This window comes from Hibiscus syriacus, unplaced genomic scaffold (genome assembly GCF_006381635.1).
Source record: "Hibiscus syriacus cultivar Baekdansim isolate YM2019G1 unplaced genomic scaffold, ASM638163v2 tig00110610_pilon, whole genome shotgun sequence".
NCBI classification, from domain to species: Eukaryota; Viridiplantae; Streptophyta; class Magnoliopsida; order Malvales; family Malvaceae; genus Hibiscus; species Hibiscus syriacus.
Genome location: NW_024062800.1, coordinates 893259 through 1037437, shown reverse-complemented (window position 1 = coordinate 1037437; position 144179 = coordinate 893259). Strand labels below are relative to the sequence as shown.

The 144179-nt window shown below is 35.1% G+C and overlaps 4 protein-coding genes and 2 pseudogenes across 6 annotated transcripts; 2 read left to right on the top strand and 4 right to left on the bottom strand.

Moving 5' to 3' along the window:
* Nucleotides 1–46213: 46213 nt before the first annotated feature.
* On the top strand, nucleotides 46214–46713 carry LOC120135599. The gene has a single exon (XM_039151857.1). It carries the CDS (start codon nucleotides 46309–46311, stop codon nucleotides 46711–46713), a length of 405 nt encoding a protein of 134 aa, XP_039007788.1. The 5' UTR covers nucleotides 46214–46308.
* Nucleotides 46714–47235: 522 nt separating this feature from the next.
* LOC120135444 (putative tRNA (cytidine(32)/guanosine(34)-2'-O)-methyltransferase) lies at nucleotides 47236–64749 on the bottom strand. Its single transcript, XM_039151706.1, has 12 exons — nucleotides 64745–64749; nucleotides 53842–53854; nucleotides 52666–52713; nucleotides 52483–52576; nucleotides 52298–52397; nucleotides 52040–52148; nucleotides 51566–51626; nucleotides 51401–51453; nucleotides 50860–50952; nucleotides 50699–50762; nucleotides 47562–47669; nucleotides 47236–47477 (listed from the first exon to the last, which is right to left on the bottom strand). Exons 3-12 carry the CDS (start codon nucleotides 52690–52692, stop codon nucleotides 47239–47241), a joined length of 948 nt encoding a protein of 315 aa, XP_039007637.1. The 5' UTR covers nucleotides 52693–52713; nucleotides 53842–53854; nucleotides 64745–64749; the 3' UTR covers nucleotides 47236–47238.
* A 4921-nt stretch (nucleotides 64750–69670) lies between these two features.
* LOC120135598 lies at nucleotides 69671–72996 on the bottom strand (annotated as a pseudogene).
* Nucleotides 72997–90185: 17189 nt separating this feature from the next.
* LOC120135597 lies at nucleotides 90186–91229 on the bottom strand (annotated as a pseudogene).
* A 16574-nt stretch (nucleotides 91230–107803) lies between these two features.
* LOC120135663 (auxin transporter-like protein 2) lies at nucleotides 107804–122116 on the top strand. 3 transcript variants are annotated; one of them, XM_039151901.1, is made up of 8 exons: nucleotides 107804–107807; nucleotides 119674–120033; nucleotides 120112–120224; nucleotides 120330–120513; nucleotides 120587–120684; nucleotides 121026–121233; nucleotides 121320–121577; nucleotides 121794–122116. In XM_039151901.1, the coding sequence occupies exons 2-8, from the start codon at nucleotides 119683–119685 to the stop codon at nucleotides 122007–122009; spliced, it is 1428 nt and encodes a 475-aa protein (XP_039007832.1). In that variant the 5' UTR covers nucleotides 107804–107807; nucleotides 119674–119682; the 3' UTR covers nucleotides 122010–122116. The 3 variants fall into 3 exon arrangements, with proteins under 3 accessions (XP_039007832.1, XP_039007830.1, XP_039007831.1); XM_039151899.1 differs by lacking the exon at nucleotides 107804–107807 and adding an exon at nucleotides 119345–119504; XM_039151900.1 differs by lacking the exon at nucleotides 107804–107807 and having other exon boundaries at nucleotides 119666–120033.
* Nucleotides 122117–124790: 2674 nt separating this feature from the next.
* On the bottom strand, nucleotides 124791–126247 carry LOC120135665 (lactosylceramide 4-alpha-galactosyltransferase-like). Its single transcript, XM_039151902.1, has one exon. The coding sequence runs from the start codon at nucleotides 126120–126122 to the stop codon at nucleotides 124881–124883; it is 1242 nt and encodes a 413-aa protein (XP_039007833.1). The 5' UTR covers nucleotides 126123–126247; the 3' UTR covers nucleotides 124791–124880.
* Between the last annotated feature and the right edge of the window lie 17932 nt (nucleotides 126248–144179).

Here is a 144179-nt window from a genome sequence, read left to right as displayed (position 1 = left end):
AAGTGTGAAAACAATTAATTAAAGCAATTGGGAGCGTCACTGCATCGATGCATACCCTAGGTGCATCAGTGTAAAATTCAAATATTTTGACTGTTGGACTCTCAGTGCATCGGTGCACTAAGAGTTCATCGATGCATAAAATGCATTCGATGTTTTGAAAAACCTGAGTGCATCGATGCATGGTCTTGTGCATCGATGCATCAAATGCACTGAGTGCATCGATGCATAAAAATGCATTCGATGTTTGAAAAATTAATTGGTGCTTCGATGCATGGATTGGTGCATCAGTGCATCACTTTGAAAAATTGATTTTAGGCTTGATTTTGGTTCAAAATACTTTGTGAAAATTGTTTCAAAAATAGTTTAAGTATAAAACACAATTTTACACATTTAGTAAGGTTTGAAATTGATCTTGAAAGACTTGGAGTAATAATTTGATATTCGAGTAATTAAATCGAATATACTTAGAAAATCATTTGTGAAATCTTAAAATTCATTTAATTTAATTTGTTATATCGAAACATCAAAATGTTTTCAACAATCTCCCCCTTTTTGATATAACAAAACATTTGTGTAATTTTTAAGATTTTCTTTGAAGATAAGTTTTGAAATCAATTTTGAAATTACTACTCCCCTTTACTATAACACTTTTTCCCTTTTAAAACATTAACACTTAACATTTCTCTCCCTTTTTGTTAAATAAAAAAAGACTAGAAAATGTAAACAAGGTTGTGAAAAACATTTATCCAATTGATTAAACCTTTAAATATAGCTTAAGCTGCTAAGGTCAAAGATCAAAAGAGAGATTAGCCATTAGTTTCATAATCAAATATTCATAAGCATGTAATGGATAATTGGTCATAATGAACTAATACGTGAATGATGCAAAAATTAATAAACATTAAGCTCAAAATGAAAATTCAAACCAAACCAATATATATTAAGTTTAAAATCCATAAAACATCCAAATCATATCTCCAAACAAAGTCAAAAAATCCAAAGAAAACAATAATCCTCAAATATTCAAAATATTTTAACAAGAAAAGTTCAACGAAGATCCAAAACAAAACAAGGTCTACTCGTCCATAGAAGGATCGGGAGGCGGAGGAGGAAATCGGGCTTGCATCTCAAGAGAGAGAGCATCCATACATGCAAGCATCTCCCTTTGAAACTCCATCTGTCGAGTTTTCAAAGTGTCTAAGCGTTGATTTACTGCTTCGTGAGTAGCAGTCAAGTGGGATTTGATGGAAGCATACCGTAGATCAAATGTTTCCAAAAACGAACGAAAATATGGAGGCACTTGATCCTCTTGTGGAGCATGCTCATCATCTGGTACGTGATCGTCGATGTCTTGCATAAGTTGTTGAAATTCAGGATCATCGTCAGCAGTTGGAGCCGGAGGAGGAGGAGGAGCACGAGAGGAGCTAGGAGCAACTCGTGAGGAACTAACTCCCGGAGTTTACTTACCGGGTCGAAAGACCCATTGACCGGTTTCCTCGTCTTGTTTCCACTCGGCTTTCTTTAACGAGGTTAGATTGATTGGATTTTGGAGAGGAATGAGATTATCGAGAGAGACGTCTAGACCAAGTTTGATAAAGAGGTTACTAAGAAGACATCCATAAACTAATGTTTCTACATGTTTTGAAAGAATAATGTTTATGATATCTACTAGTTGGCTAAAAATAATGTGGGGAAGATTTATTTTGATTTTGTTCTTAATACAATACATCCACCATAAATCCCTAGCACGAAGAGTGAAGTACCTACCAGCAGATGGTCGAAACCACCACGAGATTATCAAATGAAGAAAACGATTGTGATGAGAACGAAGGGTACTAACACTAGCGTTTGGAATATAGGGATAATCCACATTTTTATTTTCATTATATAACACATCATCATCTAACCCAAAACGTGAGGCTATAGTTGTGGGGTCAATATTAATATATTGGCCTAAGACATAGGATCTAATAACAATAATCCCACATTGAGTATCATTTTGAATGCACACCGTATTAGAATAGAAAATGCGGACTAACTGATGAAAAATGACAGGTTTGAGATGAAACAATTTATCAAACTTCCAAGTTTTAAGAATTGGGAGGTATTCAAAATCAATGTCAATCATGGCTTGAAGAGAAGGAACACGCTCTTCCCGGATTCTATAAGACTGAAAAGACTCCATATACCTATGGTACAATTCGTCTCTACGACGTTCAGGCATGTTGAAACAAAGTCCTATAAGACTATTAGGATGAGGAGGAACTGGATTTGGAGGTTGATTTGAACGAGAATGACTCGATGAAGTCCTAGGGCGTTTAAGGTTTGACATGACTAAAGAAATAGAATAATGAATGTTACCTGCAATTTGAAACACATGTATGCAAAATAATCAATCCCAAAACTCAATTGATTCCTCAATAATTCAAGGTTATCTAAATCGAATCCTAATGGGCAAGGTTTTGAAAAACTATTTGAAAATAATATTTGTAAATAATATGTATAGTTTTTCATGAAAACAACATAATTAAATAAAAACATCAAATTTAGAAATTGAATTTAGATTTTCAATTTTTTTTATTTCGAAAATTCACAAATTCATTGAAAATTTGTGAGTTTTTGATGAAATTAGTTGTAAAAACTAGTTTGTAATCATCAAACTATCAATCCCTGATATAATGTTCATCCTAGAACTAATTAAAACTAGTCCTAATATCAAAAATCAATAAAATAGAGTTTTTGAAATATTACCTTGAAAATTTCGGATTTGAGAGGAATGCGATGTTGTTTTGCACGATTTGATGATTAAAGCAGGATTAGGAGTTGAAAAGCTCGAAGATTTTGACAAGATTTCGTTGATTTTGAGCAAAAGGAGGATTTATAGAGTGAGAGGGATGAGCGGCTAGAGGGGTTAAGTTGTAGGGTTTGAAATAAATGAGAAAATAAGCTTTTTAAACCCAAAACCCGATTGATGCATCGATGCATGACCCGTGCATCGATGCACATTCAAGGCGTGCATCGGTGCATCAACATGATGAATCGATGCACATTCAAAGGGATGCATCGATGAACTGTTAAGTGTATCAATGCATGAAGCACAAAAATGTCAAAAATTCGTTTTAAACATTGAAAATGCTAAATTAAATGGTTCTAGTGGTATTGGCAACTCATATATTGAAAATTAATCATGTTCAATCAATCAAATTAATCATTAAACTACTTTTGAACATAAAATTAATTTTCCTTAAGAAACATAAACTCCCCCTAACTAATAGCAAAGAATGCAATTAAAAATTATTATTATAAGCATTTTTCATTTATACTTAAAAGTGATAAACTTATTTTAAAACTAAGTGAAGATAGGTCAGTTAAACCTAATTCTCTCCTAAGTGTCCAAAATCTTTCCTTGTCTAAAGGTTTTGTAAAGATATCCGCTAATTGGTGTAAAGTATCAACAAATTCTAGAACTACATCTTCCTTAGCGACATTGTCTCTAATGAAGTGATGTCTAATTTCAATATGCTTAGTTCTAGAGTGTTGGATGGGATTTTTAGTGAGACAAATAGCACTAGTATTGTCACACTTGATAGGAATGGTACCTACTTCAATTCCATAGTCAAAAAGTTGTTGTTTCATCCATAAAACTTGTGCATAACAACAGCTAAAATGTATCCCGCTTCAGTGGTAGATAATGCTACACAATTTTATTTCTTTGAAAACCAAGAAATCAACATATTTCCAAGGAATTGGCAAGTACTGGAGGTGCTTTTCCTATCTAATTTGCAACCTCCATAATCTGCATCAGAGAAGGCATGCAAGCTAAAGCTAGAGTTTCTAGGATACCAAAGTCCTAAACTAGGAGTGTCCTTAAGGTATCTAAAGATCCTCTTAACAGCTAGTAAATGTGATTCCTTAGGGCATGATTGAAATCTAGCACATAAGTAAACACTAAACATAATGTCCGGTCTACTTGCAGTTAGATAAAGCAAAGAACTAATCATTGACCTATAAAATTTAACATCCACACATTTACCTCATTCATCTAAGTCAAGCTTTGTTGATGAGCTCATTGGAGTGTCATGAGGTTTCCCATTTTCCAGTCCAAACTTCTTGAGCATATCTTTGACATATTTAGCTTGATTGATGAAGATTCCATCTTTTCTTTGCTTGATTTGGAGTCCCAAGAAAAATGAGAGCCCCCTCATCATGCTCATCTCAAATTCACTTTGCATTAGCTTAGAAAATTCTTGGCAAAGAACATCATTAGTAGAACCAAATATTATATCATCAACATAAATTTGAACTACTAATAAATCTTTACCTTTATGCTTTAAAAACAATGTAGTATCAACCTTCCCTTTTGAAAAACCTTTTTCAATTAAAAAATTTGACAATCTTTCATACTAAGCTCTAGGAGCTTGTTTTAAACCATAAAGCGCTTTTGTCAATTTAAGAACATGATCCGGAAATTTTGAATCTTCAAAACCTGGAGGTTGTTCCACATACACTTCTTCTTTTATAAAACCATTTAAAAATGCACTTTTAACATCCATTTGATATAATTTAAATTCATGAAAACATGCAAATGCTAATAACATTCTAATTGCATTCATCCTAGCTACGGGAGCAAATGTTTCATCATAGTCTATGCCTTCTTCTTGAGTATAGCCTTGAGCAACAAGTCTAGCCTTGTTTCTCACTATATTACCACTCTCATCAAGCTTATTCCTAAATACCCATTGTTAACTTCCTAAAAAGGCTACTTTTAAAGCCTTTTTCACTTAAGTTATTGTTTGTTTAAAAGCTCATTTTAGTCATTTTAGGATCATGTAGTTGCATATAGTTGCATTTGTGGTGGTTGTGCTATTTTATTTCTTAATGGTGCTGTTTGAGGGAAAGGTACAGTTTGTCTATGGTGTGCAGGGAATAGCAAGAAAAAGGATTCTTTGGGAAGTAATGCCGCAGCATCACACGTTGCTGAAGCAGATTGAAATGCCTTGGCATTTTTGGCGCAGAAAAAGACAAAAATATATTTCTGCATAAGGACAGCTGGCACTGGACAGCTGTCTCTGCACGTGGAGGACTGCTGTAACCGCCTACCAGAGCTGCCAATGGACCACTGCCACTTGGAGGATAAGGTTCATGCACAACATATGATTCTAGGGGTATGAGGGGTATTTTGCACCCAACAACCTCATTATTACCCCTAGATATTTTATTATATATGACACCTCATGAGAGAGAAAAAGGGAAAGGACGAAGATCACACGTATAGAGCAGAAAAATCACATTTTTATTTTCTTTTTTCCTTTCTTCTTCCTTGGAAATATTCCTCCATTGATAAAGCTCCAAGGAGTGGCAAGCTAGGCGCCGAAAGGAGCTAGCGAGCTAAGTGGTTCATGGTGGCCGAGAGGAGACCTCTGGTGGCGCGTCGAAGGCTTCTTCTCACTTCCCTTTTTGCTGCTATTTTTATATTATTTTGTGGGTTGTTGGAACGAATATTTTCATGACTTTGTGTTTGGATATTTCGAACCCCACCATGAACTAACTTATTTGGTGGTGGTTGGGTGAATGGTTGTTTGAACTTTATTTTCAATAGTATATTTAAGTTTATTTTGGTTCTTTATTTGCTTTGCTTATGAATGCTTCACCATCTAGGCTTGTAAGAGGCATGGAAATGTCCATCTCTTAGATGAAGGTTAGGTATTTGGAAGAATTCTAAGCTAAAAATACTTGTAAGTATTCGGAAGAAACGCAAGATAAGATCCTCATAAGCAATGGGTTATGGTATTTTCAAGGGGCTTTGAACCGGCCTAGGAATATTATAACTTAATCCCTTAGATCTCGGAAGAGACTAGGATAGGATTTCAACGACTAAAAAGGGTGTCTTTATCAATAGGGTAGGTTGTCCAACATCGTTGAGTGAGAGCAGATGCCTTGGCATCCTATTCTGTTAGGTTCTTTTGAACACCTTAGGAAAACCCTGTCGAGTAAGTAAAGACAAGATAACTTAAATATACTTGAGAAATAAGTTTAGCAACCTTAGACCAATCCTTACCATTCATTTCATTGGAAGCTTGTCACGTGAGGATTATTTTCTTCTTATTTTTTTTATTTTTTTTATTTACTGTCTTTACCATTTCTCATTGCCTTAACATTTCACCATACTCAACATTAAACATCCATCATTGCCACTGCATTTCCATTTGCTACACCATTACACCATCAATCCGCATCCACCAGCATACACATATCCATTGTCGTGACATTTGTATATATCAAGACTAACTATACTTAGATAATTTAGTGCGTTGCTTTGGTTAGACTTTCGTAATTTCACCCAATCCCTGTGGAGACGATACTCACTCATCATTATATTACTTGAGCGATTGTGTATACTTACACATTATTTGCGTATATTTTATAGTACTCACAACACGCGAACAAGTTTTTGGCGTACTATAAAATATAATGATGAGTGAGTATCGTCTCCACAACAGTGTCGTTAGACATGGGATTTTTCAATTTCCAACAACAGTGGAAGTCTAGCCCTAGTGATGCCCGATAATCCAGGTAAAATTTCATCAAAAAGCATTTTCCTCAACCTTTTTCTTACGACATAAAGCGGTAATTAAATTAGGAAACACCAAAGCACTTGCCTTTTTACCCAAACAGTCGTGAACTTGCTGAACAATGATACGACCCACATCGATCGGACAGGATACCATTATAGAATGTAAAAGTAATAAGCGTGAAAGTGATACCGTAATGTTGTGGGAAGTGGGCATTAGTTTATGTTTGAGGAAGTGATTCCATAATTTGGCACGCGGCTGAAGACGTTCCTGGTTGACCGAGTATCGGCTCGTCTGGCGACCATTCCACTCAGTGTTTTCGAAACAAATGTCCTCCAAGACCCCATCATATGTGTTGCTATCGGCTTCCTCTTCGAACGTGGCATGGTTATCCACAACATCCTGCAAATGAAAATAACGATTAATAGCAGTGGATGTAAAACGGATTTGCTTACCTCGAACGAAGATGGAGTGTTGATTGGGATTGGAAATATTCATATAGAACTCCTTAACTAATGAGGCGTTCACCGAACCAGGACGACAGGTGTTACGTGCTGTGAGTACTATAAAATATACGCAAATAATGTGCAAGTATACACAATCGCTCAAGTAATATAATGATGAGTGAGTATCGTCTCCACAGGGATTGGGTGAAATTACGAAAGTCTAACCAAAGCAACGCACTAAATTATCTAAGTATAGTTAGTCTTGATATATACAAATGTCACGACAATGGATATGTGTATGCTGGTGGATGCGGATTGATGGTGTAATGGTGTAGCAAATGGAAATGCAGTGGCAATGATGGATGTTTAATGTTGAGTATGGTGAAATGTTAAGGCAATGAGAAATGGTAAAGACAGTAAATAAAAAAAATAAAAAAAATAAGAAGAAAATAATCCTCACGTGACAAGCTTCCAATGAAATGAATGGTAAGGATTGGTCTAAGGTTGCTAAACTTATTTCTCAAGTATATTTAAGTTATCTTGTCTTTACTTACTCGACAGGGTTTTCCTAAGGTGTTCAAAAGAACCTAACAGAATAGGATGCCAAGGCATCTGCTCTCACTCAACGATGTTGGACAACTTACCCTATTGATGAAGACACCCTTTTTAGTCGTTGAAATCCTAACCTAGTCTCTTCCGAGATCTAAGGGATTAAGTTATAATATTCCTAGGCCGGTTCAAAGCCCCTTGAAAATACCATAACCCATTGCTTATGAGGATCTTATCTTGCGTTTCTTCCGAATACTTACAAGTATTTTTAGTTTAGGATTCTTTCGAATACCTAACCTTCATCTAAGAGATGGACATTTCCATGCCTCTTACAAGCCTAGATGGTGAAGCATTCATAAGCAAAGCAAATAAAGAACCAAATAAACTTAAATATACTATTGAAATAAGTTCAAACAACCATTCAACCAACCACCACCAAATAAGTTAGTTCATGGTGGGGTTTGAAATATCCAAACACAAAGTCATGAAAATTCATTCCAACAACCCACAAAATAATATAAAGAAATAGCAGCAAAAGGGGAAGTGAGAAGAAGCCTTCGACGCGCCACGGAAGGTCTCCTCTCGGCCACCACAAACCACCTAGCTCGCTAGCTCCTTTCGGCACCTAGCTTGCCACTCCTTGGAGCTTTATCAATGGAGGAATATTTTAAGGAAGAAGAAAGGAAAAAGAGAAAATAAAAAATATGATTTTTCTGCTCTATGCGTGTGCTCCCCCTCCTCTCCTCTCTCTCCCATGAGGTGTCATATATAATAAATAAAATATCTAGGGGTAATGATGAGTTTGTTGGGTGCAAAATACCCCTCATACCCCTAGGATCACATTTTGTTCATGAACCTTATCCTCCAAGTGGCAGTGGTACATTGGCAGCTCTGGCAGGCGATTACAGCAGTCCTTCACGTGCAGGGACAGCTGTCCAGTGCCAGCTGTCCTTATGCAGAAATATCTTTTTGTCTTTTTCTGCGCCAGAAATGCCAAGGCATTTCAATCTGCTTTAGCAACGTGTGATGCCGCGACATTACTTCCCAAAGAATCCTTTTTCTTGCTATTCCCTGCACACCATAGACAAACTGCACCTTTCCCTCAAACAGCACCATTGAGAAATAAAATAGTACAACCACCACAAATACAACTATATGCAACTACATGATCCTAAAATGACTAAAATGAGCTTTTAAACAAACAATAACTTAAGTAAAAATGGCTTTAAAAGTAGCCTTTTTAGGAAGTTAACACACCCCCAAAGTTAAGCTATTGCTTGTCCTCAAGCAATGGATAGCAGTTACATAAGCATAATGTCATGGCAAAGTTCGATAGTAAGACAGTAGGAAAAAATTGAATTTCAACCCTCAGAACGATAGGCTTCAACATGCTAGACTTATCAAGAATTCAAGTACTTTTCCCTAGGTCAAAATCCTTTGTGGTAGTGTGTGTGCGTGATTGTATCCAATCTATACTTAGCGAATTTAGACAATTTCTAATCAAGTCCCCTAGTTTTTGTCAAGGCATTTACTTATCATTAAGCACATTTTTTACTCCCTTTTCTTTGATTTTTTTTGATGCTGTTATGAAGGGAGTCAGCTCATCACACCTACTCTCCCACACTCTAGATGAAAGGGAGCATACCTTCCATCCCCGAGCTAGTTAAGTAGAGTCATCCCGTGACTTCTTTCATTCACTCATATGCACAAGGCTTCCATTTATTAAAGAAAGTTCCAGGAAATGCCACGGCAAAGAGGAGTGTCCCTCTACAGCTATGCTTAAGCATTTATTCACAGTTTCATTTCTAAGGGAGTTTGTTTTTTATTTTTCTTTTAAACACCATACTATATTTCAATGCCAAGACTAACTAAAGTTCCTTCATAAAAATTTCCTATATTTTCTAAGTATAGAGAACATACAAATCGTGTAAATATTTTTCACAAAACATCAAGCCATAGAGTGAGTTCTATCATTCTCAACAGTCATTTACATTCAGATTCTAGCCTAACAACATTATCATCATCGGGTATCCTCAAAACATTTTATCTAACTGTCCTACCATTTACTGATGCCATGGCATAATACTATGCTAATGCTATCATGCATATGACCTACCAAGAACAATACCTCCCCCAAACTTAAGGGAAACATTGTCCTCAATGCTTTAAAGAGAACTAAACTATCTATAAACTATATGTTATGCAATGAAATGCAACTAAATGAAAATGGATGCAAAAGAGGTACCTCAATGTTTACGTGATGGTGGTGCTTTGGAGGTGCTAGCAGCTCCTCGTCGGGTACGCTTCCGGATAGGTGCTGGGCTGGACTCGGAAGAATTGGAGTAATAGTGCGTAATGCATCCAGCCGTGGTCTTGGTGCGGCGACCACTACGTTGTGCATGAGAAGATTGGGTGGGACGGGGCTGGGTGTTTCTCCGACAGGGACAGTGGGCGGATATTCAGGAGTCTTGGACCGGTGTGTATCAGGAGTAGGGTCATCAGTAGGAGGATCAGGTGCATCGTGCTCAGGTTCTGGAGATGCCTCGGCATTAAATACCGGTAGAATTTCGTCTGGGAATCCAGGAAAATTCCGTTGTCCGTGGGGAATGATTTCTTGAAAGAATGATTCCACCACAGCATCTCTATACTTCACATATCCAAAGAAGTTACGGATGTCACCGTGTAAAGCATGCAGTTGAGCTTGAGTCTGCGTCACAGCTTCCTCGAGAGCAAGTAACCTTGCCTCGACATTCAATTCTGTAGCACCTGTAGATTGCTCATGAACAGGGTCATTAGACTTGGGATTTTCAATTCCCAACAACAGTGGAAGTCTAGCCCTAGTGATGCCCGATAATCCAGGTAAAATTTCATCAAAAGCATTTTCCTCAACCTTTTTCTTACGACAAAGCGGTAATTAAATTAGGAACACCAAAGCACTTGCCTTTTTACCCAAACTGTCGTGAACTTGCTGAACAATGATACAACCCACATCGATCGAACGAGATACCATTATAGAATGTAAAAGCAATAAGCGTGAAAGTGATACCGTAGTGTTGTGGGAGGTGGGCATTAATTTATGCTTGAGAAAGTGATTCCATAGCTTTGTGCGCGGCTGAAGACGTTCCTGGTTGACCGAGTATCGGCTCGTCTGGCGACCATTCCACTCAGTGTTTTCGAAACAAAGGTCCTCCAAGATCCCATCGTATGTGTTGCTATCTGCTTCCTCTTCGAACATGGCATGGTTATCCACAACATTCTGCAAATGAAAATAACGATTAATAGCAGTAGATGTAAAACGGATTTGCTTACCTCGAACGAAGATGGAGTGTTGATTGGGCTTGAAAATGTTCGCATAGAACTCCTTAACTAATGAGGCGTTCACCGAACCAGGATGACGAGCAAACTTCTGCCATTTGAGTGGCGTCACGATGTCCATAACATCGGGTCCAAAACCACCATCAGTTTCCTCGGTAAAAATAAATCCTAACTCAAAAAAGAGTTTTCGGTTCTTGAAGTTTTGGAACCGAGCCTTAGCCTCATCGTTCTCAAACTGTTGCCAAGCGGTCGTGTCGGTTGGAGCTGGTCTTGAGCGCACCATTTTCAGTGTTTTTGAAGTAAGAAAAATGAAAAATGAAGAAGCTTTTCAAAGCTTTAAAAACTTGGATGTATTTCGACTATGGAGAAATAACAAAGAAAGAAGATGAATGAAACAAAGAGAAAAGGTAAAAGTTAAAATGAAAGAGAAAAATTAAAAATGAAAGATAAAAGAAAAAGTTAAAATTTAGGAGGGAAAAGGGGTGATAGGACGGTTAAGAGAGAATTAGTGGATGGGGGTTGTGCGTGTATGGGGAAGAAAAACTGGCAAAAAGCAATGATGTGATGGGATAAAAACTGTGGAAAGAGAAAAGAAATGTCAGAAATTAAATTAAAAAGAAACAAATCAAAAGAATATCTCTCCAATTAATGCTTTGTCCTTTCCTCCCTTTGGTAACCGCTCTTTGTACGGTTTGCAGCAGTGTGGTCCCTACAAATCAGATCAAAAAATTAATTACAAAATAAAATAAAATAAAACTAAAGAAAAAACTTGAATGTTAAATTTTATTTATGCGCAGACACAAATTCCATGTCGAGGCATCAAAATTTGGTTCTCCTCTGGGCACGCTTCAGTATCGTGCAGCCGTAACACGTCCTTGTTGTGCGGTGGTGGAATTCCATTGTAAGCTTTCAGACGCTGGCCATTGACCTTGAAGATCTTCCAATTGTCTATTCTCTTGATGTCAACAGCTCCATGGGGATAGACATAATGCACCTCAAATGGCCCTGACCATCGAGATTTTAGCTTCCCAGGAAAGAGTTTAAGTGGAGTTGTAAAGCAAGACTTGTTGCCCCACATGAAAATGCCGTGGCATCAGTTTTTGGTCATGCCACTTCTTGGTTTTCTCCTTGTATATCCGAGCATTCTCATATGCTTGTGCTCTAAACTCTCCATTTCATTAAGTTCTAATAATCTCTGCTCCCCAACTAGTTGAGCATCAAAATTCAATCGCTGATAGCCCAATAAGCTTATATTCAAGCTCAAACGGGAGATGACAAGCTTTACCATACACTAACTTGAAGGGTGACATCCCCAAAGGAGTTTTGAATGTTGTTCTGTATGCCCAAAGTGCTTCATCCAACTTTGGCGACCAATCCTTTCGCTTTGGGTTTACCACTTTCTCTAAAATCTGCTTGATCTCTCGATTAGATATCTCAGCTTGGCCATTTGTCTGCGGATGATATGCCATGGCAATCTTGTGTCGAACTCCATATCTCAGCAATGCCTTGGCAATCAACTTGTTATCAAAATGGGTTCCTTCATCACTGATGATAGCACGAGGTACTCCAAACCGAGTGAGAATATACTTGTGCAAAAACTTGAGTACGGTCTTGGAGTCATTCTTGAAGTTGCTATTGCTTCCACCCACTTTGACACATAATCCACAGCAAGAAATATATATAATTTTCCTTCAGAAGATGGGAATGGTCCCATGAAGTCGATGCCCCACACATCAAACAGCTCTATCTCCAAAATATTTTGCAGCGGCATCTCATGTCATCTGGAGATGTTTCCAGTCCGTTGGCATCGATCACATCCTTTGTAAAATGCTTGGGCATCTCTAAACAAAGTTGGCCAGTAAAAGCCAGATTGCAGGACCTTAGCAGCAGTCCTTGTTTCACCAAATGGCCTCCACTTGGGGCCGAATGACAATGGTACAAAAATATACTTTGCTCCTCTTCGGGTACACATCGTCTAATGAGCTGATCGGCACAATGTTTGAACAGATATGGCTCATCCCAAAAATAGTGCCTTGCATCGTGCTTGAACTTTTTAGCCGACTATTCAAATCAAAAGGCACAATTCCACTAACAAGAAAATTAACAAGGTCAGCGTACCACGGGATTGCCGCGGCATATAAAATTTTCTCATCAGGAAATTCCTCTTGGATATCTACAGTGTCATGGCATTCAGAATTGTTCTCTAGCCTAGATAAATGATCAGCAACTTGATTTTCAGTTCCTTTTCTATCTACCACCGCTATGTCAAATTCTTGCAAAAGTAAGATCCACTTAATAAGTCTAGGCTTGGCATCCTTTTTGTTCACTAAGTATTTTATAGCCGAATGATCAGTGTGAACAATAACTTTAGTGCCTATTAGGTAAGGTCTAAATTTATCAAAAGCAAATACCACGGCAAGTAATTCTTTCTCAGTGGTGGTGTAGTTCAATTGTGCTTCATTTAAAGTGCGGCTAGAGTAATAAATAACATGAAATATTTTACCTCGGCGTTGCCCCAAAACAGCTCCTACAGCATAGTCGCTTGCATCACACATCAGCTCAAATGGTGATGTCCAGTCGGGAAGGACTACAATGGGTGCCGAGATCAGTTGTCGTTTCAGCTCAGTAAATGCGCCGAGGCATAATTCGTCAAACACAAAGGGTTGGTTTTGTTAAAGCAATGTGCACAAGGGCTTAGAAATCTTGGAGAAGTCTTTGATAAATCTTCTATAAAATCCAGCATGTCCAAGAAAACTTCTTATTCCCTTGACCGAAGTTGGTGGTGGCAATTTTTCAATCACTTCAATTTTCGCCTTGTCCACCTCAAACCCTTGTGTGAAATTTTGTGGCCTAATACAATACCTTCAGTCACCATGAAGTGACATTTTTCCCAGTTTAAGACCAACTCAGCCTCCTCGCATCTCTTGAGAACTTTTGCTAAATTGCCGAGGCATCGTTCAAAGTTGTCCCCACAAACAGAAAAGTCATCCATGAAGATCTCCAGAAAATCCTCAACCATATCTGAAAATATAGCTTGCATACAGCGCTGAAACGTTGCCGGGGCATTACAGAGTCCAAAAGGCATCCTCCTAAAGGAAAAAGTGCCATAGGGACAAGTAAATGTAGTCTTCTCCTGGTCCTCTGGTGCGATGGCAATTTGATTGTACCCCGAGTACCCATCCAAAAAGCAATAGAATGCTTTGTCGGCCAATCGATCCAACATTTGGTCGTTGAAAGGTAGAGGAAAGTGGTCATTCTTCGTAGTTTTGTTGAGTTTTCGATAGTCCATGCATATCCTCCAGCCGGTCACAGTGCGAGTAGGTAATAGCTCATTATCCTCATTTGTAACCACGGTCGTGCCTCATTTCTTTGGAACACATTAGACAGGGCTCACCCATGAGCTATTGGAGATAGGGTAGATCACTCCAGCATCAAGCCATTTCAGAATTTCTTTCATCACCACTTGCTTTATAACAGGGTTGAGTCTTCTTTGTGGTTCAATTGAATTACCGTGGCAATCTTCTAGCAGAATCTTGTGCATGCAGATCGTGGGACTAATGCCTTTTAAATCGGCCATAGTCCAACCAATGCTTTCTTATGCTGCATCAAAACACTTAACAAACTTTGCTCTGGTTAGCAGTAAGGTTAGCGGAAATAATCACCGGTAAAGTCTCATCGCTACTAAGTAACATATTAAGATGCCCTGGCAAAGTCTTAAGCTCTAGATTGAGTGCATGCACTAATGAAGGCTTAGGAGAAATGAATTCATCAAAATTCAGAGGTTCAAAATTCATACCTGATCTAACTTGTACTAAGCTAGATTTCTCCTCCAAATTGGAAAGTCGTCGGACTCCACTAAGCTTTCATCATCACCAATATTCATTTTCTGCTAGCTGAATGAAGTTGTTCTGGCAAAGATGTTCAGTCTCTTCTTCAATTACTGAGTTCAATTCAGAAATGCCTTGGCATTCTTCAGTGTCATCAACATATTTGAGCGTTATAAAAACATTGACAGTTACACACTGATCAACCACTCTCATGGTGAGTTCACCTTTTTCACAGTCTATCAAGATACGTCCAGTGGCTAGGAAAGGTCTTCCCAGAATGATTGGTGGCTTTGCATCAACTTCGCAGTTCAGAATTAAGAAGTCGACTGGAAACACAAACTTGTCCACCCTTACTATGACATCCTCGACTCTCCTTCAGGTTAACATGGGATTTGTCGGCAAGTTGTAAAATAACTGAGATGGTCTTGCATCTCCTATGCCAAGCTTCAAGAATATCGATTTTGGCATTAAGTGACACTTGAACCAAGATCACATAAAGCCTTTCCAACAAAATTAGCTCTAATTGATAAGGATAATGAAGCTGCCCGGATCATTTCTCGTTGGCGGCAACTTACTCAATGAAGAACAAAATTCTGTTGCCATGGCAACAGTCTCTACTTTCTTCTTGGTACAGATGTCCTTCATAAATTTGGTATACATCGGGATCTGTTCAATACTTCCAAGAGAGGTATATTGATATGGAGTGATCAAGAAGTCTACGAACTTCTTGAACTGAACTTCATCATTGTGCTTCTTCAATCATTGCGGGAAGGGTGGGGGAGGTCTAGTTCCTTAGCTGTATAGAATTTCTATTGCCTTGGCATCAGAATCTGGTACCTTGGCAGAATCCTCCTCCTTGTCCTTCTCAGAAACTCTATCATTTGTAATTCAGCTTCAGTAGTGGGATTAGAATTATCATGCTGTGGCCCATATCCTTGACTTGTCGATGATTTGTGTTCCACTCCTAAGAGTTAAACATTGCAGTGCTCTTTTCCAGGCCCTTTAGTGACTTCAGTATCACTTGGAAAAATGTCCTTGCTGACACTCTTGCATGCGTAGCAATTGACCAACTTGACCTTCCAAAGCTTCTCAGAGACGAGCTATGGCTTTGAAGTAAGGCGCCTTGACTATGAAGTAAAGCTCCTTGATTCTATTGAGTAGAATGGTCTTGCAGCATTGTCTTCGTAGTAGATATAATTCTTGAATGTAGCTTATAAGGAACTTATGCTCGCTGAAGATGAAGCTCCTTTGTTAGCAATATGCCATGGCATAGCATTTTGGTAACTTTGAGGCTCATTGTGATTCTGCTGCCTAGTAGGTTGATTAGCATTATGGGCTTGATTTCCCCTGAAAAATTAGGATGCTGACGCCATCCAGCATTATAAGTGTTTCAGTAAGGATTGTGCTGCCTAGATTGTAATTACCAACAAAGTTGATGGATCATGGTTGGTTGGGCATTCGCTCTCGTGATGATTGCCTTGGCATAACAGACATGCCAGACTAGTTGTTTTCACTTCATTCACATCAGTGGAAATTGTAAGTTCTTCAACATTAGTAATAGCGGAGAGTTGAGCGGACACCGAATCTTTGGCTTCTAACTCGAATGCTCCAGGTGCTCTCCTCCCACTCCAAGTCTTGAGGAAGGAAATTGATAATCATGTTAGCAATTCTGTCCAAGATAGCAAACGCCTCGTAGGTGATTTATCCAGCAAGTCCATTTGCCGAGGCATCAGTAACATCCTCGTGGGTGCATGACTCCATATAGAAACATGACTACTTGAGTCCAATCATGAAAACCATGATTTGAACACTTTCGAAGCAAACTCTTGTAACGATCCCAAACACTCATACATGGATTCGGTCGTCCCTGGCGAAAAGATGATATTTTCCTTAGCTGCGTATTAATATTCGGTGGGTTGTACCTCAATAAGAAGCTCTTGCAAAGATCGACCCATGATTCCATCGAACCGGCTGGTACACCACTCAACCAAGCCTGCTCGGTCACGCAATGAAACACGGAAAAAAAGCTTAATTTCAGAAAATCCTCATGCACTCCTTCTTGGCGGGAAAGAATCACAAAACTTCCAGAAAAGACAATGTGCTGCCTGGCATCTTCAGTTGGTATACCCCCAAACTGCCAATAGAATTCAACATGTTGAACATGACTGGTTCAGCTCGAAATGTGCAGCTTGAATTTCGGGTGCCACAATCCCAGGATTCAGATCATCCGCATCGGATTTAAATGATCTCGAATAACACGAGGCCTGAAACAGGTTCAGCATTGTTTAATGCCTCGGCATTCTGATTTCCGTCATCTGACCAATGCCTGGTTTCCAATCTGATACAATATTTCTTTGAGCACGTCTTCTTCTTTAAAGAGTCTTTCAATCTCAGGTTCTATAGGTTCCAAAGGCTCTTCAGAATTTCTTCTAGGCTACACTAAATAAACTGAAAAATAAAACAAAAAAAAGTAAACTATACACAAAAATAAAAATACAAAACAAAATAAAATGTTCTGGCAAAACTAAATAACTTCAGGCTGCCAATCCCCGGCAACGGCGCCAAAAACATGTTCGCGTGTTGGAGTCTATAAAATATACGCAAATAATGTGCAAGTATACACAATCGCTCAAGTAATATAATGATGAGTGAGTATGTCTCCACAGGGATTGGGTGAAATCACAAAAGTCTAACCAAAGCAATGCACTAAATTATCTAAGTATAGTTAGTCTTGATATATACAATGTCACGACAATGGATATGTGTATGCTGGTGGATGCGGATTGATGGTGTGATGGTGTAGCAATGGAATGCAGTGGCAATGATGGATGTTTAATGTGAGTATGATGAAATGTTGAGGTAATGAGAAATGGTAAAAACAGTAAATAAAAAGATAAATAAAATAAGAAGAAATAATCCTCACGTGACAAGCTTCAATGAAATGAATGGTAAGGATTGGTCTAAGGTTGCTAAACTTATTTCTCAAGTATATTAAGCTATCTTATCTTACTTACTCTACAGGGCTTTCCTAAGGTGTTCAAAAGAACCTAACAAAATAGGATGCCAAGGAATCTGCTCTCACTCAACGATGTTGGATAGCCTACCCTATTGATGAAGACACCCTTTTTAGTCGTTAAAATCCTAACCTAGTCTCTTCCGAGATCTAAGGGATTAAGTTATAATATTCCTAGGCCGGTTCAAAGCCCCTTGAAAATACCATAACCCATTTATGAGGATCTTATCTTGCGTTTCTTCCGAATACTTACAGTATTTTTAGTTTAGGATTCTTCCGAATACCTAACCTTCATCTAAGAGATAGACATTTCCATGCCTCTTACAAGCCTAGATGGTGAAGCATTCATAAGAAAGCAAATAAAGAACCAAATAAACTTAAATATACTATTGAAAATAAAGTTCAAATAACCATTCAACCAACCCACCAATAAGTTACATGGTGGGGTTCAAATATCCAAACAGAAAGTCATGAAAATTCGTTCCAACAACCCACAAAATAATATTAAAGAAATAGCAGTAAAAAGGGAAGTGAGAGAGAAGCCTTCGACGCGCCACCGGAGGTCTCCTCTCGGCCACCACGAACACCTAGCTCGCTAGCTCCTTTCGGCGCCTAGCTTGCCATCCTTGGAGCTTTATCAATTGAGGAATATTCCAAGGAAGAAGAAAGGAAAAAGAGAAAATAAAAATCTGATTTTTGCTCTATGCGTTGTGCTCCCCCTCTCTCCTCTCTCCCATGAGGTGTCATATATAATAAAAAATATCTAGGGGTAATGATGAGTTTGTTGGGTGCAAAATACCCCTAGGATCACATTTTGTGCATGAACCTTATCCTCCAAGTGGCAGTGGTACATTGGCAGCTCTGGCAGGCAGTTACAGCAGTCCTTCACGTGCAGGGACAGCTGTCCAGTGCCAGCTGTCCTTATGCAGAAATATCTTTTTGTCTTTTTCTGCGCCAGAAATGCCAAGGCATTTCAATCTGCTTTAGCAACGTGTGATACCGCGGCATTACTTCCCAAAGAATCCTTTTTCTTGCTATTCCCTGCACACCATAGACAAACTGCACCTTTCCCTCAAACAGCACCATGAGAAATAAAATAGTAAACCACACAAATACAACTATATGCAACTACATGATCCTAAAATGACTAAAATGAGCTTTAAATAAACAATAACTTAAGTGAAAAAGGCTTTAAAAGTAGCCTTTTTAGGAAGTTAACACACCCCCAAACTTCTGCCACTTGAGTGGCGTCACGATGTCCATAACTTCGGGTCCAAAACCACCATCGGTTTCCTCGGTAAAAATAAATCCTAACTCAAAAAAGAGTTTTCGGTTCTTAAAGTTTTGGAACCGAGCCTTGGCCTCATCGTTCTCAAACTGTTGCCAAGCGGTCGTGTCGGTTGGAGCCGGTCTTGAGCGCACCATTTTCAGTGTTTTTGATGTAAGAAAAATGAAAAAGGAAGAAGCTTTTGAAAGCTTTAAAAACTTAGATGTATTTCAGCTATGGAGAAATAACAAAGAAAGAAGATGAATGAAAGAAAGAGAAAAGGTAAAAGTTAAAATGAAAGTGAAAAATTAATAATGAAAGAAAAAAGAAAAAGTTAAAAATTTAAGAAGGACAATGGGTGATAGGACGGTTAAGAGAGAAATTAGTGGGTAGGGGTTGTGCGTGTGTGGGGAAGGAAAAACTGTCAAAAAGCAATGATGATGATGGGACAAAAACTGTGGAAAGAGAAAAGTAAATGTCATAAATTAAATTAAATAAAAAGAAACAAATCAAAAGAATATCTCTCCAATTAATGCTTTGTCATTTCCTCCCTTTGGTAACCGCTCCTTGTACGGTTTGCAGTAATGTGGTCCCTACAAATCAGATAAAAAATTAATTACAAAATAAAATAAAATAAAACTAAAGAAAAAACTTGAATGTTAAATTTTATTTATGCACAGACACAAATTCATGCCGAGGCATCGAATTTTGGTTCTCCTCTGGGCACGCTTCAGTATCGTGCAGCCGTAACACGTCCTTGTTGTGCGGTGGTGGAATTCTATTGTAGGCTTTCAGACGCTGACCATTGACCTTGAAGATCATCCCATTGTCTATTCTCTTGATGTCAACAGCTCTATGGGGATAAACATAATACACCTCAAATGACCCTGACCAACGAGATTTTAGCTTCCCAGGAAAGAGTTTAAGTCTAGAGTTGTAAAGCAAGACTTGTTGCCCCACATAAAAATGCTGTGGCATCAGTTTTTGGTCATGCCACTTCTTGGTTTTCTCCTTGTATATCCGAGAATTCATATTGTGCTCTAAACTTCCATTCATTAAGTTCTAATAATCTCTGCTCCCCAGCTAGTTGAGCATCGAAATTCAATCGCTTGATAGCCCAATAAGCTTTATGTTCAAGCTCAACCGGGAGATGACAAGCTTTCCCATATACTAGCATGAAGGGTGACATCCCCAAAGGAGTTTTGAATGCTGTTATGTACACCCAAAGTGCTTCATCCAACTTTGGCGACCAATCCTTTCGCTTTGGGTTCACCACTTTCTCTAAAATCTGCTTGATCTCTCGATTAGATATCTCGCTTGGCCATTTATCTGCGGATGATATGTCGTAGCAATCTTGTGTCGAACTCCATATCTCAGCAATGCCTTGGCAATCAACTGTTATCAAAATGGGTTCTTTCATCACTGATGATAGCACGAGGTACTCCAAACCGAGTGAAAATATACTGTGCAAAAACTTGAGTACGGTCTTGGAGTCATTCCTTGATGTGCTATTGCTTCCACCCACTTTGACACATAATCCACAGCAAGCAATATATATAATTTTCCTTCAGAAGATGGGAATGGTCCCATGAAGTCGATGCCCCACACATCAAACAGCTCTATCTCCAAAATATTTGCAGCGGCATCTCATGTTGTCTGGAGATGTTTCCAGTCCGTTGGCATCGATCACATCTTGTAAAATGCTTGGGCATCTAAACAAGTGGCAGTAAAAGCCTGATTGCAGGACCTTAGCAGCAGTCCTTGCTCACCAAAATGGCCTCCACTTGGGGCCGAATGACAATGGTACAAAATATCACTTTGCTCTCTTCAAGTACACATCGTCTAATGAGCTGATCGGCACAGTGTTTGAACAGATATGGCTCATCCCAAAAATAGTGCCTTGCATCGTGCTTGAACTTCTTTTTAGCCTGACTATTCAAATCAAAAGGCACAATTCCACTAACAAGAAAATTAACAAGGTCAGCGTACCAAGGGATTGCCGCGGCATATAAAAATTTTCATCAGGAAATTCCTCTTGGATATCTACAGTGTCATGGCATTCAGAATTGTTCTCTAGCCTAGATAAGTGATCAGCAACTTGATTTTCAGTTCCTTTTATCTACTACCTCTAAGTCAAATTCTTGCAAAAGTAAGATCCACCTAATAAGTCTAGGCTTGGCATCCTTTTGTTCACTAAGTATTTTATAGTCGAATGATCAGTGTGAACAATAACTTTAGTGCCTATTAGGTAAGGTCTAAATTTATCAAAAGCAAATAATACGGCAAGTAATTCTTTCTCAGTGGTGGTGTAGTTCAATTGTGCTTCATTTAAAGTGCGGCTAGAGTAATAAATAACATGAAAGATTTACCTCGGCATTGCCCCAAAACAGCTTCTACGGCATAATCGCTTGCATCACACATCAGCTCAAATGGTGATGTCCAGTCAGGAGGGACTACAATGGGTGCTGAGATCAGTTGTCGTTTCAGCTCAGTAAATGCGCCGAGGCATAATTTGTCAAACACAAAGGGTTGGTTTTGTTGAAGCAATGTGCACAAGGGCTTAGAAATCTTGGAGAAGTCTTTGATAAACCTTCTATAGAATCCAGCATGTCCAAGAAAACTTCTTATTCCCTTGACCGAAGTTGGTGGTGGCAATTTTTCAATCACTTCAATTTTCGCATTGTCTACCTCAATACCCTTGTGTGAAATTTTGTGGCCTAATACAATGCCTTCAGTCACCATGAAGTGACATTTTTCCCAGTTTAAGACCAACTCAGCCTCCTCGCATATCTTGAGAACTTTTGCTAAATTGCCGAGGCATCGTTCAAAATCATCCCCACAAACAGAAAAATCGTCCATGAAGATCTCCAGAAAATCCTCAACCATATCTGAAAATATAGCTTGCATACAGCGCTGAAACGTTGCCGGGGCATTACAAAGTCTAAAAGGAATCCTCCTAAAGGCAAAAGTGCCATAAGGACAAGTAAATGTAGTCTTCTCCTGGTCCTCTGGTGCGATGGCAATTTGATTGTACCCTGAGTACCCATCCAAAAAGCAATAGAATTTTTTGCCGTCCAATCGATCCAACATTTGGTCGATGAAAGGTAGAGGAAAGTGGTCCTTCTTCGTAGCTTTGTTGAGTTTTCTATAGTCCATGCATATTCTCCATCCGGTCACAGTGTGAGTGGGTAATAGCTCATTATCCTCATTTGTAACCACCGTCGTGCCTCTTTTCTTCGGAACACATTGGACAGAGCTCACCCATGAGCTATTGGAGATAGGGTAGATCACTCTAGCATCAAGCCATTTCAGAATTTCTTTCATCACCACTTGCTTCATAATAGGGTTGAGTCTTCTTTTTGGTTCAATTGAATTGCCGTGGCAATCTTCTAGCAGAATCTTGTGCATGCAGATCGTGGGACTAATGCCTTTCAAATAGGCCATAGTCCAACCAATTGCTTTCTTATGCTGCATCAAAACACTTAACAAACTTTGCTCTTGGTTAGCAGTAAGGTTAGCAGAAATAATCACCGGTAAAGTCTCATCGCTACCTAAGTAAACATATTTAAGATGCCTGGCAAAGTCTTAAGCTCTAGATTGGGTGCATGCAATAATGAAGGCTTAGGAGAAATGAATTCATCAAATTCAGAGGTTCAAAATTATACCTGATCTAACTTGTACTAAGCTAGATTACTCCTCCAAAATTGGAAAGTCGTCGGACTCCACTAAGCTTTCATCATCCACCCAATATTCATTTTCTGCTAGCTGAATGAAGTTGTTATGGCAAAGATGTTCAGTCTCTTCTTCAATCACTGAGTTCAATTCAGAAATGCCTTGGCATTCTTCAGTGTCATCAACATATTTGAGTGTTCTAAAAACATTGACAGTCACACTGATCAGCCACTCTCTGGTGAGTTCACCTTTTTCACAGTCTATCAAGATAGTCCAGTGGCTAGGAAAGGTCTTCCCAGAATGATTGGTGCCTTGGCATCAACTTCGCAGTCCATAATTAAGAAGTCGACTGGAAACACAAACTTGTCCACCCTTACTATGACATCCTCGACTCCCTTCAGGTTTAACATGGATTGTCGGCAAGTGTAAAATAACTGAGGTGGGTCTTGCATCTCCTATACCAAGCTTCAAGAATATCGATTTCGGCATTAAGTTGACACTTGAACCAAGATCACATAAAGCCTTTCAAACGAAATTAGCTCCAATTGAACAAGGAATAATGAAGCTGCCCGGATCATTTCTCTTTGGCAGCAACTTACTCAATGAAGAACAAAATTCTATTGCCGTGGCAACAGTCTTTACTTTCCTCTTCTTGGTACAGATGTCCTTCAGAAATTTGGCATATATCGGCATCTGTTCAACAGCTTCCAAGAGAGGTATATTGATATGGAGCTGATCAAGAATGTCTACGAACTTCTTGAACTGAACTTCATCATTGTGCTTCTTCAATCTTTGTGGGAAGGGTGGGGGAGGTCTAGCTTCCTTAGTTGTAGGAATAGAATTTTCTTTTGCCTTGGCATCAGAATCTGGTACCTTGGCAGAATCCTCCTCCTTGTCCTTCTCAGAAACTCTATCATCTTGTAATTCAGCTTCAGTAGTGGGATTAGAATCATCTTGTTGTGGCCCACTATCCTTGACTTGTCGATTGATTTGTGTTCCACTCCTAAGAGTTAACACATTGCAGTGCTCTTTTCCAGGCCCTTTAGTGACTTCAGTATCACTTGGCAAATGTCTTTGCTGACGCTCTTGCAATGCCGTAGAAATCTGACCAACTTGACCTTCCAAAGCTCTCAGAGACGAGCTATGGCTTTGAAGTAAGGCCCCTTGACTATGAAGTAAAGCTCCTTGATTCTTAATTGAAGTAGAATGGTCTTGCAGCATTGTCTTCGTAGTAGATATGAATTCTTGAATTGTAGCTTCTAAGGAACTTATGCTCGCTGAAGATGAACTCCTTTGTTAGCATTATGCCAAGGCATAGCATTTTGGTAACCTTGAGGCTCATTGTGATTCTGCTGCCTAGTAGGTTGATTAGCATTGTGGGCTCCTTGATTTCCCCATGAAAAATTAGGATGCTGACGCCATCCAGCATTATAAGTGTTTGAGTAAGGATTGTTGCTGCCTCGATTGTAATTACCAACAAAGTTGATGGACTCATGGTTGGTTGAGCATTCACTCTCGTGATGATTGCCTTGGCATAACATACATGCCAGATTAGTTGTTTTCACTTCCTTCACATCAGTGGAACATTGTAAGTTCTTCAACATATTATTAATAACGGAGAGTTGAGCAGACACCGAATCTTTGGCTTCTAACTCGAATGCTACAGGTGCTCTCCTCCCACTCCCAAGTTTTGAGGAAGGAAATTGATAATCATTGTTAGCAATTCTGTCCAAGATAGCAAACGCCTCCGTAGGTGATTTGTCCAGCAATGTCCCATTTGCCGAGGCATCCAGTAACATCCTCGTGGGTGCATTGACTCCATTATAGAACATGACTACTTGAGTCCAATCATGAAAACCATGATTTGAACACTTTCGAAGAAAACTCTTGTAACAATCCCAACACTCATACATGGATTCGTCGTCGCCCTGGCGAAAAGATGATATTTTATTCCTTAGCTGCGTATTCATGTTTGGTGGGTTGTACCTCAATAAGAAACTCTTGCAAAGATCGGCCCATGATTCCATCGAACCGGCTGGTACACCACTCAACCAAGCTCTTGCTCGGTCACTCAATGAATACGGAAAAAGCTTTAATTTCAGAAAATCCTCATGCACTCCTTCTTGGCGGAAAGAATCACAAACTTCCAGAAAATTACGAATGTGTTGCCTGGCATCTTCAGTTGGCATACCCCCAAATTGACCAATGGAATTCAACATGTTGAACATGACTGGTTTCAGCTCGAAATGTGCAGCTTGAATTTCGGGTGCCACAATCCCAGGATTCAGATCATCCAGCATCGGATTTAAATGATCTCGAATAACATGAGGCCTGATAGCAGGTTCAGCATTGGTTAATACCGCGACATTCTGATTTCCGTCATCTTGACCAATGCATTGGTTTCCAATCTGATACATATTTCCTTAAGCACGTCTTCTTCTTCTAAAGAGTCTTTCAATCTCAGGTTCTATTGGTTCCAAAGGCTCTTCATAATTTCTTCTAGGCATACACTAAATAAACCTGAAAAATAAAACAAAAATATCAAGAAACTATACAAAAAATAAAAATGCAAAACAAAATAAAATGCTCTGGCAAAACTAAATAACTTCAGGTTGCGAATCCCCGGCAACGGCGCCAAAAACTTGTTCGTGTGTTGTGAGTAGTATAAAATATACACAAATAATGTGCAAGTATACACAATCGCTCAAGTAATATAATGATGAGTGAGTATCGTCTCCACAGGGATTGGGTGAAATTACGAAAGTCTAACCAAAGCAACGCACTAAATTATCTAAGTATAGTTAGTCTTGATATATACAAATGTCACGGCAATGGATATGTGTATGCTGGTGGATGCGAATTGATGGTGTAATGGTGTAGAAAATGGAAATGCAGTGGCAATGATGGATGTTTAATGTTGAGTATGGTGAAATGTTGAGGCAATGAGAAATGGTAAAGACAGTAAATAAAAAAAATAAATAAAATAAGAAGAAAATAATCCTCACGTGACAAGCTTCCAATGAAATGAATGGTAAGGATTGGTCTAAGGTTGCTAAACTTATTTCTCAAGTATATTTAAGTATCTTGTCTTACTTACTCGACAGGGTTTTCCTAAGGTGTTCAAAAGAACCTAACAGAATAGGATGCCAAGGCATCTGCTCTCACTCAACGATGTTGGACAACCTACCCTATTGATAAAGACACCCTTTTTAGTCGTTGAAATCCTATCCTAGTCTCTTCCGAGATCTAAGGGATTAAGTTATAATATTCCTAGGCCGATTCAAAGCCCCTTGAAAATACCATAACCCATTGCTTATGAGGATCTTATCTTGCGTTTCTTCCGAATACTTACAAGTATTTTTAGCTTAGGATTCTTCTGAATACCTAACCTTCATCTAAGAGATGGACATTTCCATGCCTCTTACAAGCCTAGATGGTGAAGCATTCATAACCAAAGTAAATAAAGAACCAAAATAAACTTAAATATACTATTGAAAATAAAGTTCAAACAAACCATTCACCCAACCACCACCAAATAAGTTAGTTCATGGTGGGGTTCGAAATATCCAAACACAAAGTCATGAAAATATTCGTTCCACAACCCACAAAATATATAAAATAGCAGCAAAAAGGGAAGTGAGAAGAAGCCTTCGACGCGCCACCAGAGGTCTCCTCTCGGCCACCACGAACCACCTAGCTCGCTAGCTCCTTTCGGCGCCTAGCTTACCACTCCTTGGAGCTTTATCAATGGAGGAATATTCCCAAGGAAGAAGAAAGGAAAAAAGAAAATAAAAATGTGATTTTTCTGCTCTATACGTGTGATCTTCGTCCTCTCCCTTTTCTCTCTCATGAGGTGTCATATATAATAAAATATCTAGGGGTAATGATGAGGTTGTTGGGTTGCAAAATACCCCTCATACCCCTAGAATCATATGTTGTGCATGAACCTTATCCTCCAAGTGGCAGTGGTTCATTGGCAGCTCTGGCAGGCGGTTACAGCATCCTCCACGTGCAGAGACAGCTGTCCAGTGCTAGCTGTCCTTATGCAGAAATATCTTTTTGTCTTTTTCTGCGCCAGAAATGCCAAGGCATTTCAATCTGCTTTAGCAACGTGTGATGCCGCGGCATTACTTCCCAAGAATCCTTTTTCTTGCTCTTCCCTGCACACCATAGACAAACTGCACCTTTCCCTCAAACAGCACCATTAAGAAATAAAATAGCACAACCACCACAAATGCAACTATATACAACTACATGATCCTAAAATGACTAAAATGAGATTTTAAACAAACAATAACTTAAGTGTAAAAGGCTTTAAAAGTAGCCTTTTTAGGAAGTTAACACCCATCTAGTACCTACAGTAGATTTATTACTGGGCCTTTCAACTAATGTTCATACTTTACTTCTCTCAAATTGATTTAATTCTTCTTGCATAGCCATAATACAATGTTCATCATTAATGCTTCTTTAATATTCTTAGGCTCTATGCATGAGATAAATGCAACATAATTACAAATATTTCTAAGACAAGATCGAGTTGTTACCCCTTTGGATGGATCACCTATAATCTCACCATCCTTGACATAGTTGTACTCTCTTGGATAAGATACTTCCCTTTCTTCAATGGTTGAATTCTCGAGAGGATCATGAGTTTCCTCATCTTTCGTTTCTTCCTTTGATGATGGTTCTCCAATGTCATATTTAACGTCATTTGTATTTATAATACCTACATCATCATTCAAACAAGAATCCTTCCTCGGAAGGAGATTATCATTGAAAACAACATGTATAGACTCTTCTACAACTAAATTTCTTTTATTAAATACTCGATAAACTTTAGAATTTAAGGAATAACCCAGAAAAATTCCTTCATCACTTTTAGCATCAAATTTGCCAAGATTGTCTTACCCGTTGTTTAAAACAAAACATTTACATCCAAAAGGATGAAAATAGCTAATGTTAGGCTTTTTATTTTTGAAAAGTTCATATGGAGTTTTCTTTAAAATAGGCCTAATCATTACTCGATTAATAACATAACAAGCGGTATTTGTGGCTTCCGCCCAAAAATATTTTGGCAAATTGTTTTCACAAAGCATGGTTCTAGCCATTTCTTCTAAAGTTTGATTTTTCCTTTCAACAACTCCATTTTGTTGAGGAGTTCTAGGTGCTGAAAAATTATGGCTAATACTGTTAGAATCACAAAACTCAGTAAATCCAAGATTTTCAAATTCAGTTCCATGATCACTCTTAACACTAGTTATAGAGTAACCTTTTTCATTTTGGATTACTTTTTAAAACGTGATGAATTTTTCTAATGCTTCATCTTTAGTACTTAAAAATAGAACCCAAGTGTATCTAGAATAGTCATCTACCAAGACAAATGCATATTGTTTTCCATCCAAGCTAGTAGTCCTAGTTGGCCCAAAATGATCTATATGGATCAATTGTAATACTCTACTAGTTGATACATCATTAATGGATTTAAAAGAAACTCTCTTTTGTTTTCCTTTAGCACAAGCATCACAGATTTTATCATTATCAAATTTTAGTTTAGGCAACCCTCGAACTAAATCATCTTGAATTAGTCGTTGCAAAATACTCATACTATCATGTCCTAGTCTCCTATGCCATAACCAACTATCATGCTCATCCTTAGCAACTAGGCATAAATTAGTCATAACAATAAAGTCTAAATGCACCATGTAAATGTTTCCTATTCTATGACCAATAAGCATAATCCAATTAGATGCAATGTCAATAACTTTACAACCATTAGTTTCAAACATGACATTGAATCCCTTATCACAAAAATTGACTAGTACTCAAGAGTTTATGCTTTAATCCATTCACATATAAAACATTTTTAATTTGTATGGAAGATGTATTACCTATAGTACCTATACCTTCAATGTGACCTTTTGAATCATCACAAAAAGTCACTTCGCCTCCATTTTTGGCGTTAAGCTCAATGAACCGGCTTTTATCTCCGGTCATATGTCTCGAGCATCCACTATCAAGGTACCATGAATTTGAATTTTTTTCCCGTGCCTTGTAGCAATGCTCCTTTTCCTACACACATAGATTAATTTTTGATTTTTGGTACCCAAATTCTTTTGGGTCCATATTCATTAGTTTCCAAAATCTTAGTCCCCTTAGGTATCCATTTGTGTAGGATATCCTTATCTTTAGTAGTAATGAGCTCTTTAGGAACCCATACTTATAACGATTTTTCCATTAGAGGTTCTTCGGGGACCTCTATGATTGTAGTTTTTAAAACTTTTTCTAACAAAGTTAGATTTTGAATTTTCTCCTTTTTCAAAACATTTTGTTCCAACTTTATCAAAAGAAGCTTTAAGATCATCAATTTTCTTTTGATGATCATCATTGACCTTTGAAAGTAAATTTTGCATATCTGAATTTTTCTTTTCAAACTCTTCTAGTTTGATTTGCAATCTTTATTTTACTTTCAAGATCGTTTGGTTTGGATATGAGTTTATTTTCATTTTCAATTTTGAAATATCATTTTTATATTTTAAAAAACAATTTCTCATATTCGAAGCCAACCCATTATATTCCTAATAGCTCATCATAAGATAAATCATCAAAATCAGATGAGTTAGAGGTTACCTTAGAATCTTCCCCGAATGCCATCAAGCACAAGTTTGCTACTTTTTGTTCATCTTCATCGGAACCTTCTTCATTGCTCCATGTAGCCATATGAGCCTTGTGTTTATTCTTTGATTGATCCTTTTGTTGAGTTAATCGATCGACGGAATCGGCCAAAAGGGGGTGAATTGGCAATTAAAAATTTCGTAGAAGCTTTTGCAGAAAAATTGAAAGTAATTGCACAACAATTTACAGTGGTTTGACTTTCTCAAACAAAGTCTACGTCCACTACCTTAGCTATCCACACTAAGGATTTTCCAACAAATTCACTAATTTGTTCTTACTTTTGAAGCCAAAGAGATAACCTTACAAAATCCCTCAAGAGTATACCCCAACTCTTGAGAACACTTTTTCCCAAAGAGAAGATTACAAATTTGCAACTTACAAGAAAACCTCACAAGGTAAGATGTTTGCACAATTCTAGAACAAGAAAAGAACACTCAAAGATAATTACAAATGAGCACAAATGGTGTTCTTGAAAGCAAAATGAATATTGAAAGGAAAATTGCTTGATTTGCACAAACTTGGTGTTTGATGCTTTCTCTCTTGTTTCTCTATGATTTCTTGTTGATCAAGGGCTTCAGAACTTGTTTAAATACACTTGAATCTCTGAACGTTGGGGATGATTAGTGAAGATCATATAGCCGTTTTAGTGTGAAAACAATTAATAAAACAGTTTGGAGCGTGGGGGGAATCGGTACCCCTATGGGGAATCGGTTCCCTAAGTGTAAAATTCAAATATTTCGCCGTTGAACAGGGGGAATCGGTACCCCTATGGGGGAATCGGTTCCCTCCTAGCATTCTGGAAATCTCGAAGCCAAACCCTTCAGGGGAATCGGTACCCCCTTGGGGGGGAATCGGTTCCCTCTGAGCAATCTGGAATTTTGGCTTTGAAATGGTTCGAAATACTTTGAAAGATTATTTTGAAATTGTTTAAGATTAAAACTTATTTTTACACTTAAGTAAGGATTAAAAATGATTTTTGAAATATTTTGAGTAATGTTTTGATATTCGAATAATTATATCGAATATACTTAGAAAATCATTTTGGAAAATCTTAAAATTCATTTAACTTAATTTGTTATATCGAATATCAAATGTTTTCAACAATCCCCCTTTTTGATATAACAAAACTTTAGTAATTTTTAAGATTTTGAAATCAAGTTTTGAAATTACTCCCCTTACTTTAACACTTCTCCCATTTATCATTTTTAAAAACACACTTAAAACACACTTCTCCCCTTTTTGTTAAATCAAAAAGATTCAAATGAACGTGAAAAATATTAAGCCAATTGATTAGGTATGTATGCATAAGCTGCTAAGATCATAATTAGAGAAACGTTAGCCATTAGTTCCGTAATCATATTCATAAATAATGTGATATGGCAAAATTGGTCATATTGCTAATAATGATGTAAATGATGCAATAACGAATAAACACACCAAACGTTAAGTTCACACCATCCATAAATCCAAAATCCAACAATCCACAAAATCAAACATTCCAAAATATTCAAAATGTTAAAACATTTAATCACATATCCGGATCAGGAGGAGGAAATCGAGCTCGCATAGCGGCCATTTCGTTAGTGAGGTCATTAATACGTGCATTGGTTGCTTCATTATTTGCACGCATTCCCGAACAATTCTAATTGTTGAGCTCCCATTGTGGATAGATGGGACTCTATAGAAGTAAAGCGCGAATCCATGGTCGCATATCGGTAATCAAATGTCTCCATAAAAGATTGAAAATATGGAGGCATTTGAGTCGATTGTTGTGCGTGCTCCTCGGGTTGCTCAGGCTCATCTTCAGCTTCATCGATATCCCTCATTAATTGGTCAAACTCTGGATCTTCATCAGCTTCGGGTGGAGCTTGTGAAGAACTAGCCCGGAGTAGTTGCAGAAGATCGAACCCATTCACCGGTTTCTTTATTTTTGACCATCCCGCTCTTGTTAAAGAAAGAAGATTGATTTGTTTCTTAAGAGGAAAGCGGCATCTAGACCAACTCAAAGCTCGGCTTTAGAAAAGAGATTATTAAGGATACAACCGTAAACTAGTGAAGAACAGAGTTTCTTATTTGGCACTAGGTTAACGGTTTCAACGATCTCAACAAAGATAATCTCGGAAAGGTTTATTTTTATGTTGTGTTCAAAACAATGCAACCACCAAAGGTCTAAAGCTCTAAGAGTAGAATAACGACCCCTGGATGGTCGAAACCACCAAGTGATCATGAGATGAAGAAAACGCTCATGAAGATCTAGAACACTTGCACTATCATTCCGTTTATATCGTGAGCCTAAAACTTGTTTTTCGTTTGATAAACCTTCATTATCCAAGCCTAAGGCATTGGATATGTAATCCAGATCAAGATGGAAATATTGACCTAGGAGGTAGGAACGTACTCCTATGGTTTTGGTTTTGTCACGATTTTTGATACAAACGGCATTACAGTAGAAGATATGAACAAGTTGATGATAGACAACGGGTTCAAGTTCGAAAAGTTTATCAAATTTCCATTCGTGCAAGATAGGGAGATATTTAAAGTTAATATCAACCATAGTTTGAATAGATGGGATACGTTCTTCCCTAATCTTATACGAGTCAAAATATTGGTAAAACCAATAACGATAATCTTTAGGACCCGGTTGATTGAAACAAGAATTTTGGATAGTCAAGTTAGGATCAAGATTTGGAATAGGATTTTGAGGAATAGGAGGAGGATTTGGTTGACGACTAGAACGACTAGATGAAGACCTAGCACGTTTAGGATTGGACATGGTTTAGGAAATCGGAATATTGATAACCTGCAATTTTAAAACAAATGTATGCAATTCAATTAATCCCAAAACTCAATTGAGTCCTCAATTTCAAGGTTCTCTAAATCAATCCTAATGGGCAAAGTTTTTGAAAAACTTTTGAAAAATATGGTTTTGAGAAACAATATATGTATAGTTTTTATAACAACAACATAATTTAATCAAAACACAATAATTTGAAAATTAACATTTTTTTTTATTTCGAAAATTTTAAAAAAAAAATTGGAAAATTCTTGTGTTTTTGATGAAATTAGTTGTAACATCTAGTTTTTAATCACTAAACAATCAATGCCCGATCACTATTTTAACCTAGAACTAATTAAAACTAATCATATGTTCAAAATCAATGTAATAGAGAGTTTAAAAAAAATTTACCTTGAAAGATGAAGATTGAGGGGATTTTGATGTTGTTTGCACGATTTTAATGATTCCAATAGGTTTAGAAGATGATATTTGAAGCAAATTCTGATTAATATCGTTGATTTGAGGCAAAAATGGAGATTTGAGAGATTTAGAGGTGAAGAACGGCAGAAGAAGAAGAAGAAAAGGAGGGTTTTGGGGTTTTTGGGGGTGTTCTGCCCGATTAACAGAACCCCAGGGGGTATCGATTCCCCTGTGGGGGAATCGGTTCCCCTTCAAAGGGGGAATCGGTTCCCTCATGGGGGATCGATTCCCTCTGCACCAAAATGCTAAAATCTGACTTTTAAGCACATAAAATGCTAAATTAATCTTTTCTAGTGGTATAGGCAACTCATATATTGAAAAAAATATGTTCAAACAATTAAATTAATCTTTAAACATTATTTGAACATAAAATTAATTTTCACTAAGAATCATAAACTCCCCCTAACTAATAGCAAGAATGCAATCAAAAATTATTATTATAAGCATTTTTTAGTATTTATTAAAAGTGCTAAATTATTTTAAACACTAAGTGAAGATAGATTAGTTAAACCTAATTCTCTTCTAAGTGTCCAAAACCTTTCCTTGTCTAAGGGTTTTGTAAAGATATCCGCTAATTGATGCAAAGTATCAACATATTCTAGAACTACATCTTCCTTAGTGACATGGTCTCTAATGAAGTGATGTCTTATTTCAATGTGCTTAGTTCTAGAGTGTTGGATGGGATTTTTAGTGACAAATAGCACTAGTATTGTCACACTTGATATGAATGGTACCTACTTCAATTCCATAATCAAAAGTTGTTGTTTCATCCATAAAACTTGTGCACAACAACTACCGGCTGAAATGTATTCCGCTTCAGTGGTAGATAATGCCACACAATTTTGTTTCTTTGAAAACCAAGAAATCAGCATATTTCCAAGGAATTGGCAAGTATCGGAGGTGCTTTTCCTATCTAATTTGCATCCTCCATAATCTGCATCAGAAAAGGCATGCAAGCTAAAGCTAGAGTCTTTAGGATACCAAAGTCCTAAACTAGGAGTGTCCTTAAGGTATCTAAAGATTCTCTTAACAGCTAGTAAATGTGATTCTTTAGGACATGATTGAAACCTAGCACACAAGCAAACACTAAACATAATATCCGGTCTACTTGCGGTTAGATAAAGCAATGAGCCAATCATGGATCTATATAATTTAACATCCACACTTTACCTCCTTCATCTAAGTCAAGCTTTGTTAAGAGCTCATTGGAGTGTTATGAGGTTTCCCATTTTCCAGTCCAAACTTCTTGAGCATATCTTTGACGTACTTAGCTTGATTAATGAAGATGCCATCTTTTCTTTGCTTGATTTGGAGTCCCAGAAAAATGAGAGCTCCCCCATCATGCTCATCTCAAACTCACTTTGCATTAGATTAGAAAATTCTTGGCAAAGAACATCATTAGTATAACCAAATATTATATCATCAAAATTTGAACTACTAATAAATCTTTACCTTTTCTCTTTAAAAATAATGTAGTGTCAACCTTTCCTTTTAAAAAACCTTTTTCAATTAAAAAATTTGACAATCTTTCATACCAAGCTCTAGGAGCTTGTTTTAAACCATAAAGAGCTTTTGTCAATTTTAAAACATGATCCGGAAAATTTGAATCTTCAAAACCTGGAGGTTGTTCCACGTACACTTCTTCTTTTATAAACCATTTAAAATGCACTTTTAACATCCATTTGATATAATTTAAATTCATTGAAACATGAAAATGCTAATAACATTCTAATTGCTTCCATCCTAGCTACGGGAGCATATGTTTCATCATAGTCTATGCCCTCTTCTGAGTATAGCCTTGAGCAACAAGTCTAGCCTTGTTCCTCACTATATTACCACTTTCATCAAGTTATTTCTAAAAACCCATCTAGTACCTACAGTAGATTTATTACTAGGCCTTTCAACTAATGTCCATACTTTACTTCTCTCAAATTGATTTAATTCTTCTTGCATAGCCATAATCCAATGTTCATCTTTTAATGCTTCTTTGATGTTCTTAGGCTCTATGCATGAAATAAATGCAACATAATTACAGATATTTCTAAGAGAAGATCGAGTAGTTACCCCTTTTGATGGATCACCTATAATTTCACCATCTTGACATAGTTATACTCTCTTGGAAAAGATACTTCCCTTTCTTCACTGGTTGAATTCTCGAGGGGATCATGAGTTTCCTCATCTTTTGTTTCTTCCTTTGATGATGATTCTCCAACGTCATGTCTAACGTCATTTGCTTGTATAATACCTACATCATCATTAACAGAAGAATCCTTCCTCGGAAGGGGATTATCATCGAAAACAACATGTATAGACTCTTCTACAACTAAAGTTCTTTTATTAAATACACGATAAGCTTTAGAATTTAAAGAATAACCCAGAAAAATTCCTTCATCACTTTTAGCATCAAATTTGCCAAGGTTTTCTTTACCGTTGTTTAAAACAAAACATTTACATCCAAAGGATGAAAATAGCTAATGTTAGGCTTTTTATTTTGAGAATTTCATATGGAGTTTTCTTTAAAATTGGCCTAATCATTACTCGATTTACAATATAACAAGCGGTATTTGTGGCTTCCGCCCAAAATATTTTGGCAAATTATTTTCACAAAGCATGGTTCTAGCCATTTCTTCTAAAGTTTCGATTTTTCCTCTCAACAACTCCATTTTGTTGAGGGGTTCTAGGTGCTGAAAAATTATGGCTAATACCATTAGAATTACAAAACTCAATAAATCCAAGATTTCAAATTCAGTTCCATGATCACTTCTAACTAGTGATAGAGTAACCTTTTTCATTTTGGATTATTTTTGAAAATGTGATGAAATTTTCTAATGCTTCATCTTTAGTACTTAAGAATAGAACCCAAGTGTATCTAGAATAGTCATCTACCAAGACAATGCATATTGTTTTCCTCCCAAGCTAGTAGTTCTAGTTGGCCCAAAAAGATCTAAATGGATCAATTGTAATACTCTACTAGTTGATACATCATTAATAGATTTAAAAGAAACTCGTTTTGTTTTCCTTTAGCACAAGCATCACAGATTTTATCATTATCAAATTTAAGCTTAGGCAACCCTCTTACTAAGTCTCCTTGAATTAACTGTTGCAAAACACTCATACTAGCATGACCTAGTCTCCTATGCCATAACCAACTATCATGCTCATCCTTAGCAACTAGGCATAAATTAGTCATATCAAAGAATCTAAATGCATCATGCAAATGTTTCCTATTCTATGACCAACAAGCATAATCCGATTAGATGCAATGTCAATGACTTTACAACCATTAATTTCAAATAAGACATTGAATCCTTTATCGCATAATTGACTAATACTCAATAGATTATGCTTTAATCCATTCACATATAAAACATCTTAATTTGTATGGAAGAGATATTACTATTGTACCAATACCTTCAATGTGACCTTTTGAATTGTCTCCAAAGTCACTTCTCCTCCATTTTGGCATTAAGCTCAATGAACCGGCTTTTGTCTCCGGTCATATGTCTTGAGCATCCACTATCAAGGTACCATGAATTTGAATTTGTTTCCCGTGCCTTGTAGCAATGTTCCTTTCCCTACAAACATAGATTAATTTTTGATTTTTGGTACCCAAATTCTTTTGGGTCCATATTCATTAGTTTCCAAAATCCTAGTCCACTTAGGTATCCATTTGTGTAGGATATTTTATCTTTAGTAGTAATGAGTTCTTTAGGAACCCACATACTTCTATGATTTTTCCATTAGAGGTTCTTTGGGGACCTCTATGATTGTAGTTTCTAAAACTTTTTCTAACAAAGTTGGATTTGAATTTCCACCTTTTTCAAATGTTTGTTCCAACTTTATCAAAAGAAGTTTTAAGATCATCAATTTTCTTTTGATGATCATCATTGATCTTTGAAAGTAAATTTTGCAAATCTAAATTTTTCTTTCAAACTCTTCTAGTTTGATTTGCAAATCTTTGATTTTACTTTCAAGATCGTTGTTGGTTTGGATATGAGTTTGTTTTCATTTTCAATTTTGAAACATCATTTTATATTTTAAAAACAATTTCTCATAATCCGAAGCCAACCCATTGTACTCCTCAAATAACTCATCATAAGATAAATCATCAAAATCGGATGAGTTAGAGGTTACCTTAGAATCTTCCCCGAATGCCATCAAGCACAAGTTTGCTACTTCTTGTTCCTCTTCATCGGAACTTTCTTCATCGCTCCATGTAGCCACTGAGCCTTGTGCTTATTCTTTATTGACCCTTTTCTTCAATTGTGGGCAATCATATTTGACATGCCCGGCTTTTTGCATTCATAGCAAATGATTGGGTCCTTCTCTTTTGGTTCATTTTTGAGACCTTCGTTCGTTTGAATTTTCTTCCTTGGTAAGGTCTCATCATTTTTTTGAACCGTTTGGCAAACAATGTCATTTCCTCGTCATCATCATATTAGAATCACTCTCATCTTTTGTGGATTTGAGAGCAACTCCAATATTTTCTTCTTCTCCTTTTCCTTTGGTGTCTCTTCAACTTTATCAAGGTCCACCTCATCTTCAAGCATCATCTCATGAGTGAGGAGTGAACCGATAAGTTCTTCAGAGTTAAGGACGATAGGTCCTTAGACTCGATGATTGCTGTCTTCTTTGATTTCCATGATTTTGGGAGGGAGTAGACTAACTTCCTCACAAGATTTTCATTTGAGATGATCTCTCCATATGATTGAGACCATTGGTAATCGTTGAAAATCTATGTCATAGCTTTGATGTCTTCATTTGGTTCATCCTGAAATTTTCATAGCTATGCGTTAGAATACTAATTTTTGATTTCTTTACCTCATCTGTACCTTCATGTGACTTGAAGCTTGTCCTATATTTCTTTGGCGGTTGTACACGATGAAACTCTTCCGTATTCATCTGGTCCAAGAGCACAAAAAATAATATGGATGGCTTTGGAGTTGAGCTGGAACATTTGTCTCTCCTTCACTCCACAACCTTGGATGAGTGAGATGTTTAATGTATCCTTCTTCTACAGCATTCCATGCTCCCATATCACTTGCTTGAATGAAGTACATCATTCTATTCTTCCAATAGGCATAGTTAGCTCCATTGAAGAAAGGAGGCTTGTTAACGGGCATCGAATCGAGACCGGAGTCGAAGTTTGAAGCGGAGGCTATTGATGACTTTAATAATCGATATAACTCTTCCCAAATCGACTCAAGAGGCGATTAAACCTTCAAATGAGTTAGGCTCTGATACCAATTATTGAGTTAATCGATCGACGGAATCGGCCAAGAGGGGGGTGAATTGGCAATTAAAAATTTCGTGGAAGCTTTTGCAGAAAAATTGAAAGTAATTGCACAGCAATTTACAGTGGTTCGACTTTCTCAAACAAAGTCTACGTCCACTACCTTAGCTATCCACACTAAGGATTTTCCAACAAATTCACTAATTTGTTCTTTCTTTTGAGGCCAAAGAGATAACCTTACAAAATCCCTCAAGAGTATACCCCAACTCTTGAGAACACTCTTTTTCCCAAAGAGAATATTACAAATTTGCAAACTTACAAGAAAACCTCACAAGGTAAGATGTTTGCACAATTCTAGAACAAGAAAAGAACTCAAAGATAATTACAAATGAGCACAAATGGTGTTCTTGAAAGCAAAATGAATATTGAAAGGAAAATTGGCTTGATTTGCACAAACTTGGTGTTGATGCTTTCTCTTGTTCTCTATGATTTCTTGTTGATCAAGGGCTTCCGAACTTGTTTAAATACACCTTGAATCTCTTCTGAACGTTGGGGATGATTAGTGAAGATCATATAGCCGTTTTAGTGTGAAAACAATTAATAAAACAGTTTGGAGCGGGGGGAATCGGTACCCCTATGGGGAATCGGTTCCCTAAGTGTAAAATTCAAATATTTCGCCCGTTGAACAGGGGGAATCGGTACCCCTATGGGGAATCGGTTCCCTCCGATCATTCTGGAAATCTCGGAGCCAAACCCTTCAGGGGGAATCGGTACCCCTTGGGGGGAATCGATTTCCTCTGAGCAATCTGGAATTTTGGCTTTGAAATGGTTCGAAATACTTTGAAAGATTATTTTGAAATTGTTTTAAGATTAAAACTTATTTTTACACTTAAGTAAGGATTAAAATAATTTTTGAAATATTTGAGTAATTTTGATATTCGAATAATTATATCGAATATACTTAGAAAATCATTTTGGAAAATCTTAAAATTCATTTAACTTAATTTGTTATATCGAAATATCAAAATGTTTTCAACACCTTTCTCTTCAATTATGGGCAATCATATTTGACATGCCCCGGCTTTTTGCATTCATAGCAAATGATCGGGTCATTCTCTTTTGGTTCATTTTTTTGGCCTTCATTTCGTTTGAATTTTCTTCCTCGGTAAAGTCTCGTTATTTTTTCTGAACCATTTGGCAAACAATGTCATTTCCTCGTCATCGTCATCTTCATCCGAATCACTCTCATCTTTTGTGGATTTGAGAGCAACTCCAATGTTTTTCTTCTTCTCCTTTGGTGTCTCTTCAATCTTATCGAGGTTCACCTCATCTTCAACCATCATTTCATGAGTGAGGAGAGAACCAATTAGCTCTTCAAGAGTTAAGGACTTTAGGTTCTTAGCCTCGATGATTGTCGTCTTCTTGGATTGCCATGATTTTGGAAGTGAGTAAACTAACTTCCTCACAAGCTCTCGTTTGGAATGATCTCTCCATATGATTTGAGACCATTGACAATAGTTAAGAATCTATTCGTCATAGCTTTGGTATCTTCATTTTGGTTTCATCCTGAAATTTTCATAGCTATGTGTTAGAAGACTAATTTTAGATTCTTTTACCTCGTCGGTGCCTTCATGAGTGACTTGTAGTTTATCTCATATTTCTTTGGCGGTTATACAAGATGAAACTCTTCCATATTCATCTGGTCCAAGAGCACAAAATATGATATGTATGACTTTGGAGTTGAGCTGGAACATTCTTGTCTCTCCTTCACTCCACAATCTTGGATGAGTGAGAGGTTTGATATATCCGACTTCTACAATATTCCATGCTCCCATGTCACTTGCTTGAATGAAATACATCATCATATTCTTCCAATAGGAATAGTTAGCTCCATTGAAGAAAGGAGGCTTGTGGACGGGCATCGAATCAAGACTGGAGTCGGCGTTTGAAGTGGAGGCCATTGATGACTTGATTATCGATGTAACTCTTCCCGAATAAACTCAAGAGGCGATTAAACCTTCAAATGATTGAGGCTCTGATACCAATTTTTGAGTTAATCGATTGATGGAATCGGTCAAGAGGGGGGTGAATTGGCAATTAAAAATTTTGGTGGAAGCTTTTGCAGAAAATTGAAAGAAATTGCACAACAATTTAGAGTGGTTTGACTTTCTCAACCAAAGTCTACGTCTATTACCTTAGCTATCCACACTAAGGATTTTCCAACAAATTCACTAATTTGTTCTTTCTTTTGAGGCCAAAGAGATAACCTTTCAACTCCCTCAAGAATATACCCCAATTCTTGAGAACACTCTTTCTCAAAGAGAAGATTACAAATTTGTAAACTTACAAGGAAATTCTCATAAGGTAGATTATTTGCACAATTCTATAACAAAGAAAAGAACACTCAAAAATGAATACAATTGAGTACAAGTAGTGTTCTTGAAAGAAAAAATGAATATTGAATGAAAAATAGGCTTGAAATGCTCAAACTTGAGGTTTAATGCTTTCTCTTTGATTCTCTATTGATTCTTGTTGATTGTTGTTTCTTGTTGTTGATCAATGGCTTCTAAGCTTATTTAAATACACCTGCAAATGATTCTGAATGTTGGGGATGATTAGTGGAGTCAATAGAGCCGTTTAAGTGTGAAAACAATTAATTAAAGCAGTTAGGAGCGTCAGTGCATCGATGCATACCCTAGGTGTATTGGTGCATCAGTGTAAAATTCAAATATTTTGACCGTTGGACTCTCAGTGCATCGGTGCACTAAAAGTGCACAGATGCATAAAATGCATTCGATGTTTTGAAAAACCTGAGTGCATCGATGCATGGTCTTGTGCATCGATGCATCAAATGCACTGAGTGCGTCGATGCATGGTATGTGCATCGATGCATAAAATACATTCAATGTTTGAAAAATTAATTGGTGCATCGATGCATGGATTGGTGCATCGGTGCATCACTTTGAAAAATTGATTTTAAGCTGGATTTTGGTTCAAAATACTTTGTGAAAATTGTTTCAAAAATAGTTTAAGTATAAAACACAATTTTACACATTTAGTAAGGTTTGAAATTAATCTTGAAAGACTTGGAGTAATAATTTGATATTCGAGTAATTAAATCGAATATACTTAGAAAATCATTTGTGAAATCTTAAAATTAATTTAATTTAATTTGTTATATCGAAACATCAAAATGTTTTCAACAAAATTAGTACTTATTTAGCAAAAAATAATTCCTATAGAAAGTGCTTTATTCATACATGATCAAAGCATTTTTATATAAAGTGTATTTTTATTAATTCGGTAGTGCCAATACAAAAGTAACAAAACGTTTTCTACACAAAAAATGTAACATCCCAAAAACAGTGCTAGTGACTAAAATGAAAGTTTTTGAAATTTGGTTATCAATTTAGGAAAATTTGATAAGTTCATGGACTTAAATATGAATATCTTAGTATTAGATTAAATGGTAATTATGGAAGGAATGAAGGGGTATTATGGTCTTTTTCACTTAAAAGATATTTTCTCATCTTTATTAAGGGATAAGCACGTGGGTTTTGGGGGAGAGTTATCTGAAAGCTTTTTCTCTATTGTCTTATTCTTCTTCCCGTTAGTCTCATTTCAAAGGTAAGTTGAATTGTAGCTACTGATTTCTTGAATTTCTAAGTTGGTTTTTGTTCTTTGGGTGTTATATAAGCTTAAGAAAAGCTTATATAAGATCAAAACAACAAGAAGAGAGAATTAGTAAGGGAATTGTAATAAGGGTATAGAAATGAATTATTAGTATGAAGAGATTTTTGAAGTTCTATTTATAAATTTGACTTGTCATAAGAAGGATTAAGAAGTCTAAAGTATTTGAAATGAGTTTAGAACATATTGAAAGTTTAGTGAAATTCTTAAATTCAAGAGTTATAATGAGATATTGAAGATAATGAAGTGTTATGGCACTAAAAGATGGTTTAAGTATGTATAATTGAGTTTAAAGGCATGAAGAGAGTCAAATAAGTAGAGTTGGGGTAAAGTGTTGGAAATTTCGAGTTTAAGAAAATATATTATGGGTGGTAGTATCGATACTGGTTGAGTAAGTATCGATACTACAAAGTAAATTTTGGGATAATTATGCATAGGGTATTGATACTGTAGGAACAATATCGATACCATAAGGAAGAATAATGATTAATCTTCAGGGGGTATCGATACTGAAGTAAGTGTATCGATACCAGGGTATCGATACCAATAGAGAGGTATCGGTACCATTCTTGCAAGGAAATTACATAATAGAAAATGAGTATCGATATGTGAAAGGGTATCGATACTACAAGCATATAAGTATCAGTATTGTGCTTGTAGTACCGATACTACTTAAGTTGAAAAGTTGAAATTAGTGTTTTATTTAGTTTGCATTGGTATGAATCTTTTCGAGTAATTCAAATCCAGATATTTATTGGACTATATATTCGTGTAGATATCAATCGAAAGCAAAGTTTAGACAAGCCGTCAAAGTAAGATTTACCGAGAGAAAGTTAAGAGATTAGTATTGGCTAGTGAGACCAGGTGAGTACATGATATTAAGAATACGTTATTTATGGAATTAAGACTTGCGATGAGTCTAATTCCAATATTAGATAACATGAGAATATGAATCTAGGCATGTAGTGATATGATGTTTAAGTGAATATGAATATATGTATATATCTATATGTTAAGTGCATTTTTATACTTGATCTATATGAATGCATGTATGTGTGATTAACTATATGACTATAATTTATGTGATAATAATTTATATGATTACATGATCATAAGAGATAAGACATGTAATAAGAGATATGTGATTTCCGGAAAGTGATATATGTGAATAAATGTTTATGAAAAGATATAAGAACAAGATATAAGTTATATGACATGTGAATGTGAATCATATGAAAATGTTCTACGTGTAAGGGAACTATGTGCTTATATGTATACATGAAATGATATAAATGATAATGCCCATGTTATGTGTTATGAGAGCTAGGGATATATTTGGCATGCCAAGAGTAGAGGGTTCTACGTGGTCCTTTGGGATATATATGTAATCCTTTGGAACATATATGCGGTTCTTCGAGACACATATTTGGTCCTTTGGAATATATATGTGATTCTTAAGGAGTAGTCTTTCGGGACTTCTATGTGGTCCTTTGGGACATTTTTACGCGGTCCTTCGGGACAAATTCTATGTGCCCCTAGTGGGAATTTATACGAGTTGTAGTGATAACATTTATGCACAACCTCAATGTACTCACATACCTTAAGTTCTCAGAAGTATACATGGGTTAATAAAGAAATAAACAAATACATTGTATGTGATATGTATATGTGTGACATGTTGTGTGAAATGGATTACATGGTTTGTGTGTATTGTTTGATTAATGGATAATATGATGATTACTAATGTTATGTATAAGAGTATAATTATAAGGATTAATGATAAGATTGGTAATAATGAAAATGATTGTACATGAGTATGTATGAATGTGTGTATGATTTGGTATGATATTATGGTATTTAATGTACATGCATTATTAAATAGTGAGAGTTTTCATTTTTCATTTATATGTCTCACTAAGTCTATGACTTAACGTGTGAGTGTTTCACACGTAGGATCTGAGAAGTTTCAAAGAGAAGATAGACAGAGGAGACAACATAACTTTAGCAAAGATCATATCAGAATAATTAACAGTATGTTTCCTTGTTGCATTATATAGTATTGGCATGTATTTAAAGAATTAAATTGTATAAACTCTGAACAGTTTTTTTAAACTTTTTGAGTTAATATATGTAAATTATTCATTATGTTTAAATTTAATCTAATTTTTCCCTCTATTTTATATAAGAAATTATTTAAAAAGGTTGATGTGACATCTCGGACTCGTATTCGGGTCAGATACGGGTTGGGGTGTTACAAAAAAAGTCTTTAATATTCTGAGAAAATGAAACGGAGTTGCCGACGGGTTGACAAAGATGGCATGAAACCTACCATTCAGACTTCATAACTTTGAAGACCCTCCAACGGAGATAGGAAACCTATTGATAAACGATCGAAGAGGAAACATAGTAAACTAGCTTAGATCTTTTCTACCTTTGTGTACTCAAAACAATTCTTTAATATAAAATATCATTATCGATTTTAAAATTAAGTTAGTAATTTATGATTTTAATTATAATATTATTAAATTGATATTTTTAGTTATAAACAAACCTTAAAATAAATTATTGCTTTCTTTTTAATTACTAACTTAATTTTTCTAAAATCATAAGTTCATATCATTTTTAGGTTTTCTAAAATGAAAAATTCAAACTATTAACACTAAATTTTGAAGTTAGTCCCTATACTATGCATAGTTATGGCTTTTGTCCCTGTATTTTTTAATATTTTATTTTTGACATATAATTATTATTAAATTAGAAAGACTTAAAATAAATAAATTAAAGAATATAAAATAAATATTCAACTTAAATTAATACAATAATTATTAAATGAATTGAAATTAACCAATCTCATTATTATTATTTAAATCATGAATGAAAAATTGAAATCTAAAATATATAAATTAAAATTATTAAACTAAAAGAATCTACAACTTTTTTATAATATAAGGACTAATACATAGTTTTAAGTTTAACCCACTTTTATTGTCCTGTATAAACACATTTATCTGTGAATTTTGATTTTTAAATGATCAAGTTGCCAAGTTATTGGATTGAATACTTTAAAGAGAGATTTGAGTGGCAGCATTTGTAAATCAGATTATGGAATTAACTCAAATGAGTGTGCTTTAACCTCTAATGTCAATATCGTGCTCAACTCATTGTCAAAAAAAAAAAATATTGAGCTTAACTCTTTTTTCTTTTAGTTAACTTTATTCTTTTTTATAAATATCGATATTCGATCTATTAATTAGCTGATCATATTCTCATATGTAATGGGGTAAGGGGGAGATAGGATAGTAGGCTGCCCCCAACACCAGGTTGAGAGCAGCTTCCATGGGAGACCTCCAGCAGTTAGAATTATGAATTGTCCACCGTGAGACTCGATCCCACGACCACAAGGTTAATTAATATATATTAAGTACAATAGAGATTTAATATAGAGATGATCTTTCCAACCAAATATGTTTTATTCGTAAATATCAAGATTCAAATTTCTAATATTGCTTAAGAAATCTTGATATCAACTTTGATTCAAATAATTTGTTAGTCCGAAATTCCATTGGGCCACAGCTCTTTTGAAGCAGCTTGTGGGGGTGAAAGGGTCCATAATAAGAATCAATGGTTCCAAAACAAAGGTAATTGCCTATGCTATTGTATAGCCCATCATCTTCCACCCAACAGGAACAATGTATTTATGAGTGAAAACAGGGAAACGTCAACTGCTGAATTGGAGCCACAGGTAGTGATGACAAATGGAAGCAAGGCATTTATGAGTTAATGTCACTGTTTGTCTCCAGAGACTATCCCTTGTGGTTCATATCACCTCGAAACTCATGGCAAACATTTTCTTTATGGACATGAAATTCCAAGATTGGTTTGAACTGCAGTTATTACTTTGAAATTGTCGTTCCAGTGTTACTAGGAGGCTTGCTTAGCTCTAAATAAATACTGACTGGCTTTCGCTGCTTTCGCTTTTATTTTGCTCTGCAATCAAAGCAGCTTTATTGAACAATGACGTCTCTGATGACTTGACCAGGAATGCAGTCCAATAGAGATGCAAAACTCAGAACTGGGACCTTTCCTTGGGGTGCCTGGTTTTCCCTCAGATTCACGCCAAACCACACTTGTAATAACTATATTAAAGCAGAGTCCCCCCTCTCTTTCATTTTATCTCTTCAAAGAGGGCCAATCGCACTACCAATTTCTTCTCCAGCAACAAGAAAAGACCAACAAAAGAGGGGAAAAAAGAAGGGCCCTGACACCACCTCAAAAGCAACGCTCAGTGCTTGTCTCCTTGTGTTCCCTTTGCTCCTGCTACCAACTCTGTCTTTATTCTTGACCAGTGCCTGCAAAAAAAAAAACCTTGTGTTTTCTCGTACAGGGCAAGTAATAGTCTCAGGGGGAGTTTTGGGTATCAATAATTGGATTTAAACAGCAATTATACATTGGAATGCGCCAGATGCATGGCTCGTGCATGTGAAAAATTTGGAATGCAATGTTGAAAAGGGCAGATTTTTTCTGTTTGGTTTAGTCCATGGGATTAGTAATTAGTGCATTGAGGTCAACATCTATGAACATTAATATGGTCACATCTAAAAGTTAATTCCGCTGCCAATTACTCATTTTGATGACACAAATCCTATCCTATTCCTTGCCCATTTTCCTTTACAGTTTTCACTTTATTCACCACAATTCATCGATAAATACCCTCTAAAGTCCTTACCAACTGCACCTTCTTTGCATTACATTTCAGACATCCTTTTTCCTTTATTTCTCCTTACCTTGAGTCTAGCATGTCGAGAAGAACGAGCAAGCGAGTGAGTTTCAGCCCCAACGTCGGTGAAAGGCCGACCATGTTTATCAAACATGGAGGCAGCGGCACGACGACGATGACGAGTGGTAACAAAAGAAGGGTTGTTGTTGGGATTTTCACGTTCAGGGTTGTCGAAAGCTTGAGCTTTTCACCAGCAAGCATTTTGAGACGTGTTGGAGCTAAAGTTACCGGAGCTTTGCGGTTCATATCCATTAGAGGGAACAACTCTTCTTCACGCAAGGTTTATGCTTCCAAGATGTCCAGGTCTCGGTCACTGGCGGAATCAGTTGAGTCTCATCGTGCTGAAGCTATTGAAGATTGCATCGAGTTCTTGAATTCTTCATCTTTGTCTAGATCAAACTCGGTTACTACATGTTCTTGCTAGGAGATTTTCTAAAAGATATGAAAATCAAAGGGAAAAAAGGGATTTGTTTAGTTTCCAACATTAGATGTAGACAAACACATGCATAACTATTCATTAGATGATTGAGAAATCTCATGAACAAATTTATGACCATAAATTTTCCTGAAATCGAACCATTCAAATGAGAAAAATCAGTGGGACCGTAGGTGAAAGCTCAACAAACTCTCCCAATCGGTTTCTCATTTATTACAGTTCTTTGAATCTAAACATTGTTCAATAAATTCTTACAGTTTTATAAATTGAATAACTCTTACAATACACCATGGGTTTAGTTCAATGATTAACGGTTAAAGAGTTAAAATTAGAATAGAAATTTTGAATTTGAATGATAATTCCTTACAAAATACAATGATCATTGTTTGAAACAGAGAGTATGACTCATAGTTTGAGAGAGAGACAGGGAAACGATAAACAGAAAGTACACAGATAGTATAAAAATAAAAAACGCTGCTCATTGTTCTCCATTAATAACATCATTTTATTAAGTCAAGAATCCGAAGGCTTTTCAAGGTCTCGGATGCCATGACTGGAAGCTTTCTTCAATTCGAGAGCTCTCTTATAGGGAGGAGCAATGGGGGGCTGAACAGGATCCAAACTCTGGTAAGTTCCATCGGCAACTTTCGGTAGTGGATATGAGCGGTCAGAGTCGTATCCACTTAGGTCCCCGCATGCTAAAAATGGTATATAAACCTTATTCGGGCCCTCTAACCATCCGCTACTGCAATCTGACAAGTGGATAAAGGAAATTGAATTCTTGTTCACAAAGTCTAAGTAGGGAATGGGATTCTTAGTAACTATTGTCCACTTACCTAGATCATCTACACCTGAGGGACTGCCCACCATCTCCAAGAGGTGATGCAAGTCTTTCGGATTGAAACCTTCTGGAGGTGAAAAATTCTCACAAACTGCAAATGCCTCTGTGATAGAAATAAAACTTGTATTAGCCACATTCTGCTTAAATGTCAAGTTGTTTAGAAATTGATATGAATCAATAAATCCAAAGGGGGAAACGAAAGGAAGTAAACACGAAACATAACGTGTAATAGCCGCCCCAGCTTATACATAGCAATAATATAGAGCTTCACAAGTTCCCATTGGAATGAATGAGTCAATGCCTCGTATTCACTGAAGGAGAAAAACTATTTTGCTCCACAAACAATTTTAAAAATTGTGTGAAAGAAAAGGTTAAAAGATTCTAAGGATAATACAACCATTACATCAACATATATATGTAAAGAAGCCGTACCACCGTACCACTATTTTGCTTCTCTCTTGGTGTATTCTTTTTTTTCAAACCCGATTCCCACTCCCTTTTCTCTAGGCTGGGAATTTCGGTGGCCATACCACCGTCATCACCGTTGTCAGAAGCCGTGCCGGCCGCCATGTCCGGTTGCCGTTGACCACCGAATCATCAAGATTTGCTCGCCTCGAAGCCAGCAACAAGGTTATAGGATTTGTTTCATGAGGGAGAGACTACATCACAGTAGATCTAAGCCGACACCCACAGATTCATCCGGCGTCACCGGTGGTTGGTGAGGCACAATCAAACTTGGAGGACTCGTTCCGACACTGGTAATGTAAATTTGAACGTGGATTCGTCAAAAAAGGCACTCATCTTAACAAAATCCACTGAGATCATTCCGGCTTAGAATGTTTCGATCTCCTTCAGTAGCTATTGGATCGTCTCGGATCCGAAGTATGTTGTTCTCGGGGATTTTCAACGCCTACTCACCTTTGGGTTTAGCCAAACAAGAGGCAAGAATAAGGTTAAAGGCTCCGTCCGAGACATTTTCTTCAAGGTCGGCAGCTAAAGCCGTTTACAGTTTCTACAGTCTCGGCAGAGTAACAAAATTTGTGTGGACTGTAAAAATAAAAATCCACAGTGGGCCTCGGTAACATACAGTGTCTTCATGTGCTCAGAGTGTTCCTGCAAACACCAAGGCTTAGGTGTACATATCTCGTTCGTTCAATATGTCAACATGGATTCGTGGTCAAATATCCAGATCAAGAAAATGGAATCGGGTAGCAACGACAAGCTCAACGTTTTTTTGGCACAATATGATATTCCTAAAGAAACTGATATCGTTACCAAGTATAACACTACTGCTGCGAGTATTTACCGTGATCGTATGCAAGCTCTCACTGAGGGCCGTGGATGGAAGAACCTAGCTGTTGTGAAGGAAACTGTCAATGGTGGTTCTGATGGTAATCAAAAGCAATCGACAAGTGCTTCTACATCCGGAAATTATCAAGGTAGTAGAATGGGAGGTGGTAAGGTGAAGTCGAGGCCGAATGAGGACAAGTATACGAGATCCCGATTGGAAGTTTCGTCGACGAAAAAGGAGATTTTTTTTTGCCAGCAAAAAGGAGGATAATAAATCTAGGCCTGAAGGTTTGCCTCATTCACAAGGAATGAATTATGGGATTGGAAAGCTATCTTTAGTAGAGGCATCAACAGCTCAACCTACCGAAGATGTTGCCCACGCTGGAACCAAGAAGTTCATCACAAAGGGGTGTTGTGGTAACAAGTCTGGTGAAGGAGCAAGAATTGGGAGAATCGAATTTAATAATTGGTGGAAGGAAGGCCATAGAAATGTTAGTAATGGGTACAGAAGTGGATGCTTCACGTTATTCATTGAAAACCTACCAGAGAAGATCCATTGGAAGAGACTTGGATCTTTATTTTGCAATCACGGTCATGTAATTAATGCCTTCATTCCTAACAAAAGAAATTCGAAAGGGGTTCGTTTTGGGTTCATTCGCTTTGCAACAATTGAAGAAACAAGGAAAGCGATATCAAAGATGAATGGTTCTCATATTTACGCCAGCAAAATTAGAGTCTCTTTGTCTAAATATAATCCTCGACAGTCTTATTGGTTAGAGTCCTCGACAGTTGTTCAACATAAGTCTGGGATGAAAGTTGTTTCGAGGAATAAACATTGTGAAGTTGAGGGTATTGTGGATGAAGATAAACTTCACGTGTTGAGTAACTGTCTTGTGGGGTGGTGCAAGAACTTTATCAAAATCGGTAATCTTGCTAGCCAGGACTAGCTGGTTTTACATTAATAAGAGCTGCTGGAAATGTAATTCTAATGGTTTTTGAAGAATCTGCTTCGTTGAGAAGTGTGAAGAATGATAAATTAGATACTCTTGCAAAATGGTTTTCCAGCGTTGAAGCTTGATCAGAGAGTCTGGTGGTGGAGTGTCATCGAGTGTGGTTAGTTTGCGAAGGTGTTTCTTTTCACGCTTGGAATTGGGATACTTTCAAAAATATTACACCTAAGTGGGGCAAATTATTAGCAATCGACGACGGCTGTTAGTTTACATCGTCTTTTGATCGGACAAAAATTCAAATACTCACAAAGTCTCAAATGAGAATTGATGAGTTGTTGGAGTTGAAGGTCGGTGCTAATTTCTTCAAAATCATGATACATGAAATTGATCCTTCCTTTAAACCAAATTCTTGGGTAAGATTGCGATAATTCAGTACAACTTGTTCCTTCAATTGGATCGTAACTGTTCTGGAGCTCTATTCAGAGGCGTTTCTTTTAGTTTTAATGGTTGCAAGTGTTGGTTTTTTGTTCTGTTATGTTCTTTTGCGTTTTTCTTCCTTTTGCTTGAGGTGTATTTTAGAAATAGGGTTATTATCTTTGGGCTTTGTGGTTGACGATGGGAGATTTTTAGGTGATATGATATTTTGTAATGGTGTATATTCCCGTATGAGGGTATTCGGTGTTTTCACATATACCGGGTGTTCTATTCAATAAATTATGAGGCACTCTTTTCTTCCTTCCAATGTTCTTCAACATACTTCTTAGTATGCGGAAGAATACGAAGGGATTTTTTAATGAGACCTCCAACTTTTATAAAAAAAAATATATATGTAAAGTAAAAATGGTGAGTTGCCAAGGATTACTACATGTATGTCTATGCATGTTATCCTTACCTATGCTAGAGTTTCTGCTGCTTTTTGGTTTTGCAAAGGTCACTACAGGAAAGAATAATTTCAGCTGCAATGAAGAAGCAAAAAAGGAGTGGGTTACTGTAATAAGCTTGATATTTACAAACTAAGATACTAAAATTGAGCGTATTTAGAATTTAATTTACCTGGCAGTACAGAAGACTTGTATCTTTTCCACGAAATATTTTTGCAATAAATTTTCCACCTTGTCTAAGTATATGAGTAACAATTGTTAAACCCTGGATTAATAAACAAAATCATATACACCGACTGGCATTTTTTTTGGGGGGAGGAAAGGAAGAATAAGATGCAAAATACAGTAGAACAGTATCATTTAAATTTCATAAATGGAAGGATTTGATAAATCCCGGCCAGCAAATCTTCCATCTCCAAGGAAAGCCGCTTTGATCCCCCTATCAGAATGTTTTTTGCTAATGAATCGATATTCAACATCGTTCCATTATAGTTTTCTTTCTCAATCAAAGCATCGGATTTCTAAATTCTCATAGGGAACCATGAATTCCTTCCAAGGATTGTTGAATTTTTATGGATTCCATCATTGACCGATTCGGACTAAATAATACATTATCTCAATTCCATCCATGCACATCGCACACCCAGAATTATTCAAAAACTGAGTTTCACGTGATAGAAGCAGATCAACATAAGAGGAATTAGAACACTTACTGCGAGTATGAGTTGGGACTGAACAAATTCATCCATGTCATGAAGACCAGTAACTGCAAATCCAGAGAGAATAAAGCAAACTTAAGAAGCTTAAAAGGGGGTAACAGTAACAGCTACAATGCTGAAGACCATAAGCTAAGATAGAAACCGTAAATATTGTATTACCATCAGGAGCACCATCACACACAACAAGGTCAGCCTTACAGCCATCAAAATGTCTAATTACCTGCAAATGACTCAAATAAACAAGAAATGGTATTGATGGCACATACACAACTACACAAGCTAAATAAACAACATAAGGTAAAACAATTTAAACCATAGCTCCAAGAAGAAAATCATGTACATCCATCATTCACATTTTCTAACACCCTCATGATAATAAGAACAAGCAGAGGCATTATATATTATAAAAGTGGATCAATGATTCCATTTGTCATGTAACTATCAGCAGAATATTGGACCTAATTGGAAAGCTAATAATTACGATTCAACATCAAAACAACATGCAAACATTCCACTTAAGTAAACACAATTTACATTCACTGAATCTCCTAATGTGACCATCAAAAACTTCTAATTATCATAAACTAGAAGACGGATTAAAAACAATTCAATTAAACAAAATGAAATACTCACAACTTCGGCAGTCCGAGCATTCGTTATATCGCCCTGCACTTGGATTACACCTTCAATTGGAGCCATTGGCTGCAAATCGATGGCGACAATAAGAGGAAGCTCACCATCCCTGCAAATTATGATAAAAGTAAAGGAAATTTATGCAAAAAGAATGAGCCGGCAAGACCAAACTACAAGGAGTATGCTTTGGCACATCTCCTTAGTTTTAGGCAAAGAAATAGACTCTCATGTAAATGAACATTTTAAAAAAAAACTTACTTCGAAGCAGGCGACTGCTTAGCAGGGAGATACAATTTGCGGCTCAAAACCTGACTCCAGCTGCCTGGGGCAGCACATAAGTCTACCACGCGCTTTACTCCTACAAATCAAATCAGAATCAGAATCAAATCAATGGATACAATGATATATGTATGTATGCATATACATATATTTGAGAAACTGACCTTGAAAGATGTTGAATTCTTCGTCAATCTGGAGAAGCTTAAAAGCACTTCGAGCACGCCAACCTTCTTCTTTCGCTTTCCGATAGTAAATATCCTGAAAATCAAACAGCTCATCCTCGTTATATAAGTTGCAAAACCACCCAAAATCCCAACAAAAAAATTAAAACCCTAAAAAAAACTCACCCTCTTATCCCTGGAAGCTTTTCCCATTATTATCCAATCTAAGTGCACTGAGGAGTATGGCGGTTTCTAACCTGTAGCTTTAAAGCCCAACCGCCGAGGTCGAGGGTTTCACAGTAAAATGGGGTTACCGGACAATCAAGAAGAAAATTGGGGCTGAATGCAAAAGGCGAATACTACGTACCCAGAAGAAGATAATTGGGCCGTGAAAGAAAACTTGATCCAATGGACTTGGTTTCTTCTTCAATCTGTTTTAAATGCTTCAATCCATGAAGAAGATTAAATACCATGTACCCTTTGGTTAAAAAGAAAATTCCATTGATAGACTCTGAAGGCTACCTTACTGTCCACGTACCTTAAATTTCACTCTACAACTCTCAGTTTGATGTAAGTAATATGAAAAAGAGTGTCTTAAATGTTAGAACAAATTTTATGGGCCTCGTTTATGTATCTTTCTTCTCTTTTTTAGTAATTATAATCAGTTATACAAAAATATGGTTCTAGAGATAATTCGTATATAGTAATCCTTGAATTAATATGAATAAATGTGAGCTGAAATTTATACCTACATAAATTTATGTATGATCATAATTGAATCTAAGACCTTAAGATCTAAGTCACTTTTTGGTGGCTTACTTAACTGGCCTCTAACCCAAAGTTTTCAAGATGGGTCCAAACAACAATTCCTTTATTTTCTTTCATACAAACATAGATTCTTAAGCATAGTGATTATTTATGTATTTTTATGGTAGACTCGTGTCTATCTTGAAATCTGAATTTTTTATGTTAGTTTCTTATTTTACTGATGATTTCCGCCTTGAAAATTTATTTGTGTCAACCTAATATAAAAAATTTATATTATTAATAAATATGTGCCTACCCTAAAAACTATTTCTAGATATGCTATGTTTAAACATACTTAAACTCACATCTTCCACTACCTTGCAATAAAAATAATGCAGTCAAATTAAAATTCAATTAAAATAATGCAGTCAAAATAAAATTCAAATATCATCATGTTTTTATGTGAATAAATTAGGGAAAATAATGAAATAATTTGATTTTTAACTTCAGTATGGAACTTCTTGACTTGCAAAAATAAATTTATGTACCATATGCAACATTTGATTACTGATTGGATTCTAAAAATGGATGTAAAGATGTAACCAAAAAATGGATGTAAAGATGTAACAAAAAAATGGATGTAAAGATGGATTGAAGCATACTCTTCAGCTTTGGAGATTTAGATGTATATATGGTTGATAATGAAAATATCTCTTTCTCATATGATTGATATAAAATATTCTTGTTAATGCTAGAATTAAAGAATTTTTAATGTACAACGGCCATGGTCAACTCTTCCGAGAATCTCGTTTCTCCTACTGTCATGGATCAATTCAGCGGCCATGGTGGTCGGCCGCCTGATGGAGTCGAACTGACAGACCCACCACTTCAACATTCTTCAGATCATCTCGGCGGCAATGATGTTGATTCCCTCATGGGTGATCCTGTGGATGTTAGATCGGAGAACTTGGTGCAAAGAATTGGAGCGTTCAACAGCGGTCATCTCTCTTTCGCGATATGGTAAGGGGTCCAAAACTGGTTGGTAACCAACCCATTTCGTTTAATGATTTCGATATGGATGTTCACCCTGAAGATGTAGTTTTGGGCATTGATGGCCCTTTGCCTGCGATTAGCTTTTCAGATAGAGTTCACGATGCTATTGATGCCAAGCTGGCTAATTCTGTGATTATTCGATTATTGGGGAAAACAATTGGGTATAAGGCATTGTTGAGTAGTATCAAATCACTATGGAATCTTTTAGGGGAAATTAGTCTCATTGATATTGAAAATGATTATTATCTTGTTCGCTTTGCTTGTGAGGAGGATTTTTTTCATGTATTGACATGAGGTCCTTGGATGATATATGGAAGCTACCTCACAGTTCAACCGTGGAGTAGACAATTCTCTACAGCCATGGAACATCCAATGAAGATTATGGTGTGGGTAAGGCTTCCTGGTTTGCCTTATCGTTATTATACATGTAGTCTCTTTGGACATATTGCAGGAGCTATTGGTAAGGTGGTAAGGGTAGACTATAATACGGAGGATGGGAAGAGAGGTCGCTTTGCACGTCTCACGGTTGTTGTTGATTTGGACAAACCAGTGATATCTAAAATAGTGATAGATGGCCATCGACAGTCAATCGAATATGAATGACTACCAATTATTTGTTATTCTTGTGGGAAGTATGGGCATACACATGAACACTGTGGTAAAGTAACTAATGTTGACAATAGTGAATCACATGAAGCACATGATAGTGGGAAATTGGATGATCTGTATGGTCCTTGGATGCAAGTGATGAATAGGAGGAGAAAGAACACTAGGATCAAAAAGATTACAAGCTCAGAATCAGGAAGACAAAACACTGCTCATAATTCGGGTTCTCGCTTTGAGGCTCTTCAGGCAATTCAAGTCGATGATAATCCAGGAAGTAATCCGATACAAAAGCCATCTAGGACGGGGACTAATAATAAGGGAACGATGTCTTCTGTAACACTCCAATTTAGGGGCTAAATTTAAGAAATTATAAAGTATTGAATTTAATTGGTATTTTAGAAGAAAATTGAGGATTAAATTGTAAGATTTCAAAGTTGGCAGACCGTTTTAAGAAATACAGGAAGTTCAGTGGCTAAACTCATGATTTGACCATTTTTATTTTTGGGAGAATTATAAACCCCCGTGCGCAGCGCAGGTTTAGCAGAATGATTTTTAATTTTCCTTTCCCGTTGACCCTCATTTCAACTCCGATTTACTCGTCGTCCGACCTCCGATCGACGAACCGAAACCACCATCATGTTCACTGTCGACCAAGGAACAAAACCCCTCAAACCTTTCGTCATGAATCATCTCCGTTCGTCGTTAATTTCAGTCGAAAGCATCATCGGTAATAACTCGGTTTTAGTTGGTTTTTCATCGATTCACGCCGATCCATACATCTTTTTACGACAACTCCCGCACCATCATGTTCCTTGCATCGTTCCGAGTCCGCCAGTGTCATCCTTGGTCTCCGTCGATGGTGGCGCGTGAGGAGGTGAAGCGGTCAAAGTTTCCAATTCGTTGAAATCGAGCTCTTCGTCGTTCAAAAATTTGAACCGAGCTTTGTAAGTATCTCGAAATCGCTTAAAATAATTTCTAGGAATTTTTTTGGGAATTTTCCGATATCAGGGTACTGTTCACGCGCCCCCACGCGCCGCCACTGCGCGTGGGGAAGAAAAAATGACCGGTTTTGCTTCTGTTTTGACCGGTTATAACCCAACCCGTTTACCCGACCCAACCCGTTGACCACAGTTGAGCAAAACTTTGACTGGCTTTGACCGGGAATTAAACGACCTTTGACTTCGACCGAGTATACCTATCCTAACATTTTTCGATGCTCCAAATCTGATTCCACAGTCCGTTTCTCAAAATTCAGACCCGTAGGCCTCGAAATTACCAGTCAAACCCGTTGACTTTGATTTTGACCAAAAATTCTAAATTTTCGAAAAGTCATATTTTATGCTTTCAACGTCCTGAATCCGAAGTTCGTTTCGCCAAATTTGAACTCGGTAAGCTATTTTTCACTGATTTATCATCCGATTTGATCCGTTTATCTTAATTAAGCTTTGTTTTTGATGTAATTTCTGTTGATATGCATCCGAGGGAAATATTGGAAGTTGAATTAAAGATCAAAGGCATTCGAATGGAATTTATATGGTCGATCAATATGGCACGAAAATCGAGGTAATATTTTACTATCTCTTTATGCTTTATGGAACATGTTGATATTGGTAAATGCATGAATAAGATAATATTGGTTACTTTTATGGAGTTGAATAATTTATTCACTCGATATGAATGTGGTAGAAATTCTGTAACTGAATATGGATCGAATGACTATTATAAGAGATTGAGGAATTGTTAGAATTAAATTACAAGTTTGGGATTAGTGATAAAGAAATCAGCACTGGATTTGTAACTTGTATTTTATATCATCAAAGGTTAAATGTTAAAGGTACTTGGAAGAGAAATTATGAGAATACTTCGGTACGGTAAAATTACAAAAATACCCTTATATTGTAGGATGACAGGATTTGTCCCTAGAAGTTGATTAATAACTCTGAAAAGATATATTGATTTGATAAAATTTCATATGTGCTTAGGAAATGATAGTTTTACTTGAAAAATATGGATAACCAATTTTTAACCCAAGAGGGTTTATGCAATATACAAAAAGTTTGTTAAGGAATCATTTTAAGACCAGAGAATGTTCGGGAAATCAATTAATCATAGGATTTGTAGATTATAGTTATTTCGTTAAGAAATTACGAAATTACCCTTGAGAGGGAAAAGTAGCCGAATTGACCCTGAATGGAAAAGTACTCAAGAAGTTATACATAAATCGATGAATTACTAGTTTCATCGTTAAGTTATACATTTATACAGAAAGTTTCTAATAATCCGTAAATCTTCGGGTTATGAGTAAATACCTGAAGAACAATTTATCGGAGGGTGCTCTTTTATCAGAATTGTTCGAAATGACTGGAATAGATGATAAATTGGAATTAAATAATAAGTACGGATATAGGGAAAAGATTGACATACTGTAGATCTGTAAAATGACCAAAATACCCCTATAATGGAAATGACCCAAGAATATCACCAAGCTCAGGAATGATTGGATATCCTCGAGCTCTGAAATGAATGGAATAAAACTGAGCATTAAAATGACCAAAATACCCTTATGACCTAGAATAAGTAAATATCTTGGATTAATTAAGTAATCCAAATAAGCATAGGTGTTGGACTACCTTTAAAAGTTATGAAACACAGCTTAAGTGAGTTGATCAATCGTAATGATATGTCAGTACCTGGACGATATAGATATTACTTGAATACGTGTTCGTCTTCTCAAGTATGGCTTGATGATAGTTTTGGAAGTATTCAACTCAGCTAAACTTTAGATCGCATTCAATATTAAGAAGTGGATATTCATTAGACAAATCAACTACGACTACCAAATTGAATTGAACGGAAGTGCAATATGTATCTGAAATTCAGAATTCAGAATTACTATGGAAAACCCTGAAGTAATTATAAAGGACTTGACTGCTAAATGAGCTAAGTAACCTCAAAGACTGAGGATTAAGTAAGAGATTGGATTAAGTAAGAGATTGGAATAAGTTTGGAAACTCGGATGAACTTATATGATGTATCATCCCTATGGATTATGAACCATAAATCAAGTACGTCAGCATTTCCTGGTATAGTTGAAACATGGAAATGAAATAAAGACCATTAGAATATTTGTTTGTCTCCTTGAGATTTATTCAGTGATGACTCAGAAGATGATCTGTGGATAAGAATATTTGGTATTAAAGAGTAAATACCCTGGAAGGTTAATGAATTGACAAGTTTGTAAGTATTGGTTCTGGGAGCTATTCATCTGGAGTTGTTCGATAATCGGATTAATCGTCATAGATTGTAAAGATTCTGAATACCTTCAAATTTCATAGAGCTTTAGAAAAGTGTCCGAATAAGATGATTCCGATAAATCATATCCTGAATAACTGATGATTCTGCCAGTTAATGAACTTTTCAAATAGTTATTCTAACTTCCGACATTCTATCGGTAAACTGAAGATTTGTGTCTCTCTACCCGATAAGATTATCCAATATCTCTGAATAATATCTGTAAACTCTGGTGTATTCCCTAATTATATAAATATTTTATCTGATTTCTGACTTGAATTCTGTTCTGATATATGACCTGAATTTTGTTCTGATTTCTTATCTGGATTCTGTTCTGATATCTGTTCTGAATTCTGTTTTGATTTCTGATATCTCCGTTTAATGACGGAAAAAATGTTTTAATGGGGGGGTACTGTTGAAGGAAGTATTTTCGCAGGTTCCTCGGCTTTGTGCTCATGGCCTTATATGTTGTGTTGGGTTGGGTGTATGGTTCTGGGGAACCTACACATTCTGTTGTGATGGGATAGGGGTATATATATATATATATATATATATATATATGTTTTAAAATATCTATCTTTTTTACTGATTTTACGGGAACACACTAGACAACCTATTCCGATCTCCTGAACTCAAGCATTCAAAGTATTTATTTGAGCTAAAATCTCATTGTCCGTTAACATCTGAAATATCAGTAGGATCTCCGATCAACATAAAAATCTGTAGATATTCTGAACCAATAAGGAAATATATGTTTATATGTATCTGCACGTTCTTCAGCATCATCTGGTAGTTCTGTATTACTGAGCTTTCCAAAGCTCACTCTGTTACTCATCTTTTCAGGTTAAAAGAATTCTATCAGTGCAACTATCGTCATCAGTAAGGGAGTTCTTCCGGTTCTGTTTGCAGAGTACGATACATGTGATTAGGGGGCATGTAATTGTATTTTGTTTTATATACGAGTCTAAAAATCTATTTTATTTTTAAATAGTGACAAATGATTTTATAAGTTTACATGTTCTGATAAAAAGTTTTAAATTTTCTGCTATTTTTACAGTGGGTCGCTCCGGTGGCCCTAATGTGACTTCCCGGATCGAATCGATCTAACCACATCGGTCTGAGGGGGTTACATCTTCTGCGAGTCATTTGAATGCTAAGGCAAGTGGTATTGCTGAATCTAGCAGGCAAGGGGAAGCAAGACGAGTTTCTAATGAGACTAAAATACAAAGCATAAGTGATGTAGCGATTCCACAACTAACGAACAACAATAATGTTGTAGCTTCAATAGGTAAGATTAAAAGTGTGGTTTCATCGTTGAATAAAGAAAAACATGTGGCTATACATGTGATGGAAAATAATGAGAATTTAGTTCCAAATGAACGTAATTTAGACATTTTTCAAAGAACTGCTTGAGGGACTGGTACAAAAGTGCAAAATAAAGGGCTTGCTGCAGTTAAAGGTTTATCTCGCAAAGGATTGAAGACAAGGAAAAAAGATGAGAAGATGTCGAGCAAACCAGTGTTAGCTGAGTGGATTTCGACTATGAATTCTAAAGTTAACCGAGCAAATATTAACTTTGAGAATCCATCCATAGAAATCCAAGGTTCCAAGGATGCTGACGAGGACATGGTTCAATGGCGTGCGAACACTATGTTCGAACAATCGGAGAAAGCAGATGTGCATATATAATCCTTCGTGGCACTCTTTACCCTCTTTTATTATGGTTAAGATTATTTTTTGGAATGTTCAGGGAGCTTGTGACCTTGATTTTAATCGTTATTTTAAGTTGTTGATGAAGTCTAAAAGACCGAATATTGTTGCTATGTTGGAACCAAGAATTAGTGGTATGACTGCTGATCAGTTTATTAGGAGTTCGGTTTTGAGTTCTCCTATCGTATTGAAGCTTCGAGTTTTTCTGGTGGTATATGGATACTTTGGAGGAATCCTATTCATATTACTATCATTGTTGTTTCTCGACAATATATTCATGCAACGTGCTCTATGATGGGTAGAGATCAGCAAGTCTTTATTACTTTTGTCTATGCGAGCCCTGTAATTGGGATGAGAAGCAGGTTATAGAGGCATCTGAGAATTAGATCTAGGTTTGGGGTTGTTGTGGATGCTTGGTGGAGATTTTAATCTCATTGGTAATTATGGTGAACACCAAGGTGGCTCTCAACGTCGCTATGGAGTTTGCTCAAAATTTGGTGAATTTATGTTTGATACAGGGCTGATCGACATGGGGTTTTCGGGTCTAAAATTTACTTGGAAACGTGAAACCCTTTCTCAATGGCTGGATAGGTGTATTTGCAATGCTGACTGGTATGATTGCTTTGAGAATTTAGAAGTCTTTCATCTCCAAAAATTGGGTTTGGATCATCGACCAATTCTCCTTATGTTTAGGGACCAGTAGGAGCCTGCTCGTAATAGACCTTTTCGATACATTGATGCTTGGAGTGATCACCCGGATTTCCCAAATTTACTAATGAATTCTTGGAGAAATGATATAGACATTTACGAGAATATACTTGATTTCCAAGCTAAAAGTAGCAAGTGGAATAAGGAGGTGTTTGGGCATATTGGGAGGCGTAAGAATCTGTTGCTTGTTATAATCCATGAAATTGAAAAAACGGTGGATAATTCAAGTGAACCCTTTTTATTAGAACTAGAGATGAAGATTAAAAAGGAGTTGAATGTAGTCCTCGCTCAAGAAGAGAGCTTGTGGAACTAAAAAACTCGAAATAATTGGATCGCGAATGGGGATAGAAATACCTCTTTTTTCCATGCGTCTACTATTAATCGCCGAAAACACAACACGATTAGTATGTTGAAGTTGCCTGATGGTTCTTGGTGTAGTGATCATGCACAGCTCAAAGCTCATATAGTTACTTTCTTCCAAAATCTATTTATAAGCGAGCGAATGGTGTTTAATATTGAAAATGAGAGGTGCACGTTCTTTCGTTATGGGGATGATACTCTTCGGCCTTTGGTGCGTGATATTTCATTGGAAGAGGTTAGAAGTGTTATTTTTAGTATGGCTCCCTTGAAAGTCCTAGGTGCGGATGGCATCCATGCAAAATTTTTTCAAAAAAATTGGAACACAATTGGTGAGTCGGTCTTCAAATTTATCCTTATTTTTTAAATATAACTATCTAGCATATTGGGTTAATCAGACTTTGTTGGTGTTGATCCCAAAGGTTAATAATCCCGTCTCAATTACTCAGTTCAGGCCGATTAGTCTGTGTAATGTGATTTATAAGACTATTACTAAACTGATAGTATGTCGATTGAATATGTTTCTTCCTAAATGGGTAGAAGAAAATCAAGCTAGTTTTGTTCCAGGCCGCCAGATTACAGATAATATTATTCTTGCCCAGGAGATTATACATTCGATGACAAAGAAGACGGGTAGAATTGGGTGGATGGCTATCAAGGTGGATTTGGAGAAAGCTTATGATAGTTTAGAATGGAACTATATCGAGAAAACTCTTCATGTAGTTGGTCTACCGGAATTACTCATTTCTCGTATTATGTGTTATGTTAGATCCATGTCGACACAGATTCTTTAGAATGGGGATCTTACGGATTCCTTTAAGCCTAAGAGAGGTATTCGACAGGGTGATCCGTTATCTCCTTATTTATTTGTCTTATGTATGGAGAGATTGTCTCAAGCTATAAAGGTGAAAATTGTCTCGGAAGACTGGAAGGTGATTCATCTCTCAAAGGAGGGCCCTGGGTTATCCCATCTCTTTTTCCCAGACGATTTACTGTTGTTTGCTAAAGCATTGATGGATCAAGTATCGATGATCAATGGTGTGTTGGATAGGTTTTGTGATGAATCAGGACATCACATTAACTCAGCTAAAACTCAAATCTTCTTTTCTAGTAATTGTTCATTAAGCACTCGTCAAGCCATTTCTCAGAGGTTCGGTTTTGAGGAAGTTAAGGATCTTGGCAAGTATTTGGGGTTTCCGTTACTCCATAATAGATTCACTAAAGCCACATACTCTTATCTCATTGATAGATTAACTCAACGCCTTTCAGGTTGGGCGGCGAAGTGTCTTACTTTAGCATGACATATAACACTTGCTAAGGCTACTCTTCAGGCTATCCCAGTCTATGTGATGCAATCAACTTGGCTACCGAAAGGATTTTGTGTTGAAATAGAAAAGATTATTAGAATATTTGTTTGGGGTTTGAATAATGGTGGTTCTGGTTTTCCCCTGGTTAAATGGGAATCTATGCAACAGCCAATAAAGTTTGGAGGAGTGGGTATTCGGAACATACATAATCAAAACAAGGCATTCTTGATGAAGGTGGGTTTTCAATTGATATCTAATCTGGAGAAACTATGGGTCCATACTATTCGTGAGAAGTATAAATGGGACAATCTTGTTCCTATCTCATTAAGTCATGCTAATGGCTCCCGATTGTGGAAAGGACTAAGATACATTTGGAGTGACATGTATAACAATATAGCTTAGAACATACGGGATGGGAGAGATACGGATTTTTGATATGATCATTGGCTTGACACTGAAAACCATCTTGCATTTTCTTATAAAGGAGCAGGTACACCAAGACCCACATCGGTTTGTGACATGGTTCTCCCTTCAAGTACGTGGAATTGGGGTAAGCTTTCTTCATTACTCCCTGAACATGTTCTCCAAAGAATTGCTGCTATCCAACCACCTCAAGATTACTTGGGTCCTGATACACTCGGGTGGAGATGAGAACATAATAGGAAGTTTACTACAAGGTCAGCTTATAATGATATTACATGCCTCGACAATAGTAGTGAACATTCTCTATAGAATTTGATTTTTGAAGCTAGGAGTCCCACAAAGAATCCGTGTTTTTCTTTGGTTATTATTCCATGATAGACTTCTTACTAATGTTGAACGATCTCGTCGACGCCTTACTAGCCTAGTGGATTGTAAGCTGTGTGGGGCGGTTATGGAGGATGCTAATCATATACTGCGGCATTGTAGTATGGCTAGGAATATGTGGGTAAGGGTTATCAAAACTGATAAGCTTAATGAGTTCATGACTCTTCCTTACAAAATTTGGATTGAACGCAACTTAAGGGCTGCTGAAGTGTATGTGCAAATGAATGTAAATTAGGATATTCGCTTCGCCGTTTACTGTTGGCACATTTGGAAACGGAGATGTAGTATCCTCTTTGATCCTAATTACGTTGAAAGAGAGGAGTTTATTTATCGTTGTGATAGCTTTGTTGACGAAGTTATGAATGCTAATGTTAGCAACGCAAATCCTAGTCCATCGATGTCTAGAAGCATCCTGTCTTGGACTCGACCTCCCACCGGTTGGATTAAGGGGAACTCGGATGGGCTGTCAGAACGTGTGACAATATGGCGGTTGCGGGAGGTATTCTGTGCAACTCTAAAGGAGAATGCATTTTTGGGTTCACGCGAAGTATAGGAAGGTGTTCCATTCTTACTGCTAAATTTGTGGGGTGTTTATGATCTCTTGTTGCATGCTTGGAGACTAGGAATCCGACATATTGAACTTGAAACCAATAATCTCGAAGTTATGAAGATTTGCAATTTTTTATCGGATGCGCTTGTGGGGAGTGCTTTGGTCACTAAAATCCATGAACTGCTCGAACTTGAATGGATCACAAAGGTATCACATATATGTCGTGAGTAGAATATGGCTGCGGATAGGTTGGCTGCTTTGAGCCGAGTAGCCCCCATTGCTGCTACTATTTACTTAGAGCCACCTTCGGAATTATCTGCCACGTTGCTGCAAGATCTTCAAACCTCCAGCTAACTCGTTTCTAATTGTTATACCAAAAAAAAGAATTTTTAATGTTATTTATTTTAGTTTAAATGACACTTTAATGTGTTGAATGGAATAACGTTGTTGCCCATACTATTTAAGTTATAAATATTGGGCAAGTCTTCTCATTGTTATATGTCCTAAGCAAATATTTGCTTTGAAACACTATTCTTCCTCTTAGTGTTTTCATTTTTATCAAAACGTCGATAAATTACAACTCTATTGATACGTTTATTTAAAAAACGACGCTAAAGTATCATTTTTGTGGCATTTGGATTGTAAACGCCGCTATATATTTAAAATTTGTGGTGTTTACTCTCCAAATGTCGCTTAAAACGCCGCTATAGACAACTTTTGTTGTAGTCTTCTGTCTAGATCTACTTTGCACAAAATTTCTTCAAGTGCTCAACCTAAGAATCTACGTAAGAAAACAAATTCCAAACGTTGAGCTAACTAGCCCAGTGTCGTACTAACAACTAAATCATACTAACAGGGGTTCATTACATGCTCAACTAACTGATAAAATAATATAGTGAGTATACTCACTCTCTACCCTATGGCAAACATCATGGTGTGACAGAGGGATTTGTGCATCTCGGAGCTCACACACCCCTTTAGTCTACCGAGGATGAGTGCCTAGAATCTTTGCATCGGTCGTAACACCCTCGACTAGCCCACCCCTTGCGAGTGTCGAACCTTGCGCCCTAGCTAGTCAGTTTAAAGTGCTTTGAGCATTACCTAAGGATATCTGGATTAAATATATACTTTTAACTTCTATATTTTTTAAAGGAACTTGGGTGTCATAATTGTTTCCCGAATATCAAACAAGGCTAGTTTTATGTCTCCCTAATTTATATCGTTTCTAGTTGTAATTAGCATTATTTCATTAGCATTATTTCATTTTCACTTATTGATTTATTAGAAATTATCCTATTTAAAAGCATACTATAAGCCCACGGTCATTTGTGTACCTTTCTAAGCTTATTTGTCTAAAATCAGGTAGGGGTTTTGAAACCTACTATAGAGGTTTCGAAACTTTTCTGAAAATTTACATTCTGGACAAAAGGTTTTGAAACCAACCATAAGGGGTTTCGAAACCTCTTCTACAACTTCAAATTTTTACCCGTTTAAACACGTCAAAACCCTCACAAATCCATTCCAACATTTTTAATTGACCAATATAAGTTATACATGATAAAATGGATCAGAAAGGGGCTTTAAACAAGTTGAATAGCACCATAAGCCATAATCTACCATAAAACTAACCCAATAAGCTTCAACCACAACTCTTAATCTAAAACTCATTTATAATGACCCACAATTGATATGAGGAAGTGTTGAGTGTGTTACCTTAAAGTTTTTTGGCTAAGGCAAAGTCCCCAATTCACTCAAGAAGTGTCTTTTCTTTTCTCTTACTTTTGGAACTCTCTCCTACCTCTTTTACTAAACAAGATAAAAAAAAATGAATTACTAACTCAACTAGATGCTCAAAACAAATTAAATACACCCCATATAACTCAAATCCACCCAAAAAGAGATAAAACCCATATATTCTGATAAACCCCACAAAACCTATTTTGGAAGCTATGTTCAAAACTTGCAATATGGAGCTTGATTTGAAGCTTGAAGGATGGTGATTCATAAACTTACATTGGCTTAACCAACTAGAAATGAAATGCTTGAACGACTAGATCTTGGAAAGGAAAGGGGAGAGAAAATGATGGAATGAATGAAGGAAGAAAGTTTGATGGGATATTTGGGGGAGTAGGTTCACATAAAAACCATATAATGAGGGGGAGTCTTCAACTTTCACATAAAAATAGGAAATTTACATTTTTAGTCCTTTTACTTTCCAATTCATAAAATTATCATCACAATTCATAATTCTTTTGGGCCCAACTTAGGCCCAAATTCCTCAAAACTTGGTCCAAGCTATTTTAATAATTTCTTTGAGCTCTAAAATTGGGAATCGAGTTAGTCCAAACTACTAACCCGAGTTTCGGGGTGTTACAATGAGAATGGATAACAACCGTCGGATAAGAACAAAATGTGTCGCGAAGAAACCTTCTGTCGGTGGCGTCATATACTTAAATGATAATTGAGTTGCCATATGCTGAAATGTCAACTGAGTTGAGCGGGTAAATGTAGGTGTCGTCAGTGGTGTCTGATGCTCTGTAGGTGCTTGTGTCATTCTCGATGATGATGATTGAGTGAGTTTTTGTCTACCTGACTTGCACCACATTGCGTCGGGGGACGTTGCGTGGGCAGATGGTTTTGAGAGACCTATAAATATCTCGTGTTCGCCCCTCCTCGGTCAGAATATGCGACATCCCATTTTGCTCATACCACAACATGTAATCATATGAAACACCATAGGCCAATATGGGTTCAGAAATGGGCTACCTAACAAACCTCGACATCCACTGCCTCACCCAATCTACATGATACACCTCCCAATTAATATCCGTCTTTCCCTATCGCGTTAGGTGGTGTAAGGCATCGTCCAAGTTTCTTGGTGGTAGTGGAATCGTTTGGACACGACCAAATTGACGCAACACGCGATTAGCAGGATGTCATTCGATGATCTCAAAAACTATCAACAGGACCACCGACATCCAAACAAGCGAACTGTGACATATCTTATCAGGAGTACACGCTCTAATAGCACATCCAATGTACGACGCCCACACGAACTACAAAAAATATTTTTAAACTATGTTATTAAAACTCGAATAAAAAATTGATATTTAATTTACAAATTAAAATTATAAAATTGATTACCTCGTCTGTCATCATATCGATTTACAATCTAAAATCACGCAGACTATGTGGTAGGTGGGAGTAACTAAGTGTGACAGTCCAACTATCATTCATATAATAAAATATAATTATTTTCAAACCTAAAAAACATGTAGTAATAAATATATAAACGTAGGTTATTTGTAGTTACCTCCAAAACAATGAACATTGTAATTGGGTCAGTTGTGTAGGAATCGATGCTAAAAACAACATTCAAAACCAAGCCCACGATTGTAACAACATGAAACAGCCACCCATTGCTTGTTTGCTCAGATTAACAAATTTACATAGCTCCCGGAACAAAAAGGATAACATTGTTGATCCCCAACTCTTATTTTTAACGACCTACAAATTGCGTAGATGATGTAACCACATCAGATACACTTTGTTTCGAGATTTATCAGGCATCAAGATTCCCCCAATAACTTCTAAAACATGAGCACGAGCATATTGTTGTAAAATAAAAATGGTGTGAATATATTAAAAATTTGTCGTAAAAAATATAATAACATAAATTAAAACAAAATTTAAATATTATAAAGATATAAATAAATTAAATAAACATAGATTTAAAAATTACTTGTTTAATTTATGTAGCAGCATCGGCGGGGTTGCGTAAAATTATCGTCCAAAATTATAATGTAGATCTTTCCTCCATCCAAATCATCATTTGTCCAAAGCAGCTCCTCACACAAGCTTGTCCAATCCCTATGAGACATACCGGTAATAGGATTTCCATCAACAGGCAACCCAAGATGGTATGTGACATCTTCAAGGGTAATAGTTTCCTCCCCACAAGGAAAATGAAATGTATGTGTCTTCAGTCTCCACCGTTCAAGCAGCACGTTTATCAATGGATGATGCAACTTCATACCTTCAGTTATAGTGCCAACATAACCAAAATCGGCTTCGTGCAAGTATGGAATAATAACGTCATTAGGGGCCGAAACATGGTTGATAAAACACTTCAACGAACGTTCATATCTCTTGAAATAAACTAATAATTTCGAAATAAATAAATAAATTTGAAACAACTAAATAAATCAATCAATCAAAAAAATATTAAATAAATAAATAAATTATTCAAAATAATTAAAATTTTAAAACAAACCAATGAATACAAATTATCATCAAATTATCCCGCCAATAATAGGTGCATGCATGTGGAAGATCAGCCCAATAGTCCCACCATAATAATATCAGAGAGAGAATATATGATAAAGGGGTTTTTTTAATGAAAGTGTGATGAATTAGGGTTGGGGTGGGGGCACTATTTATAGTGGTCCTTGCACTGCCCCCGAAGCGAGGTAAATGGTACGTCGTGTTATATGAAACGCGAGGTATGGAGAATCTTTTCAAATTTTAAATCTCGAAACTTCCGCGAACGATAATTTCTTAATATCTAGGGGACCTCGCGTTCTGGGAAGTTTGATGTATTAAATAATCATATTCAATTGGGCAATCTAAAAAGTGTATGGTACCTCGCATCTTGTAGAACGCAAGAAATATTCACGTGTTGGGTAGGACACGAGTTAATCCTACATGTGCACAAAGGAGATTATTTTTCTAACAAATATTCTAAATGAGTTATTGTTCAAAAAAATAATTAATGAAAGTTTTTAATTTAATAACGCCAATTTATATCTTACTTACCCCTAATAACAATGGTCATTTAATTGTTTCACGCACTAAAAATAATTTGCCTTCTAGTAACTTTTGAGTTTTATCTTCTTATTTGGGTGTATGAAATCTAAAACTTTTGTATTAATCTTGTGAATATCTGAAATAACAATCCAAGATGAAAGCGACCTTGAGAAAAAAAGAAATTAAATCTCTTAGAAAATTAAATAAATTAAATGGAAGATAAAATAATATTTAATTTTGATCTTGAAATTGAAAACAGTTGAGATTGTCGTTACACAATTTCCTTAAGATAGATTTTGGTCATTCTTTTGGTGCTCGATATCTTTGGTCGTTTGTCTCCTATGATACAACAACTAAGTGATCAATGAACATTTACACAAACTTTTGAGATCACAAACTATCATTGTCTTCGTCTATCACTGGAAAACTTAAAATGTTAGCACTCTAGTTATAAGGAATTCTCAAAAGAGAATTTACTAAAAATAATGTTATTCATTTATATTCAAACTCTAAAATATTATCTTTTAATTTGAAATATTTAAAAAGATATTGACATCTTTTTAATATTTTAATATTTAAATTAAAAAAATAAATATATTTTAATTTATAATATTTAAAAGTATAAACTCCTTTTACTATTTAATATTAATATATATTATTTTAATTTGAAATATTTAAAAGTATATACTTATCTTTAATATTCAAAGTTAAATACTTATTTAGTTTGACATATTCAAAAGAATAATTATCCTACTAATATTCAAATTAAATGATATCTTTTAATTTACAATATTTAAAATGAATATAAATTTAATATTTATATTATTCATCAATGAAATTCACTCCATTTTTTCTACAGTGATATTTGTTCCTTTAATTACACCGATTTGGATGAAATAACTTTTTTATCTAATAATTTGTTTGCTATTTTAATTTATTTTATTTAAAAAATTATCTAATACACAGGCTATGTATACTTTAATTTACACAAATCAATATATTTTAAGTTTTAGGCGTCTTATTTAAAATTTAGGAAATTTGAGTTTAAATTTTAAATTTACGATTAAAATCAAAATATAAATTTTACACAAATAATATATTAAATAATAACCCTTTGATGTAATTGTAACTGTTAACCTGTATGATTTAGAGTTATACCTTTCCCAAATATATAGCAACAAACTTTCTGTTTTTTTACTGAGTCAAGTATGCAATAAATGCCGAGTTCATGCAATTAAAGAGACCGAATTTATGAGCTGCAGCAGATGTAGGACAGCGTGGCTAACATTACAATGCCAGCTTTTGGAGCTACTGCAACTCCAATTCTCTGTGTCAGAGTCACGTTCATTATTAATGCACGAAAATGTTAATATAATTTGATCTATGAGGCCAATCCAGCTTATTCTATTCAAAGGTGTGGATACAGGGACTGGTTCCCATTTGCTAATGGACCACTAAAATTTAGGTCAACCCAATGAGTTTTCCACTGTTTTTCTTTACCTTGTGTAAACTCTGAATCATAGCATTTGTGAGCTAATTTTGGAGACATTCATGGTACATAGCTACACAAAGTCAGCTGCATATACCCTGCAATTTCATCAAATTGTTGCTTATTATTCCTTGACATTGAGTCGGAAATATCTAAGACGCAGATAGATGGGCAATGGCCAGTGGCCACTAGCACATTAATATTTGTATCAAAAATAGTACCAAAATATACATATAGTTGTACTCTTTTTCATAATTAGCATCACAATCGATTTTTATTTGTAAGACTGTTTTTAACACAATGCAAACAATAGGCAAACTAATATAAATTATCTTCTTCTTTTGAATAAGCCTTTTCCTTTTCTGATCTTTCTCGTTCTTGGATGGAACCCGCCCGTCGGTCCGGCGAGCATAGCGTACTTGTCTTTCCTAGTCAAGTTCGTGCACTCGAATCCCAATGTCCCGGCGAGCACCCTTTGGATGTTTGCAACTTCAATGGCTGATTTTCCACCTTTGCAAGTGAGCTCTGTAGGCAGCTGGTTCAAGAATGTGATCTCGTAAGTAGGCATCGGGTTCATGAACACGAAATAAGGATCCAACAACTTGTGACCCCGAACCGTTGTCCGTGGAAGAACGATTGTTTCGTGTTGATTGCGAGCGGTACAATTCTGTCCGCGAGTTCGGCAAACAGAGCACTGAATCTTAGAAGGAATGGTTCCCTGCAAGTCGTCCCTTCGGGACATAGAACCAAATCGCTTCCCTCAAGAATTCGTTTGATGTTGGCCGCGTCTTTCTCTCTTTCCCTCGATAAAGCAACAGCCTTAATCGGGGAAATAATCTCGGTGAATTTGCTAATGCTGTAAGTAACACAACTGATTTTTCGGCCCAAGGCAACGGCTGTCACAACCGGGTCCAACACCGTCCTATGGTTACAAACAAAGAGGACTCCACTCTGGCCTTTCCCTGGTGGTGGTGGTGGGTACCCTTAACAATCAGTTTAATCCCTAAGAGCTTGTAATTGTACCAAGCGATTCGCTCTGGCAACGGGATGTTGGTGTAAACCCGAAGAAGGGAGAGGATGAAGCCTATGGGAAGCCATAGGAATGTCAAGAGGGCTGCCAATGGTGTAGGCCTTTGGACAAGGCGACCTTCATGGAATATAACAGGGCTTAGAAGCTTGTTCCTCGGTAATGGATCACATTGGTTCTTGGCACCATGTATCCTTCCTGCACGTGCCAACAAAAGAATCACTGTAAAAAATTCCAAGCATATGCTAAATGTTGTTCTTTATTACAAAAACATAGTTAATTCACGAGTAGAGTTACTATATTTATGACCTACATGTTACTTTCATGTAAGACTTTCCATGCAACCAAAAAACCAATTTATGAAATAAATAAATACAAACCCATTGAACATCGAGAATCATGACCTGCATAAAAAACTAGAGGTGCAAAAGAGTGGTTAAGGCACGAAAAAGTTGTGTTAATAAGTAAAAAACTTTAAAAAAGGTCTAAAAATGTGTAATTTCTATAATTAGATTTTATGATACTCTCGGGATATTGTGTTCAAGATCTGAATACGGATTCTTTTTTATTTGATAATATTTTTAGAGGTGTAACCATCAAAATTATGAGTAGGAAACTTGTGGACCATTGAAATATAAATTTTGTAATGAAAAAAGGCAAAAGCAATTTAATGCCGGGGAGAGACAAAGGAGACATATCAAGCAAATGAGTATTAAATCATAAACGCTCCCAACAACCATATTGCAAGACCAAACATAATCTTATGTTAGAATCTGTATTACAACATGTATTAAGTTACGCATGTTGGATTAAAATCCACAATTGTAATTACGCATGTATAATGTGTCATAACAGTATTTTAAAAGAAAGGGATTAACCTTGCATAAGACATGAAATCATGGTCAGTTTCTCGGTCTCCCAGTCCCAAATCCGGCATCTTGGACCCGAATTCTTTCAAGACGGCAGCACTTTTGTGTTCTCCAACCAGAACACCGGGTTTAATGGCGAAACCGGTCGCCCTGCCCGATTTCGTCACCTGCAGCTCGGTCCCAATGACCTTGTCAGCTCCTAAAAATGTCTTGGCAAAAGGTTCCACCATGATCCTAGGATTTGCTGTGACAATGTATCTTTTCCCAAAGGAGCTGAAACTCTCCATGTCTCTGGATGAACATCCTCCGAATAAAACTTGGGCAGACCGACCTCGAGACGAGCTCAATGTCTCGAACTTTCAGCCCGGCAAAGGCGATGAAAACGAAGGTACTGATGGCCACGGATTCGGAGATGAACAAGTAGGTGAAGTACACGAATGGAACGGATGTTAAGAGCGCAAGCGCTCTAATAAGGCTACCGGCTTCGAGTGCCACCAGCATGAAATAAGGAAAGCACTACGTGACACGAGAAGGGTTCCGTCTAAATCCGCAGCCACCGTCTGATTCGATCTTCCTCACTGCTGCATTTTGAGATCGGTTTGAATCGACGGCGAGCCCCATGATTGTGGAAGAGCTAAGAAACTTTTATGTCAGTTATGAAGAGAAAGGGGGAAAGATGGCAAATGGGGATGATATTGCTGAAGCTATTTGTTAGGCTTATATAGCATGAAAAGAAAAATATAAATGTAGCTGAGACTTCGATGGATAAGGAAAGGCAATAATTCTAGTTAAAACAACTTATTAGTTTAAACATTATTAACGTTCATAATCTTGAGGTCGAGTAGTTGGAAATCAGATACCAATATCTACAGTTTCATCAATTAGCCTATTTTTTAGTTCATGGCCGCCGCCACAGCCGCTTCATCAAAACTCGAATTTAAGCCAAAAAGATAATAGTCAGATTAGTCCTCGAGTTATGATCTAAATTAAATTGACCCCCAATTTCAAAATATTTTAGTTAAATTTTAAAGAATAAACATCTTATTAGTTAAGTCCTTCCTCTGTTAGCTAAGTTATTAGTTCGGGTATTAATTCAACTCATTACAAATATAGAATATTTAAAATTGTCGATCAAATTTTAAAATGCTCAATACCTTATGCCCTGTGCGGTAGGTAAATTTTAAAGTCATTCCTTTTGAGTTTAATTAATCTCGATTGAATAAAAGATATATATTTAATATTTTCAACAATTGAAATTAAACGCTCAACACCGCTGCATATGTGATGCTCGAAATCCAGATCTCAATTAATAGTAAAATTAACCATCAAGATCATTTGGTTTGTACTCATCAAGACATATTTGAATTAGTATTTAATTGTACTATTTAATTTGAGAATCGTTAATTTGAATCCTAATTTAAGGATGCTAAATAAAATCAACCAAAATAAATTTTATATGGAAAAATAGTAATAGTTCTTTTGATTACGAGTATTTTACTATAGCCTAAATTTAAATGTTTATACGGATTTTCTTACTTTAATACGTTTCCAATAATATTAACAAATATAAATTTTACAATTAATAATAAAATATTAGGAATATATAAAATACTTAAAATTCAGTGAAGAATTCAATTCATGATTTGATTGAAGGGGAAAAAAAAAAGGAAACATTAATTTCGATGGTATGACTTTTTAGGTAACATAGGGGACGTGGGGGTGAGCAAAAGTGACCAATAACTAAAATATTACAAAAGAAAATCTAAAATATTACAACAAAGAAAATCTAAATATTAGCATCTGGTGACAAAATAATATTAACATCTTAATTAAATATAATACCATATTTTTAAAAAAGGCATAATGTGCAAATAATATTGATATATATTTGTTTTATTTAAGGTTTGGCTGTCTCATTGAAAAAATCCTAGTTTTCTCTTATATAGTCGTTCGTCTCTATTTGTTTTTGTTGACCCGTGACAGTATCAATTTTAATGTTAGTTGTGACCGCCGTATTTTTATTATATTTTTTTTTATATCGTATCTCTTATTTTCATAAGTTCGTTAGAATGACACATTTTTTGCATGTTTTTCGGTTGTTGACTGTTTTCAATTATCTTTTTTAAGGGTTGATTGACATCGTCCCGACTGATCGGATGTCACTTATCTGATATCTTGTTGATCTTTCTTGCTCTAGACCATCGGATTGGATGTGGATACTCGATTTAGCATTTGTGGATAACTTTCACGTCACTCGAGTCTGGTTTGTGGTATGTATGTGGTCTTTCAATAGTTTGATCTTCTTTGTGGTTCGTTTGCCGACATGAGATCTATTTGTATCTATCTTTGTTCGTGTTTCTTGGTTAGATTTTTAATTTCCTTACAGGGGTAAGCAAAACTCGACTCGAAAATTGTTTTTTTTTTAATTTCAAGTTATTTGAGTCGAATTATTCGAGTCAACTCGAATATAAATTCAGTTTCATTCTAGTCGAGTTTAAATTTGAATTTGAGTTACTCAAAATTTCAAAATTTGACTAAGTATTTTGACAGTTTACGATTTAGTCCCGATTTCATTATTTTTTTCAATTCCTCCTTATTCTAAGTCTATTTTTTTTTACCAAAGTTGAATCACATACCCCTAAAACATAGTAGAATAAATGTGTACTTCAATTCCTCTTTTGATAACAAAAAATTCATTTTTCAATTTAGTCTTTTAATTTTTTATATCCTTATTTCTTCAATTCATCATTTATTTTAAGTCTTTTAATTGAGCCACATGCTCCTAAATCATAGTAGAATACATATGTACTTTCAATTCCTGTTTTTTATAACAATTTTTTATTTTTAAGTTTAGTCCTTCAAATTTTCATAATCTCATTATTCCTTCAATTTGTGATTTATTTAAATGTTTTTTTACTAAATTTGAACCACATGCTCATATACATAATAGAATACCAATGTAACTTCAATTTTTACCCTTTTTTAAAAGATGTACTCTCTTTTTATTTAGTCCCTTAACTTTGCATTTACTCAATTTGGTCTTTGACAACAATTGTTTGCAAATTTTTCTTTTATAAATTATTTGACTAATTTATACTCTCATCAATATTTTACCCTCAAAACACTTTCTTTAAAATATAATATTATGAATATTTCATATTTTATATTGTATTTGATATATTAAATAACATTATATATGAAAGAATATTATATATATGGTTAAATAAAGTCAAAATTTGGAACAAATCATTGTCTTAATACTATAATAATTATAATATTAGTATATAAACTCAATAACTCGACTCGAATTTCTTAAACTCGAGTCGACTCGAAAAAATTTTAAGTTAAGTTCGAGTTGTAAAATACGACTCATCAACTCAAATAACTCAAATTTTTTACTCGACTCGATCGAATGCTTACCCCTATTTCCTTGTATGGTCCTTGTGTGATCTTAAGTTGCTAGCTCTTCAATGTATAGGAATTTTCTTAATTATGTGATTAATTTACGATGTAATTGTAAATCTTTATTGTAATTTGAGATATTTCTTTTGAATAAAATTGTTGCTTCTATAAAAAGTTTGGCTTAATTAGATCTATATAACTAAGATTAATGATGAAAGAAAATAAATTTGAATGACATTATATATGAATCGAAAATTATTATAGAAACTTGATGTATGTTATCTAATATTGTAACACCCAGAAATATGTGTAGTAGTTCGAGCCAACCGAAACCCATAAACCGAACCAAGGACCCAATAAAATGTTTGGATTTAGCTAATTAAGGTTTGGGCTTGAGTTAGCCCAAGGGATAATGGTGATTTTATTTAATTTAGAGTCAAAAGGACTAAATTATAATTTAGCCATTTTATTTTGAAAGCTGAAAGCCCCTTATTTTTAAGTTGGGTTACGTGAACCACTCCCCCATAATATCTTACCAAATTTTCTTGTTCTTTTACCATCATTTCCAATTCCTCTTTATTTCAAAAGTCAAGAATTCAAGTATTTCCATTCTAGTTTGGTTAATCTAAGGTAAGAATATGAATCACCATCCTTCAAGTTTCATTTTAAGATCCATATTATAAGTTTCGACTATGGTTTCCAAAATGGGTTTTGGAGGGTTATGAGAATCTATAAATTCTAAATGTTTTGGTGGATTTGAATTATGGAGAGTGTATTTAAATTATTTTGAACATCTAGTTAAACTAGTAATCCATTTTCTACCTTGTTTAGTGAAAGAGGTAGGAGAGAGTTCAAAAACTAAGGGAAAAGAGAAGACACCTCTTGAGTGAATTATAGGTTTGCTATTAACCAAGAAATTCAAGGTAACCACACTTATGATTCTTTATCTCTTTAGAGGGTCACTAGAAGTGTATTATAGCATGAAAGTTGAGATTAAAGCTTGAGGAGCATGTTCGTGGTGAACTCTATGTTTTATGTTATAATATATTTAAAGCCTTTATGACCCCTTGTAATCACATAGATATTAATAACATATGGGAACCCCAAGTGTCAATAGGTAAGTTTGAATGCCAAAAGTGCATTCACGAGTCTAAGTATTGGTACTGGAGGGACCAATATTGATGTTGTTATTCTTTCAGGCTTAAATACATGATATCGGAAGGGAAATACGATACCCTTAAAGGAATATCGATACTAAGGGTTTGGTATCAAGAGATCAGAAATCCAGTAGCCACTTTTGGTATCGATACTAAGGGAGTATCGATATCAATATCGATACTCTTAGTAGAGTATCGATACCAAGATTCTATTTTCTACATCAAAGCCAATTCAGTATCGATACCACGGATGGTATCGATACTGGTTGATAGTATCGATACTAGTCACCCATTTTCAGCTTTAATTTAATAAGGTATCGATACCTAAGGGTGAGTACGTTACCCTCGTTCAGTTTTAGGCATAAAACCCAAAAGTTTTTAAAGGTCAATAGGGGTTCCTAAGAACTCTATATTACTCTCAAATAAGATTACAAGTGAAGCAATAATAATGCTTAATTACATGTAGAAATGAAATGAGTTAGGGTGACAAAAACTAGCCTTGATTGATGTTCAGGAAACGATCAGGACACTCGACTTCTTTAGCAAAGATATGGTGACAAAATTTAGAATCAGTCTGGATTTCCTTAGGTATTGCGCAAGGCTTTAAATTGCGAACTGGGGCGCAAGGTCTGACACTCGCAAGGGGGGGTTAGTCGAGGGTGTTGTGTCCGATGTAGAGATTTTTGGGCTTCATCCTCGGTAGATAGGGGTGCGTGAGCTCTGATATGCAAAATCCCTCAGTCGCACCATGTTGTCTACCATAGAGTAGAGAGTGAGTATACTCGTATAATCAATATATTATTTATCAGTTGGCTTAAACATTATTAATGAACCCCATTTAGTATATTTTAGTGTTAGTGTGGAACTGGGCTAGTTAGCTCAACGTTTGAAATTTGTTTCCTTATGCAGATTCTTAGGTGAAGAGCAGTGGATGAGTATTTTGTGCAGTAATGATTCAGACCAGGTTCAGAGAAGAGTACGTCTCGAGTTCTTTAGAGGGCATGTATATTCTGAAACCTTCATTTTCTATTTTGAAACCCTATTTGCATAATCAGGTAACTCGTTTTAAATTAATTGTCTGTGTATTTGAAATGATATTAGGGAGCTCCCTATGTGAATTAATTTATGTAATTATTTTTATTTTATCATGGGTAATTTCAATGAATGTTTTCAATTGTGTAAGTTAAGAAAATTTTGGTAAGCCACTTTGGTGCTTTCGTGTGGCACTCTGATCGGTCGACTGTGTGTCGTACTGGTTTAGGTTGTTACATATATTGGGTCGAAAATTATTAAAGAATTTTATTTAGGCTTGTAAACGAACTGAACGAACACGAACGGGGATATGTTCATGTTCGTTCATTTAATTTTAATCGAAAAAATGAACGAACGTGAATAAACGAGCAAAAAATTTCTTGTTCGTGTTCGTTCGTAAGAAATGTAGCTTGTTCATGTTCATTCATTTAAATGATAAATGAACACAAATGAACGAACATAAACGAATACAATAAACGAACATAAACGAATACAATAAACGAACGTAAACAAACACAATAAATGAATATAAACGAACATAAATGAAAATAAATTTTTTCTTCCTAACAATTTTAGGATTATATTTATTTAATTTTTTGAGCTTTTTTATTTGTATTTAAAATTAATTGAATTTTAAAATATTTATGATATTAGATTAAAATTTGTTGGGCTTTAATATTTAAATGGGTCTAGAGAGATTGGGCTAAATATAAATGAACGCACATAAACAAATATAAATTAATAGACATAAATGTATATAAATGACGAACATATTACGAATGTTCACCAACGTAAATGAACGAACGAGTCTGTCGTGTTCGTTTATTTATTATACGAACACAAAATCTTATTCATGCCCATTCGTTTAATAAATAACGAACTTTCCACCTAACGTTCGCTAAACGTTCGGTTCATTTACTAAATTTTATTTGTTTGTAATATTTCGGTAATAGTAAAATTATCATGACAATGATATTTAAGGAATTGGTGATATTTCTTTGAACCTCAAAAACTCAATTTAGTTTTCATATTTTTGTTATAATGGTAGGCATCAGCCAAGTCAGCTATTTTTATTACTGTAGCAGTTGGCGTATTGAATTCATGTAATCCTGGTGAGTTTCCACGAGTAATTTGCAAGCCATCTGCTACTTTATTATAGTTCTGTCTACTTTTGGATATGGTGAATAGGCTCAAGTTCTTCGACTGGGATTTAACAGATGAATCACTTCCTGGCTATCAGTTTCCATATTAGTCATTATTTTCATTATTCATTTTATTCGTTCAATATTATTTTTTTATTGTATCTATATTCATAATTTAACGAATTTATCCACATGTAAAAAATTATTAATTTCTCTAACATGATCATGCGTTAAAATCTCAAATAATGAGCTTTAATAATTTTATCTAAAATTTATAAACTATACAAAAATAGAATCTTACAATAATATTCAACATTTAAATAAAAAGCCAGCCGGAGACCTGAGCTGCTTGACATTAATTAATACAAGGCTAACTAAATTGGTTTTAAATTTAAACAATATTTGCAAATACAATCTATGACTTGACATTTAATTTAATACAAAATTTATTTTATAATTAGTTAACCACCCTACAATCCCAACTAAATACCAATTTCACATAATATTAAAAGAAAATCAAAGAATGATACTCTCTTATTGAAGTAGTTAAATTGCGAAGGGGTAGGTATTGACATCAACCAACGTGGCTGATAAGAAAGGGTTAAGTAAAACAATAGTTAATTAAAGCAGTATCTTGTTGTTGAGAGGTAGGAACGTTTTAGGCTCTATTCCTTCTAATATTTATTAAGCTGCTCAACGACTCACCACTCGAACCATAGGCAGCTCAACGACTTGATTCTGAACCGAGGAACATACCTTATACAGCACAAATAGCACTCGTATAGGCATCGCCCAGACTCCTAGACAACACACTAACCATTTTCAATACCCAGAAAAGGGGTTGAATTCTCGCGATGCCTTCTTGGGCCAGATTGTGAGCATCGAGGTTCCTTTCTCTATAGGCGAAACGTACCTTCCAAAAAGAAATACGACAAAGCTCGTTGCACTTGAGGACATCTTCTTAGAAGCACGACGGAGAATATCTTGAACATTCAATCCAGTTGACCAAAAGAACAATCAGATTCTATCAGAAGTTTATAAGAGGAAAGCCTTGAACTTTTAATGCTCAAACTTATATACTCTATTAAATTGATCATGATAAAAATAATTAATAATTTATAATATTAACTTCTTTTTCAATTTAGTCCACATAAAATTCCAAAACCTCTTTCCGAGATGTCAGTCTTCCCCAACTAGGCCTGTTAACGAACCGAACATTCAACGAACCATTTATGAACCGTTCGGCGAGAAGTTCGTTTATTTATTAAACGAACGAACATAAACAATATTTTATGTTCGTTTAATTAAATGAATGAACACGAACAGATGGCTCGTTTATTCATTTTCATTCGTGAACGTTCTCTAATATGTTCGTTCGTTTATGTTCGTTCATTTATATTTAGCCCAACCACTCTAGACCCATTTGAAATATTAAGGCTCAATAAATTTTAATATGATACCCATTAATTTTTCAAAATTCAATTAATTTTAAATACAACTAAAAAGGTCCAAAACAATTAATTAAAATATAATCCTAAAATTGTTAGGAAAGAAGAAAAAATCTATTTTCAAATCCCAATCTTATCGCTCACGTCTCACGCTATCTTGGTTCTAATCATGATGAATGATGAATTGACGATTGTTCATGAATGCAAGTTGAAGATTGTTGAAGATGTTTGGATTTTAAGAAGATCGTTTTGTAGAACACTTTAGACTTTAACTTATTATTTTCATGTAGCTTATTTACTATTTATGTATGTTTTTGTTGTACTCAAACAAATTAACTATGAAATTGAAACTTATACTAATGAATTTTATGTGATTATCGTTGTTGTGGTTTATTCGTTCATTTATTCAGTTAAAGTTAAACGAACGAATATGAGCATACCTCCGTTCGTGTTCATTCGGTTCGTTTACAGACCTATCCCAACTCCCATTCCCAAACACCTAATCCTGATCTTTTTGAGAAAAAAAAAATCTCACCTTTCTTCGTAATTAGGCTCAATTCTCATACAGTCAAGCTTAAATTTGGTCCAATAAACCAAATTACTCTTACTAATTGGTTCATTCTTCGCTCAAGTTAATCTATCACGTTACTTAAAAATTCAAATCGTTATAAACTCTAGAGAGATTTTAGTCTACTAAAATAATATTTAATTAAATATATAAATAATAAAAATGATGAATATATTAAAGTCATTTATAGAACTAAAAACTCTATTTTTTAATATAATAACTAAAAAATTAATAACCTTAAAAGGGCTATGAGTCTATGCTTATACGTGTCGATAAATACTAATAAGGATAACTTAACTGACTTCGTTCAGCATGAATCAATAAAATTTAATGGTTAATAATTATGTTATCCTTTGAGGTACTAGATTCGAACACAATGTATGTTATGAGTATTAACATTCATTCATAACATACATTGTCAAATAATTGAAAGTTTTCGAACAATATTATTTTATATTCATCCCAAAATAAATAAATAATTAAACTCGTCATGTCCACATGACGAAATTCATACAATTTTCGATTAGTCAACCTGAAAAGTTGTATTTTTTCAAAATTTTGTTTCCCACATACAATATTCTAAATTTATTGTAACTTAACTAATATGCTTTTTTGTTTAACATATCACTTAAAACATTAATTGCACTTTCATAAATATAATCTCAATAAGAATCGTTGAGCTGATAAGAATTCCGAAATAATTAGTGGCAAAATCTAAAATAGAAAATAACAAAATAGACTCAGATGCTTTCATGTTTAAGGATTCGAATTCACCTCTTAATGTTTGGAGACGAACCTTCTTCACTGCTCGGATCCTTTGTAAGAGGTTGGCAGCTTCTCCCACGCTTCCTTGCTAGAGCTTGCACTTGAAATCTTTTCAAAACCATCATCATCTAATGCTTGATAGATGAGGAGAGAGCCTTCTTGTCTCTCTTTTCTTGAATCCTCAAAGTTGTCTTTTGATCTGGTGTAAGAGTAGCAAAAATCATCATCCGCAGGCTCATTATAGCCTTTCTCTATGATATCCCACACATCTTGTGATCCAAGAAGTGCCTTCATTTTGATACTCCAATTGTCGTAGTTGTTGTTGTGTGAGTGTCGGAACTTGGAATGGTGCCATACATTTGCCATATCTCAATATAATGAGATTTTGTAAAATCCGATTGCACGGATGAATCCGAAACGATGAAAAAAAACTTTGGAGGGACTTGGACAACTCGGTCAGGGCTCCAACTCGGCTGAATCGGCTCAACTCGGTGAGTCAACTCGATTTTCTGGCAGCAGTCTTCCGGCGGTGCGTGGCGGTGCGTCAGAACTCAGATTGAGAAAATTCTGGCGGCGTCGTATTCCTCTCGTCGAGAACCTTCGATCTTTCCAACTCTCTGATGCCACTTTGTTGGAAATAAAACACTCACACAAACAACTTTTATTGAAACTCAAACAAATATTACAAGAGTACTCTCACTCAAAACAAGAACTACAACTCACTCTTATAAGACTTGCTTCTTCACTCACTTAGAAGCTCTTAATTTTTCTTGATGCTTAAAACTAAAATGGGAAGGGGTATTTATACTACTCAAGAACAATCCTACACCACACAATAAACTAATTTAAACCATTACAAATTCAACAAATATCTAACTCTACACCTAACTAAATTGATAAGCAATGACATCATTAATTAAATGATGTAAGCAATGACATCTTATTAAATGATGTAAGTAATGACATCATTTAGTTTGGGTTTGGGTTTAGGCTCCCATAATGGATCAAGTTTATGATCCAACAATTGTTTCATCAAGTTTAACCTGCAGAAACATTCCTAGGTGTAATGATTGGAGTATTTGGTATTTGAATTAATTTAAGGGTGTGCAATGTAAGGGTGGGTAGTTTGGTTCATATTTGGAATTGTCTGAATGGATCAATTGTTTGTTTAGTGTTTTCGTTTTGTTAGCTTCTGGTTGGTTTGTACCTATTACCTAGTTTTGAGTACTCTTTTCCTTCAATTAGGTTAGGGAGATTTTTAACGAGGCTCTTAACTTAGGTTTGATGAGTTATTAATAAAATTAAATTTGCTGAGAAAAAAAAATCCTAATCTAAGCAACCGATACAGGTCAATGGGCCGATGGTATTTAGTTCTCATTATTAATATTTTAATTTTAATTTGATTTCGTTGTCCCAACACATCACGAAAACGATCACTTTGATTATAAATAAAGTAAATGAATACCCAAATTACTTTTATGTCATAATTTGGAGAAATATAAATACTGTCTATTTCAGTTAACGCTAATAATTATAAGGTAGATTCATTTTATTAATTGGGCATTATTAGATCATGGCGTCAATTTTATTATAACAAACTGAGATCATGCCACATCCTTAATGAGTTTATCATGAATTTGTTCTGATGTAAGACAATTCTTTTCTTAAAAAATTAATTATTTAATATGAATTAAGTTATCTCATTGGTTAACGGATATTTGTTATCCCTAAAAGTCCTCAATTTGAGCACCAACGACTACACGATATCTAAACATTCATTGTTAAATGATTAAATTTTTTTAGTACTATCGTATATAATCATTCTTAGATTAATCAATTTTTTATGTAATTCGACCCTAACTTCCGTAAACATGTTCACGAGCAAATTACACGTTAATTAGTAAAATCAAAATTAAATCTTAGAATAAACATGAGAGTATTAATTATACATTATTATTTTATACAAATAATATATCATATATTTTATGTGCTTAATTTAATATCTAAATATTATTTGAACAATTTGTTACAATGCATATGCTATTAAGATTCCCTTTAACTATAAATTAGAAAATATTAAACGCTTAACCATGCTCGATCCCGTGTTATCAGTGGCACTTTATAAATATTTTTAGAACATATCACATATATAATAACAATATAAATTTTTTTATGAGGTGAACATAATAAAATAGATAATTATCGAAGAAAATTTAAATTTCAAGATATACACATACTCACCCTCACACACGCATAGATCCGCCACTATTCATCATCTTATATATTATACCAAAGATAATATTAGTCGAATTAAACTGATCAACTTAAATATAATTAGAAAAATAAAACGATGGTTTAAAGTTACTTGAAAAGAAATTCTGCAACCAATTTATCACTTAATTATATTTTAATTATATACCATATGTTTTTGGAGTTTATATAGTAAAAATGGTGAAAATAAACATAGTTTATTGTATGGAGAAGTTATTTGTTAAAAAGGAAAGTAGTCATTTTAATACAAGGATGCATGCACGTCATCTTTAATTCCTTTGATAATTCCATAATTTATTGTGGGGGAAATAGTGTAAAATTGCTTATAGAATGAATTAATTATTTGATCAGTCCTTTTTCCTTTAGCTATCAAGATTTTCTTTTTTCTATAGAGAATTCCAAGAAAAACAAGAGGGATACTAATAAAAGTTGCACATGTGATATATGCACCACAAGGCACACATCAAGATGGATTAACTCTTCTAATTGAACCATACGTCTAAGCCTTGGAAAAGAAGATCAGAAACATCATCAGACTTGCAAGACATTATGACTGGGATCCATATGTTATTTGGTTGACATGTCTTCTGAAGATATGATAGAATCTCTTAGCTTTCCAACGATACTTGAAACGTCAATCTGATGTAAAAAACTCAAGATATGTCCACTTTAGTAAAGACATTGCATGCAAAAATTTCTATACTAATAATACGTGATTTTATAAAAATTATGAACTTTCAATATTTTTATTGATTATTTGTTATATAATTTATATAGGATGATATACTATCTTTTAGGATTATATTTATTATTTTATTAAGAATTAGAATAAAATATGTTTAGTTTATTATTGTTTTATTCCATAGTTACTAAGGACTTTTGGAACTCCTCACCTTATGTAAAGGAGGCTTCACCAACCATTGTAAAAGCATATATTTTTTTAATAATAAAACAACAAGAATTCATTTTTGCAAGTATTGATTACCTTGTGGATTCGAAGCATTCTTCATAAAGTCCTTCAAGTTCTTCATGAGGAGATATTCACACTCGTTTTGTTTTTCATTGTGATTATGAGATGGTTAGAGTCAGTTATTGAGCTTGTCTAGTTAGTTGTAATTAGAATGGATCGTATCAAAACATCAATCATCATCTTCATCATCAGTATCATCCATGCCACCATCTCCACCAAAACCTAGGGAATAATTTTGGTCATAAACCCTAGTATGGCTGAGTCATTATATCTTATCAATTATTTATCTTATTTTTATTTATTTATCTCTTTGTTCTTGATTTTCCAGCAACTTTCCCCAATTCAAAAACCCTAAAGTTAGGGAAAATCCTAATCCATTATCCTTCTCGTTCTTTGATTGAGTCTAGTTCCCTAGGCTTTGAGCAACATTCATCATTCTATTTCCATCATCTATCAATTGGTTCAGATTTGGATCGATTCTCGTAATCTTACTTGTTTTGCACGCATAAACCACCAAGTATCCCAACGAAGTTAGTTCATAATGATTGATCGTTTTCAAGTTCTTTTTGCATTCTTTTAATTTTGTTTCAACTCCTTCTTGTTAGTTTTCTATTTTACATCAGAAAGAAAAGGAAAAAAATATAAAAAAAGGCAAAAAGATAAAAAGTTGAAAAAAATATCATAAACGAAAGCGAAAGAATGTGGAGCTGATTTTTTAGTACATTCTTTATCTTAAGAGTTGTCTCTAGTCAAAAATTTAGGCCAATTGGACATCAACAGACCACTCAAAAAAGTCATTCAAATTTGTTCGGCAGATTTAAGGTTCTTTATTGAAAATTTTCCAAAAAAAAATCTACTGAAGAAATTTTTATTTCAAAATTTATAGGCATGTTCCACGTCACAATATCAGTTTCTAGTAAAACAATTAGACCATTTGAACGTCAAAAAAAACCCTTCAAACATGGTGATTAAGAAAAAATGATAATATTAGGGTTCATCTATTCGGTAATTTCCACAAGATACTACAGAAGATATTTTAGGATAAAATTTTATAGCATGATTATATACTCAAAGTTAGACCTCCACATAAAATTTAGGTCATTTGGACATCGACAACTCCTTCAAACACGTTGCTCAAATTGAGTCTATGTTTTTTAGGGTTTTGGTTTTCCTATTTTTTTTATTCTTATTGCTTTAGGTTATTTTTCCCCCTTTTATTCTTTAAATCATCTAAAATATCCTTGATCTCGTTTTTTGGATCAAAAGTTTGCATACTTTTTCATTCTTGCATACGAATTTAATAGAGTTTTACCCTTTGTTTGACTTCTTAGAATTACTAAGTGTTTTCTTATTTTTTAGATATTGAACTTAGACATGAACAATGTAAGACTTCTTGTTAAGAGAGTTTTAAATAGTACAAGATCGACTTACTTGCCTCTCAAATCACTTAATAGTTAATTAACGAGTATGCAAGGAAGAATAAGTATGTAAACTCTTTTGATCCTACTAAAACAAGAACAATGATTTGTTAGATGATGTAAAAGAACAAAAAGTGAAAAACAAAAGAACATAAAGCAGTAAGAATAAAAAATAGGAAAATCAAACCCAAAAACCTAGAAAACACAAGTCAACTTAAGCAACATGTTTGAAGGTTTTCGATGTCTAAATGACCTATAATTTATGTAGATATTGATATTTAGTGTGTAATCATCCTGTAAAATTTTATCCCAAAATACCTTCAGTAATATCTTGTGAAAATTATTGAATGGATGAACCCTAATTTTATTAATTTTCTTGATCACCACGTTTAAGTGTTTGTTAATGTTCCAATGATCTTTTTTTTTTGGAAATCGATTGTGATGGGGAATATGCTTGTAAATTTCATATCAAAATTCTTTAGTAGAATTTTCTAGAAAATTTTCAATTAAGAACCCTAAATATGCCGAACAAATTTGAATGACACTTTTAGGGTCTGTTGATGTTCGATTGGCTTGAATTTTTAACTGGAGGTCACTCTTAGGATGAAGAATATACATGAAAAAAATCGGTTACAAATTCCTTCATTTACTTTTTTGGGATTCTTTGGTTTTTTTGGTTGTTCTATTTTCCTTTTTTCTTTTTTTCGATTTCTTTTTTTATTGTTGATTTTTAGAACAGTAGAATAACAAAAAGTAATTAAACTAAAATTAAAAGAATGTAAAAAGAACCTGAAAATAATCAATCGTCGCGAACTAGCACTGTTGGGGGTACCTTGGTGGTTTTCGTGTGCAAGAACAAGAATATTGCTTGATTCTCTCCAAGAATGATCCCAATCTGATACTAATTGATAGGGATAAAGAAAATGATGAATGTTTCTCAAAGTCGAGGAATCAAGCCTAGGGGTATAGACTCAATCAATGAACTAGAGGGGTAATGGATAAGGTTTTGTTGTAACTTTTAGAGTTTTTGAATTGGGAAAGTGATAGGGGATGGCAGCGGAGTGATGAGCGTTGCTCGTAGTTGAAGAATCAAGCTTAGGGGATCAAACTCAATCAAAGAACGAGATGGAAGATGGATTAGATTGTTGCTACAGTCTAGGATTTTGAATGGGGAAGAAAGTTGCTAGAAAAATAAGACAAGAACACAAGATTAAGATTAAGATAATGAAGATAAACGAAAGATAAAGAAGATAAATAAAGACGATGAATGAATAAAGATAAGAATACTTAGCCAAAATTAGGATTTTGGTGGCGATGCGATGATGTGACGATGATGGTGATTGATAGATAGTATCTTACAACTCTCCTTCTCGCAATTGACTAGGCAAACTCGATAATCGACTCTAACCAGCCCTCCTAATCGCGATGAGAGGCAACTCGGAGTGTGAATATCTCCCTCACGAAGAACTTGGAGAACTTAATGATGAAGAATGCTTCGAAGGCACAAAGCAATCAATACTTATAAAAACCAACTCTCGTTATATCATTAATCAAATAAATTTGTTTTACAATGGTTAATGAAGCCTCCATTATATAGGGTGAGGAGTTCCATTATCTAAATAGCGACTGAATAAAATAATAATAAACTAAAGATAATGTTTTGACTTTATATTATTTCTTAATAAAATAATAAATATAATCCTAAAAGATAATGCATCATCATTGTTGACACCATTTTAAAAAAAATAAAAATAGTGGTATGACTTTAAAAAATGGGAGTCGTCACCAATCTGTTTAAGGTGAGATTAGAACACAAAAAAAATGTTTAGCTCTACGAAACTCAAATTTGGGTTCGGGGCATGGTTACATGTGAGGAAGGTTAGCACATTCACACGCCCATAAATAACTATTACTTAAGCATGAATATTTTATCTCGACTAATGCATGCAATTAATGTAGCTTTTCTAAATTAATAACAATTTTTAAATTTCTAACATGTGTTTGAATGATTTAGCCATGTTTGAGTTGCTTAATTATTTTGGTGTGAACAATGCTAAGTATGATCTTGTGTGTTATAATCTTGTGGTTTGAATATTATGTTGCTAAAGTAATAAAGGTAATATCTACTATCTACAGTGAATAAGGTAAATTTAGCATGTGAATAAGTATGATCCGTGATTAAATTAGGAGATAATACTTGATGGAGTATGATTTATAGGTATTTAAAGTAGTTTTAATGAATTCTATATGATCATGGTATGTTTAAGTATATTTCTATGTGGATTAACTTAATTAGTTGATACATGATGTTTAGGGAATGATAAGAAAGGTTAAAGACATGTTTTGTGGATGATTTTAATAATTTGATGAATTTAGTATCAATACTATACATATGGTGTCGATATTAATTATTAGAAGGTATCAGTACTACCCATGAAAATATTGATATCATAAGTCAATTACATATTACAATCTGTCATTTCAGTACCGATACTAGAATTAAATACCGATACTGCCATAACAATATCAAGACTCAAATACTAATGTCGATACCAATAAATTGAAAATAGGGACACAATGTTACAATATATCAATTTGATATCTAAATTGTTCAAAAGTATCAATATTGATTATTTAATATCAATACCAATATTCTAGTATCAATACCCATCACCTTAAATTGTTAAATTATTTAAGTGGTATCTTAATCATATAAGGTTTATGATATGACGTTATAACTTGTATTGTTTTTATGATTTCTATTTTGGACCATCAGTGTTGATTTCTTTACAAATTAATCCATAAACCATAACATGCTCTAAATTGACTATCCAGAAATCCAATTAGGGCTAATAATATTATCGATATAGTTCTGAACAATTAATGTGACATCACTAATTTAGTCCATGACTATATAGACTGATAAGTCGGAATTGACTTAGTTTACTTGGCGTATTTATCTTGAAAATCAGATCAGTATGAGTACGATTCAAAGAGTCCATAAGAATAACACATTTGATAAGATTTATATAGAACGAAGAGAATTCCTCTTCGCGATATGCCATAAGTGTTGAAAGAGAAGTGCTCATAAACCATCCTCACCAGAACTCTTCATCAGACTAATGGATTAATGCTAAAAGCACTTTCCCTCTAGTGAATTCTTTAGTTAGAGCTAAGTTCGTTTCCTCAATGATGCACTATTCTACGCCCAACAACACTCTCCATTCGAAGAACTAGAAGATAAGAAGGGAGAAGTAAGTATTCTTCAATAATGTCTCCATCTCTACTTCCTCCTCCATTCACACCTCATTATCTGATTCAATAATAGAGATTTGATAGCGGCGTTTCCTTTGAGATGCAAATCTATAGAAGAAAATCATGTTTTATCGCCATTTCTCAACCAATTTGCCCAAGCTCGTTGTTCATAATAAAACTACAGCTTATCTACTCAATTCAAAGTTAGTTTCGTGTCGATAATCTCTCCTAATTCCTCATCTGTGGGAGTAAGGTGAACCGAAACTTCAATCATTTTTAAGCTCGTGCAAAGTCAGTTTTCTGTCTTTGTATATTCATCGAAACCAAGTATGCAAAGTCAGTTTTTAATCAAATCTGTGATCACAATTAGCAAAAGGTAACTTTTCCCAGTAATAGACTCAATTTATTACTTTTACCCCTATCATATTTTCGTATTAATTTAGTCCTCAAAATTACCTAATTGCATCATTATATAATTGTACCCCTAACTTAAAACACTAAATTATAATTCTTAACCCCTAAATCATAACCCTATTACCTCTAAACACTAACCCAGGATTTATAATTTAGGAAAGGGCATGAAATGATGTAATTAAATAATTTTAAGGGCTAAATTGATGCGAAAATAGATAAGAACGAAAATGATAAGTTTGATCTACAAGGACAAGACTTAAGCCTCAATTAATATGTAGAGTAAAACTAACCCAACTGATAATTTATTGAGTAGAAAAATGATCAATCCTCCTTACATAACAAAGTTCACTAGCATGGAACCACTAGTAGTAGCCAATCCATAGTTGTCCTTTAACCGACCATTTTAATTACATCCAGGGAAACTAAACACCAAACCCATTCATCGTAGAAGAAAATGAAACATCACAGATGACACATATAAACCACCTGTTTCCACCATCAAGGCTTATTTGGACTTGAAAGGGATGGCCCTTATCACTATTTGGTGTACAAAGCTGCCAGTGCTTCTCCGAGAAAGGCCCTACCAGAATATCCACTGCACCCATACAGGATTTTGCATTAGACGGAACGTTTTCAAATCAAATTCATTGTGTTTATATATAAAAAGACTCACATGGTCGTTCTATGCTTGCTCCTTGTAAATAAGCTGCGCCAAGGCTCCGATCCGGATTAATGCCGTTCCGGTGACCGAAATTGTTGTCAAGTGAACTAGGAATACGGCGAAACTAATCGGCAGTGGCGCCAGGATCTGACATTCATTTAAATTCAATAAAAAGCTATAATAATTTGAGATGGGACGGTAACTGTCGCTTTTTTGCTTACCGGGACGTGGGAGTCACGCATTACGCTTGGCATCCGTGGCGGAGAGAGGTATAGACAAGAACAAAGGTACCGATTTCAGCTCCGAGGCCACTGCTCTTGCTATAGCCTTTGTTAACGGTTTTGCACCGCCGCCTAGTCTTTCGTACTGGCTCTTTTCGAAGCCCTTACGACGGCAGCGCCACATAGGCTCCTAGACATTGCATTATCATGTAAAAGACTGCTCTTACCAGCGACAACTTCCTCTCTAAGAACAGCCAACCGTCACCGCCGGGTTAATATGCCCACCTGAAATGCCTGGGTGCAGTAGACAAGAGAAGATCATGCCACCGAAAGCCCAAGCGATGCCCTGGATCCCCACTGTCGTACACTTGGTTGGAGATTTGACGACACCCATCACGGTTAGAACAGTAACGTAAAAGAACAAGAAAGTGGCGACGAATTCTGCTATGCCGGCCCTGTAAAAGGACCATGAGCTTAACTCGCCTGGCTCGAACAGTGGTCAGTGGTGCTGGAGGTGGTTCCTTGTAGTCCTTGGCATCTTGAGTTTGAGCGGCTGTTCCTATAGGCTGCCTCTCTCTGTACTTATTGGCTCCCAATCTTACATATTCACCTTGTCCTTCCATTGTTCTTGATGGGGATGAGCACTGAGGATTATTGTTTTCAGGCTTTCTAGGTTGGAAATGGATCCAACTATGAACTTAAAAGTTAATTATGGGCATAGGTTCGGAATTGAAGGGAGGAGGTATTTATGCCAAATTTCATTACAGTTTTAGTCCTTCTATTATGTTGAAATTAGATATTTATTATTCTATTTTAACTTTATATGATTGATCTTTTTTTATGTTTATTGGTAAGTTTTTTTAATGAGAATATTATGTTAGTTAATCAGAAATTGCTTCACGAAGATAATATTTGAAATACAATTGGGACATTAAGCGTAGAATATATATTGGAATCAAAATCTAAAAATAATTTTATCAATGCATGAATTGCTCTGTTTACATCGCACCGAAACTATTGAACCATAATATTTTGGGTGCTGTTAAAGTCTCTACAATCTCCTGTAAATGAAATTTCACTAGAGATAAATCAACTATAAAGGAGATAAATTTATTTATTATAACCAACTCTATCCAATGGTGGCTAGATGTAGCAGCAGCATTCATAACACTTAAAAGAATGTGCATGCTTTACCATTTGTCTAGCTTGGTCCAAAGGATGCATACAGTGACGGAGCCACATATATTTGAAGGGTCCAAAGGATGCATTACCATTTGTCTAGCTTGGTCCAAGGCTTTTTCTGCAATGTTTCTACAAAATTCAGAGCTATGAGCCTATAAGAATTGGGGGTAATGTAAAGTGTCCCATATTGTGGGTGAGATAAAAGATTAAGTTATATCAAATTAAATATAAGAATTTATTAATGAAAATAAGGTGATTATTGACAATTTAATTTTTTAGTCTATACAAAAAGTTATAGATGATGACAATATGAGAATTGGAGGGTGGTGTAAATGATAAATAGATGAAGGAAAGGTTCATGAGAGCATAAGTGAATGGATCAGAAGAAGAATAAACTATAAAGAAATACTTCTTGGTATACATATTAATTTATGTATCAACTTTTTATGTACAACGGTGGCAGATTTAAAATATGATTATTATTGACATAGTTTGGATTAAATGAGCCTGCAAAAAGAGCTGAAGTGGGCATCTCTGATCACAAGACCCAAAATCAAGATGGGTTCAGGCTTTGTCCGCCCACCCCAGCTATCATTAGTTTATTCAAAACTAAGCTGTGGTTGGAGAATAAGTTTGTTAAGGAAGAAAAAGTAGAGAATCTATTTACATATTCCAATCTTGGCGTGGGTTCCTCCTATGTCCGCCACAATAACCTCTCCAGTGAGAGAAGGGAGACAAATAATAGTGGAAAGAAAACGTACAACATGTGTTATTTTCATTCATACCATAACCAACATCATTTACTTTGAAAAGTGCAGGAATGACCTTAAGAAAGGCAACCAAGGCACATCACACATGTAAAATGGAGGGGAGAAAGACACTTTTCTATCATCTTTATTCAGCTACATCCATGTAAATCTCAATTTCCCAAGAAAAACTTGAAAAGAACAAGTAGCTGCTGCTGCAATTTAGGCCCTGAAAACACCTTTCATCCTGGCACTGGCTCATAAAGGATGGGAAATATTAGATATCCTATGAGTCGAAAAGATGCCCACGAATTCGATGGTGGGTATAGTTTGAAAGGACATTCCTATCCAAAATAATCATTCATTATCCCTTTGATTGGATTCCACCCAAGGCTCTTAAAATATCTTTAGACCCAAGCCTACGAAGAATTCTAAAAATATTATAACCTAAGTTTTAATCTACTATGCCATTTTGTTTATTTTTAAAAATTACACAATATTAATAATTTTAGTTACAACTGAAATATATATTGTGATGGATTTAAACGTACCATATCAGTTAACTCATGATTACGACTTTAGTATAATATATAATCTTATTAACATATATAAACTACCATGAACGCATGAAATAAACATCCCAAACTTTTTACATTTCTCTTTTTAATAATTTTATCCTAAAAATACTCGATTTTGAAAACTTTTAAGATATAAAAACTTAAACCCTTTTTCTTGGTTTCAATAAACAAAGGTAGAAGACGAGGCAAACTATCTTCTTTTTCTCCTTAATCCCACATGGCGAGAAGAAAAGATGGAGCAACAGTTGTTCCATAACTTTTGAGTCATGCAAATTTCATAATTATCGAACTTTTTTGTTTGCGTCATGTAAGACAACAATAATGATATAATTAATACTTTGAATCATCATTTAGTCCAAAACTAAGGGAATCATAATTCATAGTTATATAGGAATTACCATTTTATTAAAAAATAATAATTTATCATTTTAAACTCTAATAAATACTTTATGATCTTTACATTTTAATTTAAATTTTTGATAATGACACTTTTTCGGTAGAGATAATTGTTAATGGAATAAATTAGTCTTTATGGTAGTTGAAGATTCATCTTTTGACGTGGACGAAGAATCACAACCGATATTATTTCGTGAGAGTTGAAAGCACAACGAGGGAGTGGTGAAGGAGAGTCTCTAGCTCATTTCCATCCTGACTAGGAGGTATATATAATGGTTCTAGCTTGCAATGTTAAATATAGGGCGATTATGATTGTTCGCAGGTCAATTGACTAGATGGATCTGATTATCAAATATTGTAATTTGTTTTGATGGATCACCCAAGTCTATTAAAGGTCTTTTCTATACACTGCAACTCGTTCTCAAAATTAAGAATCCTTTAATAATTCTGATTAGTAGAGGTCTAGAGGAGTCTGTCCAAAACTTTCTGCCTATGAAAAACTGATAATTTTTCGAAAATTATCTCGAGGAATGGGTTATATGAACAATCTCATTAAGATTACATACAATAGCAAGTTAAATTATAAAGTAAATAACCATGGGAAGTGTCTGCAGACCAGATGTTGAAACTCCTTTTTGGCGTGCAAAGGAGGCCGAGGACTCGCAAGAGAATCTGATAAGCACCCACAATTTCATTTTTTAAAAAAAGAACATGGTATAGACACAAGATGAACATGTAGAGAAAGCATTATTAGGGTTTATTATTATAATATATGAATCGTAAGCCAATTGTCACTGCTATGCCACGGGTTTTTTCCAACAACTCCCACATGACCATGTAACCAAAAATACAGGCATCTGACATGTCTCCTAATCCAAGGCCCTTTTCCATTATCATCATTGAGCAAAACAAAAAGGAAATATTTAATTTACATTTGTAATCCATTTCTTCTTGGCCAAGCCTTAACAATTTGCATATGAAAAGAGTAATGGAGCATCGAAATTAAAACGATATCGGCACAAGATTTGCAGGGGCAACAGTGGGCACCAAAGTTTTCTGTTTACGTAAGTACACTATTCACAAAAACGCAATTATTAGTTCCATCTATCACGAAACCACAATGTTCTGCTTGCGCTCCGCGTTGTCGTGAGTCGAGGGATGCGAGTGGCGCCCACCAGAACGCTTGGCACCTCGTGGTTCTATTCATGATTTCTCCGAATGCAATGGTTGCATGGTTGGAATAGCCGCACCAATTCCTTTCAAACAGCTTTCACTAGTCAAAACTTATCCTTGATTCATGCTTGCCATTTGCAATGCACCCATATCCCCCTCTCCTTCTATGGCATGAAAATTTGGTTGTTCCTAGGGCGGCAATCGGGTAGGAAAAAACCGGAAATTGGGGATCCTAACTGACGGGATGGGGAAAAACTGAAATCTTCACCCACGGGAATGGGGATGTGGGAAGTTCTATCCCCCGAAGTTCAAATGAGGACGGGACGGGGATTGCTATATTCGAATTGTGGGGATAACCGAACGTACCCGCGTGAATAACAATGGGATCCCCAAAAAATAACCGTAAGAATAATTGATATTTTACAAAATTAGCCATGTGGATCCTTGAAATATATATGTGAGATACGCATTACAACTATTACATTTCAAATGAACTAAAATTGAAGTTTAGATTTTTTTCTCATTTAAAATAAATTGATTGTTGAGATTGAAAATTTAAGATTATACATATACATTGGGTGTTAGATGAATATGATGTTTGAAACTTTCATATTAGAGATAGAGACCAATTTGAGACAATGATATATCTTACAAGTTTATGTGTGTATTGATTTAAAAATATTGTTTATTTTGGGATGAGAATAACCGAAACCCGCAAAGGATCCGTAAGGGATGTGTATAATGACAAAAAATTCTCTAAACATATAATAGGATTCCCCAAAACCGTACCGCAAGTATTAGAGACAGAATAGATAATACAAAACCGTCCCCGCCCTGACTCGTTGCCACCCCTAGTTGTTCCAACGGTTTAATCATATGAATTGAATCACATAATTAACCCGTTAATACCGTAAAAATTAGTTCAATAATAAATGCGTGTTAAAAACTCACATTTTTATTGAATCATATGAATTGTATTTCGCACATGGGATGTTAATTTTGATAATACTTTTATAGTTACTAAAATAATTGATAATCTTTCTTGACAAATTCTAATTCTAGTAATATTCTATTGAGCAGGAGAGGGATGGGGACTCTAGGAAAAGGAATAGGGTTTCCTAATAGGTCTTAAACCATAAATTAAAATAATATGAGATAACAAAGATGAACAACTTGATCAATCAACCAAATATGTTTATTGGAATAATTGATAATCTTAAAATAAATTTATGAATTATATTTAATGATAGTCTAAATCAACTTATAACAAATCATCATAAAAAATTCAAACAAATTCACTTAATAACTTTATTCAATGACACCATCTAATTACTAATAAAAATTACATTAATCCGAGAATAATATAAAAATAATAACAATAAAAATATCATTGTAAAATAAATGATGCGAAATGAATTACTTTATCTTAAGATTGTTATTTACAATTCGAGACGAAATTGGACCTGAAAACTAAAATAAAATAAGTTAAACTTCTTAAAGACAAGATAAAAATGTATAGAAATAAAAAATACTCCTTTCTATTTGGTTGATCAATCGGAATCGGTTGAGACCTGTCAATAAAAAAATACTCCCTTTTATTTGGTTGATCAAAAAATACTTATTTTATTAATCTATCTATCGATCAAGATTTTGTTAAAAAATTCTTTTTAACTTAAAGATAGATTTTCAGTCACTTCTTAGTGCTTGAGATCTTTCGTTGTTTGTCTCTCAAGATACAACTACAATAATCATCTACAATAACAAACAGTAAATATCACAAACTATTTTACCTTCGTCTATCATCGAAAAACTAATGGAGAAAACTTTTCTTCTTTTGAACTTGTCAAAAAACTTATTTGAAACATGTGTTTAACCTACCAAGTTAACTTAGTATTTATAGAGGATTTCCAAGATAGTTTTACTTCAATCAGATAACTTTTAATATTCAAATTTAAACATATAATTATATCTTTTAATTTGAAATATTCAAAGATATAGACATCTTTTACTATTCAAACTTAAAAACATATTGTTTTAATTAGAAATATTCAAAAGTATTAATTATCTTTAATATTCAAAGTTAAATAGATAATAAATATCTTTAATTTGACATATTCAAAGAGTAATTATCCTACTAATATTCAAATTAAAATATCTTTTACTTAAATAGTCAAAGGAATATGAAATTTAATTTAATTATTAAATCAATCAATGAAATTTACTCTTTTTTTCAAATCCCCCACATGAATGAAATTGATGATTTTGTCAAAATATTTTGACACAATGTGGTGATAGACTCTAGGATCGATAGATGCATATGATAGGTAGGTGTCCTCCTTTGAACCTTCCCTTGTTACAGTATATTTAGTTTACTGGCTAAATAGTGAATGTGATGTCATTAAATTATTTTGTCGTTTGTGTAAACATACTTCACATAATTTCCCCTCTGACAAAAAAATAGTGCTCATGTGTATGTCCTTAAAGTCATGGACATCGCCTAGTTCTGCAAGAGATTGAAAGAACTATGCACAATAGTCTCCTTGTAGTGGCCTCACTTCACTGTCACATAAGTGACTTATGTTGCTCGACTCACCAAGTACACAAACATCATTAAAAGGTTTGCTTAGTCATAGGAATGGATCCCCATAGTGTCTATACATTGTTTATGCAATTAGGTTGTCCCTTTGAACCTAGATCTTCAATCAACAATGTAGGGTTTTCCTTCACATAAAGCCTTAACTTTCATGGGCTTTAGTCTCATTCCTTTAGATGTTTTCTCAACTTGATCTCGATTGTTATCATTTGATCTTAAAAAATCAAAAGAGAACTCCATTTGAGATCAGTCGTCTATTGTTATTATGTTGACACACATATATCTCGATTTACCATTATACTTGAAATTCTATGCTAGTCACAATATAACATATTGTGGGTACAAGTTTCAATCATTTAAGAATATCCTCCAATAATTTTTGAAATATTGTATGAATTTTATTCAAAAAGAAATAATACACTCTCTATGTATGGAGACATATGTTGGAATATGAGCTCAAACACGGAAATGTGCCGACTTAAGATCACTTCAATAATATTTTTTTGAACACATTCAATAATATTTTGTATTTTCGCACCTAAGATGTCAAATTTAATAATACTTTTATAGTTAGTAAAATAATTGATATTTTTTTTTGATAAATTCTAATTCTAATCATAATCCTATCAAGAAGGGAGAGAGATGGGGACTCTAGGAAAAGGAAGGGTGTATTTCTAGTAGGTCTAAAACCATGAATTAAGAGAATATAAAATAACAACGATGAACATATTAACCAACCAAGTATACAACTGAAATAATTGATAATCTTAAAATAAATTTATGAATTATATTTAATATATCGATAGTCTATAAATCAACTTATAACACATCAGAAGAAGAAAAAAATTCAAACAAAATCACTTAATTAACTTTATTCAATGACAACATCTAATTTATTAATCATTCATAAAATTTTATATTATCAATGTATTAAACATTAATTTTAAATTTATATATAAAAACTTAAAACTCTTTTCTTTAGAATGCTGGTTTTAAAAAATATCTTAAATTTTAGGATGAAATATTAATTTAATCACTCAATTTTATGTGTTTTTATTTTGGTCTCTCAACTTTATGAATGATTTAAACTCTAAATTTTAAACTTTAAACCTCAAATCCTATAATTTTAGATATGAATTTCTTGAAATTATTTTTGAGTAATGATTTAATTTTTTCATAATTTTAGGGTAACTATTTATTTGGTCACTAAACTTTACCTTTATTTCTATTTAGCCACTCAACTTTAAAAGTTTTTAATTTCATCCGTAAACTTTTGAATTACTTATGTCTTGATCATTCAACCATTAAGTTTCTAATGAAACCAAAAAGTTGCATTTTTAGGCTTTTATTTATTTTTTTCCTTATTTGACCTTCTTCTTGATGGTTGGAATCCTTCTACACCTTCATTTTCCATCGTCGACCATCATTTTCCATGAACTGATAAGTCTATTTGTACCCTCTTTCTTCTTCTTAGTTTGATTTCCTCAAAATCAAAAGAAAATCAAATTAAATTTTGACTTATCTTGCTCCGGTCTATAATCTCCATCACTCTATCCGCGTAAAATTAAAATATATTGTTTTTTTCTCATCCTTTTTGACCTCCCCGCCATTCTAATTTGGAAGAATATACTCCAATGTCGGTGAATCAAATAGAAAACAAAAACCCAGGCTTGAGAAAAGCTTCAAGAGCTTTTTGCATAAGTTTACAAAAGAAATTTAAACGGTTTAACGACTGAGTGACCAAACAAAAACTAATTCAAAAGTTAGTGATGATTTAAAATTGTCAAAGTCGAGCAACCAAAACGTAAATACTAGTAAATTGAGTGATCCAAAAAATGGATTATCGTAAATTTGTATTAGTCTAGACGTTAGATGCTTCACAGTGAAGTAGCTTTAATAACACAATTGCTATATTTTTGGCATTGACATGATGCCGTTCCAAATAATCCAACCTTATATTACACCCGTTCGAGAAATTTTTAAAGTGGAAAAGAAGAGTTGAAAAGGAAAGGGGGGGGGGGCACTAACGGGACAAGGTGCACGTTTACTAGACTTTGTCCACACTTGTCTCCTATAAATGAAACCCTAATCTCTCGTGCAAATTATGTGATGTTTTGGTATCATTCTTGTTTTTAATTGTACCGACCATCAGTCATTCGTTTCCAAGACTGTGGAGCCGATAATTCATTGCTCCATTCTCACATAAAGATTTGAAGTAAGAGTTTTGAAAAGATTTTCTTTTGAAAGATTGTTTAATATATAATTAATTAAGAAAATGGCACTTAGAAAGTTATTTAGAAATATAACTCATTTCACTCGTATAGAATAAAGGCATTGTAGCATTTTCAATCCGGTTTAGACTAAATTAGATCGAAGATGATATCGAAAAACAAAAAATCACAGCTACTTTACAAACATCAAATATTAAATACCTTGCTAAAAACATTTAATTATTGATTTTAAATCATATATCATAATATTACTAATGTTATACTTCGATATGACAAGGACAATTTAAGTGTACATCCCAAACTATGGGTTAGTGACTTAATTGTAAAGTTTTAGAATTTGGTGATTAAAGTAGAAGAATGGATTAGTTTAATGATTTATCTGGAAATAAATCCTAAAAGATGTTAGTAATTATAAAGGTATTAAAGGGCAAAAGGGTCATTTGACCAAGAGATGAATTAAATAATGATATGTGAACATATGCAAATGACATGTTATATGATATGAATTGGATGATCATATGCACACGTGATATGTGATAGAAGAAATGATATGAGAATTTTTAAAGTGAAATACACGATAGACATGAAGGTAATAGCATTCACCTGCCCTGGCCAGGCAGGGAGAAGAGCGAAAACCTCAGGGAATGTCTGTATAAGATTAGAGAATGATTCATGATGTTGAATGATATTCCGATGTGTTTTTAATTGTATACTTCGTTAACTCATAGAATGAATGTATCGAAATAGTTAAAAGAGTTATGAGCACCCGATCTCAAGGGTGAATTTGAGGAAGGTTATGTTGTTACAGACCTTTGGATAAACGATATGAAAATAATAGAAGATGTTCATTTCTCCATAGTGGAGAAATTAAATTGAGAAGTTTGTTATTATGTAGATTTTAGAAAGGTCAAAGGAAAAATGCATAATCGAATGAGAGAAAAGACAACAATGGATTGGTATTATTGGTTATTGTTTATATGATAAGCAAAAAGATGAAATGTATGTATGCTTGTTATATGTGTTGACATGTTTTGTATGTAATGATATGATGACAAGATATAAGATATGCGACAAGATATCTGTAATACATGAAAAGTGATATAAGTTGTGTAATAACCATGTGAATTGATATAATAATTTGGAGATAAATAGAAAGGTGGGATAAAAAGTAGTATTTACTTATAAGGTAAAAGGAGATTATATGAACAGATAGTATTGATAGGTCACATAAGACTACATGTCCATCTTTTAATGTAATAAAAGTGTATATGTGAAATGACATGATAGGTGATAAAAAATCGTGAGCCTATATGATATGATATATGTGATGTATGGAAACTATGAGACAAGATATGACAATGATTTACATGTTATATGACACCAGAGAAGTGTTTTTCCTATAATTATAGTACATGAAGTAATAAATTTAAATATGTGAAGGACATGATTTGTATCATGTATGAATTCTGAGTAAAACATGTGTGAATATGATTTGTATGCATTATGTCATGTGAACATAAGAAGACAGAGCATAAATTATATGATATGATAGAGAAAAGGTACTGTATATGTGATTATATGTTTAGTGAATATGTGATATGATTGAGATTCATAATACATGTTTTATGATATATGTTTACACACACATATGGTATGTGACAGAAGAGAATGAACATGTGATTATAAGATCAATGATTACACGTACATTTGGTATGCGACTGAAAAGAAAAGATATATGTTCATAAGAGAAAAGATATGAATAAGTAAATTGACTGTTATAAATGATAATGCCCATGTTATATGATAAGAGCTAGTGGTATAGTTGGCATGCCAAGAGTTGAGGGTATACCTATTTCTAAGGAACATATGGACAGAATTACCTATGTCTTTCGAGACATATGGACAATATACCTATGTTATAAAGAACATATGGATAAATTACCTATGTCTTTCGAGACATATGGACAGTATACCTATGTTCTAAGGAACATATGGACAGTTCACCTAGGTTCTTCGAAACCTATGGACAGTTGCCGAGGATCTTTATGACCTCTGGATAGTTACCGAGGATCTTTATGACCTCTGGATAGGTCCTGCGGGACATTGATCGAGCTGTGGTGACAGCATATGTGTGAACAACCTCAATGTACTCACATACCTTAAGTTCTCAATAGTGTACATGGGTTAATAAGAGATTAAACAAGTATACTAATGTGATATTATTGTGACTTGTTATATGGAATAGATACATGATTTACATAATGGTGTTATTGCTTGGTTAATGCATGATATGGTAAAGACAATGTTTATATAAGAGTGTTAAATTATAAAAGATTAATGATAGTGAATGAGAAATGTTAACTGTTGATAATGATATATGTGCATGTGTGTACATGTTGCAGAAATTATATATATGTGCTTTTATATGATATGATTGTAATACTAATTGCTCATGCTTTGATATGAATTATAGTTGTATTACATGTTTATGCCTCACTAAGTCAATGACTTAGCGTGTGATTGTTTCACACGTAGGTTTCGAGAAGAGTAACGAGCAATGTGGAGCAACAGGTCAGTTCTCCTTACCAAATGTCAGATCAGGGTGAATAATACGTATTTTAATAAATAAATTCTAGTTGGCATGTAATCAAAAGAATATATATTGTATAAGCTCTGAATAGTTTTGTAAACGTTTTTGAATAAGTTTTAATGTTATAAAAGTTTTAAATTTCCCTATTTTTTTTTCTATAAGATCAAAGTTTGAAAAGTCAATGTGACACCTCGGACTCGTATCCGGGTCGGGTACGGGTTGGGGGTGTTACATTAAGACTTTTCAAACTTTTAGGGATTAACATGTAATTATCTAAAAGATTAGGGATTGTATAGTAAATTATTCTAAAGACTAATTCCATTAACAGTTACATACTATATCACTACTTAAAAGGTCTTAGCATGAGTAATATAATCTAGGGACTAATTGTATTTTTTATATTTTATACTAATGTTATCGATACTATTGAATGGATACAATAATTGTTCATACAATGTCGATAGTTCAAATATAGTATCAATATTAAGTTGGTGTAATAATTGATCATACCTTGCTAAACAAACATTTAATTACTCATTTTAAATCATATATATCATCATAACGCTAATGCTATACTTTAATTTGATATGACAAGGACTAATTTAAGACTTTTCAAACTTTTAGGGATTAACATGTAAAGATTAGGGATTATATGTAAATTATTCTAAAGACTAATTCTATAAATTACATACTGTATCACTACTTAAAAGGTCTTAGCATGAGTAATACATGATCCAGGGACTAATTGTATAATTGTATATTTTATACTATTGGTATCAATACCGTTGAATGGGTACCAATAATGTTCATACAAGATCGATAGTTCGAATAAATATCAATATTAAGTTGGTGTAATAATTGATCATACCTTGCTAAACGAACATTTAATTATTGATTTTAAATTATATATCATCATATTACTAATGTTATACTTTGATATGACAAGGACCAATTAATACTTTACAAACTTTTAGGGATGGGCATGTAATTATATAAAAGAGGGTTGTAATAAATTATTCTGAAGACCGATTCTATTAACAATTACATACTATATCACTACTTTAAAGGTCTTAGCATGAGTAATACATAATCCAGGGACTAATTGTATATTTACATATTTTATACTAATGGTATCAATACCATTGAATGACTACCAAACTGTTCATACAATATCTATGGTTCAAATATAGTATCAATATTAAGTTGGTATAATGAAATCTGATTATATCCTAAGGTATTATACTTATTAGGGAAAAAACAACGCATGTAGCATACCGTAACATATCATTAAAGCGACGTACCGAAACACACTACAAGTAAATTTGTCTTTAATATATAAATATTAAAAGTATAAGGATTTTTCTAAAATTAATCCTTAGTTAAAATTAATTTTAATTTTAATAGAATTATAATTAAATTGTAGTTTTTTCTTAAATATAATAATTAATTTAGATAATTTAATTCGTTTAGAATTAATATTTTTAAATTATTTAAGTTAAGAATTGTCATCAATAAATCACCTATGTACACCTTAACTTACTGAAAAACTCACCGAAAAATATTATATTATAAATCCAACACTACCATTTATCGTCGTCGCCCAATAGTCGCTTAGCAATCGGCCCCCAGGAGAAGCTTTTGCAGAAAAGACGGTCGGCGCCTCTATCTGTTTCCATTAATTTGAAAGTGAGTTTTAATTTTGAATGGTAAATTACATTTCAACCCCCTATTATGTTTTATTTTGAATGGTTAAATTCCATGAAACTCCCCATAGTTACTCTTATTTATATTTTAGACAAACTCATTTTAATTCGAAATTATAATATTGTTAATTAAAATAAAGTTTTAATAATATTTTTAATTAAAATAAAAGATTAATTTGAAATTAATTCTCAAATAAAAATAAAGTACAAATTAAAAGTTTTAAAACCTAGAAGTGTAAAATCTGAACAAGGAAAGTGAGGGGGTTTGCATGCAATTTGACCATTGAAATTAAAACAAAAGTATGGGTAGTGTAATTTAGCCATGTCTATTAAAATGTGTTTGTCTAAAATAAAATAGGAGAAACTATGGGGGGTTTCAGTAATTTAGACATGTTTATCTATGTCTTTATGTCACATTTATTTGTGTCTTTGTCTTTTTTCTCTGCCTTTTGGTAGTTTTCGATCGTTTGATCTTTGTTTTCGTTTATCTTTTTTCTTAGGGTTGGATTTAACATCACTACGACTGATCAAGATGACATTTATTTGTTATCATACTGATCTTCCCTGCTTTGAATCCTCGGTTTGATTTGGATACGCGTTTTGTGTTCGTTGATAGTTTTCTCACATCGCTTTACTCTGATTTGCGATTTGTCACGATCTTTCAATATTTTTATCCTCTTTTGTTAACCCCTCAGACCGATGCGGGTAACCCGATCCGATCTTGGTTATCACATTAGGCCACCGGAGCGACCCACCGTAAAATAGCGGAAAATTTAAAACTTTATTAAAACATGTAAACTCATAAAATCATTTATAAATACAAAAGTAAACTTTATCAATATTCAGAAATAAAACATATTTTCATACTCGTATATAAAATAAAATACAATCTGCATGCCCCCTAATCACAAATATCATACTCTGCAAGCAACGCCAGAAGAACTCCCTTACTGATGTCGATATATGCACTGATATGATTCTTTTAACCTGCGATGGTGAGTAACAGAGTGAGCCTTAGGAAGCTCGGTAATACAATACTACCAGTTGATATTAGGTCATGCAGATAATGTAAAGCCGTAATATTTCCTTATTGAATCTGATGTATACTGGTTTTCGGAATAATATGGGGTTATACTGATAGTTCATCGAGTAAAAGCCATAAAGATCTCAGTTCATAAGAAGAATTCATGGTATCACATTTTCAGGAGGTCGAATAGGATGTCTAGTGTGTTCCAAATCAAAACCCAGTGAAAATATATAGATCTTTTAAAACCATAGCTGGGCTCCAACCAAACTGCATTATGCAGTTCCCCAGAATTGCGTCCGTAGGGCTTACCCTAAGCATATAGCAAGGGACAACCTAAGGATATTCTTTGGGGCTATGGGCCTAACCAATGGTATCCTTAGATCCGTGAGGTTACCCTAAGCACACAACAAAGAGAACCAACCTAAGGATATGCCTTGGGGCCTATGGCCTACCCAATGGTATCCTTAGATCCGTAGCGCTACCCTAAGCCACAGGAAAGAGAACCAACCTAATAATATGCCTTGGGGCCTATGGGACTACCCAAGAGTATCCTTAGGTCCGTAAGGTCTTACCAGCTGGATCAGAGCAGTGCCTTTATACTTCAGAATCCTATCCATTTAAAAATCCAGTAGAAATCAGTTTAGCCGTAAATCGTAATACCTGATCGTGATCCAGTAATATGTCATAAACCATGATAATGAAAAATCGTATAACTAATTTCACATGTATACCATAAGTAGTCAAATGATTAACTCATGGAGTACCTTGGGGCCTGAGAGCCTACCCAAGGATCCCCTTAGGTCCGTAAGAAATTTCTAGCTTGATTAGAGCTGTATCTCCAGTCTACCCATATAATATCCTAGTAAAACAGTTTGAGTATAACCAGTGAAAATGGTTCATAAACCAGTAGTTTCTATGATTCCATAAATCATAAACAATTCATATTTTTTGATAAAACCATAATCGTATATCACTTACCATGTTGCCATGGTTTATAACCAGTAAATCAATACTTGCGTTAAAACTCATTTCAAAGCATATAAAATCGTCATGTACATATGGAACACACTAGAGGATCCAAGTATTTTCAGAGGCATTTTGTAGTTATCAATATGGATAACATGAACTGCAATTTGATCGGATTACAGGAACGAGGTCCTATTGGAGAGAATCGATTACTAACCGATCTAATCAGACATTTAAGGTTGAACTTTAGAATCCCACTATGTTTCATGTGCATCAGGAAAGTGTTCAAGAATGCCCGGAGTGATTTGAGTTGATATAGGAGAATGAAGATTCAGGACATTTATCATCCATGTCAATCGATCGGTTTATTAAATAACTTGAGCTGAACAACTCCCAGAACTGATATCTGTCGACTGGTCAATTCATTTCCCTTCCTGAGTATTCACTCTTTAATACCAATAATTCTTGTCCATTGATTATCTTCAGATCATCACTAAATATATCTTAAGGAATCGAAACAGATATTCCAATAATCTTTATTCCTTTCTACATTGCAACATATTAAGTATTGTCGACGTATTCGATTCTTGGTTCATAACTCATAGAGACCGTACATCATGCAAGTTCATTGGTGTTCCCAGACTCATCCAATCACTTACTAAATTCTCAGTAATTAAAGTTATTTAGTTCATTTAGTAATCAAATCTATCCCAGTTACTTCAGAGTATTCCCGAGTAATTATACGCTTCTGAGTTTTGATACATGTTGTACTTCCGTCAGTTCACTTGGTCATATAATACAGTTATTTTGGTATTTGTGGTTGATAATCTCATAATATCCACTTTTTAATATAGATGCTCTTTAGCGTTGAGCTGAGCCGAGTACATCTAGAATTATCATCGATCAAATCTTGAGGAGACGAACGAGCATTCAAGTGGTATTTACGCTATAAGGGTATTTTGGTTATTTTGGTGCTTAACGTTATTTCAGTCATTTCAGAGCTTAAGGATACTCAATCATTCCTGGAATTGGTGATATTCTTGGGTCTTTTGCATTCTAGGGTATTTGGTTAATTTACCAATCCAATGTATTTCAATCATTTCTTTCCGTCTTATCTTATTATTTAATCCGCTCTTATTATCTATTTTTGTCTTTTCAAACAATTCTGATAAAAGAGTATCATCAATAAATTATTCTTCATGCATTTACTCATAACTCGGAGATTTACGGATTATCAGAAATTTTCTGTATAAACGTGTGAACTTAACGATGAAACTAGTAATTCATCGATTTAGGCATGACTTCTTGAGTACTTTTCAGGGTCAAATAGGGCTACTTTTTCCTCTCAAGGTTAATTTCGTAATTTCCTAACCATATAATTTCGGTATTAAATCTCTTAACAAAGATAATTATAATTTATAGATTCTAGGGTTGATCATTTTTCCGGATAATCTCTAAACTGTAAATTATTCCTCAACAAATTTCTTATCCAACTTCCAGGGTCAGTTCTTGTCTTTTTACAATATAAGGGTACTTTCGTAATTTCACCAAATTGAAGTATTCTCATAATTTATCATCCAAGTACCTTTAATGAGATAAATTATAATTTACATATTCATGGTTGATTCTTTTATCACTTAATCCCAGAACTTGAAATTTAATTCCAATTGTCCTCCAATTTCTTATTTTAGTCATTTGAGTCATATTCAATTACCTACTTTTTACTGCATTCGTATTGAGTGTAGGAATTAATTAACTATCCAATAATTCCAAACATTTCATTCATGCATTTACCAATAACAACATGTTCCATAAAGCATAAAAAGGTAGTAATGTATTATATCGATTTCTATGCCATATTGATCGACCATATAAATTCCATTCGAATGCCCTCAATCTTTAATTCAACTTCCAATAATTCCTCAAATACAACAATAGAAATTTCATAAAAAACAGGGCTTAATTCCAAAAAATAGATTGAATCGGGTGATAAATCAGTGAAAATAGCTTACCGGATTTGATTTTGGCGAAACATACATCAACAATGGACTCAAGACGTTGAAAAACGTCAGGATATGTATACCCAGAAAAAGTCAACGGCCAGTCAACTTTGGTCAAAGCTCCGGTCAACGGTCGGTCAACAGGTCAACGGGTCGTATCGGGCATTCGGGTCGGACAAGTCGGGTCAAACAGGTCAAAGCTGTCTCCCCCCATTTTCAAACCTTCCCCATGTGCATGGACGACGCGTAGGGGCCCGTGAACAGTCATAGGGTGTCCCAAAAATTCTAGAAAAATTCCTAAAAATATTTTAAGCAATTTTGAGACACTTACCAAGCTCGGTTCAAAATTTTGAATTGCGGAGAGCTTAATTTCGAAACGTCAGAAACTTTGACTTCCTCACATCCCTCACGCACCGACGACGACGGTGATGCGATGGACACCGATGGACTCGGATCGACACAAGGAACAAAATGGTGCGAGAGGTGTCGAAACTTTGAATCAAAATTCACGGCGTTTGACAATGTTTCGCTACGATCGGTTTATAGAGTTTTGTTTATCGATCGACGACGAACACGATGGTGGTTTTGGATCAACGATAGGTGGCCGAACGACGTCGGGATTGGGTTTGAAAAGAGGGGTGCGGGAGAGGAAATTTTATGAATTGTTTCTGATTTTGAAATCAGAAACCAATTCACACATTTAACGTGAATTTGCTGAGACACTAATTGGAGAAATTCAGGTCTTGGTCCCTGAATTTCCTTCAACTTCTAAAATAATATACAAGTTTTGAAAACCTTTAATTTAATCCTCAATTTCTTATAAAATACTAATTAAATTCAATACCTTAAAATTTATAAAATTTTAGCCCCTAAATTGGGGTGTGACATTTTGGGGTTCGTTTGCCGATGTAGTCCTTATGTGATCTAAGTGGTTAGTTTTTGTGTCAATGATTATAAGAAATGTCATAATTATAATTTATTTTACGTTTACGGTTATGATTATGGTTATGCTTGTAAATCTTCGTTATAATTATAGATATTTTCTACTTTTAATAAACCTAATGACTTCTATTAAAAAAACATGAATAGTGGGTTTGAATGTAATTTTACCATTCAAAATTAAAACTCACCTTTCACCTTCGTGCAAACCAATGGAAACAGAGAGCGACGTCGGCCGACTTTTCTGCAAAGCTTCTTTTGGGTCGACTGCTAGGGAACTGTTGGGAAAGTCGAACTGGGTGACGGCAAACGACAATGTTGGATATGTAATATAATTTTTCAACGAGTTTTTCGGTGAGTTTTCTGATGAGTTAAGGTATCTGATTGTGACTGATACTGATGACCATTCTTAATTTAAATAATTACAAATTTTGATTTAAAATAAATTTATTATTATTTTTAATGAAAACCCACAATTTAATTATATTATTAAAAGTAAAACTAAATTTTAATTAATGATTAATTTTAGATAAATCCTTATACTTTTTAATTATATAATAAGAACAAATTTGTTTGTAGTGTATTTCAGTATATTACTTTAGTGATACGTTGTGATATGCGACGTGCGCTGTAGAATTTTCTCTTATTAGGATGATATTGATAGTCTTTGTTCAATACCGATATCAAATGTATCAAGTGGTCAAATTTAACTCTAAACATGCTTAAAATTAAATCAATTTTTTTTCTGAGACACACAATATTTATCATAATTCAGAACATCTCAATTATGCATTAAGACATCAAATTCACTGAGAATTCACCAAAATATATAAAACATTAAAAACATATTTATAACTTAATTCTTAATAATCATTTTAAATTATCATTCAAGTAACACTTAGTCATTCCAACCTTACCATTCATACCCTTTAAAGCTTAAATATCCAAGACACATTCTTACATGTTATGGACTTAACTTAAATATCATCAAGGCATAGATGACATAATATATTTATTTACAAAACATACTTTAATTTATATACATATACACAAAATCATTTATCAATAACCATATGTCACTAATCTAGGAGTTTTAGCAAAAGAATATTTACACTAGTTACTTTTAATGTGACTTAAAACACTCTCAATATAATTATAAATCTCGATTGTCAATAACGGATGTATGTTAAACTCAAGGTTAACACTGTACTCCGAAATTCAAATTTCTTTATGTTAATTTCATTTATTAAGGATGATTATCCTGAAATTTTATTTATGCTAATCTCATACAAAATTTTTTCGTTATTAACACATATAGCCACGTGAGAAATATTTCTGGATCCACCAATTTTATCAATTACTTTATTATTAAATGATGAACATCAGAATTTGGAATCAAGAAACATATTTGACCGCACTTTTTTTTTTTTTTTGAAGCATGAGAAGTAATTTTAAGAGGTTTATGAAATCGAGGGATGTTAAACATAAAAGTCATAATTTATTATGATTTTGCTCGAACTTTGCAACTTCTGGTCTCTGAATGAGAAATGGATTAAACAATGTTGCTTCGAATTGGTGAAATTCCGAACAGCTTTCTGTCTCTGTAATCTAGGCATCGGTAAAATCATGTTGCTGACACGACCGGCGCCGCCGCCTGCGTTGGCGGTATACCAATCAATGTAGCCTCCGTTAACGCCTAATGTCACATGATCGTTCATTGCTCTTCTTTCATTACTACATTTTACCTTTAGCTTCATATATTTATTGTTTAACGGAAAATTTTCACCCACTTTAGCTTTAATTTTGCAGATAATAACTTAGAGGCATGTCTATTGAGGGATATGAGATTTTCATTAAAAATGAAATTTTGCTTAATATTAAATTTCTTCTTAAACAATATAGATATATTGATATAAATTAAATTTCTCTTTGGATAATAACCCTCTGGAATATAATTGAAAAAAAAGGTACAGATTTTCCTTTGTCATGTTAACTATTATATATCTCTATCAAAGTTTTTCAATTCTATTTTAATTTTTTTTTCAAATCTAATAAAATTAGATGAGTTTACGTGTATTTTATTTTCACAATTTAAATATTTGAACTTATTGAATTAGTATTTCATATAAAAATATACCATTAATAGTAATTGTATTTATGTGACTACGAATAGATGTTATTTTAATAAAAGAATAATATAAAATCAGCTAATAATTGTTTAAAAGTATTTTTATTAATCTAAGAGTAATTTATAAAGTAGTATATATATATATATATATACTGACACACACAAAATAGTTGTAGTGGCAAAAGCTTGGTTGAGACGGGCCGCAAAACTCTTCTCTTTCATTACTCTCTCTTACATGTGTTTTTTTCCTTTTATATTGTTCAAAATCAACAAATAACAATATTTATATTTTCTTTTTCTCATATGTCATACTCTTTTATACTTATCAAAATAAATAAGTAAAATATATCAATTACCTTTTAAGGATAGTTTTGTCATTGTGCTTGGTCAAATATATCTTATAAAACTATATGTGTTGTCGATACAAGGCACAAATTATGATACGAATGGAGTATTATATTTAACTAGGGTTGGAGAACTTAGGATCAAATTAAGGGGCGAGCAAAACTCGTATCGACTCGAAAAATCGATTATTTTTAGTCGATTCGAAAAGCTTCAGCCCGAATTGATTTCGAGTTGTACTTTCATCAACTCGACTCGAAAAAATTTCAAGTTCAGATCGAGTTGTAAAAACAATTCAATAATAACTCAAATAACTCAAAAAAAAATTAGTAATTAGTTGATTGGTTTTCAAGTTTGGGTCGAGTCCCTCGATTTTTTATATATATATCACGTATGAAAAAAAACATAGAAATATATATTTTTTGTATATGACTATAAAAAACCATTTAAATTAGAATAAAATAATATCATAGTATTAGAAATATTTACAATTAAATTTAAACATAATCCCAAAAATTCGACTCAACTCGACTAGAAATTTTTTTAAGTCAACTTCAAATTGTAAAATAAGACTCATTAACTCAAATAACTCTAAATTTTTTGACTAAACTCGTATCGATCTAGTAAAATCCCCTCAAATATATGGTCTCAACTTTCACATACCGGAATTCCCATGCAGCATGAAGAAGTGCAACTCACACGCACGCTCATGTTTCGGTGTTGATGCCATCATCGATGTGAAGGCGATTGACTAGTCAGTCAGTCTTAAGAAACTACTGTAACACGTGAAAAACAAAGAATACTGTTGAAAAATGATCTGCATTTTCACATGAACCTCTTATTTATACATTGTGAAGTCGGTTAGTTAGCCTAACAACCTAGCTAACAACCTGGCAACAACTAACCGTATCACGTGCACATGTTGAATAGGATATCAAAATACAAAATAGTCTAATATTCTGGTTAGTTAGCCTAACAACCTAGCTAACAACCTGGCAACAACTAACCGTATCACGTGCACATGCTGAATAGGATATCAAAATACAAAATAGTCTAATATTCTCCCTACTCTTCTTTGCCATCTTCTTCAAACAAATGATCCAGACACCACACCAACTTTGCTTCGAAAATCTTCAAATGCAGCCTTCGACAGAGGCTTAGTGAAACCATCTGCAAGCTGATGCGGTGCAGGAATATAGTTAACCCGCATCTGTCCAGACGCAACCTTCTCCCGAACAAAGTGAACGTCCAAGTCAATATGCTTCGACTGAGTATGATAAACCGAATTGGCACTCAACGCCACAGCGCCCGTATTATCGCACCATATAACCGGTTCCTATCGCGGGGTTACTCCAAGATCAGCAAGTAATGCACTTACCCAGGTAACTTCTGCTGCGGTGTCGACAACACATTTGTATTCTGCTTCCATCGTTGAACGCGACACAGTTTTTTGCTTCTTGGAGCTCCATGTAACAAGACAAGAACCAACGAAGACACCATATCCAGAAACTGATCGACGATCGTCTATATTAGCACCCCAATCAGCATCAGCAAATGCAGAAATCGTCAACCCAACATCACCCAATGCGAACAGCAACCCATAGTCAATAGTACCAGCCAAGTATCTAAGTATTCGCTTAACAGCAACCATATGCGCTTCACGTGGAGCATGCATAAACTGTGCAACTCTCCCAACACTATAGATTAGATCAGGACGTGTGTGACACATATAAAGTAAAGACCCAACGATGCTGCGATATTCAGTAGCATCGGTTAGCAACTTCCCCTCATCTGCTGAGAGCTTGGAAGCTAGAATCATTGGCGTGGAACAAGCAGCCGCGCCCTTCATTACTGTTTTTGTAAGAAGCTCCAATACAAACTTCTTCTGACACAACACAATCGAACTACGAGAGCGAAGTACCTCAATTCCCAAAAAAAACTTAAGGGAACCAAGATCTTTAAGAGAAAATCGGGCACTAAGGAGTTGCACTACATCTTGAATGGAATTAGATGATTGTCCGGTAATGACAATGTCGTCAACATACACGAGCACATAAATGTCACCATCATCCCGTCTAGAAATAAAGAGCGATGGATCAGCTCGCGAAGCAACAAAACCTATCTGAACTAGGTTGGCTCGAAGCTTTGCATGCCAGTTACGTGGAGCTTGACGAAGACCGTAAAGAGCCCGCTGAAGTTTGCACACAAGAGGCGTTCCATCATCGGCAACCTGCTCGAAGCCTGGTGGTTGTTCCATGAACACAACATCATCTAAATCTCCGTTAAGAAATGCGTTATTCACATCTACATGCCTTAACTCCCAATCATTTGATACAGCTAAGGCCAACACAACATTAAAGGTTGAGAATTTCAGAACGGGACTGAACATATCTGTGAAATCATAACTCGTAACCTGTGAGTAACCTTTCGCGATAAGGCGTGCTTTGTACCGGTTGACAGAACCATCTGGATTACGCTTAAGTTTGAACAACCACTTGCAACCGACAGGAATACGACCGGCAGGAAGTTTAACCAACGACCATGTGTTATTCTTAAGGAGAGCATCATACTCCGATTGCACAGCTTCTTTCCAATGAGCCGATTGCATGGCTTCTTGCACAGTAGAAGGTATTTCAGCTTCAAAATAACTTGAGTATGTCTTTGGCTTAAACACTCCACATTTGCTGCGCGTCAACATAGAATGTGAATTATGTGTCGACTGCACTGATGATGTACTTGCATGTTCAGGCTGCCTCGTACTCACACGTAAATCAGTAGGCATGGAACCTGATTCGATATCATGTTCATCTGAAACTTCAGCAACGTCCGAAGACTCATCAGGTAAACCAGTTTCAACAGCGTCTGGAGATTCATTAGGTGAATCAATGTCAACAGGAAGAGCAGCAGCAAAGTGGGGTTGACACATAACCTCATCTATAACTCCTTCATGCACAATTCCCTCTCCAGCAATTGAACTAGTCCCATGCTGCCATTTTCGAAGATCACCAGTAATAGGAATTGCCTGCGACCGGAACATATTGCTTGGGGTGATTGAGAGGTTCGAATCTTTTCCTGCAAAAGGAAAAACCTCCTCATTAAACACCACATGACGGGATATATAAACACGACCATCATCTGCAAGGCACTGGAAACCCTTGTGTTGTGGGCTAAAACCCAGATTTGTACACGACTGAGACCGAAATGATAATGTATGATTCTGAAACGGTCTCAAATGCGGAAAACATTGACACCCGAAAACCTTCAGAGAAGAGTAATCAGGCATTTTTTTGTAGAGTTTTTCAAACGGAGTTATCCCATCAAGGACCTTTGTAGGAAGTCGATTAATTAGGTGAGCTGCAGTCACCATAGCATAGGACCAATATTTCATAGGTAAGGATGCTTGAGCTAGTAACACAAGACCAAGCTCAACAATATGGCGATGCTTGCGTTCTGCAACGCCATTTTGCTCCGATGTGTGCGGGCAGGTAACTCGATGAACTATCCCGGACTTGGAAAGCACGGATGAGATGGAACGATACTCACCACCCCAATCTGACTGAACAGCCTTAATTGTGACTCCAAACTGATTTTTTACTAGCTGCTGAAACAATTGAAAAGCCAACAAAGCTTGTGACTTATCTTTAAGTAAATAGAGCCATGTGTGCCGAGTAAACGCATCAACAAAGGATATATAATAACGAAATCCATTTGACACAACATATGGAGGTCCCCACAAATCAGAAAAAACGAGTTCAAAAGGAGCAGAATACTGAGTATTAGATTGAGTAAACGGTAATTTGTGGCTCTTGCCCATAAAGCATGCCATACAATTTTTATTAATTTCTGAATCAAGCTTTACACCAAGTTCCTTAGCAACTTTATTAAATGCAAAGCTAGCAGGATGTCCTAAACGGCGATGCCATAGCTCGGACAACGACGAATCAGCCGCAACCAAATTAGCTGAAGCACCAGAAATGTCTTTACTTTGATCATCAAGAGCAAACGTATATAAGCCACCATCCATTCTTCCACGCAAAAGAACCTCTTTAGTTGACTCATCTCGAACATAACACGTCGCAGCATGAAACTCAATGTAAATAGTATTGTCCCTAGCAAGCTTAGATACCGAAAGCAAATTCTTTGTTATGCTAGACACATGCAATAAATCGTTCAATAACAAGGCTCGAGAAGAAGTAGAAGGCAGAACCGAACTACCAATAGAACGAATATCAAGTGAGACGCCATTACCGACAGTGAGTTTACCTGGACCTCTAAACTCTGTCGGGCTCAAGACTTTGGTAGCATCAGGCGTAAGATGATGCGTTGCACCGGAGTCTACAACCCAGTGTTGCTCGCCAGAGTTAGAATTTATATTAGCTTGTGATTGACCAGCTGCCTGAGAGCACCCTTTATAAACCATACAACTCGGATTAGAGGGTTCAATAGTATAATGCACGGTAGCAGACTGACCTTTGTTGGATCGAGAATCGGACGTAACACATGTGAAATCTTCATCATATCGATGCCAGCAACGATCGACCAAGTGGCCAAGTTTGCCACACAGCTGGCATTGAATCCGATGTCTACCTCGACCACGGCCCCCAGCTCTGGATGCAGATGACGATCGAACAGACTTTGATTCATGCCGATCTCGATCATAAGAGTCACAAACCACTTCACGATGAGCAAGATGTGCGCTCATAGGAAGAGATTCCAGTTGGTCATCAAAGCCGGCAAGTTGCGCCTCAGCATCGAGGAGCACCGTATAAAGATCGTCTAACGATAGTGTATCCTTCATGGTCGTAATAACCGCCATAAACGGTTGGTATTCCCGGGGTAAACCTTTCAGAATATTGGCAACATGACCAACGTGAGAAACGGCACAACCACACGAAGCAAGCGCATCGCAGATCTCTTTCACGCGTGTAAGGTAAACACGCATATTGTCGTTCCCTTTCTTCAACGATTGTAGCTTGCAGTGCAAGCTCATTGCAGCAGTCGTAGATTTATTGGCAAAGAGCTGTAGTACCATATTCCAGATCACCGCAGCCGATTCAGCACCAACGAACTGTGGAAGGAGATGAGAACTGATGGTAGAGAGGAGCCACGACGCCAACGCACTGTCCTGTGCTACAAAATCCTCAAAGGCCTCATTGACACTTACTTCGCCGTTAGCATCAAGAACCGTTTCCGGTGGTGGCATCAATGCACCAGTCAATAAACGCTCCAGGCGATGGCTACGGACAGTAAGCAGAATTTGCTGCTTCCAGAGCAGAAAATTCATCTCGTCGAGGACTACATTAATCTTCTTGTGCGAGAAACCCTTGGAGAACTCCATGACAGGCGAGCAGCAACGGAAGCTCAGGCAAGAAACCCAAGATCGACGGCGAAAGATACCATCTTAAGAAACTACTGTAACACGTGAAAAACAAAGAATACTGCTGAAAAATGATCTGCATTTTCACATGAACCTCTACATTATTTATACATTGTGAAGTCGGTTAGTTAGCCTAACAACCTAGCTAACAACCTGGCAACAACTAACCGTATCACGTGCACATGCTGAATAGGATATCAAAATACAAAATAGTCTAATATTCTGGTTAGTTAGCCTAACAACCTAGCTAACAACCTGGCAACAACTAACTGTATCACGTGCACATGCTGAATAGGATATCAAAATACAAAATAGTCTAATATTCTCCCTACTCTTCTTTGCCATCTTCTTCAAACAAATGATCCAGACACCACACCAACTTTGCTTCGAAAATCTTCAAATGCAGCCTTCGACAGAGGCTTAGTGAAACCATCTGCAAGCTGATGCGGTGCATGAATATAGTTAACCCGCATCTGTCCAGAGTCAGCGGCCATGAAGGTTCAGTCCACTTGTAGTCTAAATCAAGGATAGAGCAATGTATGTTAGATGTGTAAGCGCACTAAGTGATAGTTTTAGAATTTCATTTTATTTAGATAGTTTTTATATATTTTTATTAATAATTTTATAATTTTACATCTTTTAAATTTTTAATACAATACTCCATGATATAAAGTTATATGTTTATCTTTAATATTTAACAATAAGTTTTTAAAGAAATTAAATTGAAAAACGGAAAGGTTGTGAATATATAATTAACATTATATTATTATCCTTATGGAAAACATCTAGCATTAAATAATTAACGCCTTTGAGGCTATGTTCCTACGGTGATGAGGAATTTATGTTTTTCACATAATAATTATCAAAATACTATTGTACTCGTAATATCGTTTTTCTAGTAAAAATAATAAAAAAAAAGGAAGAATAAAGAATTTGGAAGGTTGAAATTGTAAAGCGAAGGAAAGGCGGGCCCATAATGGGCCACCAGAAGCCGTCGGATTAAAGGGAGTGTGTACACACTCTAAGCCGTTCACAAAGTGGGGATTTCATTTCATTGCGCGTGTGTGTTCATTTAAAAGCGTGCCGCTTTGTGGCGGCTCCACCCCCGCCTCCGCTTTTCACTTTCCGACTATCCCGCTGCGGCCCTATCAAAAGAACAAAATATTTCAACTAAAGTTTTTATTCTTTAATCCCGAAACGAAACGTTATAATCTTGACCAACCAGAGTTAAACAGTTTCCTAATTGCGTAGTTAATCAGAATCATTTATATAAATTTCCCCCTTAGATTTGGATTAAAGGTTTGATCATTGTTCATTGAATGGGTGTAAATTCACGGTTTTTGAGGGGGAAAGGATTCCTTTCCATTTAATTTGAAGCTGGTTCAAGTACACAAGATAAAGCCCGAATTAGAAAAGGAAAATGAATCTTCCGGAATTATTGACTCAGCTTTGGATCTGATCCAGGAGGCTGGCAACTGAGTCTGAACCTCCATTAATAGCGAAAGGAAACTGAATCCCGGAATCACTAAAAAACAGCCTCATAAACAATATTTTCCTGACACTCATCCACACTTTAGGTACCCCCCCCCCCCAATAATTTAGATGTGTTAATGACCCCGTAAGCCTCCTGCCTTTTATTAAGATTTGCCAATTCACCAGCTAAAGTTTTTAAACATATCCTTTCATATATCATTTTTTTTATTATCTTACGATATCTAAACTAGCACTGTAAATGAGACGAGACATATCGTGAGATACTCGAAATTGATTTTGATTAAAATTCTATAAATACTTGACCCGAATGAACTCTACTCAAGGTCGAGCTCAGCTCGAGTTTAAATGAACCAAAACGAGCTACTTAATACTCGAAACGCTCGTGAGCCACTCGAAAATATAATATATTAAGATTTTATCTTATAAAAAATAAATTATTAATAATATTAATATTTATGTATTGATTTTTTTAAAAATGCAGTATAAGATTTTCATATAATTAAGGTTCATGTTAGAATTTGAGTTTGAAGCTTCAATCGAGTTAAGTTTAAGATTTTTTTTCTATTTCAAGCTTTTACAAGCTTCAATTTATGATTTCGAGTTCGAGCCGAACTTAAAAATTTTAAGTTCGTGAGTTTTCAAATCGAGTCGAATTTCATTTTAGAGTTTCCGAGTTGAGTTAAGCTCAGCTCGACTTGTTTAGCCCGAGTTAAACATAGGATTTTAATAACTGTAGCGCATAGATAAAATTTATGACATATTCATGATTTACTGTTTTTTTTTAAAAAAATTATCAAATCTAATAAGATTTTTAATTAATTAACAAATACACATTCATAAATATGATTATTCGAATTTAAATCACCGGAATTAGTCAAAGAGTTCACAATATAAGATGTAAAGCTTGGGAAAAGGGGTATTGTATAAAGAAGGAAAGGTGTTTGGTTAGGTTGAAACTGTCTTCCATTATTGATGAGAAGAACGTCTGAGTCGTTTAGATATTAATAATTCTCTTTTCACATGCCAAAACCAAGAAGAATCGAATCAAAAGTGAAATAAATACACAGGGAATTTTGGGTTTAGTCACACTCACTTTTCTTTTCAACCTCCACTCACCAAAATATTAATAATTAAGATCAAACAAGTATCTTTAGCTGCTCACTGTTTCAGCTGGTGAAAAATTTTCAAAAGAGAAACTGTATCATTACTGTAACAGTATGTAAATAGGAGTTAAAAGAGTCTTTAATTCAACTACTTCAAAGACCATTGTACCTGGTGGGTTTATGAGGTGAGAGATTTCTAAATTTTTTTTCCTCCTTTTTCCCCTGCTTTTAAGGTATCGCCGTCATTGGATGCGACAGAGCTTCTCTTTGCTTTGTGATTTCAGCAGAAGGACAGTGGTGTCTGCATTAAAGTAAGAAGCTTTTACTGCAGACGAAGAGGATTTTCTAGCCATTTAAGCTCTCTTTCTGGTTCATTTTCTCCAATCTTTTGCACGAAAGAGACAAGGTTTGGCATCATTTTCTTTTATTTTGTTGTTTTTTTTATTGGAAATGGAAGTTTCAGTTTTTTCTGAAAAGAAAATTCTGGGTGTTTGGATCTGGAGAATTATTTGACTTTCGTTTTCCTGGAGGTGCTCTCGTTTTGATTTTTTGTTTGTCTTTTACATGTTTTACAGAAAAAAACAATGTTGACACAGAAGCAAGCAGAAGAAGCAATAGTGTCCAACGAGACGGGGCATGACACCAGGGAAGAAGAAAACGAATCACAACAATCAATGTTCAGCATCAAAAGCATCCTATGGCACGGCGGCTCCGCCTGGGATGCCTGGTTCAGCTGCGCCTCAAATCAAGTGGCGCAAGTGCTGTTGACACTGCCCTATTCATTCTCTCAGTTGGGAATGCTATCAGGGATTCTGCTTCAGGTATTTTATGGACTGATGGGAAGTTGGACTGCATATCTCATCAGTGTGCTCTATGTGGAGTATAGAAGCAGGAAGGAGAAAGAGAATGTCAGCTTCAAAAACCATGTCATCCAGGTCTGTACCAACACCACCTTCCGCCGCCATAACCACCGCTAGTTCTACTATACTGAAAAAGTTTTTCATTAATTGCAGTGGTTTGAAGTGCTTGATGGGTTGCTGGGACCATACTGGAAGGCAGCTGGACTTGCTTTCAACTGTACTTTCCTCTTATTCGGATCTGTCATACAACTCATAGCTTGTGCAAGGTTAGAACTTCGGATCAATCCTTCTTTTTGATTTAAACATCGAAATTAACCAGAATCTGAAACTGGGTTTCATTAAGTATGTCATTCTGTTTGGTATGATGACAGTAATATTTACTACATCAATGATAAACTGGACAAGAGAACATGGACCTATATTTTTGGAGCTTGCTGTGCCACCACAGTTTTCATACCGTCCTTTCACAACTACCGGATTTGGTCTTTTATAGGTCTTGGAATGACGACGTATACGGCCTGGTACATGGCCATAGCTGCCCTTATTCACGGCCAGGTAGGTCAAAAAATGAAAAGAAAAAACCATGCAGCCACCGTTTTCAATGTTTTTAATATCATTTTGTGCTCAGGCTGAGGGCGTGACGCACAGTGGTCCAACAAAGCTAGTACTGTACTTCACCGGAGCTACCAACATTCTCTACACCTTCGGCGGCCATGCCGTAACTGTGTAAGCTTTTTTTTTTTGCCTTCAGAAACTTAGAAGACTAGTAGATATTCATTTTCACTTTTCCTCCAATTTGTTTTTTTCCCTTGTCTTGTTTCTACGCGGCTTCTATTTGCAGCTTTTGCCGGCCATCTTGGGGTTCGAGTCACAGACAAAAAATCATACAAAATTACTTTTGTTTGCTCGGAAACAAACATTTTATCCATTCTCTAGGGAAAGTGAACTGTTTAATAGTCATATGTTCAAGTACATAATTGACCTGTATAGCATAATTTCTCCATTAATTGTAAATATTAAGCTAGTGACCGAACATAATTGACCTGTTTATCACCTCTTCTTTCCAGGGAAATCATGCATGCAATGTGGAAGCCTCAAAAATTTAAGTACATATACTTGTTGGCCACATTGTACGTTTTTACACTAACCATTCCATCCGCTTCTGCCGTCTACTGGGCGTTCGGGGATCAACTTCTCAACCATTCCAATGCCTTCTCTCTCCTCCCCAAGACCGCCTTCCGTGACGCTGCTGTTATCCTAATGCTCATTCACCAGGTTCGTTTTGCTTGTTGAGAGTGCTAGTAGGTCTTTTAAACAAGCAGAATTGCTGAATTTGGATGTGTAACGATGGTTATTTGCAGTTCATAACATTCGGATTCGCTTGTACTCCGTTGTACTTCGTGTGGGAGAAAGTGATCGGGATGCATGACACGAGAAGCATTTGTTTGAGGGCGCTGGCTAGGCTGCCTGTGGTGATCCCAATCTGGTTCTTGGCCATAATCTTCCCATTCTTCGGCCCGATAAACTCGGCCGTCGGTGCCCTTTTGGTTAGTTTCACAGTCTACATCATCCCGGCTTTAGCCCATATACTCACCTACAGAACAGCCTCCGCTCGTCAGGTAGGCCGTCATCTTGTTGTCCCAATTGAATGGTTCCTGTGGGGAAACTGCAGCAAATGTACAAAAGCATTTAAGGCTTGGATTTGGAAAAAAAAACATTACACTATCTTGTATTAGCTGGCTGAATTGACTCTTTTCCTTCCAGTTTGGTCACATTGTCCATCAACAAATGCCGAATTTCGACTGACTTATGTGCCTAACTTCGTAAACACGCAGAGTGCAGCGGAGAAGCCACCATTTTTCTTGCCAAGCTGGACCGCGATGTACGCGGTAAACGCCGTGATCGTGGTGTGGGTGCTGGTGGTCGGATTCGGGTTCGGCGGATGGGCTAGCATGACCAATTTCATCAGGCAAATCGACACATTCGGGTTGTTTGCAAAGTGCTATCAGTGCAAGGCTCCAGCAGCAGCAGTAGGTGCAGAGCACCACTGAGCTTCAATTTGAATTCCCCTGTTCCTTGTATCATACATAGGGAGATTGCAAAATCTCCCCCTACAAGTGACTTGTGTTAGATTTTGCATTTTCTCCTCTCTTTTCCCCCCTTATCATCGCTTAGTTTCCAAAACAAAATAGTGTGGTTTTATTATACCAACTGAATTGTTTGATCAAATCATTTCAAATATAAAATCAGATGTTCTAAAATTGACACTTGGGTTTGGTTGTGTTTGAATTTGGACTGTCCTTTTTGAAATTAATTTGGGTGGGCAATGGATGTGGCCCCACATTCACATGGGTTGCACGTTGACTCGCCACTCTTCACTCCTCAATATTTCGCAGGTGAACGTACCCCAAATTCATGTTATGTTACCTCTAGCGGTGTAATGCCAAATCACATCAAATTTATGCTTAGATAAACAAAGAAAATAATTAAGGACAAAAATAACACATCAAAATAAATTACTATTTTTTATGTTTAATGTAACACATCAAATAAAATACTGAATAAAAAAAAGTATACGAATTGCAATTCAAAATAAATTATATAAATTTCAACTAATTAAATCATAAAATTTTGTAAATCATATATAGCATCGGGACCTACCTAATCATTGTTATACTGGTTTGATGACCCACTTCATATAATATATTCGTAAATATCAATTAAATAAAAATAAATTATTTTTTATGAACAAATATGAAATATTTGCGTTCCATGCTCTACCACGTATGTGATATTATTTCAATTGTTACCAGTTTAAATTAAAATAACAAGTTATTGTGATCCTCTTAAGTGATAAATTAAAATAAAATCGTTATATAATATTCAAATATTTGCGTTCTATCTCTTTTTTTTTGTCTTTCTTTCTTCTTGTTCTCAAAGCTTTGATTTGATTAATCCGGATCAATTCGGATCGTATATCTAGTTTTGATGGATGAATATATCAGGAGAGAATTTTTGTGTATGTAAAGACTCATACTCGAGATCTGCTTAAACGATATTAAGCTGCTTACAACTTTAACCAGCCCGTTAATTAGGCTTTTATATTTACTAACTTCCTATATGTATAAATACACTTAAATACCATATAATATTAGACACATGGGTTTTAAATGTCCAGAATCATCAGATTCATACAAAACAGAAGCGGTATCTTAGTACCGTTAAAACCAAGTTGGAGCCATCGTCGGTTGCAGCAAGAAATCTGCAAACTAAATGAAGGCTTCTGATATAAGCCTCTGTTAGAGGATAAGACGGGGGTATTTTACGATTGAAGGAAACTAGCCACAACAGGCAACTATTTTATTCAACTTTAATCCTTGCGTGCTATGTAATGAAGCAATGGAAACCAGGAATCACCTGTTCTTTGAATGTTCCACTGCTTCTTCTTTATGGAACAAAATTCTGCTTTTTAACAGAATTACAAAATTCTGTTCATCCTGGGATGATCTGTTAACTTGGGCTTTCAATACTTGGAAAGGCAAGTCCCTCCTAACAATTACTCTTAAGCTTGCTTGGTGTGCCTTCATCTATATTCTATGGGAAGAGCGTAACCGAAGAATTTTTACAGGATGCTCCCGAACCAAAGACGAGCTCCTAGCTTGCATCAAAGAACTTGTAGGTATTAAGCTTAGAAGGAAAAAGATCAATAGGACTGATAGAGTTAATTCTAACCTCTGTATTTCATGAGATATTGACTAAAACGATCTTTTTTTGTATGTAGACTGTATATAATGTATTGAGATCGGTATTTTTTGTAGCAGACTCTGCTAATAAAAGATGAATTATCAAAAAAAAAAAAAAAATTTGACCACTTGTACAATAACAGAAAGGTTTTAAGGTTTCAATTTTGAAATGGGTAATCTCGGTACCTACTCCTTTGGGCATTTGATTTTAAATTCCAATCTAAAGCTAGTGTTTGAAATACTTAAACTGGGCCGGAATAGGCAAGGAATCACTAGAATTGGGTTAGTTTCTGTATAGTACACCTTCGTTCAAGTGAACTTTTAAACTCATGTATTATTCTTCAAACGATTTTCTATTCCAGATTAAAGTTTCTGTATAGTAATATTATTTACGCCTAATAATTATCATTATATCTTACACGTATCTCTATATCCAGAATCAAATTTTATTTGATGATATCTCTTCTTGGTTCCAATATGGTATATATAATAAACTGATCCTTTTATTACCAAACAATTGTTGGATGTGAATGTTCGAACTTCAGAAAAAACATTACTTGTACAGCAAGCTTCAACAATTATTTAATATCAAATCTTTATCTATAAAAAAAGTTAAGTGTGTAAACCTGGGATGATCTCCTATTCTGGAACTGTCATCTAGCAGAATAGCTCGGCATATGTATAGTTACACAAAACAACACTTCTTTCTTCTGTCTCTATGTCCGGCTTTTGTTATTGAGCACTTGTAGGCATCCATGTTCCTTCTTTTTGTTTCTTCTTATGTCCATACGGAGCTTCTTCATAATAAAAGATCTCTGTTTCATTTTCATCCATTTCAACGTTTACAGCATTCTAGATCATATGGTCGGAGATAACCGGAGATCCGTGGGTGGAATGGTTAAATAAATTCGAAACCTGTAGCCGAAGCGGTTTGATTCGGATGGTAGGTTCAAGGGAAAGACTCCAGATTCAACAATAGCAAAATAAGAAACAGTGAACATAAATTGACCAGGAAAAAGTCATAGGAAGCTGCCAAGATTTACATTCAGATTGAGAATCAAAAGACTTAGGATTATGGTTTGTGGTAGATTGTTCTAATTTTACCCCCTTCATTTATGCAATCAAAAAACAAGCATTTACAGATAAATTGCATGTACAGTATATGTGTTTGAATAAGATTTACATTGATGCACTTCTAGAAGTGTATACCTGTTTACACAAAACACAATGCTCTGATATTATTCTTCCCATGACACTTCCCTCTTCAACCACTAACTTGCTACTTTGCTTGTTCCATAGATGAACTCCATAACTCTTCCCATTTAGCTGATGCAGCTTAGCTTCAACCGATCTCGACTCGGCCCGGTTTTTCGGCATCTTAAACAGTTTCACTATTTTAATCCAATCAACAGGATAAAATGCCACAGGTGGCACGATGGTGAAATTGTAACCTGGTCTTCCTTCAACTCTATGAACTACCCTGGACACCATGTAGGGTCCATTATGTCCCCATTTGTTACCATCAAAGGTTAAAGCAAATTCCTCGATGAACTCGAATAGGAGGGGATGTTTCTTATCGAACACGAGCACAGCGTTGTTCAATCTAGTCCAGTTCTTCGTCGTTGAGTCGATGCTTTGCGCTCCGATCGTATTCTTCAACCCTTTGAAACTATTCACCACTATGAAATCCGTATCCAAGTAAATGCCTCCGTACTTGTACAAAACAGCAAGTCTCATTAAATTAGATAGATTCTGAGCCAGTGGGATCACGCCGGGATCCTTTTTCCCACTCCGGATATTATCAAACCAAGCTTCGGCGGGCGTGTTATCGAGCAAAAACCGGAAGTCGGGCGTCACTGCTCGAACGTTGAAGCCGAGATCGATTAGCGGTTTGAGGACAGCGTAACCCTGGGGAGAGTCCATTGTTCTTGATAGAATCATCAAGCAGCCATTGGGATGTGCTTTAAAAACACTTTCAACAGCTAATATTTCACGTCTACCAAAAGACACTGCGGTTGAAATCCATGTCATGAAGAATTGAAGTTCGCACTTGTTAAAGAACTCCAGGACTCGACCGTGGAATTTCTCCGTCAACCCATCTGAACGGAATATATAGGATTCCGGAAGTTTTCTCTGGTGAAATCGATCATCACTTTCAACTTCAACAATCATATTCCTCTGTGTAGAAATAGTCAACGATATAGGAAGAACACCCGGATTCATTTTCCTGGTCTGCACCGATTCAGGCTCTTCTTTTTCATTAGAAGCACCCGATTGCAGCGGCACGTTAGAAACCATGGTGTACGCAAACATGAAGAACAGGAGAAGGGAAAACAAGGTAATGAAGATTAGAGACGATTTGGCCCGGCTAACAAGCCGGTAACCGGAGACTTCATGATAAACTACTCTTTTAAATGACATGGTCAAATATGGGATTGAACTGTTGAGGGCTTGAAGCCGAAGGGTTGAGTTTTGAGAAGCAAATGGAATTTAGAGCAATAGAGATGAAGCTTTCATGGCGGTCAGAGCAAAGGAATGGTTTTTTATGTGATAAAACAGGGTCAAAATCACGTTCCAAGGAAACTTCTATCCAGCAATACATAAATATAGAAAACTACGATTTTTCCCTTTCTTTCCACCTCTTTGGTGGGTTGATTTCTTTTTATTGTCAAATTATGTTATTAGTATCTTTAATATTTTTGTTTCCGTGGAAGATAAAGCTGTGAGGCCTTCGATTTGGAATCTTAATGGGAATTTGGGATGAGGTTTTAAAGGACAATAATGATGTCATGTCAACGTTTAGTTCTAACGAGATTTTGGGACCAAACATTTTGATTCCCTTTAATTAAAACTACTGCTTGATTTTTTCCCTAATACTTTAATTCTTTTTAGTTCCCAAACGTTTTGGGATCAAATTTTTGCCATTAGACATTCTTTTCAATCGAAGTTTTGCTTTGATAAATTTGACAACAAGAAAATGGAAGTTATACCAATTTGGATGGTGAGAGAATTCTAATTGTGTTTGAGATTTAAATGAAATGATGATCGTAAATATTTCAATTGTTATAAGAAGATTAATGAAAATAAAGATCGAAATAACGTCAAATATTAAAACCAACCTATGGTTATAGTTATCAATTTGGAAGAATACTTCAATGTGTCACATCAAATTAAAGAAATAAAAGTCACAATTTTGAAGATTTCTTGCTAATTACCAAACCAATGAAAAATGAATCGGTTACTTGTTCATTCTTCGTTCCTTTGTTTTCTTTTCAAGTCTTTAATTTGACCCACATAGACATATAGGCCAGAACTCTTAAACACTATTTACGTAAAAATAATAATTATACTTATCTTTAATGTCAATGCATATATCCATTCAAAAATATTTTAATGTAATTATCATTTTATAATTTAAATTCTATTTTTATTCAATTTAAAAATTTTGTGGAACAATCGTTGGTGCATAAATAAAATTGAGAGACAAAAAAAGGAGACTTGTGGTGGAGGTTAGGGATGGGTATGAGACACGAACCCGACTCGACCCGACCGTCGGTTTTTTTAATTCGGGTTTGAGTCAGGTCGGGGTCGGGTTTATGGTGAAAAATATCCGACCCGACACAACCTGGAAAAAATATAAATTTACAATTAAATTATTGTTTTTATTGAATAAAAATAATATTTTTATTATTATTTTGAGTTTCGTCGGATCGGGTTCAGATTTTATCTCAAAAATCAGATCAGATTCAGGTCGGGTGGAAGGTATATATTTTTCGGGTTGGATCTGATAGAATCGGGTGAAAGATGTAAAATTTTCGACCAACCCGACCCATACCCATCCCTAGCGGAGGCTCTAAAATCCCCGTAGTACAGATTTTACGGTAATATTGAATTTGTATCACACTATACTTCTGTTATTAGACGTTGATTAAAAGAAAAAAAAATCTAATTTAAATAAATTTCTTACATCACAAATTTTATTTATAATCAAATAATTATCTTTATAAATAAATAAATAATAAAGACTAAGATTATAATTAAGTTGATTAAACTTAAAATATGTATAAAACTCAAATTAATATGTTTATTTATGTTTAGGTAAACATAATAAATAATTATCTTAATTTTTTTATTGTATCTTTATTTATGTCTCCATTATTTTCATAATATAATAAATAATTTATTACTTGCAAGTGTTTCTTTTGACTTCAGGATTCAATTAATATGGGTAGAATAGATTATAGAAATTCTGACAGGAGCAACTCTAATATATGGTTATACACTTAATATTTAATTAAGTCTTGCCTAATATTTTTCCTTTTTTAATGACGTTTATGCCACTGTCATGCATCCAAGTGTTAAATTTATGCAAATTACTTCTTGTGAATTAATCAGATTTCTTAATACGTTTGGCCCATGTGGGCCAGTTTATATTTATGATCATATCTTATAGCAGCACAGCAAAACCCTAATTTCAAGGCTTTGTAAATTAATACCGTCTCTTCTCATTTCAATAATGATTGAAATTGATTCCAATTTATAAATTTATTTTTGTACCTTATTTCTTATTTTTTAAATTTAAAACTTAGATTATTTGAATTATTTTAAATCTAAAACCTAAATTATTTAAACTAGACTTAAAAAATGTGAAAACCCGTCATACTCTTAAATTAATTAAAATCTTTTTTAATCTTATTAGGTCTTTAAATTTTAAAAAAAAAAATCAATCAATATGATATTTTGATTAATAAAAATTGTCATTGATTGCTACAAAATTAATGTGATAATTCATAATATTGAGTGACATTCTATATATGAATGATAACATCACAAAAGAATTATTCCCACGTTATTATTAACATGAGAAATATTATATCAGACCATAAACTGTCTCGTTAATATTATAATGATTAAATATTTTTGTCCATCAAAGGATCATGTTTGTTGATTTTCCGAGTTTAAAAATTTAATTGGATGTAAAAATTATACTTGGTTTTGATTGATGTTTTCCTAAAAAAAAACATAAGAATTTTTTTACCTTGAGCTTTTAAATTAATATTTAAAATATAGTAATCAACATATGATATTTTTAAATTTCCATCGAAATTACGAAATCCCTATTATTTTTTTATCTTAAACATTTGATTTGAAAACTAAGTATTTTCATGTCTAATTTATTAATTGGATCTAATAGTTTGAAATTGTTAAAATTTATTGTTTTAAAGTTGATGATTAAAAGAAACTTATTCAATCTATCAAAATAAGTTGTTTTCATTTTTTTTTTAACTTGGTTAAAGTTGAGGAAAATGCTGGGAAGGAGAGCCAAGCAAGCCTCGCCGGGAAGGGATCATTGGAGAGCTATGGATTGTTCAATGTTCGTAGATAATATAAGCAAGCGCATAGCGACAAAGCCAGGATTTCAACTTGAGGGAGACAAAGTATAACTTTTCTAAAATTGGGGGTAGTTTCTTAATTATCCCATTAATATTTAAATTTTATATATAAATTAAAGGTAAAAAAATAAATTTTTGGGTGGGTGAGTTTGGGGGGGGGGCACAGCCCCTCCAAGCCCTTAGTGGCTCCACTGTAAACACATTCATCAAACGATGTTAAAGGAGGCTTTTCAAATATATGGTGTAGTTCTGGATGTTTTCGTTGCATACATAAATGTGAAGATAAAGTCGGCAAGGTCAACTTTTGCGTTTGTGAGATTTAGAAACGAAGCTGAAGCTACAGGCTCTAGCATTTAGAAGGAGAAGGCTACGCCAAAGAAGATTTGGAGAAGGATATCGTCGCTGTTGGATACTAGACCTTTCAAAGAAGTATTGATTGGCAAGAATAATAGTAATTGGTGCAGGAAAATAATAACTCCTACCTGGATGCTGGCTATATAAAATCTTGGCAAAGGTTCTCTCGATAAGGTTGGTTGTTTATATCAGTAAAGTCGTGGGTGATAGCCAGTTCACTTTTTTGGAAGGAAAACAGATAGCGGATTGTTCGCTAATTGCAAATGAAATTATAGATGATCTAAAGTGCAAGAACAGAAAACACTTGTTTTAAAAGCTGATTTTAGAAAAGCCTATGATTCAGTCGACTGAAACTTCTTGAATATTGTGATGAAGAAGATGGGATTTGACAAAAAGTGGAGGAGATAGAATAACTTATGGGTGTTCATTTTCCGTTTTAACCGAATTAACTTAACACTCCATACCCGGTCCAGAAGACAAATTTGGATACCTGAACGTACATTAGATTCCAATCTTGTCGGTCAAAACAGAATCCTAAAACATGCACACTATGTGAAAGCATACAAATTAAAATTCAATCATCATGCAACACATGGCAACGGTTAACAAAAGATAATTTGAAATCTCGCAACAATCTTAGCAATGCATGATAATCGCAACAAACAGGTCATAACAGTTATTTAGCACATCCAAAAACTCATAGTCAAATTATCGAATTAAGTTTTCCCCTATTCATTAATAATGCTCAATTGATGGCATGCAAAATTTCACATCAATCGGACATCAAACTAGGGCCTAATTGAACATACATTTTTAAGGGCTAAAATGTAAACAATCTAAAAGTTGCACACGACCAACAAACATGCAAGTAACTCTTCCATTATGTAATTAATTATATTTAGGGGTGATAAAGCAAGTCTCATAAAATTTCAAGTTACAATTTATTCTTAATTAACATTTCATGTTCTGGACCATTTTTAGCTCATACAAATATCATGGGTTCGTATTGAGACTTAAGAACACTTCATACCTTTAATGAATGTGATTCTACCTTTTTTGTAGGGCTCAACAGCGAAGGGATAGATAATTTTTCACGGGGATCGATCCTTTGCAAAACAATAAGTTTAGGATAGGCCCTCTAGGCCAAGGGATTGATCCTTTTCCTGAAAAAGTGTAGAATTCTCAAGAACATGCATTTTTATCAAACCAAACTTTTATACAATCAGTCCTACAGACTAGATACATGCTTGTACACTATCAAACCACATCATACATGCCTAAATACACCTGTAGCATGCTTTATAACTTGAGTCAAAACATCATTCAAGGATTCGGTATCAAAAGTCAGCATTTGTATAAAAGTTCATCTTTAACACAAGTCAACTAGTCCAATTTTGTATACTGGTCATTTCATGCATCCTAAGAGCCTAACATGTTTAGTATACTGAGGTACACTTGTCTAAACAAACCAAACACTTCCTTAAGACATATTTCAACATTTGGCAAATTTTCATATTCAAAGCAACCAAGAACATGTACTTAACATCTTCAATTCACAATCCAACTCATTTAGCAATCATTACCACAAATCAAATCCACAACACAAAATCTCTTTATTACATCATATGCAAATCAAATGTCTAAGTCCCCTTATAGATCCCACATTGCCATCTTTAAGAAAACACATATGCACTTTATTCGGACTCAATTCTTTGTTTTTCTTTTACAAAAAGGAGTTGGAATCTATCAATCATTTGTTATGTCACTGCGAGATTATTTGACGAGTGTAGCAATGGTGGTGTAGATTGTGGAAGATCATCTTCGTCTTTCTCGACTCTGTCAAATCTGTTATTTTGTGGAATCGCCAAAAATTTCGCATGCAGAGAAAACCGATATGGATCTTGAGTTTTTTTGGGGGTTTTATGAACTTTTTGGCTGTCAAGGAATGACATTATCTTTAATAAGGGGTCGGTCATGATGAAAGTATTGTTAAAAGTTAAGTTCAAAGTTTGTTAACCAACTTTGAAAAATTGATTTTCAAAGTTTGGTAAAAAAAAATTTTGAAAATAGTTTTCAAAGTTTGGTAAATGTTTCTTTGAAAAATAATTTTTCAAAGTTTGGTAGATGTTTGTTGAGAAATGATAATGGGATAATCACAATTAATCCCTAGACTTTAAGGTATTTACAAGATTAAGTCCTTAAGATTCAACTATAAATACCCTATCTCATTTAGCTTTAAAACCATCCCAAAATCATTTTCTTTCTCCCAATACTAGAGAGCTTTCTTGTGAGTAGTGAGTGTTTTGTAAACACCTGTAAATTTTCTCTTTTAGTAAAAGATTTGCAGCAGTCCGGAGACGTAAGTAAAATTGGCTGAACTCCGTTATCAATTTCGGGTATTATTTTTCTGCTTTTATTTCGCATTCTCACTAATCTGGTTATAGGAAAATTACTCGTACTCTATTTATTTCCCAACAACTGGTGATCAGAGCTTTTGGTTGTGAATTTTGTCAATTTTTTGTGAGTTTACTATTCATTACTATTTGCGTGAATAGTAAATTTCGTGAATAGTGAAAAAAATTATCGGCGAAACGAGCTTGTCGACGGAGGTGTTATAATACATGGTGGTTTGCAAGAATTGTCAAAAATGATCCAAATAAAGCCAGATTCGAGTGGGAGCGATGGCTGCAGACGAAGGGAATGTGAAAATTGATAAGTTCGATGGTGCAGACTTTGGCTTTTGGGAGATGCATATTGAAGATTTTCTGTACCAGAAAAATCTATATCAACCACTATCAGGAAAACAATCAGAGGGCATGAAGAATGAAGACTGGGCTCTTCTCGACAGACAAGCCCTCAGAGTTATCCGACTGACGTTGTCCCGCAATGTTGCTTTCAACATAGCAAAGGAAAAGACCACGGCGGGTCTTATGGCGGCTCTTTCCAGTATGTATGAGAAGCCATCGGCCTCAAACAAAGTTCATTTGATGAGACGATTATTCAATTTGCGGATGACGGAAGGGGCATCAGTGGCTCAACACCTAAATGAACTCAACACAATCACAACCCAGTTGAGTTCAATGGAAATTGAATTCGATGATGAAGTTCGAGCTTCAATTCTCTTATCATCTCTATCAGAAAGTTGAAATGCTACTGTTACAGCAGTCAGCAACTCGTCGGGAAATAAAAAATTAAAATTCGACGATGTTCGGGATCTGGTACTGAGCGAAGAAATTTGACGGAGAGAATCGAATAAAGCATCAACCTCCTCAGCCTTGCACACGGAGTCTAGAGGGAGCAAATCGTGGAAGATCCAAATCCAGAAGGGAAAAATCAAGAACGGGGAAGAAAGATTTTTCCTGTTATAACTGCGGCAAGAAGGGTCACTTTAAAAGAGATTGCCGAGCACCGAAGAAAAATATCGGCGTATAGGAATCTGCCAACAAGACAGAGGAGACAGGTGATGGCATGATTCTAACCGTTAACAGTTCGATTGAATCATGGATCTTGGATTCAGGGGCATCTTTCCACTCTATCCCATGTCGAGAAATCATGGAGAACTATGTCAGTGGTGATTTTGGGAAGGTTCATCTAGCTGATGATGAAACCTTGAAGATCATCGAAAGATGAGACATCCGACTAAAGTTGCCAAACCAGACCACCTGGACGCTGAAAAGTGTGAGACATATTCCTAGTCTTAAAAGAAATTTGATTTCTTTTGGACATCTTGATGGAGAAGGATATAGCACACACAACCTTTTCAAGCTGTGAATGGAAGATTACCAAAGGAGCACTCGTCATTGCTCGTGGTAAGAAGACTGGTACTCTCTATGTAACCTCAAATTTAGAGAATATCATTGCAGTAGCAGATGCTGATGGAAAATCAAACCTATAGCACCAAAGGCTTGGTCATATGAGCGAGAAAGGGATGAAGACACTTTTATCAAAAGGGAAGCTGCCGGATCTAAAGAATGTAGATGTCTGACTATGCGAGGATTGCATCTTTGGAAAACAAAAGAAAGTCAGTTTTGCAAAGATTGTGTTGAAAACATTTTGATATTTCGATATAACAAATTAAGTTAAATGAATTTTAAGATTTTCCAAATGATTTTCTAAGTATATTCGATAGAATTATTCGAATATCAAAACATTACTCCAAATCTTTCAAAGATCATTTTTAATCGTTACTCAAAGTGTAAAATTAAGTTTTAATCTTAAAACAATTTCAAAATAATTTTACAAAGTATTTCGAACCATTTCAAAGCCAAAAATTCCAGATTCCTGAATGGTTTGGCTCCGAGAATTCTAGTATGCTCGGAGGGAACCGTTTCCCCCCAAGGGGGTACCGATTACCCCTTGTATAACGGTCGAAATATTTGAATTTTACACTTAGGGAACCGATTCCCCATAGGGGGTATCGATTCCCCCCACACTCCAAACTGTTTTATTAATTGTTTTCACACTAAAACGGCTATATTATTTTCTCTAATTATCCCCAACGTTCAGAAGTGATTCAAGGTGTATTTAAGCAAGCTTAGAAGCCATTGATCAACAACAAGAAACATCAAGCATTTAGAATCAAGAGAGAATCAAAGAGAAAACATCAAACCTCAAGTTTGAGCATTTCAAGCCTATTTTTCATTCAATATTCATTTTGCTTTCAAGAACACTTATTGTGCTCAATTGTATTTATTCTTGAGTGTTCTTTCTTTGTTCTAGAATTGTACAAACATATTTGCCTTGTGAGGTTTTTCTTGTAAGTTTGCAAATTTGTATCTCTTTGAGAAAAGAGTGTTCTCAAGAATTGGGGTATATTCTTGAGGGAGTTGTAAGGTATCTCTTTGGCCTCAAAAGAAAGAACAAATTAGTGAATTTGTTGGAAAATCCTTAGTGTGGATAGCTAAGGTAGTGGACGTAGACTTTGGTTGATAAAGTCGAACCACTCTAAATCGATGTGCAATTTCTTTCAATTTTCTGCAAAAGCTTCCACCAAATTTTTTAATTGCCAATTCACCCCCCTCTTGGCCATATTCGTCAATCGATTAACTCAACAATTGGCATCAGAGCCTAACTCATTTGAAGGTTTAATCGCCTCTTGAGTCTATTCGAGAAGAGTTATATCGATAATCAAAGTCATCAATGGCCTCCGCTTCAAACTTCGACTCCGGTCTCGACTCGATGCCCGTCAACAAGCCTCCTTTCTTCAATGGAGCTAACTATGGCTATTGGAAGAATAGAATGATATACTTCATTCAAGCAAGTGACATGGGAGCATGGAATACTGTAGAAGAATGATACATCAAACCTCTCACTCATCCAAGATTGTGGAGTGAAGGAGAGACAAGAATGTTCCAGCTCAACTCCAAAGCCATCCATATCATTTTTTGTTCTCTTGAACCAGATGAATACGGAAGAGTTTCATCGTTTACAACCGCCAAAGAAATATGGGACAAACTTCAAGTCACTCATGAAGGTACCGATGAGGTAAAGAAATCTAAAATTAGTATTCTAACCCATAGCTATGAAAATTTCAGGATGAAACCAAATGAAGATATCAAAGCTATGACGGATAGATTTTCAACGATTGTCAATGGTCTCAAATCATATGGAGAGATCATTTCAAATGAAAAGCTTGTGAGGAAGTTAGTCTACTCCCTCCCAAAATCGTGGCAATCAAAGAAGACGACAATCATCGAGTCTAAGGACTTAACGTCCTTAACTCTTGAAGAGCTAATTGGGTCACTCCTCACTCGTGAAATGATGCTCGAAGATGAGGTGGACCTCGACAAGATTGACGAGACACCAAAGGAGAAGGAGAAGAAGAAAAACATTGGAGTTGCTCTCAAATCCACAAAAGATGAGAGTGATTCGAATAACGATGACGATGACAAGGAAATGGCATTGTTTGCCAAACGGTTAAGAAAAATGATGAGACCTTATCGAGGAAGAAAATTCAAACGAAATGAAGGCCTCAAAAATGAACCGAAAGAGAAGGACCCAATCATTTGCTACGAATGCAAAAATCCAGGGCGTGTTAAATATGATTGCCCACAATTGAAGAAAAATGGTCAATCAAAGAATAAGCACAAGGCTCATGTGGCTACATGGAGCGATGAAGAAAGTTCCGATGAAGAGGAACAAGAAGTAGCTAACTTGTGCTTGATGGCATTTGGGGAAGATTCTAAGGTAACCTCTAACTCATCCGATTTTGATGATTTATCCTATGATGAGTTATTAGAGGAATATAATGGGTTGGCTTCAGATTATGAGAAATTATTTTTAAAATATAAAAATGATGTTTCAAAATTGAAAAATGAAAACAAACTCATAACCAAAACCAACAACGATCTTGAAAGTAAAATCAAAGATTTGCAAATCAAACTAGAAGAGTTTGAAAAGAAAAATTTAGATTTGCAAAATTTACTTTCAAAGATCAATGATGATCATCAAAAGAAAATTGATAATCTTAAAACTTCTTTTGATAAAGTTAGAACAAAACATTTTGAAAAAGGTGGAAATTCAAAATCCAACTTTGTTAGAAAAAGTTTTAGAAACTACAATCATAGAGGTCCCCAAAGAACCTCTAATGGAAAAATCGTTAGAAGTATGTGGGTTCCTAAAGAACTCATTACTACTAAAGATAAAAATATCCTACACAAATGGATACCTAAGGGGACTAGGATTTTGGAAACTAATGAATATGGACCCAAAAGAATTTGGGTACCAAAAATCAAAAATTAATCTATGTTTGTAGGGAAAGGAGCATTGCTACAAGGCACGGGAAACAAATTCAAATTCATGGTACCTTGATAGTGGATGCTCAAGACACATGACCGGAGACAAAAGCCGGTTCATTGAGCTTAACGCCAAAAATGGAGGAGAAGTGACTTTTGGAGACAATTCAAAAGGTCACATTGAAGGTATTGGTACAATAGGTAATACCTCTTCCATACAAATTAAAAATGTTTTATATGTGAATGGATTAAAGCATAATCTATTGAGTATTAGTCAATTATGCGATAAAGGATTTAATGTCTTATTTGAAATTAATGGTTGTAAAGTCATTGACATTGCATCTAATCGGATTATGCTTGTTGGTCATAGAATAGGGAACATATACATGGTGCATTTAGATTCTTTTGATATGACTAATTTATGCCTAGTTGATTAGGATGAACATGATAGTTGGTTATGGCATAGGAGACTAGGACATACTAGTATGAATGTTTTGCAACGGTTAATTCAAGGAGACCTAGTAAGAGGGTTGCCTAAGCTTAAATTTGATAATGATAAAATCTGTGATGCTTGTGCTAAAGGAAAACAAAAGCGAGTTTCTTTTAAATCCATTAATGATGTATCAACTAGTAGAGTTTTACAATTGATCCATTTAGATCTTTTTGGGCCAACTAGAACTACTAGCTTGGGTGGAAAACAATATGCATTTGTCTTGGTAGATGACTATTCTAGATATACTTGGGTTCTATTTTTAAATACTAAAGATGAAGCTTTAGAACAATTCATCACATTTTCAAAAGTAATCTAAAATGAAAAAGGTTACTCTATAACTAGTGTTAGGAGTGATCATGGAACTGAATTTGAAAATCTTGGATTTACTGAATTTTGTAACTCTAACGGTATTAGCCATAATTTTTCAACACCTAGAACCCCTCAACAAAATGGAGTTGTTGAGAGGAAAAATCGAACTTTAGAAGAAATGGCTAGAATCATGCTTTGTGAAAATAATTTGCCAAAATATTTTTGGACGGAAGCCACAAATACCGCTTGTTATGTTGTAAATCGAGTAATGATTAGGCCAATTTTAAAGAAAACTTCATATGAAATTTTCAAAAATAAAAAGCCTAACATTAGTTATTTTCATCCTTTTGGATGTAAATGTTTTGTTTTAAACAACGGTAAAGAAAACCTTGGCAAATTTGATGCTAAAAGTGATGAAGGAATTTTTCTGGGTTATTCCTTAAATTCTAAAGCCTATCGTGTATTTAATAAAAGAACTTTAGTTGTAGAAGAGTCTATACATGTTGTTTTCGATGATAATCCCCTTCCGAGGAAGGATTCTTGTGTGAATGATGATGTAGGTGTTATAAATACAAATGATGTTAGACATGACGTTGGAGAACCATCATCAAAGGAAGAAACGAAAAATGAGGAAACTCATGATCCTCTTGAGAATCCAACCATTGAAGAAAGTGAAGTATCTTATCCAAGAGTGTACAACTATGTCAAAGGTTGTGAAATTATAGGTGATCCATCAAAAGGGGTAACAACTCGATCTTCTCTTAGAAATATTTGTAATTATGTTGCATTTATCTCATGTATAGAGCCTAATAATATTAAAGAAGCATTAAATGATGAAAATTGGATTATGGCTATGCAAGAAGAGTTAAATCAATTTGAGAGAAGTAAAGTATGGACATTAGTTGAAAGGCCTAGTAGTAAATCTACTGTAGGTACTAGATGGGTATTTAGGAATAAGCTTGATGAGAGTGGTAATATAGTGAGAAACAAGGCTAGACTTGTTGCTCAAGGGTATACTCAAGAAGAGGGCATAGACTATGATGAAACATACGCTCCCGTAGCTAGGATAGAAGCAATTAGAATGTTATTAGCATTTTCATGTTTCAATGAATTTAAATTATATCAAATGGATGTTAAAAGTGCATTTTTAAATGGTTTTATAAAAGAAGAAGTGTATGTGGAACAACCTCCAGGTTTTGAAGATTCAAATTTTTCGGATCATGTTTTAAAATTGACAAAAGCTCTTTATGGTTTGAAGCAAGCTCCTAGAGCTTGGTATGAAATATTGTCAAATTTTTTAATTGAAAAAGGTTTTTCAAAAGGGAAGGTTGACACTACATTGTTTTTGAAGCATAAATGTAAATATTTTATTAGTAGTTCAAATTTATGTTGATGATATAATATTTGGTTCTACTAATGATGTTCTTTGCCAAGAATTTTCTAAGCTAATGCAAAGTGAGTTTGAGATGAGCATGATGGGGGAGCTCTCATTTTTCTTGGGACTCCAAATCAAGCAAAGAAAAGATGGCATCTTCATCAATCAAGCTAAGTACGTCAAAGATATGCTCAAGAAGTTTGGACTGGAAAATGGGAAACCTCATGACACTCCAATGAGCTCTTCAACAAAGCTTGACTTAGATGAATGAGGTAAATGTGTAGATGTTAAATTATATAGGTCAATGATTGGATCTCTACTTTATCTAACAGCAAGTAGACCGGACATTATGTTTAGTGTTTGCTTATGTGCTAGATTTCAATCATGTCCTAAGGAATCACATTTACTAGCTGTTAAGAGAATCTTTAGATACCTTAAAGACACTCCTAGTTTAGGACTTTGGTATCCTAGAGACTCTAGCTTTAGCTTGCATGCTTTTTCTGATGCGGATTATGGAGGATGCAAATTAGATAGGAAAAGCACCTCCGGTACTTGCCAATTCCTTGGAAATATGTTGATTTCTTGGTTTTCAAAGAAACAAAATTGTGTTGCATTATCTACTACTGAAGTCGAATACATTTCAGTTGGTAGTTGTTGTGCACAAGTTTTATGGATGAAACAACAACTTTTTGATTATGGAATTGAAGTTGGTACCATTCCTATCAAGTGTGACAATACTAGTGCTATTTATCTCACTAAAAATCCCATCCAACACTCTAGAACTAAGCACATTGAAATAAGACATCACTTCATTAGAGACCATGTCACTAAGGAAGATGTAGTTCTAGAATTTGTTGATACTTTGCACCAATTAGCGGATATCTTTACAAAACATTTAGACAAAGAAAGATTTTGGACACTTAGGAGAGAATTAGGTTTAGCCAACCTATCTTCACTTAGTGTTTAAAATAATTTTTAGCACTTTTAAGAATAAATGAAAAATGCTTATAATAATAATTTTTGATTGCATTCTTGCTATTAGTTAGGGGGAGTTTGTGATTCTTAGTGAAAATTAATTTTATGTTCAAATAAAGTTTGAAGATTAATTTGACTGATTGAACATAATTAATTTATGATATATGAGTTGCCAATACCATTAGAGCCAAATAATTTAGCATTTTGGGTGTTTAAAATCGAATTTTAGCATTTTGGTGCAGAGGGAATCGATCCCCCCTTGAGGGAACCGATTCCCCCTTTGAAGGGGAATCGATACCCCCATGGGGTTCTGGTTTTAACACGGGCAGAACCCAATTTTGCTCAAAACTCTCTTATTTTTCTCTCTTCCGCCGTTCCCTTTCAACTCTCTCCCTATCTCCATTCTTGCCTCAAATCATCGATTTTAATAGGAATTCACTTCAAATATCATCTCCTAAACTTGCAATCATCATTAAAATCGTGCAAACAACATCAAAATCCACTCAATCTCATCCTTCAAGGTAAAATTTTCTAAACTCCCTATTTTATTGATTTTGAACATATGACTTGTTTTAATTAGTTCTAGGATGAACTTTAGATCGGGCATTGATTGTTTAGTGATTAGAAACTAGATATTACAACCAATTTCATCAAAAACACAAGAATTTTCCAATTTTTTTTTTTAAATTTTCGAAATTAAAAAAATTGTTAATTTTCAAATTATTGTGTTTTGATTAAATTATGTTGTTGTTATGAAAACTATACATATATTGTTTCTCAAAACCATATTTTTCAAAAGTTTTTTCAAAAACTTTGCCCATTAGGATTGATTTAGAGAACCTTGAAATATTGAGGACTCAATTGAGTTTTGGGATTGATTAAAATGCATACATGTGTTTTCTAAATTGCAGGTTATCAATTCTATTCCAATTTCCTAAACCATGTCCAATTCTAAACGTGCTAGGTCTTCATCTAGTCGTTCACACCGTCAACCAAATCCACCTCCAAATCCTCCACCTATTCCAATTTCTAATCCTAATCCTATTGATCCTAATTTGACTATCCAAAATTCGTGTTTCAACCATCCTGGTCCTAGAAATCATCGTTTTTGGTATTATCAATATTTCGACTCTTACAAAATACGGGAAGAACGTATTCCTTCTCGTCAAGCTATGTTAGCTATCAATTTTAAATATCTTCCTCTTTTACAAGAGTGGAAATTTGATAAATTCTTTGACCTTGAACCCATCGTTTACCATCAACTTGTTCGTATTTTCTATTATAATGCCGTTTGTGTTAAATACCAAACTGAAACCGAAACCATAGGAATTCGTTCCTAACTTCTAGGATAATTCTTATATATTGACTCGGCTTACATAGCCAATACATTCAGATTAGATAATGATGGGATTTCAAATGAAAAACAGGTTTTAGGATCTCGTTATAAAAGAAGGGATAGTGCAAGTGTCCTAGACCTTCATGAACGTTTTCTTCATCTAATGATTTCTTGGTGGTTTCGACCATCCGGAGGTCGTTATTCTACTCTTAGAGCCTTAGATCTTTGGTGGTTACATTGTTTCGAAAACAATATTAAAATCAACCTACCTCAGATTATTTTTACTGAAATTGTTGAAACCGTAAATCTTGTTCCTAATAAAAAACTCTGTTCATCTCTTGTTTACGGTTATATTTTGAGTAATCTGTTTTCCAAAGCTGGGCTTAGAGTCGGTCTAGATGCCATTTTTCCTCTTAAGAAACAAATTAACCTTCTTTCCTTAACGAGAGTGGGATGGATTAATGATAAGCAAACTGGTGAATGGGTTCGATCTTCTGCAAATACTCCGGGAGCTAGTTCTTCACAAGCTCCATCCGAAACTGACGAAGATCTTGAGCTTGAGAAATTAATGCGAGACATCAATGAAGTCGAAGATGAACCTGAGCAGCCCGAGGAGCAGCCCGAAGAGCAAGCACAACAAACGCATCCAATGCCTCCATATTTCCAATCCTTTATGGAGACATTCGATTTTCGATACGCTACTATGGATTCGCACTTTACTTCTATAGAGTCCTATTTATCCACAATGGGAGCTCAACAATTAAAAATTCTTCGGGAAATGCGTGCAAATAATGAAGCAACCAACGCACATATTAATGACCTCACTAACGAAATGGCCGCTATGCGAGCTCGTTTTCCTCCTCCTGATCCGGATATGTGATTAAATGTTTTGCTTTGAACTCCAAACTTGTTGTTTTAACATTTTGAATATTTTAGAATGTTTGAATTTGTTTGGATTCATGAATGGTTAGAAATTATCTATTTGGTGTGATTAAATTTATTCATTATTGCATCATTTACTTCATGATTAGATATATGACCAATTTTGCCATTTCACATTAATTATGAATATTGATTATGAAACTAATGGCTAATGTTTCTCTTGCTTGTGATCTTATCAGCTTATATTATATATAATCAATTGGCTAAATGATTTCAAAACCTTGTTTAAATTCTTTTTGATTTAACAAAAAGGGGGAGAAGTGTTAAAGGTGTTTTTAAATGATAAATGGGAGAAGTGTTAAAGTAAGGGGGAGTAATTTCAAAACTTGATTGATTTCAAAATCTTAAAATTACTAAAATGTTTTTGTTATATCAAAAAGGGGGAGATTGTTGAAAACATTTTGATATTTCGATATAAAAAAATAAGTTAAATGAATTTTAAGATTTTCCAAATGATTTTCTAAGTATATTCGATAGAATTATTCGAATATCAAAACATTACTCCAAATCTTTCAAAGATCATTTTTAATCCTTACTCAAAGTGTAAAATTAAGTTTTAATCTTAAAACAATTTCAAAATAATTTTACAAAGTATTTCGAACCATTTCAAAGCCAAAAATTCCAGATTGCTCAGAGGGAACCGATTCCCCCCCCAAGGGGGTACCGATTCCCCCTGAATGGTTTGGCTCTGAGAATTCCAGTATGCTCGGAGGGAACCGATTCCCCCCCAGGGGGTACCGATTTCCCCTTGTATAATGGTCAAAATATTTAAATTTTACACTTAGGGAACCGATTCCCCATAGGGGGTACCGATTCCCCCCACGCTCCAAACTATTTTATTAATTGTTTTCACACTAAAACGGCTATATTATTTTCTCTAATTATCCCCAACGTTCAGAAGTGATTCAAGGTGTATTTAAGCAAGCTTAGAAGCCATTGATCAACAACAAGAAACATCAAGCAATTAGAATCAAGAGAGAATCAAAGAGAAAGCATCAAACCTCAAGTTTGAGCATTTCAAGCCTATTTTTCATTCAATATTCATTTTGCTTTCAAGAACACTTATTGTGCTCAATTGTATTTATTCTTGAGTGTTCTTTCTTTGTTCTAGAATTGTGCAAACATATTTGCCTTGTGAGGTTTTTCTTGTAAGTTTGCAAATTTGTATTTCTCTTTGAGAAAAGAGTGTTCTCAAGAATTGGGGTATATTCTTGAGGGAGTTGTAAGGTTATCTCTTTGGCCTCAAAAGAAAGAACAAATTAGTGAATTTGTTGGAAAATCCTTAGTATGGATAGCTAAGGTAGTGGACCTAGACTTTGGTTGATAAAGTCGAACCACTCTAAATCGCTGTGCAATTTCTTTCAATTTTCTGCAAAAGCTTCCACCAAATTTTTTACTTGCTAATTCACCCCCCCTCTTGGCCATATTCGTCAATCAATTAACTCAACAGATTGGCAAGACACCCAAGGCAGAAAGGTTAGAGTTAATTCATATTGATGTATGGGGACCATCTCCAGTTCCATCTCTTGCCGGCTCATTATATTATGTCACATTCATCGATGATTCTACAAGGAATGTGTGGGTTTATTTTCTGAAGAAGAAATCAGAAGTCTTTGATACCTTCAGAAAATGGAATGCCATGGTAGAAAATGAGACTGGTCTGAAAGTCAAGCGGTTGAGGTCTGACAATGGAAGAGAGTACAGAAATAGAAGATTCAGAGATTTCTGCGCAAACAATGTGATCAAGATAGAGACAACAGTTCCCATGACACCGCAATAGAATGGCGTAGCAGAGCGCATGAACAGAACTCTGAATAAACGTGCCAGAAGCATGAGGATACATGTCGGATTGCCTAAATTTCTATGAGCTGAAGCTATCAACACTGCATCTTACCTAATCAACCGTGGGCCCTCAGTTCCCTTGGATGGTAAAATACCGGAGGAAGTTTGGAGCAAGAAATAAATAAACTTTTCACACTTAAGAGTGTTTGGTTGTATTTCTTATGTACACATAGACTCTTCTGAAAGATGTAAACTTGATGCTAAGTCCAACAAATGTGCCTTTGTTGGTTATGGTGGTGATGAGTTCGGTTACCGATTTTGGGACTACGAAAATCGGAAGATCATCATAAGCAGAGATGTCATTTTCAATGAGAATATGATGTACAAAGACAGGTCAACCATAGAATCAAGTAGCTCAAATATCGAAGCTGAAACAAAGGAATTTGCTAAGTTCGAGGAGATTTCTGGAAATGATGTTCAGATCAGTCCTGAAGCAGTTCAAGAAGAACAAGCAGACCAGAACTAAGACGCTCCTTCAGAATTCCTAAACCAACCCAGCGTTATTCGCCTTCTTTGCACTACTTGATGCTGACTGACAATGGTGAACCAGAGTGCTATGATAAAGCAATGCATGTGGAGGATTCAGTCAAGTGGGAGTCTTCCATGAAAGATGAGATGGACTCGCTTATATCAAATCAGACGTGGGAATTAGCTGAATTACCACCAGGCAAGAAAGCGCTCCATAACAAGTGGATTTACAGGATCAAAAAAGAGAACGATGGGAG

Excerpts from the sequence above, each read along its gene's own strand:
- LOC120135599 (XM_039151857.1), top strand. The coding sequence starts at position 46,309 with ATGTCGAGAAGAACGAGCAAGCGAGTGAGTTTCAGCCCCAACGTCGGT.
- LOC120135444 (XM_039151706.1), bottom strand. The coding sequence starts at position 52,692 with ATGGGAAAAGCTTCCAGGGATAAGAGG. Across the intron at positions 52,577-52,665 it reads AAGCTTCCAGGGATAAGAGG|GATATTTACTATCGGAAAGC; the intron begins GTGAGTTTTTTT and ends TTTGATTTTCAG. Across the intron at positions 52,149-52,297 it reads AAGCAGTCGCCTGCTTCGAA|GGATGGTGAGCTTCCTCTTA; the intron begins GTAAGTTTTTTT and ends CATAATTTGCAG.
- LOC120135663 (XM_039151901.1), top strand. The coding sequence starts at position 119,683 with ATGTTGACACAGAAGCAAGCAGAAGAAGCAATAGTGTCCAACGAGACG. Across the intron at positions 120,685-121,025 it reads GGCGGCCATGCCGTAACTGT|GGAAATCATGCATGCAATGT; the intron begins GTAAGCTTTTTT and ends TCTTCTTTCCAG. Across the intron at positions 121,234-121,319 it reads TCCTAATGCTCATTCACCAG|TTCATAACATTCGGATTCGC; the intron begins GTTCGTTTTGCT and ends GGTTATTTGCAG.
- LOC120135665 (XM_039151902.1), bottom strand. The coding sequence starts at position 126,122 with ATGTCATTTAAAAGAGTAGTTTATCATGAAGTCTCCGGTTACCGGCTT.